Source organism: Kogia breviceps, chromosome 4, assembly GCF_026419965.1.
Source record: "Kogia breviceps isolate mKogBre1 chromosome 4, mKogBre1 haplotype 1, whole genome shotgun sequence".
NCBI lineage: Eukaryota > Metazoa > Chordata > Mammalia > Artiodactyla > Physeteridae > Kogia > Kogia breviceps.
In genome coordinates, this window is record NC_081313.1 from 138,939,076 (window position 1) to 139,050,626 (window position 111,551).

Genomic DNA, 111,551 nt, shown 5'->3' on the forward strand with positions numbered 1-111,551 from the left:
ACGGCTCCAGGGGCCAAGCCCTCACATGCTCCCTAGCTCTTTCCTCCTCTTAGAGGGGCTCAGTGACATCATGGAAAGCTGAGCTCTCACCCTTAGCACTAGCACAGCTCACCAAGTGACCCTGAGGAAATCATTCAACCTGTACCTCAGTTTCCCATATCTTTCACATAAAAGGGGTTAAACCAAATAAGCTTTAAAAAGGCATATTCTTCTATAAAAATATTGAATCACTATGCTGTACACGTGAACCTAATATAATATTGTAAATCAACTATATTTCAATTTCTTAAAAAGGCATATTCCTCTCAGACAAGGCATAATTCCATAAAATCAGGGAGTGAGAAAGAGACACTTAAAAAAAAATTCTCTACCAAGAGAAACAAAAAATTTTATAAACCAAATATAAAACTGAAAATTAAATATATATATAATAAAATAAATATACACATGCTTATTCACTATACAGTGTTAGGGTACAGCACTATTTTATGCCACTATTGGACACAGAATATCAGACAGACAGGCTGGAGTTTATAGCCCAGCTTTGCCAAGCACTGGATATGTTACCTCCTTGATTATAATAATAACAATAATAATAGTTAATAGTCGTTGAATACTGTCTACATGTCACGAACTCAACACTCTACAGTGCCCTCTGGGGAAAATCATTTAAGCCTCAGTTGCCACATCTATAATAAGAATGAATGGAAGCACACCATAATACAGTAGCAGTACCATTACAGATTCTCAGCAAAGACTTTCTAAAATCATATTATGTTATTTTGAACAAAGTGTAAGCTTGTTGGGAACAACTGCTTCATCATTATCCAGGCTAATGCAATGTTAGCATTATTATTTTTGTTAGCGAAAAAAATTTTGTTAGCAAAAAAAAAAAAATCTATTCAAATGTTTGTCTTTACTTTTCTTGAAAACTACTATTTTTATGTTTTTTTTTTTTTTTTTTTTTTTTTTTTTTGTGGTACGCAGGCCTTTCACTGTTGTGGCCTCTCCCGTTGCGGAGCACAGGCTCCGGACTCGCAGGCTCAGCGGCCATGGCTCACGGGCCCAGCCGCTCGGCGGCATGTGGGATCTTCCCGGACCGGGGCACGAACCCGCGTCCCCTGCATCGGCAGGCGGATTCTCAACCACTGCGCCACCAGGGAAGCCCGAAAACTACTATTTTTAAATGTCATCTTATATCTTTTGGGTTGTTCATTCCAATAGCAATAATAGTAATAAATTTATTATCTCCTCACCTTTCCCATTATTATTCCAAAATAAATTCTAACAAATTCAGGTAGCTCATCATGAGATGCCACAAAGAGCAAATGAACAAAACCAAAAAACACCTGTGAGAGAGACAAGATCTACTGAAACGCTAGAGCCAAAAACTAAAGAATTTAAAACCATCTGTATCACAATTAGACACTCAGTTGTTCTTACCAGGCTCTAAAGAATTGAGACTATTTCCACTATCACATGGCTATGCTCTCTCAGTTGGGTTTTATTATTTTTAGTGATTCAACTACAGAATCAGAAGAGTGCTCAGAGATCAACCAGTTCAATCCTCTTTCAGTTCCAATCCCTATGTTGAGGAGAGAAAAATAAGACCCCCAAAAACAATCAGGCAGCCAATCAACTATTAGCTGTTGCACATTTATTATCATTTGCTAGCCTCTCTCTAGGTTCTTGGGATACCTCATGAACAAAAGAACACTAAAGATAATCCCTGCCCTCATGACACACATTGTGGCAGCGACAAGTGACTTGTCCAAATAAGACTTCAAACAGGGACAAAACTAGGTCACCCTACATCTAGACCTGGGCTAGAACCTTTATACCCAGTGACCAGACACCTTGGTTTACATCAACATTTGAATCATACCTGTGATTAGGATTATTCTTCCCACATTTTGTCCAACAGGCCTTCAAAACTTTCCTTCAATTTCATCTCTTTGGCAGAGACATAAATTTCTGATTGCCAGATCAATCTGGGTTAACTACAGTGTGCTTAACCTATCTAGACAATACAGTGTCACAGACTATAATAATTATGTCTTATAATGTGTGTAATGCTGAAAAGTTTACAAAGTTTTTTGGAATCATTTGGGAATTAGGTATCCATGCAAGGTATTCCCATATTACCCTATGCTTTCATTATAGTATTTCTTGTGTTACATTTTGTAAGTGCTTATTTTCTGTCTCCCTCTCTAAACTGTAAGCTCCATGATGGGGCAGGGGCATCTGTGTGCCCCATTAGATCGATATCTAGTTCTAAGCCAGACACATGATTGCCATTCAACCCATATTTATATATTGAATGAATAAATGATCTATTTTCTCTCTCAATCTTCTTGATGACCCTTTGAAGTGGGTAGAGATTACTACTACATTTTACTGGACTGAGAACTAAGACTCAAAGTCCAGGTCACATCTCCAAGGTCAGGCAGATGGTCATAATAAAGCCTGATTTCCTGGCAATTATTCTAGTGACTTTATGTTTCTTGTAGGCTAGAACCACATGTTTTCCATCTCTGAGCCCTTCACAGAGTTGGTCACAGCGTCTGGCCCCTAAGGAGGCAGGAGTAAACTTATTATTAAAAATTATTATTGATGAAATAGACTTTAAGTCAAAATCTGTCTTAAGAGAAAAAGAAGGACATTCTATAATAATAAGAGGATCAACATACCAGGAAGATATAACAGAACCTAACATCACAGAACCTAAATATATAAAGCAAACATTGACAAAACTGAAGGGTGAAAAAGACAGCAATACAATAATAGTAAGGAACTTCAATACTCCACTTTAAATAATGGATAGAATATCCAGACAGAAAGATCAATAAGGAAACAGAGGATTTGAACACACCATAGATCAAATGCATGTAAAAAACATATATAGAACATTCTACCCAACAGCAGCAAAATACATATTATTTTCATGTTTACACAGAACTTTCTCCAGGATAGACCACATCTTAGGTCATAAAACAAGTCTTAACAAATTTAAGAAGACTAAAATCATACTAAGTATGTTTTCTTACAACAGTGGAATAAAACTAGAAGAAATGGATAAATTCCTAAAGACACACAACCTAGCACGACTACCATGAAAAAATAGAAAGTTTGAAAAGACCTACAGTGAGTATGGAGATTAACTCAATAATCAAAAATCTCCCAACAAAGAAAAGCCCAGGACCAGATGGCTTCACTGGGGAATTCTACCAAACATTCAGAGAAGAATTAATGCCAATCCTCAAACTCACTGAACAAATTTAAGAGGAGAGAACATTTCCAAACTCATTTTTAGAGGACAGTATCACCCTAATAACAAACCAGACAAAGACACCACAAGAAAACTACAGGCCGATATGCCTGATGAATACAAATACAAAAATCCTCAACAAAATACTATCAAACCAAATCCAACACATTAAAAGGATCATACATCATGATGAAGTGGGATTTTTCACTGGAATGCAAGAATGGTTCAACATACAAAAGTCAATTAATGTGGGTTTCCCTGGTGGCGCAGTGGTTGAGAGTCCACCTGCCAACGCAAGGGACATGGGTTTGTACCCTGGTCCGGGAAGATCCCACATGCCGCAGAGTGGCTAGGCCCATGAGCCATGGTCGCTGAGCCTGTGTGTCCAGAGCCTGTGCTCCACAATGGGAGAGGCCACAATAGTGAAAGGCCCGCATACTGCAAAAAAAAATAATAATAAATAAATAAAATCAATTAATGTGATACACGACATTAGCTAAAGGATAAAAATCACACAATCATCTCAATAGATGCAGAAAAAGCGTTTGACAAAATTCAGTACTCATTCATGATAAAAACTGTCAACAAACTAGTAACAGAAAGGAAGTACCTCAACAAAATAAAGGCCATATATGAAAAGCCCATAGCTAACATCATTTTCAAGGTGAAAAACTAAAAGCTTCTCCTTGAAGATCAGAAACAAGGCAAGGATACCCATTCTCAACACTTCTATTCAACATAATACTAGAAGTCCTAGCCAGAGTAGTTATACAAGAAAAAGAAAGAAAAGGTGTTCAAACTGGAAAGGAAGAAGTAAAATTGTTCCTGTTTGCAAATGGATATAATCTTATATATAGAAAACCCTAAGAAGATGCCATTAAAAAAAACTATAAGAACCAACAGACAAACTCAGTGAAGTTTGGGGATACTAAAAAAAAAAAAAAATCAACAAATTATCTGAAAAGGAAATTAAGAAAATAATCTCATTTACAATTACACCAAAAATAATAAGATATATAGGAGTAAACTTAACTAACGAGGTGAAAAACTTGTACACTAAAAACTACAAAATACTGATGAAAGAAATTAAAGACACAAACAAATGGAAAGACATCCAGTGTTCATGGATTAGAAATCTTAATATTGTTAAAATGTCCATAATACCCAAAGTGATCTAGTGATTCTATGCAATCTCTACCAAAATCTTAATGGCATTCTTCATATATATATATATATATATATATATTTATTTATTTATTTATTTATTTATTTATTGGAGTATAATTGCTTTACAATGTTGTGTTAGTTTCTGCTGTACAACAAAGGGAATCAGCTATATATATATATATATATACATATTTCCCCATATCCCCTCCCTCTTGAGCCTCCCTCCCACCCACTCTATCCCATCCCTCTAGGTCATCACAAAGCATCAAGCTGCTCTCCCTGTGCTATGCAGCAGCTTCCCACTAGCCATTCATTTTACATTTGGTAGTGTATATATGTCAATGCTACTCTCTCAGTTAGTCCCATCTTCCCCTCTCCCCCTGTGTCCTCAAGTCCATTTTCTATCTCAGTGTCTTTATTCCTACCCTGCCACTAGGTTCATCAGTACCGTCTTTTTAGATTCCTAATGGCATTCCTTAATAGAGAAACAATTTTAAAATTCATTTGAAACCACAAAAGACCAGGATTAGCCAAATCAATTTTGAGAAAGAACAAAGCTGGAGGGATCACAATTCCAGATTTCAAAATTACAAAGCTACAGTAATCAAAACAGTATGGTGACTTCCATGGCAGTGCAGTGGTTAATAATCTGCCTGCCAATGCAGGGGACATGGGTTCGAGCCCTGGTCCAGGAAGATCCCACATGCCACAGAGCAACTAAGCCCGTGTGCCACAACAACTGAGCCTGTGCTCTAGAGCCCACATGCCACAACTACTGAAGCCTGTGCACCTAGAGCCCATGCTCCGCTACAAGAGAAGCCACTGCAATGAGAAGCTCACACACCACAACGAAGAAAAGCCTCTGCTCGCTGCAACTAGAGAAAGCCTGCATGCAGCAACAAAAACCCAATGGAGCCAAAAATATAATTAATTAAGTAATTAATTATTTTAAAAAACTGTATGGTACTGGCATAAAGACAAACATATACACCAGTGGAACAGAATAGAGAACCCATAAATAAATCTATACATGTACAATCAAATTATCTTTGACAAGAATACATAACAGGGAATGGATTGTTTCTTCAACAAATGGTGTTGGGAAAACTGGATAGCTACATGCAAAAGAAGGAAACTGGACGTTTATTCTGTATCATAAACAAAAATCTACTCAAAATATACTCAAGACTTAAACATAACACCTGAAACTGTAAAATTCCTAGAAGAAAACATAGGAGAAAAGCTTCATAACAGTGGTCTCAGCAATGATTTCATGGATATGACACCAGAAACACAGTCAACAAAAGCAAAAATAGATGAAAACGACGCTAAAAAGCTTCTGCACAGCAAAGAAAACAATCAACAGAGTAAAAAAGGCACCCTATGGAATGGGAGAAAATATTTACAAACCTTTTAGGTGATAAGGAGTTAATTTTTAAAATATATATGAAACTCCTATAACTCAACAGGAAACAAACAAACAAAAAACTAATGTAGGCTAAGGACTTGAATAGACACATAGATACTTCTCCAAAGAAGGCATAAAAATGGCCAAAAAGTATATGAAAAACTGCTCAATGACACTAATTGTGTGGCAATGCAAATCAAAACCACAATGAGATATCACCTCATACCTGTCAGGATAGTTACTATCAAAAAAACACAAAAGACAGCAAATGTTGGTGAGCTTGTGGAGAAATTGGAACATCTGTACACTATTGGTGGGAATGCAAAATAGTGCAGCCACTATGGAAAATAGTATAGAGTTTCCTCAAAAAATTAAAAATAGAACTACAATATGATCCAGCAATGCCCCTTCTGGATATTTACCCAAATGAACTGAAATCATAATCTCAAAGAAATATCAGCACTCCCATATTCAGCTGATTATGTGCTGCCCTATTCACAATATTCAAGATGTGGAAACAACCTGAATATCCATTGACAGATCAATGGATAAAGAAAATGAGATATATACATACATGGAATATTATTAAGCCTTAAAAAGGAAGTTCTGATACATGCTACAACATGGATGAAACTTGAAGACATTATACTATGTGAAATAAACCAGTTATAGAAAGACAAATGCTGCATGATTCCACTCATATGCGGTATCTAAAATAGTCAAATTCATAAAACTAGAGAGTGTAGGGCTTCCCTGGTGGCACAGTGGTTGAAAGTCTGTCCGCCTGCCGATGCAGGGGACACAGGTTTGTGCCCCGGTCTGGGAAGATCCCACATGCCGCAGAGCAGCAAGGCCCGTAAGCCATGGCCGCTGAGCCTGCATGTCCAGAGCCTGTGCTCCGCAACAGGAGAGTCCACAACAGTGAGAGGCCCCCGTACTGCAAAAAAAAAACAACAAAAAAAACTAGAGGGGGGAAGAGAGAAGATGGCGGAAGAGTAAGATGCGGAGATCACCTTCCTCCTCACCGATACATCAGAAATACATCTACAGGTGGAACTTCTCCTATAGAACATCCACTGAACGCTGGCAGATGACCTCAGACCTCCCAAAAGGCAAGAAACACCCTACGTAGCTGGGTGGCTTTGGAGGATGCTGATGGCAGTTATGGAAGAGAGGGACTAAAACTTCCCAACCCACCACTTGGAGATGCCAACTGAAGAGGAAATTAAGACACAGACACAGAGGAAGACTATCTGAAGACCAGGAGAAGGCAGCCACCTGCTAAGCTAAGGAGAGAAGCCTCAGAAAAAACCAAACCTGCTGACACCTTGACCTGGACTTCCAGACTCCAAAACACTGGTGCTGAGAAACGGGCGCAGAGCTACCGAAGAGACAAGAGACTTTTTCTTGCCTCTTTGTCTCCTGGTGCGAGAGGAGACGGGATTAAGCGCACCGCATAAAGGAGCTCCAGAAACGGGTGTGGAGCTGCCAAAGAGACAGGAGACTTTTTCTTGCCTCTTTGCTTCCTGGGGCGCGAGGAGAGGGGATTAAGAGCACCACGTAAAGGAGCTTCAGAAAGGGGCGTGAGCTGCGGCTGTCGGCGCGGACAGCAGAGATGGGTGTGGGACACTAGGGTTGCTGCTGCCGCCACCAAGAGGCCTGTGTGTGAGCACAGGTCACTCTCCACACCACCCCTCCCGGGAGCTCATGCAGCCCGCCACTGCCAGGGTAGCGGGATCCAGGGACAGCTTCCCCGGGAGAACGCGCGGCACACCTCGGGCCGGTGCAGCATCACGCTGGCCTCTGCCACCGCAGGCTCTCCCGGCATCCGTGCCCCTCCCTCCCCCCGGCCTGTGCCAGACCCTCCGAATCAGCTGTCCTTTAACCCCGTCCTGTATGAGCGAAGGGCAGACGCCCTCGGATGACCTACACACAGAGGCAGGGCCAAGTCCAAAGCTGAACCCCAGGAGCTGTGCGAACAAAGAGGAGAGGGGGAGTTCTCTCCCAGCAGCCTCAGAAGCAGCGGATTAAAGCTCCACAATCAACTTGAAGAGCCCTGCATCTGTGGAAACCTGAATAGACAACGAATCATCCCAAGTTGAGGAGGTGGACTTTGGGAGCAAGATATACTACTATTTTCCCCTTTTTTCTTTCTGTGAGTGTGTATGTGTGTACTGCTGTGTGAGATTTTGTCTGTATAGCTTTGCTTTCACCATTTGTCCTAGGGTTAGACCGACCCATTTTTTTTTAATAGAAATTTTTCTTCTTAATAATTATTTTTTATTTTAATAACTATACTTTATTCTACTTTATTTTGTCTTCTCCCTTCCTTCCTTGCTTCCCTCCTTCCTTCCTCCCTTTTTTCCTCCCTTCTTTCCTCCCTTCCTTCCTCCCTTCCTTCCTCTCTTCCTTCCTCTCCTCCTTCCTTCCTTTCTTGATTTCTTCCTTCATTCATTTCTTCCTTCCTTTCTTCCTTCCTCCCTTTCTTTCTTCCTTCCTCCCTTCCTTTCTTCATTCCTTCCTTCCTCCCTCCTTCCTTCCTTCCTTTTCTTTCCTTTCTATTTTTTCTCCCTTTTATTTTGAGCCGTGTGGATTAAAGGCTCTTGGCACTCCAGCCAGGCGTCAGGGCTGTGTCTCTGAGGTGGGAGAACCAACCTCAGGACACTGGTCCACAAGACACCTCCCAGCTCCATGCAATATCAAACGGCAAAAATCTCCCAGAGATCTCCATCTCAAAGCCAAGACCCAGTTCACTCAAGGACCAGCAACGAACAGTGCTGGACACCCTATCCCCAACAAAGAGCAAGACAGGTCTACAGCCCCATCCATTAGCAGAGAGGATGCCTAAAATCATAATAAGGCTACCAACATCCCCAAACACACCACCAGACGTGGACCTGCCCACCAGAAAGACAAGATCAAGCCTCATCCACCAGAACAGAGGCACTAGTCCCCCCAACCAGGAAACCTACTCAACCCACTGAACCAACCTTAGCCACTGGGGACAGCCACCAAAAACAATGGGAACTATGAACCTGCAGCCTGCAAAAAGGAGGCCCCAAAGACAATAAGATAAGCAAAATGAAAAGACAGAAAAACACACAGCAGATGAAGGAGCAAGATAAAAACACACCAGACCTAACAAATGAAGAGGAAATAGGCAGTCTACCTGAAAAAGAATTCAGAATAATCATAGTAAAGATGATTCAAAATCTTGGAAACAGAATAGACAAATTGCAAGAAACAGTCAACAAGGACCTAGAAGAAATAAAGAGGAAGCAAGCAATGATGAGCAACACAATAAATGAAATGAAAAATACTCTAGATGGGATCAATAGCAGAATAACTGAGGCAGAAGGACAGATAAGTGACCTGGAAGATAAAATAGTGGAAATAACTACTGCAGAGCAGAATAAAGAAAAAAACAATGGAAAGAACTGAGGACAGTCTCAGAGACCTCTGGGACAACATTAAACACAAAAACATTCGAATTATAGGGGTCCCAGAAGAAGAAGAGAAAAAGAAAGGGACTGAGAAAATATTTGAAGAGGTTATAGTTGAAAACTTCCCTAATATAGGAAAGGAAATAGTCAATCAAGTCCAGGAAGCACAGAGAGTCCCATACAGGATAAACCCAAGAATAAACATGCCAAGACACATAATAATCAAACTGTCAAAAATTAAATAAAAAGAAAACATATTAAAAGCAGCAAGGGAAAAACAACAAATAACACACAAGGGAATTTCCATAAGGTTAACATCTGATCTTTCAGCAGAAACTCTACAAGCCAAAAGGGAGTAGCAGGACATATTTAAAGTGATGAAGGAAAAAAAACCTACAACCAAGATTACTCTACCCAGCAAGGATATTATTCAGATTTGATGGAGAAATGAAAACCTTTACAGACAAGCAAAAGCTGAGAGAGTTCAGCACCACCAAACCAGCTCTACAACAAATCCTAAAGGAACTTCTCTAGGCAAGAAACACAAGAGAAGGAAAAGACCTACAAGAACAACCCGAAACAATTAAGTAAATGGTAATAGGAACATACATATCAATAATTACCTTAAACGTAAATGGATTAAATGGTCCCAACAAAAGACATAGACTGGCTGAATGGATACAAAAACAAGACCCATATATACGCTGTCTACAAGAGACCCACTTCAAACCTAGGGACACATACAGACTGAAAGTAAGGGGATGGAAAAAGATATTCCATGCAAATGGAAATCAGAAGAAAGCTGGAGTAGCAATTCTCATATCAGACAAAATAGACTTTAAAATAAAAAATATTACAAGAGACAAGAAGGACGCTACATAATTATCAAGGGATCGATCCATGAAGAAGATATAATAATTGTAAATATTTATGCACCCAACATAGGAGCACCTCAATACATAAGGCAAATACTAACAGCCTTAAAAGGGGAAATCGACAGTAACACAATTATAGTAGGGGACTTTAACACCCCACTTTCACCAATGGACAGATCATCCAAAATGAAAATAAATAAGGAAACACAAGCTTTAAATGATACATTACACGAGATGGACTTAATTGATATTTATAGGACATTCCATCCAAAAACAACAGAATACACATTTTTCTCAAGTGCTCATGGAACATTCTCCAGGATCGATCACATCTTGGGTCACAAATCTAGCCTTGGCAAATTTAAGAAAATCGAAATCGTATCAAGTATCTTTTCCGACCACAATGCTATGAGACTAGATATCAATTACAGGAAAAGATCTGTAAAAAATACAAACACATGGAGGCTAAACAATACACTACTTAATAACGAAGTGATCACTGAAGAAATCAAAGAGGAAATCAAAAAATACTTAGAAACAAATGACAATGGAGACACGACGACCCAAAACCTATGGGATACAGCAAAAGCAGTTCTAAGAGGCAAGTTTATAGCAATACAATCCTACCTTAAGAAACAGGAAACATCTCGAATAAACAACCTAACTTTGCACTTAAAGCAATTAGAGAAAGAAGAACAAAAAACCCCCAAATTTAGCAGAAGGAAAGAAATCATAAAGATCAGATCAGAAAGAAATGAAAAAGAAATGAAGGAAACAATAGCAAAGATCAATAAAAGTAAAAGCTGGTTCTTTGAGAAGATAAATAAAATTGATAAACCATTAGCCAGACTCATCAAGAGTAAAAGGGAGAAGACTCAAATCAATAGAATTAGAAATGAAAAAGGAGATGTAACAACTGACACTGGAGAAATACAAAAGATTATTAGAGGTTACTACAAGCAACTCTATGCCAATAAAATGGACAACCTGGAAGAAATGGACAAATTCTTAGAAATGCACAAGCTGCTGAGACTGAACCAGGAAGAAATAGAAAATATGAACAGACCAATCACAAGCACTGAAATTGAAACTGTGATTAAAAATCTTCCAACAAACAAAAGCCCAGGACCAGATGGCTTCACAGGCGAATTCTATCAAACATTTAGAGCAGAGCTAACACCTATCCTTCTCAAACTCTTCCAAAACATAGCAGAGGGAGGAACACTCCCAAACTCATTCTATGAGGCCACCATCACCCTGATACCAAAACCAGACAAAGACATCACAAAGAAAGAAAACTACAGGCCAATATCACTGATGAACATAGATGCAAAAATCCTCAACAAAATATTAGCAAACAGAATCCAACAGCACATTAAAAGAATCATACATCATGATCAAGTGGGGTTTATTCCAGGAATGCAAGGATTCTTCAATATATGCAAATCAATCAACGTGATACACCATATCAACAAACTGAAGGAGAAAAACCATATGATCATCTCAATAGATGCAGAGAAAGTTTTTGACAAAATTCAACACCCATTTATGATAAAAACCCTGCAGAAAGTAGGCATACAGGGAACTTTCCTCAACATAATAAAGGCCATATATAACAAACCCACAGCCAGCATCGTTCTCAATGGTGAAAAACTGAAACCATTTCCACTAAGATCGGGAACACGACAAGGTTGCCCACTCTCACCACTCTTATTCAACCTAGCTTTGGAAGTTCTAGCCACAGCAATCAGAGAAGAAAAAGAAATAAAAGGAATCCAAATAGGAAAAGAAGAAGTAAAGCTGTCACTGTTTGCAGATGACATGATACTATACATAGAGAATCCTAAGGATGCTACCAGAAAACTACTAGAGCTAATCATTGAATTTGGTAAAGCAGCACGATACAAAATGCACAGAAATCTCTGGCATCCTTATACACTAATGATGAAAAATTTGAGAGTGAAATTAAGAAAACACTCCCATTTACCACTGCAACAAAAAGAATAAAATATCTAGGAATAAACCTACCTAAGGAGACAAAAGACTTATATACAGAAAACTATAAGACACTGATGAAAGAAATTAAAGATGATATAAATAGGTGGAGAAATATACCATGTTCTTGGATTGGAAGAATCAACATTGTGAAAATGACTATACTACCCAAAGCAATCTACAGATTCAATGCAATCCCTATCAAATTACCACTGGCATTTTTTACAGAACTAGAACAAAGAATTTCACAATTTGTATGGAAACACAAAAGACCCCGAATAGCCAAAGCAATCTTGAGAACGAAAAATGGAGCTGGAGGAATCAGGCTCCCTGACTTCAGACTATACTACAAGGCTACAGTAATCAAGACAGTATGGTACTGGCACAAAAACAGAAATATAGATCAATGGAACAGGATAGAAAGCCCAGAGATAAACCCACACACATATGGTCACCTTATCTTTGGTAAAGGAGGAAAGGATATACAGTGGAGAAAAGACAGCCTTTTCAATAAGTGGTGCTAGGAAAACTGGACAGCTACATGTAAAAGGATGAATTTAGAACACTCCCTAACACCACACACAAAAATAAACTCAAAATGGGTTAAAGACCTAAATGTAAGGCCAGACACTATCAAACTCTTAGAGGAAAACAAAGGCAGAACACTCTATGACATAAATCACAGCAAGATCCTTTTTGACCCACCTCCTAGAGAAATGGAAATAAAAACAAACAAATGGGACCTAATGAAACTTAAAAGCTTTTGCACAGAAAAGGTTACCATAAACAAGACCAAAAGACAACCCTCAGAATGGGAGAAAATATTTGCAAATGAAGCAACTGACAAAGGATTAATCTCCAAAATTTATAAGCAACTCATGCAGCTCAATAACAAAAAAACAAACAACCCAATCCAAAAATGGGCAGAAGAATTAAATAGACATTTCTCCAAAGAAGATATACAGATTGCTGACAAACACATGAAAGAATGCTCAACATCATTAATCATTAGAGAAATGCAAATCAAAACTACAATAAGATATCATCTCACACCAGTCAGACTGGCCATCATCAAAAGCTCTAGAAACAATAAATGCTGGAGAGGGTGTGGAGAAAAGGGAACCCTCTTGCACTGCTGGTGGGAATGTAAATTGATACAGCCACTATGGAGAACAGTATGGAGGTTCCTTAAAAAACTACAAATAGAACTACCATATGACCCAGCAATCCCAATACTGGGCATATACCCTGAGAAAACCATAATTCAAAAAGAGTCATGTACCAAAATGTTCATTGCAGCTCTATTTACAATAGCCAGGACATGGAAGCAACCTAAGTGTCCATCAACAGATGAATGGATAAAGAAGATGTGGCACATATATACAATGGAATATTACTCAGCCATAAAAAGAAATGAAACTGAGTTATTTGTAATGAGGTGGATAGACCAGGAGTCTGTCATAGAGAGTGAAGTAAGTCAGAAGGAAAAAAACAAATACCGTATGCTAACACATATATATGGAATCTAAGAAAAAAAAATGTCACGAAGAGATTAGTGGTAGGACGGGAATAAAACACAGACCTACTAGAGCATGGACTTGAGGATATGGGGAGGGGGAAGGGTAAGCTGTGACAAAGCCAGAGAGTGGCAGGGACATATATACACTACCAAATGTAAATTAGATAGCTAGTGGGAAGCTGCCACATAGCACAGGGAGATCACCTCTGTGCTTTGTGACCACCTAGAGGGGTGGGATAGGGAGGGTGGGAGAGAGGGTGACACAAGAGGAAAGAGATATGGGAACATATGTATATGTATAACTGATTCACTTTGTTGTAAAGGAGAAACTAACACACTATTGTAATACAGTTATACTCCAATAAAGATGTTTAAAAAAAAAAAAAAAACTAGAGAGTGGAATGACGGTTGCCAGAAGCTGGAGAGAGGGGGAAATGAGGAGTTACTAATCAATAGGCAAAAAGTTTCAGTTAAGTAAGATGAGAATGCTCTAGAGTTACTATAAAATATTGTACCTCTAGTCAACAATAGTGTATTATATACTTAAAAATTTGTTAAGAGGTTAGATCTCATGTTAAGTGTTCTTACCACAATAAAATGTTAAAGCAGTGTTGTTATTATTATTATTATGAAGAAGAAGAAGAAGAAATAAAAATAATTTCCTAAAAGGAAGAAGCTCTGGAGTCACAGGGTTCAAATCCCAACCCTGCCAGTTACTAGCTGAGGGACCTTGGGTGGGCTTCTTCATATACTTATTCATCTTATAAAAAGAACATCATAGTTGCTACCACCAAGGAGGCTGGGAGGATTAAAAGAGATATCGCATGTAGAGGTCAACACAACATTGGCATTTCCCATGCAAGACCTTCAGGCCAAGGCCCCCCTCCCCAGACCCACAGAAACAGCAAAGCCTTCTTCAAACTTGCTCATATAGTGCAGATGTACCAAACCAGGGGGTTCTAAGACTCGGATGCTCACAAAGTGGTCCTCAGCTGGACAGGAGGCAGTAGTAATCTCATTCAAAGTCCCTGATAGGCTTCTTCCCAGCCTCTGCTCAACTCAAAGTTTGCTTATCAACTCCTACAGGTTCCTGCAGCTTCATTCGGTTTGGACAGTCTTTCCTGGTGATTTGTGTATGTAAAACTCTAAATGCCTCAGTTGGCATATGAACAAAGGAAATCTTTTTTGTTCAAACTAAAACCTTTGAAGAAACAAGCCAGGAGTTGACATAAGAGAGCAGCCTGACAGTCAGCATAGGCCAAGTAAATAGCCTAACAGTATTAATAGAACTATGTGAACAATAGGAGGCACCATAACTCTCCCACATGTCCCCAAATAAACAAAGCCCCAATCCACAAGCACCACAGACTGGATGACAGCAGGGTGGAAAATGCTGCCTAAAGATCAATCCCCAGTCTTTGCTCTGTTTTCCAAATCATTTAGCACAGAGACATTTGCTACATTGAACCTTCTGACATGAAAGCCACTGCTAAATAGTTCTGACAATTCATGAGTGCTATTTATTGTAGTTTATGACCTCTACAAGGGAAAAGCTTGAAGCTGCTCTTTGAAACCCAACACTTTTTTAAACCTTCATTCATTTAACAAATATTTACTGGACACTCACTCTGTTTCAGACACTGAACTAGATCCTGAGGATCTAGCAGCAGCAAACAAAACAGAAATGGTTCCTGCCCTCAGGGAAACTATACTCTAATGGCACAGACAGACAAAATCAAGTAGACAAAGAAACAAAATAATTACTAATTGCCTTAAGTTCTACAAAGGAAGCAAATGAGGAATTGACATGAGGAATAATAGTAAAGTTTGAGCAGAGAGATAACATTTTAGCTAACATTCAAAGAACAAGGAAAGAAAGCCATGAAAAGAGATGGTGCTTGTATAATTCCATTTGTATAGAATGTCCAGAAAAGCAAATCTATAGATACAGAAAGTAGATTAGTGGTTGCCTAGGGCTGGGGGTGTGAATGGGGAGTGAGTGTAAACAAGCATGAGGTTTCTTTTTGGGGTGATGGAAATGTTCTAAAATTAGATTGTGGTTGGTGATTGTACAACTGTAAATGTTTGAAAATCATTGAATAGCATATAAAATAGGTGAATTTTATGATATAAAATTATCTCAGTAAAGTGACAGAGACAGAAAATGGATGGATGGATAGATGGACGGATGGATGGATGACAGACAGATAGATAAGAGAAATATACAGACAGATAGATGGACAGATGGATGGGTAGATTGATGATAGAAAGAGAGAGACTGAGACAGAGACTAAAGCCGCGGATACAGTCTTTTGTGAGGGCTCCTGAGCGGCTCTCACCAAACTCACACAGTGCTTCTCCTGAATTAGCCAAGATTCTGATCCCTGATATCAGTATGGAGGTTCCTTAAAAAACTAAATATAGAATTACCATATGATCCACCAATCCCACTCCTAGGCATATATCTGGACAAAACTATAATTCAAAAAGACACATGCACCCCTATGTTCATTGCAACACTATTTTCAATAGCCAAGACACAGAAGCTACTTAAGTGTCCATCAACAGATGAATGGATAAAGGATATGTGGTACATATATACAATGAAATACTACTCAGCCATAAAAAAGAATGAAATAATGCCATTTGCAGCAACATGGATGGGCCTAGAGATTACCATACTAAGTGAAGTCAAGTCAGACAGGGAAAGACAAATATAATATGATATCATTTATATGTGGAATCTTTAAAAAATGATACAAATGAACTTATTTACAAAACAGAAAGAGACTCGCAGACATAGAAAACAAACTTATGGTTACCAAAAGGGAAAGAGGGGTGGGGGAGGGATAAATTAGGAGGTTGCGATTAACATATGCATACTACTATATATAAAATAGATAACCAACAAGGACCTACTATATAGCACAGGGAACTCTACTCAATATTTTGTAATGAGCTACAAGGGAAAAGAATCTAAAAAGGAATATATATATATATATTAGTTCCTGAAACTAACACAATATTGTAAATCAGCAATACATCAATAAAATAAATAAATAAAAATAAAATGGAGAAAAAAAAAATTCTGATCCCTGAATTAAAGGGACTCTATAGGAGAGAACAGAGGTTTTTTTCGTTACTTATCTTTTTGGTTGCTTCGATTCAAAACAGAGAGCATATATTAATTACTAAGAGTCGTACTTAATCTGAGCCTATCTGCATAACAATTAAACTGTTCCTGAATTTCAGTTCAGGAGAGAGAGAAAGAGAGATGGGAAGATCATCTCAGGTGGAGGGAACAGCATGCACAAGTGTTCTCATGAGGGAAGGCACCTGGCATGTGCGAGGACTGAGGGAACCACTGTTCTGGACTCAGCAAGAAGTAGGAGAGTGAAGAGAACAGGGCCACCAGGTCACACGAGGCCTCCATGGCCATGGTAAGGAACAAGTTGCTTTCCACTCCACAAAGTGGACTCACTGTATTCGCCCTTCAAGTTATTCATGTTCTGATGAAGAAACAAAAGGCAGAATATAGAGGAATGATACACCCTTGATGTTTTATTATGTCCTGCCCCACACAATCTCCCATTGGCTCTGCCAACAACCCAGTCAGAAGACACGGTTTTATGAACTTCAGTTAGCAGATGAGGAAACTGATACATAATAAAGTTCAACTGACTTGCCCAGGTTGACACAGCCATTAACATGGAAGCTAGGAACCACCTTTATTTTATAAACAAATTCTCCCCATTTTCAAACTTGTGGTTTACCAAAATCCACATTACCAATCTCCCTGTATTAGTTATCCATCTCAGCATAACAAACCTCCCCAAAACTCAGTAGCTCAAAACAACTCTTAATGTTGCCCAGGAATCTATGGGACAGCTGGGCGATTCTGTTGATCTAGACCAGACTCAACCAATCTTCACTGGCCTTGCTCACGTGTCTGTCACCTGGCTGGTCAGCTGGAATCCAGCTGGTCTCACTAACATGCCAAGCCAACAGTTTGACTGGTGGCTGAAGGCAAAGGAAGTGATTGGGCCACATATATTTTATCATATCATATTACAGCAATAGGCTAGCTGAGGCGTTTTACATGGCAACAGTAAGGTTCCAAGAGAGCAAGTGGAAACATGCAGTGCTTCTTGAGACCTAGGCTTAGAACTGGTACCCACCTCTTCTGCTGCATTCTACTGGCTAAAGAAAGGGACAAGTCCAGTCCAGAATCAAGGGGAAGAAAAACAGATTTTACCTCTTAATGGGAAGAGGTACAAAGACCCATTGCAAGCCAAGAATTCAGGGAGGAATGAAGGATTATTACCACTTTTTGCAATCTACTAAAACCCCATTCCCACAAAGAGCAAGAAGTAAATTGCCCCTAAAGGACTACTGATCAGGAATTATTCCTGGAGTCTCACTGTCCTCTCTGGTCATCTCTGGTTGTGAGGCAGCAAGAGAGGATTATAATATCTGTTCATCAGTTTTTCTTCCCCTCCCGACACCTCTTTCTTAGAGTCTTCTTGAGGGCCTCTGGCTCAACCCCTCCACCCTGGCCATAGCTCACCAGATTGATGGACAGGATGAACATTTCACTCAACCTGGCCAAAGACATTGTATTTGTTCCCTAGGGCTGCTATAAACAAACTACCACAATGGAGTGGCTTGAAACAACAGAAATTTATTCTCTCATAGTTCCGAAGGCTGGAAGTCCAAAATGAAAGTGTTAGCAGGGTTGGTTCCTATTTCATGTTCTAGGGAAAATTTTTGTCCCATGCTTCTCTCCTAGCTTCTGGTAGCTCCTGGCAATGCTTGGCATCCCGTGGTTTGTGGCAATATAACTCCAATCTTTGCTTCTGTTCCCACATGGCATTCTCCCCTGTGCCTACGTCTCTTCTGTTTCATCTTCTTATAAGGACCCTAGTCATTGGATTAGGGTGCACCTTAATCCAGTAGGACCTCTTTTTAATGAATTACATCTGCAAAAACCTTATTTCCAAATAAAGTCACATTCTGAGGCTCCAGGTCAACATGCATTTTGGGGGATATCATTCAACCCAGTACAAGGACTCTCTGTCCCAGGTATTTAGAATTAAGACTTGGAAACGCTTCTTTGTCTTTGTTAATTCTGGAACAGAAGAGACATGTAAGGAGCTGGAATGGCCATTTCCTTCCATGTATGTAAAACAGAGAAAGTCAAACTATGGAGAGGAAAAGAATGAAGCAGATCTTTAGAAAGAAGCAGAGATAACAAAACATGCTAAGATGGACAGAAAGACAAAGAGAGACACAGACCTTCCATCTTGGTTTCTCAGGGTCTTCAGAGCCCTGGCTCAGTTCCTCACAGGACCAGGCTGCACTCTCTACCCTCAAACTCCAATAGATACTGTTATATCCTTCCAATACACTTCTCTCTTTGGTGTAAGTTAGTGTGAATGGATTCTGTTCATTGCAACCTAAAGATTTCCACAAAGCCAGAGATGAATTCTTTATCCTGTCAAGATGTTTCTGGTGGCCAGCCTGGCTGGGGGTGCCACAGGAAGATGTCAATCATGAAGTGGGCAGTCTTGTCCTGGATATTGCTGTTGTCTCTGTTCATTGCACAATGTTACACACGGTGGTTAGGTTCCCAGACCAGTCCCCAAATGTTCTTTAATCTTACAATGCTGTTAGCATGCTAACTCAGTTACAGAACAAGTAAATTATAAGTAAATGTATAAAACTGCATTCAAATATGTCAGATAAACTCACAAAATCTCCTTTACAGCCTGCCAAAATTAGAGATGTCTCCTCTCCCTACTCATTCTTCGCTTTGTTTTGTTTTTAATTTTTCAGGAGACAGAGATAGAGAGTGCTCAAAGTGTTTTCACTCTCCTTGTAATCTCAGTTGCAGTGTTCAGTGATGTCATAATATGTAATGGACAATTTGGCCACTCAGTATCCTGTGAACATCCGATGACTCCATCATTTCCAAGGAAGAAGCCAGAACTCACTTTCCCAGCCTCCCTTGCAGCTCGAGTTTAAGTGTATGACCTAGCTTTGCCAACCTGATACAAGTAAGCCTTAAATATGGAAAGGAACCACAAGGGTAAGCAGCACTATGCCAAATCCACATTTTAATGAACAAAGTTGTGAAAGTATCTAGGGGACATTTGTGACAGCGCTTCTGTCCCTAACATTACCAGTGAAAGCACCAGTTTTTATGCTGAGCAGTTGTGCTGTCCTCATTGTAGTGTCCCCACAGTGTCATTTGGGCTTAGTTTCTGAATAAATAGCCAGCCTCAAGCTTCATCTCTGGCCTTCTCTGAGATTCTGTGAGCCTCCTATGTCCTTTAATGAAATCCTTTCTTAAATAAACCAGCAAAAGTGGATTCTGTTGCTTGGAATTAAGAACCCTGACTGAGAGACGATATTTCTGGTAGTACTGCTCCTACCTTCTACCAAAAGTAGGATTCTTCAACCATCTAGACTATCTTGAGCACTTGAGCTGGATTGTCTCACATAGCCTCAGATGTGGGTAATAGGACTGTTCTGACCCCTTTCATTGTTTGCCTCTTAAAAGCAACTTAGAATCCACGGTGGCATCCCCCATCAAAACTGAAAGGTTGGAGGTTCCCTGGTGGCTCAGTGGTTGAGAATCCGCCTGCCGATGCAGGGGACACAGGTTCGTGCCCCGGTCCGGGAAGATCCCACATGTCGCGGAGCAGCTGGGCCCGTGAGCCATGGCCTCTGAGCCTGCGCGTCCAGAGCCTGTGCTCCGCAACGGGAGAGGCCACAACAGTGAGAGGCCCGCGTACCACAAAAAAAAAAAAAAAAAAAAAAAAAAAACACCTGAAAGGTATGTTTTTCATATATGTTATAAAGACATAAATACAAATAAGCATAATTTCTAAATATTGTGGCTTTAAACAATGACTTTTCAGAAACTATATAACCTATTCCTTATTACAAAAATGCAGCCTATCTTTTAAGAGGGGCAGCAAGATCTTAGCTTATCTTGCTTGACAGTAGTCATTGTAGTCTTTCAAACTCATCTGTTCTCACTGGAAGGAAAAAGTATGACATTCCAGTGACAGGTGTTTCAGGTTCCATGAAGGGTATCTTTCCAGGGTTCTTCCATAACTCAATCCATTTGTACAGTTTTTTTTCTGTGAATTTAATTTTTCTGTGATATCTGATCATGCCACTCCATTGAGTAAAACTCAAGTCATTCTGTACTGACTTTGGAAAACAGTCCAAATTCCTTAGCGTTATACATAAGGCCAAACAATGCCTGTCTCTCCAGCCCCATATCTTGCTATGCTTTAAAACTCTACTCCTTGTCTCCAACATTCCATTCTCAGCTATACTTCACTACTTGTGGTTCATTCACTGAATGGGGTATACTCTTCCTTGCCTCTGTAGCCTTGCTCACACTGCCCCATCTACCAAGAGTCAACTTCTGTACTCTGCCCACATGATAAACACTTACCCTTTTATCAATACACAACACCAGTGTCAACTACTCTAGAGTATCTGCATATTCACATATGGATTTCATTTGATAAGAACCCTTTCCTTTGTAAGTTAACAAATCATTCATACTGTCTTTAACTGGGAAAACACGATTTGAACACTTTACAAAAGAAGATTTACAAGTGGCCAATAAGGACATGAAAATGTATTCAACATCATTAGACCTAATAGAAATGCAAATTAAAATCACAATGAGATACCATTTGACAACCATTAGAATGGTTAAAATGATAAGAACTGACAAAAAGAAATGTTGGCTAGGATATGGAACAACTGGTACTCTCAAAAATTGCTGATGGAAGTGTAAACTGGTACAGGTACTTTGAAGAACTGTTTGCCACTTTCTTCTAAAATCAAACACATATCTACCTATGACCCAGCAATTCCATCTCTGGATACTTATCCATGAGAAATAAAAATATAAATCTACAAAAAGACTCATACTGTAAAAATGTGGCCCTTCTGTTTTAGGATGTTGCAGTGGTACTGAGTTTTTACAGAAAATATTAGTAACCACTGTAATGCACGATGTATTTTCAAAACTAAATCTCTCATAGCAATTTATTTTGCTGTCAGCCTTTCATAAAATTAAGTGTGGCATCAATTCCAGTTTACTAACAGTTTTGGCTAGTAACACTTTACTGTAAAAATCCCCTCCCTTTGACAATTTTAAGGAAGAGAATAATATCTTCATTTTATATTCTTAAATCTTTTTTCAGCATAAGCATGAAATATCATTGTGCAGAAACTGATTCCATTTCAAATGTAAACATTTCATTTAGCAACCAGTCTTAACTATCCACAGATGCAGTGGAGGTTCTGAAATTCCCATTTTTTTTAAGAGAGTAAAGACTGGCCAGCTCCTCTGTGAAAAGAACCTGACTAATGCCAGTAGGTGGATTAGTTCTGGCCTGGAGAGCAGACAAAGTTCTATCACCTTGATTCTAAAACTACAGCACACTACTGAGATCCCAAAATAACTTAGAGTCTGGTCGTTGGTGTTATTTTCCTTGGCTCCTTCCTCATGGGCGGTGGTGGTGGGACTGGGGGAGAGGTTAAGGTGGGCCTGGAAAAGAAGGGAATTGTGTTCCCTACAGCAGCAATATAGGTCCACGGCCCAGTCCTCTCAACTATAAAAAAAAACCTCTACCTTCCCCAAATGGGCAATCTGGTTTGGAAAACTCACATTTACTCAGTGAACAAAACTACAAAAACTGTAGCTCTTACTACATGCTAGCCCTATTCTAGATGCTAAAGATACAAAGATAGATACTAGTTCATAGCCCCAAGAGTTCAGTCTAGCGGGAGAAACACGTAAGTAAACAATCACAGCACAGGGAAAAACTGAGTAACAGATGTGACTCAAAGAAAGCAGGGACAACTTGGGGAAAGGGAAGACTTCACAGAAATGCTAACAGGCTGTCTTCAGGATGCAGGTGGTCCATTCCAAGGTTAAGTATTTTTAAAGCAAGAACTCAATTTCCAGACTAAAAACCTTAATTTCTGAGCATGAAAACTTTACATTCAGGTTCTTATAATCTGTTATATACCCACACAACAACAACCCACACAAAGGGAAATTAGCTCAGTTTGAGAACATGATTCATCATCATTCACACCTGCTCAATTTAAGTCCCTCCCCAAATACACATTACACTGAGGAATGTGTGGTAGCAACTCCCCAAAATTAGGACACAGAGACTTTTGCTGCTATAGAACAATACAAAACACTACGCATACCTCTGGATGTATTCAGTTGTTGGACTGTAAACCGTTAGTCCTTTTTAAACTCTGTTAAGATGGATACCGAATAAGGAATAATGCCCTAAACTCTTGAAGTTTCCATATTTATATCTGAAAAATCTCCACTTTACCAAGGCCAATGTGGTATTCCTGGAAAAAAAATGAAAACTACACATTTGATTTATGGATTTCTGTCATTCATTCATGTCATAATCCTAAAAGCTACCTTTATTCCACAACTTTCCACCACTTCTTTCTAAGAAAAGGGCATATGAAAAAGGTGGTTTTTTTTTAAAGGTTATAGCCTTCAAAAACTTGAAATATAAATTTGAATGAGCCAACAATTAGAAAATGTTCCCCTACTACCATCTGACATTCCCAGTTTATCATTCTATTTAATACTCTTTTGTAACATCTAACACCCTTCACCTAACAAGGTCAAAGGTTCCTTGAACACTGTTTTATAAGCTGCTTACAAAGACAATCCCTGTGGAACCTGAGGATGCCACACCAACAGAATGCAGGTCACTGTGATACGGCAGACCACTCTGCAAAGTCAAAATTGTAGTTCGCTTAACGCTGACAGCTTCTTTCCAGAACTCCCTCCCCGGCCCCGGCCTCCCCCCCACCCCGCCCCAAAGAGCCCCAAAGAATGGGAAAGTGTCGATTTTATAAGACGTCTGGCACTATTTTCTTCAAAACTTAGCTTTTATCTGATTCCTGGAAGGTCACCTCGGTACTCCCAGGGCTCAGGATGCAGCACCTGAGTTTTTGACCATGGGCGTTGTCTCCTCAACCTGTGACCTTCAGGCCTCTGGACGGCTTTCACACCACGGAAGGCACCATCCCTACCACTGCCACTGAATCAGACACGGCGGCTCAGTGGCGGCCCGGCCGCGCCCCCAAACCACTGTTGGCGACGCCGGCCGAGCCCGGGGCCGCGCTCAGAAAGGCTGAGCGACCGCCCCACCGAGGTCACCTAGGACCAACGCCCCGTTGGGCTCGGTCCACCCCGCCTGCCCGAGCCCCGCTCCTGTTCTGACTTCAGCCCACACCGCACCCCGTCCACCAGGGAACTTTCCAGAACCCTGGCCCTCTCTGGGAAGTCCCAAGTCACATCCAGGAGGGAACCCCAATTTGTTTATTGAACGCCTATGCTGAGCTCAGGGATGGGCTGGCACGCGGAGGAGACCCTTCGCCCTGGCCTAAGGAAGCGCCGGCGTTCCAGCAGCTCGGGCTGGGACCCGTCCTCCAGGAGGACCAACAGCGAGGCAGCAAGGAACCGGGAGAACCGCACCCCCAGCCCCCATGTCCCCTCTGCCCGCTTTTACCTCGCCGGACCCCACCAGGGCCGCCGGACCCCACCAGGGCCGCCGGAGCCAAAATTAGAAACGAGCGCGACGCGCGCTCATGTGCTCTCCACAGAGCGGGGCCAGGGCCGCAGCCCGGGTGAGTCAAGGCTCCGCCCCCACCCACCGAGGACATAATCTGTACAATTTTTAATGTAAAGTATACCTGAATGTAAACTGGCTTTAAAAATGAATCTTCTCAGGGCTTCCCTGGTGACGCAGTGCGGGCTCGTGCCCCAGCCCGGGAAGATCCCACATGCCGCGGAGCGGCTGGGCCCGTGAGCCATGGCCGCTGAGCCTGCGCATCCGGAGCCTGTGCTCCGCAACGGGAGAGGCCACAACGGTGAGAGGCCCGCGTACAGAAAAAAAAAAAAAAAAAAGAATCCTCTCCATAGATCCATACATGTATATACACACAACATTCTTCCTGTAATTTCTGTATGTTCCCAGACCACAGAAGTTCACACACCCTGGATTAAGAACTGCTGGACAAAATGACTCGTAAGAGCTTTCCAATATCTCACAATATCTTTTTCTCTGAAGAAAAAACAATTCTGGAATCACAAGGTAATTACAAAGTCAATAGGGAAAAATTAGTCCCCCAAATTCCATTCATTCCCATTTCACCTATAACATAAACCAAGAAACACACACACACGGTCTTCCTTGGAGGTTACCTGCAAAGGTTAATAACATCTTTATCTGTGCCCTGTGGAGCAGAGGCGGAAGTTAGGGAACTCATTGTAAAGAACAACATGGACTGGATATGGCTGCTAGCCAGAGGAGACACAGCATGAAACAGAAGCCCTGGTTTGGAGCCTCAGTTTTATCACTAACAAGCTGAAGAACCCTAAAGGAATTTTGGAATCAATCAGGCCAACTGTCTCATTTCAAAGATCAACACCCTGAGTTCCAGAGAAAGGGATTAACTGGCTCAAGGTCAAATAGCAAGTAAGTAGCAGAGCCTGAGTTAGAACCCTGTTTTACCAAACCTAACTGTTGTGCACCCTGTTGTTTTGTTTGGCCAGTGTCTATTTTCTAGGAATTTCTTCTTTGTCCCATTATACACAGGGCTATAGTAGAGCTGCTATATTCCTTCAAAACAACCCACACTACCAGGCCTACAGTTTATGGGTCTAGAGGGAGAGGTGAGCAGGGAGAGGGGAGAGGAAGGAGAGGAAGAGGAGGAGGAGCAGGAGGAGGGAAGAGAGAAAGATTCCATCTGTTTCTTAAATTTTATTTATTTATTTATTCGTATTTTTTTCCTGTTAGAAGTTGGTCTTTTGAAGTTAGTTTTTTTGTTGTTGTTGATTTTTCATTGAGGTATAGCTGATGTACAATATTATACAAGTTTCAGGTGTACAACAGTGATTCACAATTTTTAAACGTTATATTCCATTTTTAGTTATTATAAAATACTGGCTATATTCCTTGTGTAGTCCATCTGCTTTTAGATGCTTGTACAAGGAGCCTGTGGCAATGGCCATTACCTGCAATGGTCTGGAAAATCCCTAAATCAGAGGTACCCAAGGACTAGGCCTGCGAATCAGCTTACAGATTATTTCTATAGAGCTTTTGAGAGTTCGGAGAATATTCAAGAAGGAATTTAGTAGAAGAAATTAGAAACATAGGCAGGATGAGCTTAGACGTCAGCTTTAGTGGGGTTTTTTGGGGGGGATATGTCTCCTCAGGCAAGGGAAACAAAAGCAAAAATAAACAAACTGGACTACATCAAACGAAACAGCTTTTGCACAACCAAGGAAACCAACTAAATGAAAAGGCCATCTACTGAATGGGAGAAGATATTTGCAAATGATATATCCAATAATGGGTTAACATTCAAAATATGCAAAGAACTCATACAATTCAACATCAAGAAAACAAACAACCTGATTAAAAACAGAGTATATGAACAGACATTTTTCTAAGGAAGACATACAGATAGCCAACAGACACATGAAAAGATGTTCAACATCACTAAGCATCCAGGAAACACAAATCAAAACCACAAGAGGGGGCTTCCCTGGTGGTGCAGTGGTTAAAAATCCACCTGCCAATGCAGGGGACACAGGTTCAAGCCCCGGTCTGGGAAGATCCCACATGCCGCAGAGCAACTAAGCCTGTGTACCACAAGTACTGAGCCTGCGCTCTAGAGCCTGCGAGCCACAACTACTGAGCCTGCGTGCTGCAACTACTGAAGCTTGTACACCTAGAGGCTGTGCTCTGCAACAAAAGAAGCCACTGCAATGAGAAGCCCGCACACTGCAACAAAGAGTAGCCCCTGCTCACTGCAACTAGAGAAAGCCCACGCACAGCAACGAAGACCCAACACAGCCAAAAATAAATAAATAAATTTATTTTTTTAAAAAAACCACAATGAGATATCACCTCACATCTGTCAGAATGGCTATCATCAAAAAGACCACAAATAGCAATTGTTAGCTAGGATGTGGAGAAAAAATAACCCTCACGCACTGTTGGTGGGAATGTAACTGGTGCAGCCACTATGGAAAACAGTAAAGGGGTTCCTCAAAAAAATTAAAAACAGAACTACCACATGACCCAGCAATTCCACTCCTGGGCATATATCTGAAGAAAATGAAAATACTAATTAGAAAAGATATATGTATCCCTATGTTCATAGCAGCATTATTTAAATAGCCAAGATATGTAACCAACCCAGTGTCCATCAATAGATAAATGGATAAAGGAGATGTGATATATGTACAAAACATAAACAGAGTTACAGATACAGAGAATAAAAAGGTGGTGGCCAGAGGGGAGGAGGGTTGGGGGAGGAAATAAATAGATGAGGGAGACTAAGAGGTACAAACTTACAGTTGCAAAATAAATGAGTCATGGATATGAAATGTACAGCGTGGGGAATATAGCCGATACCTATGTAATATCTTTGTATGGTATTACATAACTAGATTTATCATGGTGAACATTTTGGAAATGTACAGAAATAGCGAATCACTGTTGTGTAACAGGAACCAAAAATAGTGTTGTAGCTCAATTATACTTCAAAAACAAAAAAAAAAAAATACAAACAAACTCATGGATAAAGAGATCAGACTTGCGGTTACCAGAGGCGGGGGTCGGGGGAGGGGGAACTGGATGAAGGCAGTCAAAATGCACAAGCTTCCAGTTATAAGACAAATAAGTACTAGGGATATAATGTGCAACATGATAAATATAATTAACACTGCTGTATGTTATATATGAAAATTGAGAGTAAATCCTAAGAGCTCTCATCATAAGAAAAAAATTTTGCCTATTTCTTTAATTTTGTGTCTATGTGAGATGATAGATGTTCACTAAACTTATTGTGATAATCATTTCATGATATATGTAAGTCAAATCATTATGCTGTACACCTTATACATTGCTTTATGTTAATTATATAATATTAATATTATATATTGTATATATAATATATTAATATTATATTATATATTATATATACTAATATTATATTATAAGATATAATATATAATATATATCTTATAATATATAATATAGTATGTTATATAATATATTATATATAATATATAGAATCATATTATATATCTTATATATTGTATATAATTATATAATATATTATAAAATATATATTATATATATTATACATAAAACTGGAAGAAATGATAAAAGAAAAAAAAGGTGTTTAGTCCAGAAACCATGAAAAACTTATGAGGAAAATTAAACCTAATGGTGGCAACAAAGTGTTATGTGACAAAAAAAGGAATACCTCTGAAGCTAAGATTCCTTATTTTAACTACATTGTTCATCATATGGTCATCCTATTAGCAAAAATTAGAAATCATCTAAATGTTCAAAATGGGAAAAGTGTTCAATAAATTTTGATGTAGCCCTATGAAAAAATATGATATAGACATTAAGTAATCCTGCCCTAGAAGAATCTTTGATTTGGCCATTGCTTTCCAAAAATGTTGTTTAAACAACATAATATACAACTATATAAAACATAATAATCCCAATTCAGTTAAAAAAAAGAGAGAAATACCTATTTAGATTTATATGCATAGAAAAAAGACTGGAAGGAGAAAATATGCTAACAGATGTCATCTCTAGTGAGTCAGATCATGAATTTATTTCAATTGGTCCCTGGTTGCCTAACAGAAATAAGGACAGAGAAAAATAGCTTTCTCTATTTCCACCCAAACCCTCCAATTAAATTCAACCCATCAAATGCCAGCTTTCTTAAAAAGAAAGCAGGGCTTATTTATTGGAGTTGCAGACAAATAAAGAAAAGTTGGCATCAACTTTGTTTTTCTAAATGTTCTACTCTTGGTCCCAGGCAGGACGTTTTCAAGATCCTAAGCATCACCCTCAAGCTAATTAATCAACTTAAATCACCCTTTGTGAGTCCAGTTTGCCTTGCTCCCAGGTTCCTGCCAAAGATGCTTGTTCTGAGGAAACCAAAGCGGTCAAGGTAGCTTCAATGTGCCCTCCGATCAAATGAAGGTAACCTGTAGCATCCCAGCCCATTACCTGGGCTTTGTCCTCTCATAGTACCCACCTTGCTCCTATCATCACTGGTCTCCCTCTCCCAAAATTGACTCTACAGAAGCAAGGGCATAGTTTTCATTGGTTATTTACTCATATCTAACAACCTGATGGGCACATCTACCATCCAATCAGAACAAGTACAGGCAACAGCTCTAGAGAAGTGTTCTGGAGTCCTCCTCTGAGTTTGGCATTAACCTTTTAGTTCTGGATCATGGGGAGCGTCAGGGACATGGTCTTTAAGGAGGACCAGGTCAGCAGGAGTCCTGGGGAGGGATCAGGTGGGTCTCAGAGCAGCATGTATTACCAACCACAGGGATGTAATTCAACATTTTTAACAACCACTAGGGTCACATCCGTGTACAGTACCACCCAGAGACTGACAGGAAGGGTCCTGCTCGGGCCCCCACATTTTAGAAGACCTCACGTCAGAAAAAAATATATTCCTTGAAGAACACATGGGCACCTTTGTCCGTCAGTGTTCAACACTGTAGCAAGCATGGCCCGTTCCCTAAATACCTGCTTTTTGGACCAATGCCATTCAGGCTCCAGGGAAGCATTTCTGCTCACCTCTTGCCCCATATCCTTGAAGAGATGGCTGAGTCCGAATGCCACGAAGGTTTGTGGGTCGTGGCTCTGCTGACATCAAAGACAGGAAGGCAGAGTGCAGGAGGGTTTGTGTGGTAGGAATGCTTACGTTAGAGAAAAGACTAATTAATTTGTCAAATCCTTCCACAAAGATAGCATAAATGTGATAGATTCTTAAATAATGAAGTGTAATTTCCCAGTAGTGCTGAGGGTCCATTTTCTTTTTGCTTCTTTGTGTTCTGTTATTCACAAATTAGCATGGTATTCATAATTGTACACGGTGACTAACGAATATTTGCCATATTAAACAATTCATCTGTATGTACTATCATGAAAAGATGGCCAAAATGTCTTAAGTAAAAAAATAAGATGCAGAATAGTATGTACATTATGTTCCCCTTTTTTTTTTTTTTTTTAAGTTCATATACACAGAGATACACAATTTGAACAAAGTAAATTTCTGGACTTTCTGTCTGGAATTTTCTCTTTCTGGGGGTCCATTGAGAGGGCATCTTACTGTATTTCATGCTCTTCTAAAGTGTTTGAATACTTTTTACCGTTCATAGATTACTTTTTCAATTTCAAGAAGTAGTATTTAATAAAAAAGAAATTCCTTATACAATGAGTAAATTCATTTTCTTTTTTATCTATTTTCTGATTTTTCTGCATTGAACCTGTATTATTTAGTAACGACTAAACAATTCACTTCTAGTGAATTCATAAAAGCTATAAAAGTTATAGTCACTAGTCACTTTCCCTCATTAGCCCAATGTGCTTCCACAGGATTTTCTGTCTCTATAGCTCAGAATGTGGGTTTCTGGTTATGCTGCGAAAGGAAGCCACGGTGCAGGGTGTGTGGATGAGAGAGAGACACAGATACAGAGACAGAGGCTGACAAAAACAGAGACAGAGAGACAGACAGAGAACAATCACAACAGCTGCCACAATCTCCCCAGAGTAAACCCAGGAAAGCAGCAAAGATAACATCTCAAGAAAAATGTTTCCACCTGGGGGTGTCCAGAGAATCTTCCTGGCATCACCCCTATGGAAATCACAACTCCAACACTGCTTGGGGAGCCTGGCTAAGAGAAGCTGAGGCAGAAACATAGTCCCAGCAGTTGATGGTCAGTTCTTATCAGCCTTCAGACTGCAGAGGCCACTCACACCCGCCAGCTTGCTAAAACCTCCCCTGTGCCTAAGCTTCCCAGTCATCCCAGCACACACTGCCGGCCCCCTAGCTTTGCATACAAGCTGTCTAAAACTCTGAAACCAAAGCAAGAAGTCTCCACAGTCCTGAGTTTCAGACCTCCAGCTCCAAACCCTTCTCTTTAAAAAATGCCTATTAGCTCCATTTCATCTCATCTCATTCTAAAACCCACTAATTCACTGGGGGAAACAGAAGGCTTTTGATCTCTGATTGCCTGGCCATTCATAATAGATAACCTGCCTTGGGGGGAAAAAAAGTCACCATTAGCTGTTCCATTTGATATGCCCCAGAGCTTCAATTATGGAACCCTACTAGTGGAACAGAACTTTATTCTAATAAGGCGAATCAATAACGGATGAGGGGGCAGGGAAGAGCAAGCGAGAGACAGAAAAAAACAGAGAGATAGAGACCAAGAGTCCAACCAACAGACATAGAGGGAGGAGTTAGAAACAGAGAGAGGTGAATGGATCAAACCTCCAACAGCCAAAGCATCACCTAGGAAGGTTTTAAGCACAATCCTGGTTGTTTTCCAAACTCAGACTCGGTAAAAACTGCCCCGGGACGTCTTACTTCCTTCATCACAGATAAAAATGGGAAGCAGGGCTTCCCTGGTGGCGCAGTGGTTGAGAGTCCACCTGCCGATGCAGGGGACAAGGGTTCGTGCCCCGGTCTGGGAAGATCCCACATGCCGCGGAGCGGCTGGGCCCGTGAGCCATGGCCGCTGAGCCTGAGAGTCCGGAGCCTGTGCTCCACAACGGGAGAGGCCACAGCAGTGAGAGACCCGCGTATCGCAAAAAAAAAAAAAAAAAATGGGAAGCAGGGCTTCCTTTTCCTAACAGTTCCACAACTGCCTAGACCCTCTCAGCAATGACCTTCCAGTGTGCAGAGCCACTATCTTAAAGGCCTTGGCAGCCGGCAGCCTTGAGAGTGAGCAGTAATGGGGAGTCCGTGCACACTTCAGGATGCTTACGTCATAAAAGTTTAAGTGTAAAGCAGATAAGATTGGGGGGAAGGAAGTGTGGGGAGGTGGTTCACGGGGAGTGGGGGAGAAACCTGGGAACAAGTTCAAAGGAAACACACTTTACTACCAAGGACTTTGAAGTAATCAGCTCTTCTTTAAAGACAGCTCTGTTACTAGGTCATTTATATGTGTCTTGGGTACAATTTCACTACTCAAGAAATATGTGTACAATGTTCAAACACATCAGTTCTGGTGATAGGGGAATGCTTAAGATATCTGAGTAGAAGGTGCTCTTCTGGAATATTCTGTTGCAATGCAAAACACCAAATACACACACACACACACACACACACACACCCCAAGTGACCTGACCCCAGGATATTTTCAGAGGCATCCAAAAGCCCCAACAGGGTGATTGCCCATACCAAATCTTATGTATAGAGGCTCAGTAGGAAAGAAAGTTGGAATTCAACCCGCACAAAAGACAGCCTGCAGAACAGGGCTATGGCGTCTACTTAATTCCTATCAATTTGCTTTGAAAAGCCTGACACAGACATCTTTGAGCCCTGAACAGGGTAACTGCAGCTCTCCTCAGAAAATTTGATCAGCAAGCTATCTGCATTCGAAGTCCAAATCTCTTAATCGTGGGTACCATGTTTTCAAATAATGATACCACCTGGAAATTGTACAGCACTTTGTTTTTAAATTGCCTTCACCCACCTGGTCTCCCAGTGCTAGCAGCCAGGCAGGGCAGGACACGGAGAAGGAAGCCACTCAAGGCAATGTTGTGCCTAAGGCCACACACGTGAGAACTGATGTCCCAACTCTACATGTGGTTGAGTCAGGGACAACTGACTCCACGGATCTTTCTGCGATGCCCAGAAAGCCTTGTACGTTGACAGAACCTCACATTTTAAAAGTCACTACTCTGCTGGCTCGCATGGGCATTCACATTCACTACCTCTGCTCCTCCTTCGTTCTGCCTGGAACACTTTCCCCCGGGGAATAGCCACTCGTTATTCACATCTTGGCTCAAATGTCATCTCTCCAGAGAGGTCTTCTCTAAGTACCATTTCTAGGGGTAAGTCTTCACTCTGACATCCCTTGCTTTATTGCCTACATAGAATTTAGCACTTTCTGAAATTATTTTCTAAACTGGTGATCATGTTAATCACCTGTTCCCCCAGCAGAACCATGAGGACAGGAACCCTGCCTAGATTGTGCCCCACTATATCCCACATGCCTAGAACAGTGCCTAGTATACAGTAGGTGCCCCCAAATATTTTCTGAATGACTAACCTATTTCTCATTAATACTCATAACCAACCTTGTATAACAAACACAAAAGCATTGTTATTCCCATTTTACAGATGAGGAAACTGAGGCCCAGAATGATTGACTTGTTCAAGATCTCAGCTAGAAAGTGACAGAGTTGAGAAAAGAGCCTGGGTCTTTGACATCCAGTCCACTGCTACCTGCACTATATAGCTTTTTTATACCAAAAGTTTGAGAAGTGAGAAATTCTTATTAATCAAGAATTACTTTACATACCATTCATTTATTCAACAAAAGATTCTGAGCAGTTACTAAATCCAAGAAATATATTAAACACTATGGGAGATAAAAGGATATAGGCAAGATATATTTCCTGCCTTCAAGGAACTTACCATCTTTTAGGGGAGTTAAAATAAGCACACAAAAATCAATAAAATAAAACCGAAAGTTGTAAGTGCTGTTATGGACTGAATTGTGTCCACCCCAAAATCCAAATGTTGAAGTCTGAACCCCCAGCACCTCAGAATGTAACCTTACTTGGAGATAGGGCATTTTAAAGAGGTAAAGGTTCAATGAGTTCATACGGGTGGCCCCTAAACCACATAACCATATCTGGAGATGGGCTTCAAAGAATGATTAAGTCATACAGAGACTGTATGACTGTCATACAGAGTGAAGTAAGTCAGAAAGAGAAAAACAAATACCATATGCTAACACATATATATGGAATCTAAAAAAAAAAAAAAAAGGTTCTGAAGAACCTAAGGGCAGAACAGGAATAAAGATGCAGATGTAGAGAATGGACTTGAGGACACGGGGAGGGGGAAGGTAAGCTGGGACGAAGCGAGAGAGTGGCACAGACATATATACACTACCAAGTGTAAAATAGATAGGTAGTGGGGAGCAGCCGCATAGCACAGGGAGATCAGCTCAGTGCTTTGTGACAATCTAGAGGGGTGGGATAGAGAGGGTGGGAGGGAGGGAGATGCAAGAGGGAAGATATATGGGGATATATGTATACTTATAGCTGATTCACTTTGTTGTACAGCAGAAACTAACACAATATTGTAAAGCACTTATACTCCAGTAAAGATGTATGAGGCCATTAGGGTAGAGCTCTAATCCAGTAGGACTACTGTCCTCATAAGAAAAGGAAGAGACACCAGGGAAGCTAAGGAGAGAGGCCTCAGGAGAAACCAAACCTGCCTACACCTTGATCTTAGACTTTTAGCCTCCAGAACTGTGAGAAAATTAATTTCTGTGTTTAAGTTACTTAATTTTTGTCTCTCTCTCCTCTTCTTATAAGGACATCAGTCACACTGGATTACTAGCCCACCCTGTTCCCACATAACCTCATTATAACTTAACTAATTATATCTACAACAAAGCTATTTCCAAATAACATCACATTCTGGAGGTCAGGACTTCAACATATCTTTTGGGGGGCGGGGGGGAGATACAATTCAACCCATAACAATTGGCTGGTTCAATCTTACTCAAAAAGACTCTTTCTAAAACTTTTTCCAGGGCTTCCCTGGTGGCGCAGTGGTTGAGAGCCCGCCTGCCGATGCAGGGGACATGGGTTTGTGCCCCGGTCTGGGAGGATCCCACATGCCGCAGAGCAGCTGGGCTCATGAGCCATGGCCGTTGAGCCTGCGCGTCCGGAGACTGTGCTCTGCAATGGGAGAGGCCACAACAGCAAGAGGCCCGCGTACCACACAAAAACATAAATAAATAAAAATAAAACTTTTTCTGGAATTAATGGAAAAGATAAACCTCACAGGCTTGGGGCTTCCTGATAGTGCAGGGGTTGAGAATCTGCCTGCCATTGCAGGGGACAAGTGTTCGATCCCTGGTCCAGGAAGACCCCACATGCTGCGGAGCAACTAAACCCGTGCACCGCAACTACTGAGCCTGTGCTATAGAGCCCATGAGCCACAACTACTGAGCCTGAGTGCCACAGCTACTGAAGCCTGCGCGCCTAGAGCCCATGCTCTACAACAAGAGAAGCCACCGCAATGAGAAGCCCACGCACCACAACGAAGAGTAGCCCCCACTCACTGCAATTAGAGAAAGCCTGTGTGCAGCAACGAAGACCCAATGCAGCCAAAAATAAATAATTTTTTTTAATTTAAAAAAATAAACCCCAGGGCTTCCCTGGTGGCGCAGTGGTTGAGAGTCCGCCTGCCGATCCGGGGGACGCGGGTTTGTGCCCCGGTCCCGGAAGATCCCACATGCTGCAGAGCGGCTGGGCCCGTGAGCCATGGCCGCTGGGCCTGCGCGTCCGGAGTCTGTGCTCTGCAACGGGAGAGGCCACAACAGTGAGAGGCCCACGTAATGCAAAAAAAAATTAAAATAAAATAAACCCCACAAGGCTTGATGTAAAGATTATGTTAACACAGAATGGTCAGGGCCCCACCAGCGGAAAGAGACTGGCAGAAAGCAGAGCCTGAAGAGGGCGAGATAGAACAAGTCCTGATGGCTTTCTCTGAGCCCCTGGATCCACCCACGCCTGATGCTGGATTTCCTCAACAAAAAAAAAAAAGAATGGAGCAGGCCAGAGCCACTGCCATCGCCATGACCCGTGGTAACCAGCACGAGCTCACCTGCCAGAAGAACACGAAAAAGCAGATCGACTTGGTTAAGGGAAAGCGCCGAGCTGACGGGCTTTCTGCTGCCACCTGCAAGCAGAGGGACTTGGAGATCTTGTAGTAGAAACAGAAAAAGGCAAACGAGAAGGAGGAACCCAAGTAGCTTTGTGGCTTCGTGTCCAACTCTCTTGACCTTCGCCTGTGTGCCTGGAGCCAGTCCCACCACGCTTGCGTTTTCTCCTGTAGTGCTCACAGGTCCCAGCACCAATGGAATTCCCTTTGCCCTGAGTCTGCAGCGAGTCCCTTTTGTGCTTCCTTCCCCTCAGGTAGCCTCTCTCTCCCTGGGCCACTCCTGGGCGTGAGGGGGTTACCCCTTCCCAGTGTTTTTTATGCCTGTGGGGCTCAGCCCAAAGTATTAAAAGTAGCTTTGTAACTGAAAAAAAAAAAGAAACTTTTTTTTTTTTTTGGTGAGAAAAAGAACCATCCAAAATTTATTCTCCAACAGACAGCATCAGCAGGTAAAAACTACAGCGGTTTCTCCGTAGATCATACATTCACAAGGCATTATTACCTTAACAAGTGAGAAAGCCTCTGGTGTATTTTCTGTAATAATATCCACTTCACAGTGTAAACAGGTACTATTACTGTGTTCACTTACAATTCCAGAAGGAAAGGCACAACTTGGCAAAACAAATTTTTTTTGGATCCTGAAGTCAGGTGCAATTACCGAGAGACAGACTTGAGAACAGTCGCAATCCACTTTTCCACATAGAAGGGCAAAAACTTCACCCAGAAATGTGGGTCTTTCTTTCTCCTTCCTTGTTAAATCCTCAAAAGTAACGCTTCATCATCTGCTCAATATCACATATACAAAAGAGGGATTAAGAAAAAAAGAATCACAACAACATCTTGAACTTCCAGCTGCTCCCATCAATACATCAACTTTTAGGTTTACAACTGGGCCTAGGAACACTTCAGTGGTCATCAAATAAGAAAATAGAGACTATAGCTACAAAAATAACACATGAATGAGGTAGATAAATCAAAGCTTTCACATCCAGTACTTGCCTGTTCCAACTTTGTAGCCTTCATGCAATACTCAGAAGAAAAAAAAATCTTCATAATTACTTGGCATAAGTGACAATCAAGGAACTTCTGGCACAAATTAGTATAAGAAGTTATTAGTTATTAGACTTAACTGAAGTAGGGGTTAAGTCTGTAGAAGTGAAAAAGAAACATCATTCCAGGTAGGAATGCTTGGCATATAGTTAAGTGCTCAATTATGATTTTTTAATGAATGATTAAGGAAATGGAATGATAGAAGACCATATATGTTTGGGGAGAACCAAGAGACCAATTTGACTACAGGGATCTCACTGAGATTCTGTACACTTTATTTTTATTTTTTCTAATTTTATTGAAGTATAGTTGATTTACAATGTTGTGTTAATTTCTGCAGTACAGCAAAGTGCCTCAGTTATACATATATATTCTTTTTCATATTCTTTTCCATTATGGTTTATCATAGGATATGAAATATAGTTCCCCATGCTATACAGTAGGACCTTGTTGTTTATCCATTCTATACATAATAGCTTACATCTGCTAACCCCAAACTCCCAATCCATCCCTCCCCCAGGCCCCCTCCCCTCTGGCAACCACACCTCTGTCTGTTCTCTGTATCTGAGTCCATTTTGTAGATATGTTCATCTGTACACTTAAAATGGGAAATTGTATGTTATGTGAATTGTATCTTAATAAATCTGTTTAAAAAATTGTCAAAAAAAACCCAGTTATTCAGGTTATTACATTCTCTGTTCATTAATCCAATATAATTGGATAACTTAAAACCAACAGTCCCAACTAATAAAGAAAATAGAATCAGTAAGATTTGAGAAGCACACGACAGCAGGAAAAGGAAAGACAAAGCTACCTCCAAACCCAAGTTATTGGGAGGAAGTAGGGACAAGAATGGACAAAGGGAAGTCTATAGGAAGAGTAAGTTTGAGAGGGAAACTAATGAGGTTGGTTTTGGATTTCTTGAGCTTAATATTCTAGGATGACATGAATGGAGCTATATTCTATAGGACATAGGAAACATAAGATCAGGATCCATGGGAGAAAGATTATTACCTGCCATAAGTGTGATTTGTGCTAACACAGAGAGGTGAGTCAGAGTTCAGTGCAGGAAACCGAAGTCACTCTACGTGTCAAGCAGGAGATTTAATACAGGGAATTAATTACTCAAAAAGAAAAAAAAAAAAAAAAAAAGAGCACTGGAAGGCTAGAAAGGGTAGAAGTCAGGGGGTCTCCAAGGGACTGGGGAGATCAATGACATGCTACCACAGCTGCAATCCTACCTGCTGCCACCCCTGCCCCTAAAGTCCCTGGAGGCTGGTGGCTAGGCACTGGGATGCTGAGTGAGTCACCATGGCGGCCTCTTAACACATTTCTACCACCTTGACTCTCAATGGCCATGGCTGCAGAGAGATCTCATGCAAGGGCAATGAATTGGGGGAACTTATCTTGCATCTGGAATCCTAGCTGCAAGAAAGATGAGTTACCTTTCCAATCTCTCCAGGTAGAAGGAAGAGGAAATGGCGATTGAGAATGCCAAGGCATGGCTTCTACCGCAAGGGATACATGAATACGAAGACAAACTAGGTAAAAGAGCAACTAATTGTCAGTGTGATCACTGTACAGCTTTCAACAAGTGCTTTCACACACTGAGTCCGTTTCCCCATCTCTAAAATGAGGCAACTGAACTAACCAATTTGTAAGGTCCTCTTCAACCCGGCTCTTTTAGATGTCTGTGAAAGCCACTCGAGTCCTGACCTAGAGTTAAACAATTTTCTTCCTGGGAGTATTATCTTCCCAGCCAACAGACCAGCCCTACACATCTGAACATAATCATTAAACACCTGGCAAGAAGTGCCACCCCCACATACAGTTTGATAACTCACATTCCATTCCAATTATGTTTCATAAGCAAGTACTTATTAGAATACAGTTGTTTCTCTGAGCAAGCAGGATTTTTAGAAGGGAAATTACAATGATTATCTTCCAGATATAGGCATGAATAATATAATTATTCCTCCTCTCTCCTCATTGTTATCGCTTCCCTTCCAGGCTGTCTTAGATGGGACGCTTCTAGCCAGTGGCTCAATGCAGTCACCTTTCCCACTTCTGGACCCTTTTGTCCCTTCAACTTAGGGTCCTCCCTATCTCTTTATCAAAACACATCTGTCCTGGGTCCTAGAGGAGCTTAGGGATTTAACAAGGGTCCTACTTATTACCTCTTCTTCTCTGACTTATGACTGCATGTGAAGTTGGAGGGAATTTGGTGGGGAGACAAGCAGCACACTGACAGTGAGGCAACCGTATGGTTTGGAGCATCTGTGACCTCTTTCTGGGTCTCTGAATCCCCACCTCTACATTAAGAGGATTGGACTAGACCAGGAATTCTTAACCTGGGATACATGGGCAAGCTTTGGGGGATTTAAGGATAAGCCTAAATCATATGAAGCAGGTCATGTGTGTAAGGAACATTCATGTCCCCAGTTTCTATTTGGGGGAATAATGTGGTCATATCAGCACCACAGCAGAGCAAGTGATCTCGCTAAAGCAATCAGTGCTCTCTATTTCCTGGCAAAGGTACTGGTTTGGAGATGAGCATGTGCCTAAAACTTACAACCAGATCAAATCTTGTGACTTTTATTGGGAATGCTAAAACAGAGACATTCTTTCCTGCTAGACATATACTATTAAGAATGAAGTGCCAGGAGCTTCTACCAGCCATCTTGGAACCCACAGGGGAGCCAGCCTTGGGATAAAGCTGACATTGTAGGAGGCAGAGCACAGAGACAGAAGAAATGAGTCTTGGCGAAACTGTTGAAGTGCTGGATCAAGGTTCACCTGATACCCCTAAAGTTTTTAATTACATAAACCAGTAAATTTCCTCCACTGTTTAAGATGCTCTGAATAGGGCTTCTTCTCTACCTTGAAATTAAAAGCAACTTAAATGATAGTATTATGTTTATCTGTGAAATGCTCTAAGGAGAGAAGCCACAGTTTTCAGGAGATCTTCAAAGGAATCTGTGAGCCCCAAAAATATCTTAAATCCTTAAACTAGGAAACTCTTTAAGGTCTCTCTGCAGCATTAGCATTCTGAAATCTTATGACTCTATAAAATTCTAAATTGTTGGTTTGACTAATAATGTGTAACCCGCACCATTCTAAAAATAGCTTTTTTAAAAATAAAGTTGATTTTTTTCCATTACAAAAGAAAAAGATGCTCATTATAGAAACTTGTAAACTATAGGGAAAAAAAAACTAAACAGAAAGACAACCACTGTTAATGTTTCTGAAGTTTCCAAGCAATTTTTAAATTTTTCTATGCATAATCTTAGGGAGATTTTCATACAGCTGAGTTCACACTATATGTGCAATTTTGTATCACACTTTTTTCACTTGACATTATCATATGGTTCCCACATCATTATAAACCCTTTGTAAACAGCCTTTTTAAATGACTTTTTAACATTCTGTTGAATGAATATTCTATAATTTACTTCATCATTCCCCAAATGTTGGGCAAAATGAGGTTGTGTCCAGGTTTTGTTTTTGGCTGTTTATTTTCTTGGGTTTTTTGTTCTGTTTTGTTTTTGCTATTCTATTTCCTTTTATAACAGAAGCCTCCTTGCTGAACGTAAAGGAAGGAGGCACCGGTCCTGGAGTGCCTATCACGATGTCAGACCTCGTGGGGAAAGAGGTGGAGCACCATCTGGACACAGGGCAGCCTCCGCCTTGCCATGGAGACAACTCTTGGGTCCTACATCAATCCAATGTTAAGGCACCTCTGTCCCTCCCATACTTCTTCCATTTGGATGGGGCGCCACAGGCAGCATTCCTGGCCTCTCTCCAACTCGAGATGGAGTGTCTGCCCTGATCAGTGAGCTTGGGAAGGAGCCCCTTTCACTGAGGACCAGCACAGCCCTCTGTTCCTTCCTGCTTGTTTTTAGCAGGTCAGGCCCCAGTTTGGGCAGCTCTGCAGTGATCCAGCTTTGTCTGTAACAGGGTGATCAGTCTCATTCTGTTGTCCAGCAATAAAAATTCCCTTTAATCTCCAAAATCTGTCTGATTGGGATAAAGGTGATATTTTGGTCACCTATCTCCTTAGGTTTTGTCTAATTTTTCCATTGGTTCAAGCAAAGATGCTATTTATCCAACCCCTTCAAAACTACAACTAAGACAACAATATCCTCCACTGTTGCTGCATTTCTTCTGTCCTCATCCCGCAAGCAGGCTGTTGGGATTTGGGATTCTGTTTAGAGGACTTAGCTGAAGGTAAAACTTCTTGCTACCTGTGGATCTTGGCAATCAGTACTATGCTCAGACAGATACCACAGATAATAGAATTTACTATTATTTGTAACAGCTACTCCACTCCTGTTTCTTGAGTGGTAATCATGCACCCTGCATTGTGTTAGATGCTTTACACACTTAGTTCAGGCTAACAAAAACCCTATGAGGCAGGTAGTCACCTCCATTTTACAAGTGAGGAAGTCACAACTCAGAGAGGTCCCGTAACACCCAGATTCACATCGGCAGCAGTGGCCAGGCTAGGATCCACACTTAGATTAAAGCCCATGCTGAAAGTCCATGCTCTTAACCTCTTGGCAGCCCAACGGGTTCCTCTGAGGAGGGGTCAGGACAGGGGTGGGCAAAGGAGGAAGGACCCCCATACTCCCTCAACACTCAGGCCAGGGAACTGCACCAGGCTCAGAGCCCCAGCAGAGATGTTACCTTTCCCGAGGACACCTCCACAGGGTCAGTGTGGTTTAAAGGGAACTGCGGGGGCGGGGGGGGGGCATGCTATTTATTTCGGGCTTCTGTTTTTTGTGGTAAAATTCATATAACATAAAACTCACCATTTTAAGTTGTACAATTCAGTGGCATTTAGTACATCCACAATGTGTGCAATAACCACCTCTATCTAGTTCCAGAACATTTTTATCACCCCAGAAGCATACCTTATTATGCAGTCATTCCCCATTCCCTCCCCACCCCCAGCCTCTGGCAAGCACTTATCTGCTTTCTGTCTCTATGGGTTTACCTTTTCTGAATATTTCATAAGAATGCAACTACCTACAGATTTCTCATGGGAGATAATAGCTCACAACTCATTCATTCTGTAGATAGGGAAGCAGTCCTCAAAGCACAGGGTAGAAAGAATTCTCCCCTCGCTACCTACCCTGACTTCCTACTTTGCCACTGGGCTGAGTACCCACCCCCTCTCCCTACCTCCCTTATACATTCACTCTAAAAAAAAAAACTTTCCCAACCAATGAGCCGATGACTAGGAAATCTAATGACTCAACCCTTCTTCTCCTGGCCCAAGAAGGTCAAGGCCAAAATGACAGAGTTTTAATCACAGTTTCAATTTCATTACTTGTGATTGGTCCATTCATATTTTCTATTTCTTCCTGGTTCAGTCTTGCAAGGTTACACCTTTCTAAGAATTTGTCCATTTCTTCCAGGTTGTCCATTTTATTGGCATAGAGTCACTTGTAGTAGTCTCTTAGGATGCTTTGTATTTCTGCGGTATCTGTTGTAACTTCTCCTTTTTCATTTCTAATTTTATTGATTTGAGTCCTCTCCCTCTTCCTCTTGATGAAGAAACAGTATGGAGGTTCCTTAAAAAACTAAAAACAGAATTACCATATGACCCAGGAATCCCACTACTGGGCAGATATCCAAAGAAAACCATAATTCAAAAAGACACATGCACCCCAATGTTCACTGCAGCACTATTTACAATAGCCAGGTCACGGAAGCAACCTAAATGCCCGTTGACAGACGAATGGATAAAGAAGATGTGGTACATATATACAATGGAATATTACTCAGCCATAAAAATGAACGAAATTGGGTCATTAGTAGAGACGTGGATGGATCTTGAGACTGTCGTACAGAGTGAAGTAAGAAAGAGAAAAACAAATATTGTATATTAATGCATATATGTGGAGCTTAGAAAAATGGTACAGATGAACCGGTTTGCAGGGCAGAAATAGAGACAAAGATATAGAGAACAAACGTATGGACACTAAGGGGGGAAAGTGTCAGGGGAGGGTGGGGTGGGGTGGGATGAATTGGGAGACTGGGATTGACATGTATACACTGATGTGTATAAAATGGATGACTAATAAGAACTTGCTGTATAAAAAAAATAATTAAATTAAATTCAAAAGTTAAAAAAAAAAAAAAAAAAGGAGACCAAAATGGCACTGATTATGTCAGAAGTTCAACAGTCCAAATAGCCTGGGCTCCTACAGGAGTCCTCAGTCAATGAGCACACAATTCCACTGTCATGTCCACCTCCACCCAAGCTAGCCTTCACCCTTGGCATAGGAACTCTGAACACTGTATACATTCTTATAATGTGTTATCTCTTCTTTCAAGACGAATTCAAGTTTTCCTGCGGTAGCTATGGCAGTGAGCAGTGAGCCTGGTTCATCATTACTGTCTGTGAATGGAGAAGGTTGGAGAAGGCAGAGGAGAACTTCAGAGTTACTCAAAATGAGACTGCCAGAGTACAGAGTAGGAGAGGCAGAGAAGGACTGACTGATGGGAAGGCAGGACCAACGAGGCCAACAGGGATGGAGGGATTCTGTGCTGGAAAAGGATTTCTACATCTTTCAGGACCATCCTGTGGAAATATGAATTGAGACAGAGACCACCTGGCTGTCTCTGGCAAATTAAACAGGCACACAGCATTTCCCTGGAATTTCTCTCCTGGTCCGCACCTGACATGAAGAAAAAGGTATTCACCAAGGACTTATAAATTCCAACAAGTTCCTAGGTAGGTTCCAAATTCTCTGCATCTCAGCCCAACAAGAGAACTACCTATATTCACATGACAGAGAAGGGGAAGGAGGGAGACGTAACAGGAGAACTGGGACAGATGAGACACAGCAACCCTTGTCCTTGGTCCTACTGTGTCCCCTCCTGCCTTTTCTGAGTGGCATTCTGTGAACCTGAATGTCAAGATCATGAAGGCTCCTCGCTCTCATTAATCATAGAACTCGTGTCATGCCCACCACCATCACCCACTCCCCCCCACCACACACACACACCTCCAGTATCACTAAGTCAGTAGGCAAACATGCAGGATCTCTTTGGGAGGTTACCGTTCAGTGGACTGGAAATACAGAAATGAGTGTTCTGTAGCTAACAATCCTAACCTGAGAGGCTTAACTGGGAGCACAGAACACTCCCCCCTCCACTGACACCCTGTTTTGTAGGGCTGCCACAACAAATTACCACAAACTGGGAGGCTTAAAATGGCATAAACTTATTGTCTCATAGTTCTAGAGGCTAGAAGTCCAAAATCAAGGCATTGACAGGGCCATGCTCCCTCCAAAATCTCTAGGGAAGAATCCTTCTCGGCCTCTTCTGGTTTCTGGTGGTTATTAGTAACCCTTGCCGTTCCTTGGTTTGTGGCAGCATCGCTGCAATCTCTGCCTCTGTTTTCACATGGTGTCTCACTGTGTGCCTGTGTACACATTTCCCTCTTCTTATAAAGACACCAGTCATTGGATGAGGGCCCACCATAATCCAGCATGAGCTCATCTTAACTTGCAAAGACCCTATTTCCAAATAAGGTCACATTCACAGGTTCAGGGAGTTAATACTTGAAGACATCTTTTGGGGTAACATAATTCAACCCCCCACACCCTCTAATAAGGACCAAACCAGAGGCCTGTGGCACGTTAACAATAGAAAGAGTTCCTATTATCAGTTCCTTGGACCTCAAAAATATATCATCATCGACACTACAAAAGATTAGTATTTATTTAGCACTTACCAAGTGCCAAGCGTTGTGCTATTTTACATGGATTTTCTTGTTAATCCTCAAATTGACTCTGTGAAGTAGGAACTATTATTAGTCCCATCTAGAAAGTGAAGAAATCGGAGCTTTAGAAAATTAAGTAACTTCCCCAAGAAATATAGTGATCGATCCAGGATTTGAACCCAACTCTCTCTGACACCAAAGCCCACCAAATTTCTTCCATGCTTTATTTTTCACGCCAAGCTGTACTATCTGGGGCAAGTAAGTACCCCTCTCTGGGGCTTCAGTAGCCCTATCTGTAAAAAAGATCAGTTCCCCTAGTTTTCTAAGGGCTCTTCCCGCTATGAGTCCAGAGCTCTTTGAGTCTTTTCACCCAGGGTAAACAACTACTCTGGCCAGCTGATCCACTTTTAAAATCCACTGCAGAAAGGTCTGCTCCCTGAGCCCCTCCCCACCCCTCCCCAGCAGCCAGACATCTTGCAGAGTGTGTTCATGCATGATTCAAATAAACAGGACTGCAAATAACTTTTCCAAACTCCAATACTGGGTTCTGACAGCCTCATCAGAAGCAGGAATCATTTCTATCTGCACATACTTCAGGGAGAGCCTAACTGACCCACAAGGAAAGACCAGCTCCGCCAGCAACACACATCTTTACAGCACTTGGGAAAAAAAAAAAAAAAAAAAAAAACTTGGATTTCTAATTTGTTTCTCATCAGCTGTGTGCTTCTGGAGCTAAGCAAGAAACATCAAGTACACAAAGTCTTTCACTTGACTTAAATGAAAGTTCAGGTTCCAATTCCGCATTTCCTGACTCCCTCCTCCCGGCATTTTTCCTCTGCTTTTCATTCCACTTTCCAACTAGGCCACATATGTGGGGCTCTAAACATCACCACAGGAGAGAAGCAAGCAAGGGAAAGGGATGGGGAATAACTAAAAGATTAGGGGCAGTAAAGGAGTTGGTGGAAACATAAAGAACATCACTAAGAGGAGCTGGACCCAAAATGACCACAAAATCACAAGATGAATCACATTTATTGGATGCTACTGGTTTCAGGCATATTTTCTCTTGTAAAGCTCTCAGCAACTGAGAGGCTGCTGTGTATGGTCCCACTTTACAGATGAAAAAACCAAGGCTCAGCTAGTAAATGAGATTCAGGACCATGTGTGGCTGATTCCAAAGCCTCTTGCTTCTACAATCCCAGAACCCCCAGGGACCACAAAGAATAAAACAGTCCCTGTTTTGCAGTTTACACTGCTATTGGTGTCACAGCTGCCAACTTCCAAGAGTATATTCTCTACTTTTTCTTATGGAGGAAGAGACAAGATTTTGTTTTAATGAAGCAATTAACAGATAAGATTACCTCAGATCCGGAGTCTCAGACAGAATCAACGCTTGTCAAGAAAGTGGTCATCTTCATTCTCCGTTCTCCTCCCTCTGGCTCCTGCGGCAACGTCAAAATCAAGGACTAAAGGATTGCTGAAACCTCTCAAAGTGACAAGATTTTACTCCCCCAAGCTACACTCCCCATCCCCTCCCAGCAGAAGTCACAAGTTGTGCAAACCTACGCTCGAGTCCTGGCTCCCTTAGCCTCCATCATCTGTACGGTGAGGGTGACACTGCTGTATACATCCTGAATCCCAGAGCTTCTCACTACGCCAATCCCTAAGGCCCTATCCAACCCCAATCTCCTGCAATAGCCACCTAATTTATCTCTTGCCTTTCATTCTTGCTCTTGCTCTTGCTCCCTATGGCCACGCTGTCTAGCCAGCAGACACAGCGATCTTTTTAAAATGTAAATTAAGTCACCTAACTGTCTTGATCAAAACCCTCCAGTGGCATCTCATCATGCCTAGAATTTAAAAAACGCTTTGTCGTGGGGGAATTCCCTGGTGGTCCCGTGGTTAGGGCTCCGCGCTTCCACTGCATCATTCTCCGCGGAGAATGAAGATGACCACTCTTTCCAAGCGTTGATTCTGTCTGAGACTCCAGATCTGAGGTAGTCTTATTCGTTAATCGCTTCATTAGAGCAAAGTCTTGTCTCCTCCTCCATGAGAAAAAGAAGAGAACACACGGTCCCGCGGTTAGGACTCCACGCTTCCACTGCATCAGGTACAGGTGACCAGGGAACTAGGATCCTGCATGCCACATGGCTCAGCCAAATAAAATGAAAAATAAGATAAAATAAAATAATAAAATAAAACAAAATACTCTGTTGTGGTCTCCAAAGCCCACTCCTGCGTGCTTCCCTTTACACTCTCCACCTTGATCCCTCCACGCCAGCCACGTGGGTGCCTTCTATGGATAGTTCCTGAAACTGCCAAGTCATAGCTGTCTGCACTAGCTGATCCTTCTGGCTGGCATTCTTTTTCCCAGAGTTTCACACACTTTCTTCCTCACTTCATCTGGGTGTCTACTCAAATGTCCCTTCTCTAGAGAAGCTTTCCCTCGCCTCCCCAATTGCAGCTTCCCTAGCAAACTCTAAAAACTTCTTTGCCTCTTTTTTTTTTAGAACATTTATCACTACTTAAAATTTTACATGAGTATAAATTGTTATGATTGGTCTCTTCCACTGAAATATAAGCTCCATGACAAAAGAAGTCTTGTCTATGTCGTTTATCCAATACTTGTCAAACAGTAGGTGCTTAATAAATATTAGTATAATGAATGAATGAGACCACATAAGTTTTGGCAAAGACTGCTAGCTGTCTCCAATATCCATTCTCCCCTCTTCCTTTAAGTAATCAAAACCCCAAGCTGTAGTTCAACACATTACCACCCACCTAAAGACTATGTTTCCCAGACTCCCTTGCAGCTAGGTGTGTCTATGTCACTAAGTTCTAGACAATTAGGGTTGCCAGATAAAATACAGGATGTCCAGTTAAATTTGAATGTCAGATAAACAACCAATAATTTTTTACTATAAGTATGCCCCAAATTAAAAGTCCAATAATTGTTTTAGTATAAGTATGCCCCATTAGGACAAGAAAAAGTATTGGTTGTTTATCTGACATTCAAATTTAACTGAGTGTCCTAAATTTCTGTTTCCTAAATCTGGCAATTCTATGGCCAACAGAATATAAGAGAAAGTAATATCCACAACTCCGAGGTCACACCCTTAAAACTAGGGGACATGTCCTTACTTTCTTTTCCCCTCCTTGTTGGCTGAAACAGAATCGTAGAGGAGATGTGAGTCATCTTTGACCCTGTAGACCAGGAGTCCAGGCCCTGGGCTGATATGATAGAACAGTGCTGCTCTGCTCCCCAGATCCACCTGCTAGCTCAGACTTGTACATGAGAGAAAAACTACCTTCTGCTTCATTAAAGCCTCTGTTATTTTGTTCTCCATTAAAGCAGCTAAATCAATATCAGAACAAATGCAAAATTATGAATGAATTATGGTAATTCGTGTGCCTGCTAGATCATCAAAAAGCCTCAATAAATGTTTATTTCCTCTTCTCCTCACTAACAGCGTTGTCCCCTCTTTACCAAATTTCACAGCCCTGTTTTGAAGGAATTTGGCATCTTCATACTTTATCAGCAGCTCTTGCAAGTGCAGACTGTTTCAAAGCGGGGCTGCAGGAATTCAGCAGCCAGCAGAGGCTATGCACCCTCTTGGCCTCTGAGGAGAGGGGCTCAAGGCAAAGCTTATTCATAGGGTAAAATTAGGCAAAGGGAGGGACCAATAGGATTTTCAGTTCTCCCAGCATTGATTGCCAGCTGCCTGGAGAAGCTCTGGAGTTCCCTGACACACAGTTCTGAGCCCTGGAAATTCTCACCTATGGAAACCCAGGGAAGAGAGAAGCAGCTGAGAGTCCTTCTGCACAGGTGTCACCATCAGCTCAGCCACAGCCACAGACGCCCAGACCGGGGAGAAACCTCCGGGTCTCTGTGGCAAGTTCTCTCCTCCACGCCCATCCACTGCTCCCCACACCTTCAGATGGCTGGTCTCTGCTCCAATGTCACCTCTTTAGAGATACCTCCTCTGGCCACTCCATCTAAAGGAGAAGCCTCTGTCACCCTCCATTCCTGCCTTGAACTTTACAGCATCTATCTCTTCCTATTGATATTATATATCTACTGGGTTATCGTCTGCCTTCCCCACTGAAAGGTAGGCTCCCTGAGGGCAGGGAATTTGTCTCTCATTCACTGCTTTACACCCAGCATCTCAGACAGTGCCCAGGCGATGAGGAGGTACTGGATAAATACTTTTGAATAAACAAACAAATAGAAGATAGATATGGATACAGATATAGATATAGATGTAGATGTAGATATAAATACAGACATATCGGGGTCACCAAAATGCCAAGCAGATTTTACCAATGGCTTCCAGCACAGGGTGACAGGAAAGTGACAAAACCTCCATGTGCATGATAATACTGATGTTTTGTTAAAGAAAACTCAGCTTTTAGTGTAAGGTTTGACTCCCTATTGACATAGAAACCTCTGCTGGGTAGAGGTAATGTTTGCACAGAATGTTAGAGCCAAAGGCATCTGAAGTTCAAGCCCCCGATGGGGAAACAGAGCCCAGAGAGATGATGGAGTCACACTAACAGTAGCAAGTAATATCTGCAAAGCACTTTTTAGTTTTGGAAGCATCTTCACTTCCTTATTTCTCACTTGATCCTCACACCAATTCTACTGGGCAAGTGGTGGTAATATTAACAGCATTATATTATTTACAATAGCCAAAGTATGGAAGCAACCTAAGTGTCCATCAACAGATGAATCAATAAAGAAAATGTGGTATATATATATATATATATATATACACAATGGAATATTACTCAGCCATAGAAAAGAATTTAAATTTTGCCATTTGCAGCAATATGGTTGGACTTGGAGGGCATTATGCTAACTAAGTGAAATACATGAGACAAATATTGCTTGATAGCACTTATATGTGGAATCTAAAAAAATACAACAAACAAGTGAATACAACAAAGAAGAAGCAGACTCACAGATATAGAAAACAAACTAGTGGTTACCAGTGGGAGAGGGAAGGCGAGAGGGGCAATATAGGGGTAGGGGAAGAAAAAGGGTTATTATGGGACTACATGAAATCATGTGTTTGAAACTTGAAAATTGTAAAGCAGTATAGAATTTAAAGAATCTTTCATTCAATAAAAAATACAATGCAATAAAATAAAATTAAAATGTTGGTAGCATTATAATTATATTGAAATATAATAATTAACCTCCTGAACTGTGCACTTAAAAATGGCTAAGATGGTAAATTTTATGTTATGTGTATTTCACCACAACCAGAAATTAAAATTATATACGGGTATATATATAAAACTATTAGCCACAACTCTATTTTGTACATAAAGGCAATAAAGCTCAGAGAGGCTGTGACTTGTAAAAGTCACACAGTAAGGGATGTGTGGGGAAGCCAGCCTCACATCAGGACTTGCTCTGGACCTTTTCTACAGGGAGAGGGAAACTTCACTCCACAAGCATTCCAAGAACCAACCTCAAGCTAGAAGATCAGTGCCCTGAGTTTTCTAAGGAAGCTTCTAATACACTTAATCCAGCACAGCTGTTCATGCAACTCTGCTGGAGAGGCCTGCCTCTTGTGTGATACTGTGCCGAGGGGTAGCTGATCCAACAGACAACAGCTCAGTACAGACTTGCATGTCATTTACTCTCATTTCATGATGATTAATTTGCTTGGGGACCAAGGGTGTTCAGTGGTTACATTAAGATGCAAAGAAAAAGTAAACATTCATGCATCCTTTATCTCCTCATTTCAAGACAGGTAAGTCCCATCAGTGTCTGCAGAAGATATTCTCATTGACATTGTTTATCTGTTCCACTTGACTCCAAATTACACTTGAGAAACAAGAACTATCACACTACGGTGTTTTTATACAGCAGTGGTGACTACAGGAGGCCAGATATTAAAGAGAAAACATCTAGCCTGAGATTCTACTGCAGCATAAACTCAGTGAGCTATGACACAAAGAATCAGGCCCAAACATGCAGAAGAGCAAGAAAGCCTTCCTGGAAAAACCCATCTGGGCTTGAGTCCCTGCTTAATAAACAGCACTGTCCATGTTGGGTTTCATTTCATGTGCCAACTTTGCTCCAACATCTAAATCACTGTGTTAAGAAAGAGTCTGAAGCCTAATCAGAAGTTATAGTCATAGCATGGAGCACACACAGTACATCATAAGTACCTGTGTTCTGATCATCCTCCAGCTCTCCCACCTCACTTAGATCATGCATCTCTTTCATACCGGCTGTCTGGTCTTGATTCAATATCAGGCTTCTCAAGACAGGGTGGCAAAATGGTTAACTTTGGAACCAAAGAGAGCTACATTGGAATCTCAGCTCCATCACTTACCACTTACATGACCTTGGGAAGTTACCTAACCTGACTGATCTTGTTTTCTCATCTCACAAAAGGGGAATAATATTGCCTACCCCATAAGATTGTTCTGTGAATTAAATGAGATATTTTGTGCAAAGCACTGGGTACAGTGCCTGGTGGCAGCAAGGGTTCAATAACTGGGCTATTCATGATGCCCTATTATGCCTTGCACTGTTAACACCAGAGCACATTTTCAATAAGCATTTATTAGTGGTTATCTCAGGGTCATGAGAGTGAATGATCTCTTGGTTGGTTTTTACTGTACTTCACTCAACACGAATTATGCTTTATTGAGCACATATTATGTGCTAGACCCTGCTGCATGTGGTTTGTGTCTCAACTCATCTAATCCTCAACACAGTCCAATCATTCTGTGGGCAGGGGGAGCAGGAACACGCACCCGGGCAATCTGGCTCTGGCACCTGCCCTCTTAACCACAACTGCCTCTGCCCAGGAGCAACTGCTACTTGTTTTGTAACCAGAAAAGCAAAATATTTTAAAAACAATTTAAGATAGTAAATACACACTTGTTGAATGACTGTCAGCTCTCATCTGAATTTGAAAGAACCTGATGATTGAGAGATTGAAACTTCTTTTTAATTTCTCAGTAATAGTCGAAAATTACTGAGAGCAGAGTGTCAGGTACAAAGCAAGATGCTGTGGGAAATATAACAGAAGAAATGATGCCTTCCCTTCAGGGCCTTTAGATGTGGAAGGTGAAATATTATCGCTAGTAGCTGACATTCATCTACTGTGTGCCATGTGCCCAGTCACTGTACTAAACACTGTCTACATTATCTCATTCAATCATCATGACAAATCGATGAAATAGGCATGATTAACGCCCCCATTGTGCAAATGAGGAAACCAAAGCTTTTAAATCCTAATAACTTGCTGGGGGTTCCAGGAAGAAAAACCTGCACAGGTTAAGTGCCACGTGGCTGCCACAGGCAATGATTCACATCCATCTTTCTCTTCCCTGCTGTCTTAAAAAGCAGGCCACCTGGTGGATGCTTGAAACATTCCTGGCAAAGTGAATCCCCACTTTTCAATACACTCTCATTGCTAAATATCCGTGCATTTACCAGACATTAAACTTTACATGCACATGATTACAGAGTTAGTGAGTTCTAAAGAATTCCACCTTCAGAGTTCATGGGCCTCTTCGTACATCCTCACCACCAGCATCTCCTCTTCCACCTTCAGCATTTGGAGATGGGCCTGAAATGGAAAAGACATTGCCATCTCCCTGCTCTCGCCTGTTAATTCTCAATTTCAAGATGTTCTATTACACCTGATTTATGGTCTGACAGAGCTCATTCTAGCCCACGACCTTGAGCTTGTCAAATGCACGGGGGAAAATTTACTAACAACTGTGTTCATCTTAATGCACTGTAGGGAATTTTTTAAGTGAAAAAGCCTCAAGAAGCAGGGACATTTCAAAAAGCCAATTATGAATAATAATCGTTTGATGGCGGAGCACTGTAGATCTTCCAGCTCATTCGGTTTTCATCTAATTAAATCTTTCATTTCCACAGGCAGCATGCAGTACAAACTTGTGTCTGCTTTTGTCGGCAGGAGATAATCAATAGGAGACATGTGGATGCATTTCAGCATTTATTAGCAGCTCAATCGGAAGTTGTTTTATTTTAATAACATCCTTGCCTTCTTTCTGTTCAGGATAAATCGACAGCTTTGATGAATAACAGACAGAAAACTGGTTTATATTATCCCATTAAGAGTAAAGAAATCAGAGAATGAAAGGGAGCTGAGAAATTGAAAAACACTTTAAAGCTGTATTTCCCTTGTTATCAAGAAAAGGGAGAAACAAAAATGCCTTCCATTCACTCTAAAGTATCATCAAACCTATTTGACTTCAGCTAGATATCCTTTCCAAGACCAAAACAATAAATTCTCTCATTCTGAAGCTTTCTACCGCTTTTATTTGCTGATCATAGTTAGTAATTCTTGGTTAATTTCCACTGGAGCTGCAATATGGATCAGAAAGGGGAGAACCAGGTACAAAATGTCATTTGTTCACCAGAAATGAACCCAAATGCCCAAAAGCTCACATCCTGAAATAGCAGGCACAGTGGCAGGGGTCGGATGCCTTAGAAAAAATACACAATGTTCACCATGGTGAGGCATCTACAAGAGCCTGCTGCACACCTTGGTCAGTGGAATTTAAACTGATCTGTGGGCCAGAAGACCTCTCTTTGCAATCTCGCTTGGTATAGCCAACCATTTACTTGACAGTGTCATGTAAATATCTCAGGCATCTCAAATATAACATCTAAAAATCTGAATGGTTTGCCACAATAAGACACCACTTCATACCCATTAGGATGGAGGCTATCCAAACAATTAATAAATAACAAGTGTTGGCAAGTAAGTGGAGAAACTGGAACCCTTGTGTACTTTGAGTGTAAATGTGAAATGGTGCAGCCACCGTGGAAAACAGTTTGGTGGTTCCTCAAGAAACTTAAAATAGAACCACCATACGATCCAGCAATTCCACTTCTAGGTATAAACCCAAAAGAAGTGAAAGCAGGGACTTGAACAGATATTTGTACACCCATGTTCATAACAGCATTAAATATCAAGCAATAAGCAAGAGCTGAAAGGTGGAAGCAACACAAATGCCCATCAATAAGCAGATGAATAAATAAAATGTGCCATATACATACAATGGAATATTATTCAGCCTTTAAAGGGAAGTTCTGACATAGCCTACAGCATGGATGAACCTGGAAGACACTGTGCGAGTGGAATAAGCCAGTAAATACTATACTATTATATGAGGTACCTAGAGCAGTCAAATTCATGGTGACAGAAAGTAGAATGATGGTTGCCAATACTCGGATTTTTATTATTGTGGTAAGACATATATTACCACAATAAGAAAAATCTGAGTATTATAACGCCCAGATATAGTTGCCCTCTGATATTTCCCACCTGAGCATACAGTGCATCCATTTGCTCAGGGGCTCCAGCCAGAGAGCTGGGAGCCAGTCCTGGTACCTCCACACTCAAGCCCCAAGCCCTCCAGGCATTTCTCCACTAGCAGCCAGACTGGGCTTTTACAGACCTAAACCAGGTCCTGCTACCCTTCAGCTTCAAGCTTCCCCTTGCACTCAGAATCCAATGTGGACTCCTCACTCTGAAGCCAGGTGACCTTGCCAAATTCTTGTGCCATATCCTCCCTCACTCTGTACTTCTGTGCTTCTCCTCACACTCTGTACCTCCATTAGTTCCTCAAACTAACCAGGTTCCATCCTCATGCAGGGCCTTTGCCTGGAACGTTCTCCCCTCATCCTTTGCAGGCCAAACACTCCTTAGACTTTAGGCCTCAGCATAAATGGAACTTCCTCAAGGGTGCTTCACAGCTGCCACATTGCAAAAAGAATGCCTCTTCTCTCCTGTCAAGTGCTCTCTTAGCCCCCTGACACTTTCTGCGTGCCTCTATTTGTATATCACTCACTACCCAGGAGACGGTCAGATGCCTGGCCTGAGGTCAGCGCCCAAGTCTGCCTTGATCCACAGTCCCAGCACTTATTGCAATGTGTGGCACATAGTAGGTATACACTTGTTGATTAGTGAATAAACAAAGGAATGCATGTTCTTTTAAATCACCCAAACAAAGGGAAGCAGAAACCCTGCCTTTAACCCAAACAGCCCCCACCTTTTACTTTCTTAGACACCCAGACGGGCCTTTGTACAGTAACGTAAAACATGTCCCACCTCCACTATCCCACATACCTGCTCATAACCATTGGCACTGGATGTTTGCACCCAACGGCACCCTTACAAAGGGGCCTTTCTTTTCCTGAGATGGGGCTGAGAGTGACACCTGTCGAAGACAAGGTAATTGCTTGAGTTGCTTCCTGCAGTGATACAAATCCACTGACAAGTGCCATACAGCTGTTCCCATACTCAGTTTTCAATGGCACACTGCCTGCTGTATTAGTGAGCAAATTCCTTGAAACAACATGAGATCAGCAATATTGATGGAATATAAAATTAGGTATGTAGCTGCCAAGCACCCCAGAAAGGTCCCGATTCTTTACCTTAGCAGTAATGATGAAGCCGGAGGCTCCCCGGCCATCCTTCCTCCCTTTGGCAAGCATCTTCCCCTAGGTAATGCTCCAACAAACAGTAACTTGGGTTACAATGATGATGATTATTATTATGGACTCTATTTTACTCTCATTTAATTAGTAATTATTTTAAATTACATGGCTGAAGAGCTGCTACAATGGGTGTTTCCTGGCAGTCAGGGGTTAATTCTCCAAAAATGCAGAAATATGGGATATTTTTGGTTCAGCCGTTAGACGCTGTAGTGATGAACGCCTCTCAATGCCATATGGTGTAGTCTAAACCTAGTGTCTTTTCACAACAATAGTTTCACTTCTATTACCATTAGAGAGAAATATGTAAAAACACTTTTCTCTCTAAACAGAGCTCCCATGCCAGCAGGCCCTAGAGTATCCTAGAGAAGGAAAGCAAACAATCCTGCAGCACAGATCGGTGCCAGTTGCTTTCTGCGCCCCCCTCAGGGATGCTCAAGTTTACAGCTGATATTTAATTGGCCATAAAATGCACATGTCTTCTTTTGGACTCACGAATCCAGTAACAAACCAGGGGTGAAATCCCAAACCCATGGGGCTCGCTGGTGGTGGATGCATGTGAAGCCACCTGGTAACACCCTGTTTTTGCATTTTTGACATTTAGGGGTGGCTTTATTTCTACAGATGAATATGCTCTCCTCAAATCACTGAATCCAGGGAAATAATAAGATGAGCCTGGAACATCTTTTTTTTTTTTTTTGCAGTACGCAGGCCTCTCACAGTTGTGGCCTCTCCCATTGCAGAGCACAGGCTCCAGACGCGCAGGCTCAGTGGCCATGGCTCATGGGCCTAGCCGCTCCGCGGCATGTGGGATCCTCCCAGACCGGGGGCACGAACCTGTGTCCCCTGCATCGGCAGGCAGACTCTCAACCACTGCGCCACCAGGGAAGCCCTGGAACATCTTTTTGTGTCATAAAGTAAGAAAGTCCTCAAACAATGATGAAGAAATGTCAAAAGGACACAGGAAGCAACTTACAATGGCTCCCACTGGCCAAATCTGGGACATTTTGAGCATGAAAAGAAATACTGGGGCTTCCCTGGTGGCGCAGTGGTTGAGAGTCCGCCTGCCGATGCAGGGGACACGGGTTCGTGCCCCGGTCCAGGAAAATCCCACATGCCGCAGAGCGTCTGGGCCCGTGAGCCATGGCCGCTGAGCCTGTGCGTCCGGAGCCTGCGCTCCACAACGGGAGAGGCCACAACAGTGAGAGGCCCGCGTACCACAAAAAAAAAAAAAAAAAAAAAAAAGAAATACTGATAGCAACAGATTAGTATACAGTGAATAAAGTAAGTACTCATGAAGCTATATTAATAGAAATAAATGAATAAATAAATTAGAAAAGAAAGCTCTTCTTTATAGTAAACAACTAATAAATGCAAAAGAAATGATGGTTATTAGAAAATCACCATTTACTAACCATCATAGTAATGTTTAATTCAATCAAGAAACATCAAAGGATGCTAAACTCTTGTGGGTGAGAGATTGATGAGGAAAGAGATATTTACATAGTCTCAAAGTATCTCCTCACAAGATACTTATTAATTACAGAGACTTTACAATAATTTTACAGTAGAGACACCTGGCAGACAGCAGCACAATAAGTGAATCAAAGTTAAAAATACCAATAACCAGGGACTCCTCTGGTGGTCTAGTGGTTAAGAATCTGCCTTCCAATGCGGGGGATGCAGGTTTGATCCCTGGTCGGGGAACTAAGATCCCACATGCCGCGGAGCAATTAAGCCCGTGTGCTGCAACTATTGAGCCCGTGTGCCACAACTAGACAGCCCATGTGCCACAACTACAGAGCCCACGCACTCTGAAGCCTGTGCACCACAACTAGAGAGAAGCCCGTGCGCCGCAACAAAGGAGATTGCATGCTGCAACGAAAGATCCCGTGTGCTGCAACTAAGACCCAACGCAGCCAAAAATAAATAATTTTTTTAAAAAGATAGTAATTTAACAAAAAAAATACCAATAACCAAATAGACATCGTGTGTCACCCTGTGGGGTGTGATTAAAAGAAAAAAAAAAAAAGCATCTGTGACATTCCAGTCAAAACACATAACCTGAGTCTAACCATGAAGAAACTGGTCAAGACCAAACTGAAGGAGATTCTACAAAATGACTGGCCTACAATCTTCAACCATGTCCACGTCACAAAACAGAGGATTACCAAATGATCCAGCAATTCCAATTCTGTATAAATACTCAAGAGAAGTGAAAGCAGGGACTTGAACAGATATTTGTACACTCGTGTTCATAGAACCAATATTCACAGTAGCCAAAAGATGGAAGCAACACAAGCCTCCACTGGAGGGTGAATGAATAACCAAAATATGATATATTCATACAATGGAATATTGTTCAGCCTGGAAAAGGAAAGAAATTCTGAAACATGCTGTAACATGGATGAACCTTGAAGACATTATGCTACATTAAATAAGTCAGTCACAAAAGGACAAATAATGTATGATTCCCCATATATGAGTTGCTTATTAGAGTGGGAAGATTCACAGAGACAGAAAGTAGCATAGTGGTTGCCAGGGGCTGGGAGGAGGGAGAAATGGGGAGTTCGTGTTTACCGGATACAGAGTTTCAGTTGGAGAAGATTAAAAGTTCTGGAGATGGATGGTGGTGATGGTTGCACAACAGTGTAAGTGTACCTAATGCCATAAAAATGTACACTTAAAACAGTTAAAATGGTAAGTTTTGTGTTGCATATATTATACCTCAATTTAAAAAAAAAGTATTCAAGCTTTCGAGTCAAACCTGGGTTCAAGGGCTGGGAGGAGGAGATGGGTAAGTTTATGGCTCTAACAGTAATGAAGTTTCACAGGTGTATACTTATCTCCAAAAACCTCAAGTTATATACATTAAATACCTATAGCTTTTTGTATGTCAATCATACCTAATAAAGTGGTGAAGAAAAAAAAAAACCTGGGTTCAAATTCTGACTGTGCTACTAACTCACTGGGTGACCCTTAGGAAAGTTAATTTCTTTGAACCTCAGGCTTCTCATTTATAAAATGGAGACGATATTCAAGCCTACAAGATAGGATTGTTATGAGGCAGAAGATAATAACATTTAGCACAATGCCTGGCACATAGTAGGCAGTGGGTAATATTAGCAAGATGATAAATGTCCCCACATATGAGATAACATGCCACATGTTTTTAGAGGACGAAGCTACTTTGGTGTGGTTGGAGTATGTGGTGCTGAAAGAAGGGATTAGAATGAAAAGCAGATCTTTTATGCTAAGATGAAGAGTTAACACTTTGTCCTGAAGCCTGTGAGGAGTCACTGGAGGGTTGTAAGCAGTGGAGGAAAATATTAGAGAAGAAGAGAGAGAGGGCAAAGACATCTGTATATTTCACTCCATCATGGGCTTTCTCCTCTCCATCAACACAGATGATTAACACCACTGGCTTCAGGGAAATCAAACCATTAACGGAAACGCCACATTTAACACTCTCACTTTGCAGCAAACACCTTATCAGAACAGGGAACTCGGATATAAAGAAGTAACTAGCCACGTAATAAAGTTAGGCTTAAGCACAAACTCCAGAAAGACCGCTCTGCCTTCATCTCCCACTCGAATCACTGGGTGGAGGGTACAGGGGCTTCCCGTGCTTCTCTATGACTTAACCATGGCTTCCCACTGCCTTCTCCATCTGTCCCCTAACCCATGCCAAGCTTCCTTTGGCCCCTTAACATCTGTGATGAGCAGGGCTGGGTCAGAAGCATTTTGCTCGGGTTCAACCTGCACATCAAGAATGGCCTGTGTCACATAACCTCATCTCGTTTCAGTGTTCTAATGTGGTCACATTTTCACCACTATCGCTGAATGTCATTTTAAATAGCCGCTCTCTACTGATTTTTCTCTCCATCTATAACGCTTAAGCATTTAGGTGAAACTCAAGGTAATGAAAGTAGCCAAAAGCACACATTTCTCCTAGCTAAGCTGCATTTTTCACCTGGTTCTGCTCAGTACTCTAAATGAGATGTTTGATTTTACTGTTTTTTTTTCCCCTAATTACCTAAGTAATATACATTCCACCTAGAAAATGTCACAAATATAGAAAAGCAAAAAGGAAAAATAGGGCTTCCCTGGTGGCGCAGTGGTTGAGAGTCCGCCTGCCGATGCAGGGGACGCGGGTTCGTGCCCCGGTCCGGGAAGATCCCACATGCCGCGGAGCGGCTGGGCCCGTGAGCCGTGGCCGCTGAGCCTGCGCGTCCGGAGCCTGTGCTCCGCAACGGGAGAGGCCGCAACAGTGAGAGGCCCGCGTACCAAAAAAAAAAAACAAAAAAAAAAAAAAAAAAAAAAGGAAAAATAAAAATTACCCATAATCTTATCAACCAGATATAATATGCTTAAAAATACTGGTATACATCCTTCTAGGTTTGTTTTTATTTTCCTAGTTTTCTATGCATATTACTACTTGCTCTTTTTTTGTTGTTTTTGCGGTACGCGGGCCTCTCACTGTTGTGGCCTCTCCCGTTGCGGAGCGCAGGCTCCGGACGCGCAGGCTCAGCGGCCATGGCTCACGGGCCCAGCCGCTCCGCGGCACGTGGGATCATCCTAGACCGGGGCACGAACCCGCGTCCCCTGCATCGGCAGGCAGATTCTCAATCACTGCGCCACCAGGGAAGCCCACTACTTGCTCTTTTTAAAAGTGGACTCATGTACACTGGAAAACTTACATTTTAAATAATAACTAATTAGTCTTAACACTTCACATTTTATGTCATTAATAGCATATTGTGAACCTATCCCTATGTCATTCAAAAATGTGCTTTAATGACTCCGTAGCAGCCCATCACATTGTGTGTATCAGAGCCATGATCTCTGATGTCCAAGTTGTTGCCTGCACAAGCTGGTAGGCCTGGCGTGGGGTGGGGTCCCACTGGAATAAGAGGAGCCTTTTTTCTAAGTCACACAATGGTGTGCATTTTAGCTAGAAAACACCCAGGTACACAAAGGGAACAAAAACTAGCCAGTTCCCTATCATTGAAATGTTTTAGGTCATTTCCAGTTATCTTTATTATGAATATCTTTGTACATATCTTGTTAAATCAAAGAATATACAATTTTTGAGGCTCTTGTTAATGTTGCTGGACTGCTCTCCTACCAAGTGTTTCCGAGTGTTCTTTTCTCTACAACTTTCCAATTCTGGATGTTTCCTTCTTTTTAATCCTGGACAATTATATATGTGACAGGTACACACTTTTAATGTGTAACTACTTGATTACTAGGGAAAATGAATATTTTTAAATGTTTATTAGTAATATGTATTTCTTCCCTTAAAAACGCTCTATCCATATTTCTTGCCTGTTTTTCTATTGCAGTATTGGTCTCATTGATTGTATGGGCTCTTTGTATTTCAAGAATGTTAACCTTTTATCTGCCATTATATATATATATATATATATATATTTAAAATTTATTTATATTTGGTTGCATTGGGTCTTTGTTGCTGAACGCAGGCTTTCTCTAGTTGCAGCGAGCAGGGGCTACTCTTCGTTTCGGTGCGCGGGCTTCTCATTATGGTGGTTTCTCTTGCTGCAGAGCACAGGCTCTAGGCACGTGGGCTTCAGTAGTTGTGGCACATGGGCTCAGTAGTTGTGGCTTGCGGGCTCTAGAGCACAGGCTCAGTAGTTGTGGCGCACAGGCTTAGTTGCTCCATCAAACCCATGTCCCCGGCATTGGCAGGTGGATTCTTAACCACTGCACCACTAGGGAAGTCCCCTGCCATGTATTTTTAAAACATTTTCCCCAATTGTACGTTGTCTTTCCATTTTTGCTTTGATGTTTTAAAATTTGTACATCATTTTTAACTTGGGAGTAATCAAACCTATCGATCTTTTCCTTATGTCTTCTGCCTTTACTTTGATATTTAAAAAGGCTTTCTCCATTCCAAGTCAGATTGATATCACCCATATTTGTTTAATTTTTTATTATACGCCTCATAACTGCAACCTAGGTTCTTTTAAACTGGGTTTGGTTTACAAGGTCCACAGTCTTTTAACCTGTGCTGAACCCTGTGGCTGCTTTGGCTGGTAGAGCATTGGATAGGGAATGGGGAACTGGATGAGGGAATGGAGTATCTTCACCAATGGACTTGGATCCTCTGTGCCTAAATCCTCTGTGTGTAAAATATAGGAAATTACATTTGGAACCCAAGTTTTACCTTTTTTAAAATTATAAAATATGGTATATATACAGAGGGCCGCACAGTGTGATGAACAATCATAAAACAAATGTTCATGTAACTGCTAACCATATTACTGAGATGGAGAGGGAGGGAGAGGGAGGGAGAGAGAGGAAACGAGGGAGGGAAGAGGAGGAGGAAGGGAGAGTGGAGGGAGGGAAGGAGGGACGGAGGGAGAGAGAGGACAGAGATTCATTCCTACAATGAGTTCTTTCTCAAAGACACACTCCTTTTATCTCTTGATAATCACTATCCTGTTTGTCTTCACTTCCTTGTTTTACTTTATGCTTCGCTCTCATATGTATTCATCACCTATCTTTTCTGCATATTTTTAAGTTTCTAATGGTTTGATTTTTTTTTCACTCTTATGTATAATCTATTTGGAATTTATCTTATCATACGATGTGAGGAATCAAAAGTTAATTTTCCACAAATGGTTTATCAATTTTTTCAGCACTGTTTAGCATAATGCTTTCTTCCTGAATCAGTTTTTTAAAGTCAGATCTCTCAAGATGTAATTCATCCTCTTTAAGATTATAATGTCATGAATTTTGACAAATACATAATGCGTAGTCACAACAATCAAGATATATACATGGGGCTTCCCTGGTGGCGCAGTGGTTGAGAATCCGCCTGCCGATGCAGGGGACGCGGGTTCGTGCCCCGATCCGGGAAGTTCCCACATGCCGTGGAGCAACTGGGCCCGTGAGCCATGGCCGCTGAGCCTGCGCGTCCGGAGCCTGTGCTCCGCAATGGGAGAGGCCACAACAGTGAGAGGGCCGCGTACCGGAAAAAAAAGAAAAAAAGAAAAAAAAAAGATATATACGTGGAGTATTTCCATCATCCCAAAAAGTTTGCTTGTGCCCTTTTGTAGTCAATCTCCCATACCCACCTGCCAGCCCCTGGAAACCACCAATCTGTTCTGTCCATACAGTTTTGCCTTTTCCTACATGTCAACCAAATATAATTATACAATGTATAGCCTTTTTGTTTTTTCCCAATGTTTTTTCCAGCCTTTTGAGTCTGGCTTTTTCACTTACCGTAATGCTTTTGAGATTCATCCATGCGGCTGCTTGTATCAGTAGTTCATCCATCTTATTGATGAGAAGTATTCCATTGTAGGGATGTACCACAATTTATAGATTCAATCTTCCAGCATTAAGTATAACGGTAGCCATAGGGTTTTTGTAGATGTCCTTTATCAGACTGAGGAAGTTCTGGTCTGCTGAGTTTTTATCATAAATGGATGTTCAATGTTATCAAGGCTTTTCATGCAGCTATTAAGCAACACATCTTGGTCCGTCTGCCCTGGGAGTAATAGACTCTGCCACTCCAGAGACATGAGGCTGTAGTCTACTGTCCAGGGAAAATTGTCCAGGTTAGTAGGCAGGGCCTTGGGCCTCACATCCACTGATCACTTTGAACCCTGTGGGTAACTGAGTTTGCTGCCCTACCCCCAGTAGCTTAGAGCTTTTGATCCCTAAAGGAGGAAAATCCAGGAAAGCCAATAGCATTTTGTGTCCCCAACATCCATTGATTGCCTCTCTCTGCCTGGACCTCAGAGGTGGGCTCAAGAGGGCCAGCCTCCTGCCCTGCCACCAATATTTCCTGTGAGCACCTGGTGGAAGTCTGTGGAAGAGACTTTGTAGCTGAGTGGGAACTCCTCTTCTACCTCAGCTTTCCCAGATTTGCACACTCACCCACACATGGATTTTGTGTTACAATTTAGCTGATTTCTTCTCCCCACGTGGATAGTGGCTGTGCCTCTCCTCCCCATGCTCTGCCAGAATGGAGACAGTTGTGAAGCCCATTTCTCCTCGGAGGGGCTTGTCTCTCTTCTGCATGAGGTTACTTGGTTGCCTCAAAACCTCATCTTTCTCATAAGCTCAACAAAAGTTACGATTTTATAGTTTATCTGTCATTTTCTCATTATTAGGACAGAAGCGATGTGCTTAGCAGCTTTCTGTATCTTAAGCAGAAATATAAGAACATTTAAATTCCACCTTTATCCTAAACTGTATGTATATACTTGAGCCTGTTTGTGGGCTATTTTTATTCTTACACAAGAATCATTCTACTTTTATAATAAATCTTTCTTTCTAGCAGTGTAAGTCACCTCTCAATCTTCTAAAAATTCTTCAGCCTTTTATTAAGCTTCCCAGGTGGCCTTAGGATTATATTGTCTAGTTAAAAAGAAAAATACTTTTGACATTTTTATTACAATTAAAATGGCTGAATTATTGAGTTATGCCATCCAAGAATGTGGTATGCCCTACCATTTATTTAAGTCTTCAAGTCTCCCAGGAAAGTTTTACAGTTTTATTTATATGGGTCCTGCATACTTTTCTTATGTCAAGTCTATTCCTAGATATTTTCTATTTTAGTCTCTATTTTAATGCCTTTTTAAAATTGTATATTCTGATGATTGTTGATTTAAAGCATAAGCATTGACTTTTGTATACTGATTTTGTAAGCAGCTAGCTGCCTTACTGAACTCTCCTTACTTCCAATAATTCTTCAGTTGGTTTTCTTCGGTTCCTAGGGAGGCAATTATACGCAAGTAATAATTTGTCTCTTCCTTTCCAAGTATTTTTCTTTAATTTCATTTTATCTTACTGCTTTGACTAAACTTTTGGGAAATATTAAATAACCATGGATAGTGGGCATACTTGACTTGTACCTGACTTTGGTGGGAAACTCCAGAGCTTCATCATTAAGTATAAGGAAACCTGAGGCAGATACAACAAATTTGCTTACTGAGCAGTCACTCAAATTCCCTTCCAGCCTGTACTTGAAAAAGAAGAGAAAGGAACAGCCCCTGACATTCAGAAGCTGGCCAGGCACTCAACGCTGTTATTCTCCTTTTGGACGTAAACCAGGTATCTCACAGAATACCACCTCAGACAAGGTCATTCAGAGAACATGATTAAATCAGATAAAGCAAGTCCACAACATAATTTTATCTAAGCACAGACAAAAATAAGGTTGCTGTGCCATCCACATAATACCAAACATCACTCTCTTTTTGCTAAAGTGAATGACTGTTAATTCTTTATCAATTAATGACACCTGTTTCCTCACCCTAGTCTGCCCTCCCTATGTATAAAATTTGAGATAATCATAGACTTCCCTCACACACACTTTCTGGTGGCATCCAATCCAGAGCAAACCTTAGCTTCCTTAGACTCTCCACAACTCAATCAACCAAAGCCCAAATCCTATAAAGTCACTCAACCAAAGCCCAAATCCTAATATCCTCTTGCTGAGGATTCCCCATGGTTCCCCACAGTGTGTGTTCTCCCTTGCTGCAACAAGTAATAAACCTGACTTGTTCAACTATAACTGTGATCATGGTGGTCTCTGGCTGCAGGACACTGACATGTTTTAAGAGGCCAGAAAACTAGAAAGTACATTTCTATACTCCTTCATAGCTAAGGTTCAGTCCTATGACATTTCTGCCAGTCACTGATACCCATGCTTAAATTAGTCTAACAAGATGCTGGAATAGGACACTTGCTACCTTAGTGTGGTGTCTTAGACTGAGGCACCACTGTGATAGGTATCAAGATGCCAAAATGATTGTGAGAGAACCACTTCTAACTCCCAGTTATGACTCAAGTTCATCTTTTGATCAATTCTAATCCAGAACCGTACAGAGAAATAGAATGATCCAGCTCATTCCTACAAAGAATTTTAAATTTTTTCTGTATGTTTTATGCCCTTGTCTCATACGTATTTTTTGATTTGTATTTTTTTTTAAATTGAAGTATAGTTGATTTACAAGGTTGTGTTAGTTTCTGGTATACAGCAAAGTGATTCAGATACGTATATATATATATATATATATATATATATATATATATATATATATACCCACATACACTTTTTCATATTTTTTCCATTATAATTACAAGATATTGAATATAATTCCCTGTGCTATACAGTAAGAACCTGTTATTTACCTATTTTATATATAGTAGTTTGTATATGCTAATCCCAAACTCCTAATTTATCCCCCCCCCCACCCCCTTTCCCCTTTGGTAACCCTAAGTTTGTTTTCTACATCTATAAGTCTGTTTCCATTTTGTAAATCATTTGTGTCATATTTTAGATTCCACATAAAAGTGATATCATATGGTATTTGTCTTTCTCTTTCTGACTTACTTTACTATGATAATCTCTAGGTCCATCCATATTGCTGCAAATGGCATTATTTCATTCTTTTTCATGGCTGAGTAGTATTCCACTGTGTGTGTGTGTGTGTGTGTGTGTGTGTGTGTGTGTGTGTGTGTGTGTGTGTATACCACATGTTCTTTATCCATTCACCTACTGACAGATATTTAGGTCACTTCCGTGTCTTGGCTATTTGTATCATTTGTATTTCTTATTGGACTTACAAGATCTGTCCATTTCAATGATTCTTTCCCCCAAAGAACCAAGAATTAGGAATGTTTTATTATCAAGCAGATTATGCTTAAACTTTCTTTTTAAGAACAAATTTCTGGTTTTAGGGCAGTACAATTTTAAAAAGTGACCTAGGGCTTCCCTGGTGGCGCAGTGGTTAAGAATCCACCTGCCAATGGAGGGTACATGGGTTCGAGCCCTGGCCAAGGAAGGTCCCACATGCCGCAGAGCAACTAAGCCCATGCGCCACAACTACTGAGCCTGTGCTCTAGAGCCCGCACGCCACAACTACTGAGCCCACATGCCACAACTACTGAAGCCCACGCACCTAGAACCCATGCTTTGCAACAAAAGAAGCCACCGTGATAAGAAGCCCGCACATCGCAACAAAGAGTAGCCCCCGCTCATCACTAGAGAAAGCCCACGCAAAGCAACGAAGACCCAATGCAGTCAAAAATAAACAAAAATAAATTTTTTTTAAAAGTGGTCTATATAATTCTTATTTGAGAGAATGTGAGATCTTTGTAAATCAATTTTACAATTGTAGAGTCAATTTAGAGTCTACAACTGTAGAATCTAAAATTTGTAGAATCAATTATACAAATTGTTATAGACATTTGAAAAGGATAGGTATTCTCCTTAAGAGTACAAAGTTTGAAATACTTATCACAGCTGCTACTATGTAGCAAACTACCTCAAATTTCACTGGCTTAAACAATAAGAACTTACTAATTTCTTCAAGAGTCTGTAGGTCAGTTTGCGGTGGTTTACCTATTCTCACCTGGGCTCATTCATGCTTCTGTCATCAGTTTTTGCTGCATCTGCAGCTGTGCTGATGTCTGCTGGGCTCTCTCATGTTTTGTGGTTGGCTGGCTGTAAGCTGGGGCCCACATCTCTCTTCCACGTGGTCTCTCATCCTTGAGCAGATCAGCCTGGGCTTGTTTACATGGAGAAAGCAGGGGTCCAAGAAAGAAAGAGGAAGCAAACAGGGCCAAGACTGAAAACCTGCAAACTGTCACTTCTGCCACATTCTATTACAAGGTAAGCCCAAATTCAAGAGGTCAGAGCAGACGCCACCTCATAATAAGAGGTGCTACAAAGTCACACTGTAAAGAGCATGGATATAGAAAGAGTCAAGAATTGTGGCCAGAGAAAATGAACTTAAATAATTTCTTATGCTGGGGTCCACTATGGAAACTTGGAACTTTTCGATGACCTTCAGGTTTAGAAATGGTTTCACATTGACTGCAGAATGTATTCCTCCATATGTGCATTAAACAATCCTTTCAGGTTCATTTATGCCTTTTCCTTAAGTTCCACTTTGTGGTATTAATATTGCCATCCCTTACTTTCCAGAGTGGAATTTTTATGAGTCTCCTTGGGCTATAAGTGAAAATAAAAATTTATTCAAGTCCCTATTGGACAAACATAAAAAATATTTTACTTGACTGCACAAGTATGATTCATTTCGCAATATTTTCTCTCTTTGATCCAATGTATTTGTGATTCCATACAGATAAATCCTAAGTTATGTACTACCATAACTCAGAGTAGGCTGGTTTGCTTAAGAATAAAGGCTAGAACCTCTCTTATATAGAGATCTGACCCTAGACAGTTATATCAGAGACAGTGGGTTAAGAAGAGGTGCCTATTCCTAGAAGTGTTAATAATGTCATCTACATAGACAAAACTACATAGTTTTGTCCTGCTTTAGAATCTTTCTGGAAGCTCACGTACGCCAAAACATTTCCTGTTTTAAACCCACACGTGATTGAGCTCTTCTTAATCAACTAAAATTGTAAGTACAACCTCTGCACTAAAATGAAGTGCATGGAGAAAATCTAATCATTTTTATCACATAGAAAAACATATCCCTTTTATTTTGCAAAGTTTGCAGTATACTCACTTCGCATGCCTTTCCCCTCAGTGTTAGCTGGAGCCTCATAAAGTGTGGTAACTCTGAGTCAGCTCCAAAGACAGTATATTCCCCATCCACATCACACATCACATTTCTGGAAGGATGAAGTGGTCCTAACATTTACAGAGTTGAAAACAAAACCCAAGTCGACATTCTGACAACATAACCTTTTACTTATCCATATGACATCTGTCATTGTACCCTTTCCCCTCACTGTATCTTTAAGAAAATAAACTTTCCCCAAAATCCAATGACTGTTTCCCAGGGCACCCTGATGTCTGCTCCCAGAGGCCCATGTCCCTCTGCTTTCGTAACACTCAGCACAGTGAAGACTTGTAATTAGTGATTTACTTAATTACTCTGACTTTCCCAGCAGACTGTGAGCTCCAGGAGCAAGGGCTGATTCCTCTTTCACTATCTGTATCCTCAGCACCAGGCATATAATAGTTGCCCGATAAATTATGTTGAGTTAAAGAAAACAAAAGCTAACCTTATAAAAAAAATTTATCATATGGTAGCAGTCGGGGTGATGGTTACCTCTGGAGAAGATAGGTGGGTAGTGACTGTGAGGGGGTATGAAGGGGACTCAGGGTTGCTATCACATTCTATTTCTTCACCTGTTTACCTGGGCACGTTCACCACTTGATCAATTACTGAGCTAAACTTATGATCAGTGCACTTCCTGAATGTGCTACACACCAACTAACAAAGTTTAAATCTATCATAATTCTCTGACAAAGAAAGAAGGAAACCACAAGCATTCAGATATTGCCATTAAAGAATAATTCAGACATTAGTTTCTGAACCATATAAAGTTAATTTTAAGTGGGGACCAAAATGTTCATTTATGTTAGAAAGTGCACTCTCAGCCATGGAAACTAACCAGATATACTTAGCAACAGTCACAATGGGAAAGATTCATTGAGAAAATGTATATATACAATGCTTAAAACAGTGCTATGTACCCAGTGCTGCATGTTAGCAATTAGTACACTTTAACAAACCAGAAGCAGTTCCAAATAAAGGCTGAATCTTACATCACAAGCAAACTTTCTTCATTAGAATCTAAGATCTGTTTTGTCCTTAACTCTTTCAAAACAGCTTTAACAGCGTGATGAAGCAGCAAACTCATTTACATAATTTATAGTTACGGAGTCCACATCACAACCTGGTGTGTTTTAGTCACACCCGAGGAAGTCAAAACTCAAGGCATCTGGAGCATCTGCACTGAAAGAGAACCCAGAGACCCTCTGGTCCAGTGATTCTCTAGCCACACATCACTGGGGCATTCATTACAAGTGCAAACCCCCTGGTCTCCCACACCAGATCCTGACTCACTAAGTCAGGGAGTAGGGCCCAGTGATATGGATCTTTTAACAAGTCCTTCAAATGATTCTGAAGAAGATGGTCTACAGACAACATTGAGCCTCTTATCTTCTAGATGAATGAAATGGAGGCCAGGGAGGGAGGAGACCTGCCCAAAGTCTTCTTCTGGTTAATGAGTATGCCAGAACTAGAATGAAGTTTGCTTTCCACCACTGCAGTTTTATTTCCATGATTCCATGCTATAATAGCTTAGGACCCAGAATGAATCTGCCCTAAACCTCAGTGGCTTATTCCACTGAGCTCTTTGCCTTTTCACCCACACATTAAGGTAACTGCAGAGGCCCAGAAACACACCTGTATATTCACTAGGTATGCAGAACCAGGTACTTAAACCTATAGTTTAAATCATAGCTCCAATATTCACAAACTGTGTGACCCTGAGACAGTTACTTGTAAAATATAGCATGAAGCATGTCAAATAATGAGGTCCCAGTAAATAGTATCTATAATTAATGCCATCTTAAAACATGGCACTAAAGCTACATTCTTCATTTGACTAGAGGGATATTCTCAAAGTACAGTCCCCTACAACAGAATCACCTGGAAGTGCTTGTTTAAAACAGATTTCTAGTGAATCAGAATCTCTGGGGCGAAACCCAGAAGAAGTCTGCATTAATAAGCAAGGACCCCAAGTTCTTCCTCTACATACACACTTTTGAGGAACACCGGACTAGGGCTGTGGACAGAGTGCCTCCTGTCAACAAAAACACATGTACCAATGAGAAACAGGTAGTGCTGAACACTCTTAACAATTTTCTGCTAACAAGAGGGAAGTGAGTGCCACCTACTGCCTTATTTTTATTTATTATCATTATTTTATTTATTTTTGGCTGCGCTGGGTCTTCACTGCTGCACATGAGATTTCTCTAGTTGCGGTGAGCAGGGGCTACTCTTCGTTGCAGTGTGCGGGCTTCTCATTGCGGTGGCTTCTCTTGTTGCAGAGCACAGGCTCCAGGCACACGAGCTTCTGTAGTTGTGGCACACAGGCTCAGTAGTTGTGGTGCGTGGGCTTAGTTGCTCCGTCGCCTATGGGATCTTCCCGGACCAGGGCTCAAACCCATGTCCCCTGCACTGACAGGCTGATTCTTAACCACTGTGCCACCAGGGAAGTCCTGTGCATTAATTTTGTATCCTGCAACCATACCAATTAATTGATTAGTTCTAGTAGTTTTCTGTTGGCATCTTTAGGATTTTCTATGTATAGTATCATGTCATGGGCAAACAGTGACAGTTTTACTACTTCTTCTCCAATTTGTATTCCTTTTATTTCTATTTCTTCTCTGCTGTGGCTAGGACTTCCAATACTATGTTGAATAATAGTGGCAAGAGTGGACATCCTTGTCTTGTTCCTGATCTTAGAGGAAATGCTTTCAGTTTTTCACCATTGAGAATGATGTTTCCTGTGGGTTTGTCATATATGGCTTTTATTATGTTGAGGCAGGTTCCCTCTATGCCCATTTTCTGGAGAGTTTTCATCATAAAACGGTGTTGAATTTTGTCAAAAGCTTTTTCTGCATCAATTGAGATGATCACATGGTTTTTATCATTTAATTTGTTAATATGGTGTATCACATTGATTGTTTTGCATATACTGAAGAATCCTTGCATCTCTGGGATAAATCCCACTTGCTCGTGGTATATGATCCTTTTAATGTGTTGTTGGATTCTGTTTGCTACTATTTTGTTAAGGATTTTTGCATCTATGTTCATCAGTGATATTGATCTATAATTTTATTTTCTGTGATATTTTTGTCTGGTTTGGGTATCAGGGTGATGGTGGCCTTGTAGAACAAGTTTGGGAGTCTTCCTCCCTCTGAAAATTTTTGGAAGAGTTTGAGAAGGACAGGTGTTAACTCTTCTCTAAATGTTTGATAGAATTCGCCTGTGAAGCCATCTGGTCCTGGACTTTTGTTTGTTGTATGATTTTTAATTGAAGTTTCAATTTCATCACCTGTGATTGGTCTGTTTATATTTTCTAATTCTTCCTCGTTCTTTTTTTTTTTTTTTTTTTCTGGTACGCGGGCCTCTCACTGTTGTGGCCTCTCCCATTGTGGGGCACAGGCTCCGGATGTGCAGGCTCAGCAGCCATGGCTCACGGACCTAGCCGCTCCGCGGCATATGGGATCCTCCCAGACTGGGGCACAAACCCGTGTCCCCTGCATTGGCAGGCGAACTCTCAACCACTGCGCCACTAGGGAAGGCCCCTCGTTCTATCTTGGAAGATTGTACTTTTCCAAGAATTTGTCCATTTCTTCCAGGTTGTCCATTTTATTGGCATAGAGCTGCTTGTAGTAGTCTCTTAGGATGCTTTGTATTTCTGTGGTGTCTGTTGTAACTTCTCCTTTTTCATTTCTATTGATTTGCATCCTCTTCCTTTTTTTCTTGATGAGTCTGGCTAAAGGTTTATTCATTTTTGTTTATCTTCTCAAAGAACCAGCTTTTAGTTTTATTGATCTTTGCTACTGTTTTCTTTGTTTCTATTTCATTTATTTCTGCTCTGATCTTTATGATTTCTTTCCTTCCACTAATTTTGGGTTTTCTTTGTTCTTCTTTTTCTAGTTGCTTTAGGTGTAAGGTTACATTGTTTATTTGAGATTTTTCTTGTTTCTTGAGGTGAGCTTGAATTGCTATGAACTTCCCTCTTAGAACTGCTTTTGCTGCGTCCCATAGGTTTTGGATCGTCGTGTTTTTGTTGTCATTTGTTTCTAGGTATTTTTTAATTTCCTCTTTGATTTCTTCAGTGATCTCTTCGTTATTTAGCAGTGCAGTTTAGCTTCCATGTATTTGTGTTTTTTACTTTTTTTCTTTCCTGTACCTGATTTCTAATCTCACAGTATTGTGGTTGGAAAAGATGCTTGATACGATTTCAATTTTCTTAAATTTTCCAAGGCTTGATTTGTGACTAAAGATGTGATCTATTCTGGAGAATGTTCCATGCGTACTTGAAAAGAAAGTGTATTCTTCCGCTTTCAGGTGGAATGTCCTAAAAATATCAATTATTTTAAAATGCAAGGCTGAGACTGGTTCAATTCCTCTCTCCATAATTGAATGCACTCTGAAAAATGAATCAATCCTAAACAAGACAACCAAGCAATAGAAAGCACTGTTGGTAGGAGACATAAAAATAGTCATTATTTAAGTAAAATAAAACCTTCTAAGTTAAATGGTTTTTGGAGTTTTAGATTAATATATCTAATAAACTCCTGTAATTTCAAGTTACTGCTAAAACAGTAAAGGAAAATATAATCCCTCATCCACTGGCCTATGCCAACAGTGAAAGGAAAAACTGAACTACAGAATGCCCTAAAATACTGCACTGAAACAATGTGCAGGGATGCTCCTGTCCACCACCCCTTCCCCCAGTTCCAGGAGAAAAATCAAATGAAATAATACGGACAAGTTTTCTTATCCTATAACTTTCTACTCAAGTCCAGTATCAAAAGTACCACTTGCAGGGCACAAGCTAGAAAGCTAACATTGCCTTCAAACATCACTCAAAAAAGCCTTCTGAATTACATAGTCTGTCACTATGTTTAAAGCTGATTTCTCCTTCCTAGTTGCAAATACATAAAATATACCCAGAGGCTCAAGAGAGATGGGCAGAGCTTTATAAATATTCATGTAAAACTAGCAGTTGTACTTCATATTTCAATAATTCAATGACAAAGCACAAAAAGCATCTGTCTTTAATTTTTGTTGGTTTTAGGAAATAAATGGTAAAATATATACACTGTGGAGTCTTAATACCCCCATCATAGAGTGTGAATGATGGTCCGGTTGCGAAGCTCCTGGATATACTCTTTGGCGTGGGTGACTGCTGTCTTTGGTGCCTCAGGTGGAGGTGGAGGGCCTTCCACCAACTTCACAAAATAATGGCAAAAAACCTTCTCCATTATCCCAAAGCGACCTCTGCCGTGGTATCGGATGCGTTTCAGGTACTGGCCTCGCCCTGAGGTGGACTGAGCTAGACAGAGAAGAAAAAGAAAATTAAAGGAAACAACTGTATCCACAAGATTACAGCTTGATCAGCTGAGCAATTTCTGCCCTTTCCTCAACTAGATTCTAAGACTACATGAGCTCACAGGCTGGCTAGAGCAGGCTAGTCTCAAGACCAGTATCTACTGAGTCCTTCCTTAACTAAGGACCAGGCTCTACTCCAGGTGCTGGAGAAATAGGAGTGAACAAGAATAGCAAGGGCCCTGGCTCTGTGCAGTGCGCACTCTAGAGGAGAAAGAGAAAAAATAAACATGATCATTTTAGTTAGTGACAAGTGCTATGAATAAAAGAAAACAGTGATGTGACAGAGACTGATGGGGTGTTGGGAGGCAACTTCAGACTGGGGGGTGTCAAGAGGCATCCTTGAGGAAGAGACATTTGATCCAAGACCAGAATGAATCATTCATGCAAATATCTAGGGGCAAGGTGTTCCAAGAAGAGGGAACAGCAAGTGCAAAGGCCTAATGGTAGGAACATGCTTGTTGGTCTAGGAACAGAACCTGCTGAAGTATAGTAAGCAAGGGAAAGAGTGATACAAACAAGGGGACGAGATCAGAGATGAAGGCAAGATTACACAGAGCCCTGGAGGCTGAGGGAAGACGTTCTGATTTTATTCTAACTGCATTATATTCTAACTGTTCTTTTGAAACCAATGATTCCCAAATGCTGTCCTCAGGCTACTAAATCAAACTAACTTAAGGAACATATTTAAAATGCTGATGCTGAGATCCCATCTCTAGATACTCTATATTTGGAGTGGGCTTTGAAAATTAAATCCTAAGCAAACAACACTCCCCCCACACCCCAAGCAATTCTGATTCACAGCCAGGTTTAGGAACTCCTGTATCACATCTGTCCCCTCATCTCCCCTCCCCCATTCAACATGTCAAAGTTTGACCCTGCAAAATTTGAAGAAACCTTTTAAACAGTACAAGAAGAAATCTGTTCACCCACAGTAAATCAGGGTAGTAATTACCTTCTACTACCTTCTGAATTTACTTAGTCTTATGTTTTTAGTTAATTTAATAAGCCTTTTAAAAAGGCAAAATCTATAGCATATGTAGCAAATTAATTCACTTCAATACTCACCATTCTTTTACTGTGACAGAACTTTATATTACAGGGACCATATCAAAGTGTGTGCTCCACAAACCTCTAACTACAAACCTCTCATGAAATGGTTTCAGCAGAAGCACCCTAGCTTTGCCAAAGAGAAAGCTAAGGATGACAGTGTTTAAGAAAACTGCCTAGGGTCTCAGTGAGATAAGGAGAGAACTACCACCCTTTTATCATCTTCATCTACTGGCACTAAAGAAATGAATTTGAGAATTTCCAAAGATGGGGGTGGGAGGCAGTGGGTTAAATGGGTGAAGGGAGTCAAAAGGTACAAACTTGCAGTGATAAAATAAATAAGCCATGGGGATGCAATGTACAGCATGGTGACTGTAGTCAATAATACCGTATTGCATAATTAAAAGTTGTTAAGAGAACAGATCTTAAAAGTTCTCATCACAAGAAAAAAAATTCTGTAACTATGTATTGTGACAGATGTTAACTAGACTTGTAATCACTTTGCAATACTGAATCATTCAGTTGTACACCTGAAAGTAATATAATGATATACATCAATTATACCTCAATAAAAATAATTTTTAATTTTTCCAAGGAAAAAGCATTACACAAATCACTTTATAATAAAGTACTACCAGGTGCCCTGAATCCACTTGTCAGGAGGAATCCTACAAACAAAAACAGTGACACTGGGAAGAGTGCAGAAACTCCTAAAAAGATTTTACAAACATAGCTAATTTTATCCAAAACTGGTACTCTACCCAATTTGAACACCAATTTCCAAATACCCTGAGAATAAGGAATACTACTCCAGTGAAGGAAGTATCAAAATTAGCTAACTGTGCAGGACTACATAATCTATCAAAACACAATGATCAATCCTATCACGGCCTACATTAACTATCATTTTCCTTCCATCTCTCCCAAAATACATAAGAGAAGACACTCAATACCTGCTAAATGCCAGTTATAATTTCCTCCTTAAGCCATAAAATATCATCTGCTTACGTTTATGCATATAATGCCATCCCTACACAGCCACTCGGAGATCTGAATGAAATTAGGGCTTAGAGTATAAATTCCAAATTATTGTTTTGTTTTCCTTTTTTTTTTTTTGGCCGCAACGCACAGCATGTGGGATCTTAGTTCCCTGACAAGGGATCGAACCCGTGGCCCCTGAATTGGAAACGTGGAGTCGTTTCAAACTGCTTTAGTACAGAACCATTTCAATTAAATGAAACAATATGTAGACACCTACTTTCACGTGAATCTGTTAAGAGTGAAACATGGGTGAGGGTAGATCCAAAACTGCTGCCATTCATTCACCCAACATATAGAAATTCCAAGTTCCTGATGTGGTGTGAAGCTCCATCCTGGGCTCTAAGGATACAGCAGTGACCAAGATATCAAGAAGCCTTTCTGCTTGTCCCAGGCCCCACCCCTGGAGGCCTCAGAGCACAATTTCAAAACCAATGCTTAGCGTTAATAGTCTTAAAACACTGTCTTAATAACATAAATCTCTTACTCAAAAACTTCCTGTGGTTCCTCTTCAATACTGTTTTAACCAAATGCCACAGCTTGCCATGTTCAGCCCTCTGGAATCTAGGCCATGTTCACCTTTTCAATGTCATCTCCTCTAGGTCAAGCCTCTACCTCCTCTGCACTGTTCTACTCACACTCTACCACACACTTACTGCTCATCCCAACCTATGTGCCTTTGCTTAAGTGGTTACCTCACTTTGAAAATTGTTCCTCTTGGACACTCCTTCAGATCCCCAAAAGCGTATCTTTAAAAGCCAAAATTTTCTAGAAAATCTCCATGACTATTTTAACCTATACTGACCTCCTCTTCTCTATTCCAACAATACTGTTTACCTGTTACTCTTTCTGGTCCCAAACCATACGCTACCTTGTATAAGTGTTCATGTTTCACCTGTAAAAGTTACTTCCTCAACAAAACTTACACTCCTCTTGTATTGTCCCCAAAGTTCATGCCCCATAAGGAACAGAAATGATTTTGAAATACATCTTCTGCTAATTAATATCATTTTTTCAATACAGATGTCTCAGGTAAATTTGCTCAAATTCTAAAATAAATTTCAAAGTTTTCCAAGTACATACAATACTAATAGTGTACATGGTTTTGTTCCAACTAGGGAGAACAATTTATGTATTCTTCCAAAGGACTATTACTGTCAAAGAACAAAACTACTTGTGCTAAATATTTTACATTGCTATAAAAGATATACCATCACCTAACTGTGTGCGTGATATACTCACTGAAGGCACTCAAATACTTTTTTTTTAACATCTTTATTGGAGTATAATTGCTTTACAATGGTGTGTTACTTTCTGCTTTATAACAAAGTGAATCAGTTATACATATACATATGTTCCCATATCTCTTCCCTCTTGCGTCTCCCTCCCTCTCACCCTACGTATCGCACCCCTCTAGGTGGTCACAAACCACCGAGCTGATTTCCTTGTGCCATGCAGCTGCTTCCCACTAGCTATCCACCCTACGTTTGGTAGTGTATATATGTCCATGCCACTCTCTCACTTTGTCACAAATACTTTTTGAATGAAAGAAAAAACATAGAGACATCTCAAAAGAGGAAACGACCTTCTAAAGATAATGCCCAAGATAATGCTCTTCTAAAGATAATGCCCAGCAGGTACCATGTATTTAAAACATTGTCAACATTTCCTATTACTTGTATTTAGGTAAATACGAATCTTGACATTTTAACTTTAGAAACTCTCCCCCTTCCTCCTTCATCATTCTTAGCCCAGAAAACTGATTTACGAAGTCAGTCGTTCACTTTCCCTGAAGTGAACTACTTTAGATGCCATGAATCATGAAGCAGTGACATTTTATTAGTCCATGTCCACTTGTTAAGGCCTGTTCACAGTGTCATTAGTCATCATTGTAAGTTTGAAAAGGAAATGAACTTTCAAAGTCTGTGGTCATGCAACATCGGGTATTAGCTTTATACTGATGACAAGCATTTGAGGGAATTACCACATAATGAGAACATATGCTACCAAAAAAGCAAGTCCCTTAAAATGCCTGTACTTACTTATTTCAGGGGATTGAAAGAGCTATTGCTGAGCTGAAACAGTAGCCAACAAGTAACTAGTCTTTCAAAGCTCTAAAAGAAGTCTATGGAAAAAAATATCTAGGCCTTCAAAGATTGTAAGAAGATAAATCAATTTCCCACATTTTATAGGTAAGAATGAATAGAACTTACCCAGGCCTCTCCCCTGGGGTTTCACATTCAGTAAGTCTGTGGTGAGGCCTGGGAATCTGTATCTTTACTAAGAACCTCAGACAATTCTTACCAGGTAAGTTTAGCAAATACAGGGATAAAATGCCTGATGTGTCGTGGTCAGATACTTCATCTTCCTGGGGGTACTCATCTCTTTTTCCTTCATAATGGAATTAGGCAACAAAATACTCAGCAAATGAGTTTTTTTTTTTTTTTTAATTTATTTATTTATGGCTGTGTTGGGTCTTCGTTTCTGTGCGAGGGCTTTCCTCTAGTTGTGGCAAGCGGGGGCCACTCTTCATCGCGGTGCGCGGGCCTCTCACTATCGCGGCCTCTCTTGTTGCGGAGCACAGGCTCCAGACGCGCAGGCTCAGTAGTGTGGCTCACGGGCCTAACTGCTCCGCGGCATGTGGGATCTTCCCAGACCAGGGCTCGAACCCATGTCCTCTGCATTAGCAGGCAGATTCTCAACCACTGCGCCACCAGGGAAGCCCCAGCAAATGAGTTTTTAAAATCAATAGACAAATCCAAACTTATTAGCCCTACTTAAGAAAAGAGATGTTGACCCAGAACTACATGAAAGGAAGGTGTAGGAGGGCAGAGGTTTTTCAGCAGAAATGTGCCTAAAGAGACCAATGCATTAAAGGACCATTCACATGGGCCTGGTTAAGTTGATTTTTGCTTAAAGGCAACACTGGACTTTGCTCCTTCATTTGGGAAGACAGGATTAAGCTCCTCACCCTCTCTCAACAGTACTACAACTGTTGAAACAGATTTAAAACAAATTCCATTTCACTTGCATCTCATTTCCATTATGAAATGTTGCCTATCAGCTAAGAAGCCAAAATTCCCATAAAATTGAACAAAATTAAATAAATTTGATTTCATATTCAGTCATGGAGCAGGAAAGATCACCAAGAGGTTTTAAGCAAATGGTCTTGCTCTTCATTGCATCTCTTCCAATGATTCTGGGTCCTTCTAGCATTATTTATTCATGCTGCTCCCAGAAGAAAATGCTTACGATTAATTACTGTGGACTGCATCTTCTGAGTTGCCATTTGATTCCCCTCTGTATAAGAATATAATTAGTTATACAAGATTCAGCTTTAAAATAAGATATTTCAGTTGAAATTCATAACTCATTTGAATTTCAGAAGTAGGTGTGGTTGCCGGCATCAATTCCAGGTGAGTTGAGGTAAGATATTAACTAAATCAGAATACATATCTCCAGAGCAGAGGTTATGTTACAAAGTACAATTTAGATGCTTTTTTTAAATTCTAATTTTTGAAAAACTATAAGGCACAGCTAACTTCCCCCAGAATGATTCAGCCTTTTACCCTCCATTTGGAGAGTAGCAGTTCCCATATCTTAAGTTTTTAAAATATCTTTAGGTAAAACAGTCCTTCTTATATGCAGGTTTGGCAGATTGAGAAAATTTTGCTTTGACATCAACATCTCTGTTTGATTACAAAACTGCTGAGGTTAGCAGTAATTGCTGCAGTAACTTCAGCCACTACCCTACTGGGGTGTTAGAGGAGCGAGGGGAGAGCTTTGTAATAACCACTGATCTCTTTCTAGAAAAAGAGCAGTATGAAGGTATGCTACCAAAAAATCCCTTACATTTGTACTGTGTACCAGATTTCCCAAAACATTTTCACATACATTAATTTAATTTGATGTGGAACAAGCATACAAAGCTGAGATAATGCTTCAGGATGTAATAACAAAGGGGAACCAACACATCTGGGTCATCCGAGCCTTCGAAGGCCCCTTGACATTTATAATTCAACAGATTTTCCATTCTGGTAATTGGAAGACTAACTTATAGGATACCTTTATGGATTAGGCACCTGGCTTGGCACATTATAAATAAAGATTTTTTTAAGTCCACCTGTGATCCTTTATATATCTCCTTTGGGTTGACAAAGAATTCATTTTTTTAAAAATCAGTTACATTCTTCCATAGTTTCATTATGATTAAAGGACCACTCTATATATCATCCTGATATCCATTATTTAATAATTATCAGCAATAGGTTTCATGATCTTAAGTCTCATTACGGAACAGGTAACAATAAAGCAGGAGAGTTAGGACCATTTATAACTGACTAACATTAGCATGCTGAAGGCTAAAGAATAAGCTATTACCAGCAATCTTCACTGGCAAACACAGTCCAAAGTATTTAGATATCAAAGACTGTTATTAGATGAAGAACTTGGCATCACAGTTGGAAGCCATTTTCCAAAGCTAAGAACATTAAAGATCTTACCTATATATAAATTGGATCTGAATTCCACATTGTGGTCTCTCACTGCCATATCTTGTGCTTCTAAGAGAACCTTAAATAAGGAAAAGAAAGGCATTCATACGGCTGACCTGAACTAAAACAGAATTAAATTTCTTATTTCTTACTGTTATCTCTATGACTGCTAATCACATGCCTTCCTATTGCAGTCAATTTTAAAAAGAGAATATCAAATTATAACAGTACTAAGTAAAAGGGATACAGTGAGCTTTCCTTCCTCAGACAAGAATTGCAAATGCAAAGAACACAGTCCATCCTGCTAAGTTTTAAATGGAATGTGTAAGCTGTAAAGGAGATAACAATACTTACAGCAGAACCCTTGGTAATGGGCATTACGGCTTTGTCATAGACTTGTCAAAAAGTTCAAGAAGCTCAAGGGCTAAATCTTATTGAAAATTCTTAAACTTTTTTTTTTTTTTTTTTGTGGTACGCGGGCCTCTCACTGTCGTGGCCTCTCCCGTTGCGGAGCACAGGCTCCGGACGCGCAGCCTCAGCGGCCATGGCTCACGGGCCCAGCCGCTCCGCGGCATGTGGGATCTTCCCGGACCGGGGCACGAACCCGTGACCCCTGCATCAGCAGGCAGATTCTCAACCACTGCGCCACCAGGGAAGCCTGAAAATTCTTAAACTTTAGATCCAAAATAACCATTAACAACATCAGACAAGTAGAGAAAATCACAGTTGAAAATTTCCTTTAAGAATTATTAAATTTGGAACTTCCCTGGTGGCGCAGTGGTTGGGAATCCGCCTGCCAATACAGGGGACACGGGTTTGAGCCCTGGTCTGGAAAGATCCCACATGCCGCGGAGCAACGAAGCCTGTGGGACACAGCTACTGAGCCTGAGCTCTAAAGCCCACGAGCCACAACTACTGAGCCCGTGTGCCACAACTCCTGAAGCCCACGCACCCAGAGCCCGTGCTCCACAACAAGAGAAGCCACCGCAATGAGAAGCCCGTGCACTGCAACAAAGAGTAGCCCCCGCTCACGGCAACTAGAAAAAGCTAGTACACAGCGAGGAAGACCCATTGCAGCCAAAGATAGATAAATAAATTTATTTTTTAAAAAAAAGAATTATTAAACTTATACTCCAAGGATATTTTGAATTAACTTCCTCCAGAACACATTTTTTTTAAATAGGACAATTGTCAGAAATAACAGAAATCAGATCTTTCCCTCCTTTAAAGATGAAGAATGTAGTACAAAGCTGGGTACACAAGAGATACTTAGTAACTGCATTCTGAATGGAAATAAATACAAGCATTACAATAGAGCCTCTTAGAAGTCTGAATCCAACCACCTCAAATATTCAACTACTAAAAGATCTGACTTTATATGAAAATTAACTGAACTATAGGAAATAATGCTAATATCCCCAGATGTCCTCAACTCAGCTTTTTGAAACAGAAACACTCAGGTGCCTAGAAGGAGTCAGCACAAATACCAACAGTCACATGCACCTAGTGAATCAGCTACATTTAGAGCTAGAAGTGTCTTTAGAGATCATCCAATCCAACCCCACCTGGTTTACAAATGAGAAAAATGGAACCAGACAAGTGTCTTGCCCAAAACAGCGACAGAAACTGTCAGAGAAAAGATAAGACTCCAAGTCCCCTGAGTCCCAGTCCAGTGCTCTTTCCACTCAACTAGTTATAAAATCCCAAGCTCTCAGTTGTGGAACTGACAAAAAAAATCTTTTTAAAAATTTATCAATCCCCCTAGGGCTTCCCTGGTGGCGCAGTGGTTGGGAGTCCGCCTGCCGATGCAGGGGACGCGGGTTCGTGCCCCGGTCCGGGAGGATCCCACGTGCCGCGGGGCGGCTGGGCCCATGGGCCATGGCCGCTGCGCCTGCGCGTCCGGAGCCTGTGCTCCGCAACGGGAGAGGCCACAGCAGTGAGAGGCCGCGTACCACAAAAAAAAAAAAAAAAAAAGAAATTTATCAATCCCCCAATCATTAAAAATAAGATGTATCACTTCACTTCACAGACAGACCATAAAATATAAATCACTATCTGGTGCAAATAAAAGCATCTCAGGGAAAAAAAAAAAATACTTAAAGCACAGAACATTCCTAAGGTATAAGGAAATTAATAAAACTGAGTCTCCTAAATCTGTATTATATAAACTATGCATTTACACTAGCGAATTCAGGATTTAGGCAAAGCTTACTAACACCTGCAAGCCAACTATTCGCTCCCTCCCCACCAATCTTAGTTTACCTCTTTAATTATCTGGGCCCCTTTTTTGTCACTGAATTGCAACTGAGCCAGAGCCTGGTCAATGGACATTCCTCGTATCTAGAATTAAAGGGTAACAGACAAGAGAAAATAAACAGATTAGTTTACAAAGTCAGCATTCCCTTTTCAGTGAAAAGTAAAAGTCTTACATAATCCAAATAACTTCTAAAATTAGCTAACTAGTTACATGTTAATTACATCTCAATAAAAGTGGGGAAAAACTTTTTTCATTAAGAATAAAAATAGCTAACTAAATGCAGGCAAAAGAGAAGAAAACAAGTTTGAGAAGGAATGCCACCACCCTCCTCTGTAGGTCAAAATCAAACTTAAAATTTTTAACCACTAAACCTGGATTATAATGGTTTCAATAATAATAAAAGAGAGCGGACATGACACAGAAAGATCACAAGTTGGCAAGGATCACAGTAGGCACTAAAGGCATCTCCTTCTCCTGTAGAAGAAATGTATTACATGTGTATTTGCTGCTTTTGTCTTCTCTCATATATAAATTTCATTTTTGAGGTAAAAAACTTAAAAAGGCAACAGTTTTGAAATAGATTGAATCAACTTTTACAGATACATAAGTTTACTTCCTGGATTCTCTAACTATAGCCAGGTTCTTGATGCCTTTCTTCTGAAGTATCTATGTATCCAACATGATTTAGTTTGTCAGGAGGTAAAAATTAAGCAAAATCACCAATCTCTGAACTATCATTTTTGGATTACCTACAATGTCTAAAAATATAATTATATTCCTCACTTTTTGGAAAAAACAGGGCAGGTTTTTTTGCTTTTTTCAAATCCTGGGGTAAAATTTGTAGCTTCTTTCCCTATGTATTATACGGTAATAGTCATTTTAGCTTACCAATTTTGCCAAATACCACATCTTGTCTTTGCTGTACTTTATTTGTCTTCGACAATGGTAGATTTCCTTACAAACAGGAAAAAAAATTAAGCAAGTTTATCAAAATGACAGTAAAACACTATTAATAAAGTTTTGCTTAATGAAAATGTTGTCATAAGAAATAAAAACATTATTAAGAATTTGGAAGACTTCCCTGTGGTGCAGTGGTTAAGAATCCGCCTGCCAATGCAGGGGACATGGGTTTGAGCCCCGGTCCAGGAAGACCTCACATGCCGCGGAGCAACTAAGACCGAGAGCCACAACTACTGAGCCCCTGTGCCACAACTACTGAAGCCCGTGCACCTAGAGCCCGTGCTCCGCAACAAGAGAAGCCACTACAGTGAGAAGCCCATGCGCCTAGAGCCCGTGCTCCGCAACAAGAGAAGCCACTGCAATGAGAAGCCTGCGCACCACATCAGAGTAGCCCCCACTCACTGTAACTAGAGAAAGCCCACGCGCAGCAACGAAGACCCAAGGTAGCCAAAAATAAATAAATTTATTTATTTTTTTTTTAAAAAAAAGAATTTGGGGACCCTTTTTCCCTATACAAAGTTGTATTTTTCCAAATTCTCACTATGTTATAAAGATTACTAAGGGAAAAACAAACTGTAAAATGGCTAGTTTGTGAAAAAATTTGCAATGCTTCTATACAGAGGAATAGTAAAAGACTTAAACTAAAGTATTTTGAAAACATTTAGCTGGCTAAAAGAAGAAAAGGTACAAAAAGGTTTCTTGTTAGTGAGGAGAACAATGGCAAAATGGATAAAGTAACTATTTTCATAAGAAAACCAATATTGTAAGTGTTCGATCAAGAGCACAGGTTCTAGAATCACACTACCTGGGTTTGAATACCACCTCTACCATTTACCAGCTACAGAACCCAAGCTACTTAACTTCTCTCTGCTTAAGTTTCTTGTTCTTTAAAATGAAGATAATAGTACCTAACATATAAAACTATAATAAGGATTAAATAAAGTAACCTATATAAAGTAAGTACTTCACAGTGTCTAGCACATGGTAAGATCTTAGTAAATGTTAGCTTTTATTATCTTCTATTTATAGTGGTAGGTATATCCTACTGAATTTTTTAATCATCCATTAAACAATTTATAGTTCACAAAGCACTTTTCAAGCCCATTATTTCATATGATCTAACTCTATGAGTTGGGAGAAAAAACATTTTATAAACCTTTTACAAAATGATAATCAGAGAAATCAAGTGACTTGTCCAAGATAGCAAAGTTTGTAAGCTAGTGCCACCCAGGGAAGTATGTGAAGGGCTTAATACAATGTCTGGCAGGTGTATCCTTAAAGTTCCCCTCATGACTCTAAAACCCACATTCTTCCTACTATTATACCATAATGCCACTTAAAAAAAAATTAGAAAACATTTTTCAAGGCAAATAAAAGCAGAGAAACCTCAAAACTTTCTAACATTCTGACTCCTGCTAGAAGTTTACAAATGCCTTAGGATTTACTCATTGCCCCATCTACTATTATTTAACTACATATTCCAAATGCTGAAGATCAGAATGAGACAGAATAGTAAATATTATCTGGCCTTCTTCTAAACAAGAGATAAAACTAATTTTTAAAATGTTTGCAGGTAGCAGATTGGAAATCCTAAGGAACACTGCAAATAATGGCACAGTGTTATCAACTATGTGGCTAAGTGAGCAAATTATTCCGTTAATAAGCAAGGTGTTTATAAACAGCATTAATAATTTAGTCATAACAGGTATAACTGTTATACCAAAATCAACTTATCAAATACTATTTAAAATCAGAAAATTTTAAGGTATTTTCCAAACGTCTTAATTTGTCCCAAAAAAGGAGTACTCCCTCAAACAAAGTCTGTGCAAAATAGAGAATTAAATTAGGTTTCTCCAAAGTGCTTATATAAAATCTAACCAAATGTCTTCACACAGGCACTTATAGAAAGAGTATACATGATGCAAAAGCTAATCAAAATAGTTTCAGTAAATTACAATATATAACAAATGATTTAATTGACACCGTTCTTCATTTGCCAGTTAGGTAGATGATCTACTGTTAACTATTTGAATTTTGCTATTTAGGATGTACGCTGAAGTGTGTTTAACATCCAAAAAGACTGGTACTTACAAAATACAAAATTTTGCTTTAGATTCTACACCTGACAAATACTATTATGATTTCTTTATTTCCAGTTAAAGCCAAGTCCAAAGAGCTCAAGTAAGAAGAAAGCTCATTAATTATAGAAAATATATACTTTTTTAATTTTTACTTTATTTTTGGTTGCATTGGGTCTTTGTTGCTGTGCATGGGCTTTCTCTAGTTGCGGCGAGACGGGGCTACTCTTTATTGCGGTGCGCGGGCTTCTCATTGCGGTGGCTTCTCTTGTTGCAGAGTACAGGCTTTAAGCGCGCCGGCTCAGTAGTTGTGGCGCGTGGGATTAGTTCCTCCACAGCATGGCGGCGGGGGGGATCTTCCCAGACCAGAGCTTGAACCCATCTCCCCTGCATTGGCAGGCGGATTCTTAACCACTGTGCCACCAAGGAAGTCCCTAGAAAATATTTTATTTATGATATTTGTACAAATGTGTAAATTTTTGTAAATTTTGGTTAATTACAAAATGGAGTCAATGCTTAATAGCACAGATTCTATGACAAATCAAACTTTTAACCTCTGATGGCATAATAAAATATGAAAGTTAACAACTCATTTGTTTAAGCTATTAAGATCTCTTTTTCTTCTTAGTTCCCAATCAAGTAGGAGGTCTTGAAATCAATAAATTAACTCCCCTAAATGAGAAAAAAAAAACCCATAAAACTACTAATTCAGACTAATATCTAGATAGCAACTGATTTTAATAAAATGCATGCAGTCAAGTTCATATAAAAACTAAGCAAATGACATTACTTAGATTATATTGAGTATCCAGTAGCCTTAAATCCCAAAGGACCTTACAAGATATTGCTAAACTGAATGATTTATAATTAACACAGTAATTCTATTTCTAAAGTAGTTATCACAGTTCATTTTCTTAAGGATTCAAATGCTCCCACCTTGTTTATGCTATTATTACTTCCTTAAACTTTTTAACAGATGTGTATGTATCCCACAGAAAATTCATATTAAGCTAGAAATTTGTCTTTTATCTCAGACTAGAGCAATTTCTAGCAATCTGGAGAGTGCAAAAGGATTCTGAGCAACTAAAGATAAGTTAAAGTCTGGAAGGAATAAGGTATCTCTGGAAGGAATCCAATGATTAAATTCAAACCTTAGGTTCAAATGTTTGTAAATTACAAAAAAAAAAAAAAAAGGAAGAAAAACCTCACAACCCAGTGTGTCTATACTCAAGTATAAAACATTGGAAAATCATACATATGATTTAAATATTGGCCAATGGCTTAAGCCATTCTTGCCAACCCCTCACGCTCCATTATCAAGCCTCTTGGAGTCAAAAATCAGTCGAACCGTCTCAAGCCATTAGCTCAGTTTTAGAGTTAAGGTTCCTATCCAGGAGATTAAGTCAAGGCAAATAAGTAAAACAAAGACAATCATTTTAACTACAAAAAAGATAAATCTAGAACATTTTCTGTACCAATTAAAGGATCAAGTAAATTCCTGTATAACTTTTTTCTTTTCTTAACATGGAATAATAAATCACTGATAGCCACACAAGAACAAGAGTGCTTTATCAAAATCAAGAGATTAGTTCTACCCACAAACTTACAGCTGGTCTCCGAGGTTCTCCAGGCAGTTGTGGAGGATAAACAATTTTATTCTTCTTCTCCCATTTTCGAGATATTTCAAGAGAAGCACTTGTGTGAATATGTGATTGGGGTAAAACGCTGTGAGATGTAAAAAGCCTGTAAAGCAACAGACATGTAGAATATTTTAGAAAGCTTATCTATCTTCTGAACCACATCAGCTCCATTTTGATGGAAACTATTTAAGGATCCCTAGTGGAAACATTCTAGACATATTTGTTAGAAAAGAATCAAGATTACATAAAATACCACAAAGAGCTAGTTGTTTACTGAAGACTAAGAAGAGTGAAAAGTCAGTAACTCATGTAAGTCAAATAATAAACAGATATTAACCCAAGATTTTAATTGAGGTATAGCTGGTGTACAACATTATGTAAGTTTCAGGTGTACAGCATAGCGAGTCACAATTTTTAAAGGTTATATTCCATTCATAGTTATTATAAAAGTTTGGCTATGTTCCCTTGTTGTACAGGATATCCTTGGAGCTTATGTATTTTATACATAGTAGCTTGTACCTCTTAATCTCCCACCCGTTTTGCCCCTCACCCCTTCCCCCTTCCCACTGGTAACCATCAGCTTGTTCTCTAGATTTCTGTTTCTTTTTTGTTATATACATTAGTTTATTTTATACTTTAGATTCTACATATAAGTGATATCATACAGTATTTTCTTTCTCCGTCTGACTTATTTCACTAAACAGAATACCAACCCAAATCCATCCACGATGTTGTGAATGGCAGAATTTCATTCCTTTTAATGGTGGTCAATGACTATTGATTCTCTACTGTAAGTCATCTCAGTCCTAAAATAGATTTAAAGACACAGAGGATCTCTGACATGATCTGTGGAATTCCTCAACTTTGAATAATCAAGACAAATAACATCACTTTCTAATCCCTAAGAAATTAATGCATAAAGGTGGCTTCATTCACCTCCTGATGTAAAAAGACACCACCCACCATCCATGAAGTAGTCTTTCTGCAAAAACAAACTTGAATTAATCAAGCCTCTAGATTCAATGCAGAAAATACAGAGACAGGGAAACCTGTTAAACAACACAAAAGGGGGATGCACTCAGCAAAGTCCAAGCTGTACAAAACTCTACAAGACGAACAGCCCATTTTCTTCAACAAATAAATTACAAGGAGGAAAAAAAAAGAGCTGAATAAAGAACCTACAGATTACGAGAATTAAGAAAAAAGTCAGTTAATGGGTGGACTTTAAAAAAATTTATTCAATGTATTTAAACTAAAAACAAACAAAACAAACAAACAAAAAACCCCAATTCACCCATTCATTTCTCTCACCCCCAACCCACTGCCTCTTGTAATCACCAATCTGTTCTCCGTACCTATGAGCCTGGTTTGGTTTTTGTTTGGTTTTGATTTTTTAGAGTCCACATATAAGAAATATCAAATGGTATGAGTCTTTCTCTGCCTGACTTATTTCACTTAACATAATACCCTCAAGGTCCATCCTTATTGTCACAAATGGCAAGATTTCATTCTTTTTTATGGCTGATTAATATTCCTGTGTTTGTGTGTGTGGTGAGTGTGCGTGTGTGTTTATATATTTACATATATCACAATTTCTTTAACTACTCATCCACTGATGGCAACTTAGGCTGTTTCCATACCTTGGCTATTGTAATGTAGCAATGGACATGAGTATGTATATATCTTTCCAAATTAGTGTTTTTGTTCTCTTCAGAAGTGGAATTGCTAAATCACATGGTAGTTCATTTTTAGTTTTTTGAGGAACCTCCATACTGTTTTCCACAGTAGCTGCACCAATTTACATTCCCACCAACAGTGCACAACAGTCCCTTTTCTGCACATCCCTGCCAACACTTTTTATTTCCTATTTTTTTGATAATAGCCATTCTAACAGGTGTGAGGTGGTATCTCATTGTGGTCTGGATTTGTATTTCTCTGATGATTAATGATATGGAGTATCTTTTCATGTACCTATTGGTCAATGGCATGTCTTCTTGGCAAAATAGCTATTCAGATCTTCTCTCTCTCTCTTTTTTTATTTTTATTTTTTGCAGTACGCGGGCCTCTCACTGTTGTGGCCTCTCCCGTTGTGGAGCACAGGCTCCGGACACGCAGGCCCAGCGGCCACGGCTCAAGGGCCCAGCCGCTCCGCAGCAGGTGGGATCTTCCTGGACCGGGGCACAAACCCGTGTCCCCTGCATCAGCAGGCAGACTCTCAACCACTGTGCCACCAGGGAAGCCCCCAGATCTTCTCATTTTTAAATTTGATTGTCTGGGGAGTTTTTGCTATTCAGTTGTATGAGTTTGTTGTATAGTTTGGACATTAGCCCTTTATCAGATATATGACTTACAATTATTTTCTCCCATTCAGTAGGCTGCCTTTTCATTTTGTTGATGGTTTCCTGTGCTATGCAGAAGATTTTTAGTTTAATTAGGTCCTACTTGTTTACTTTTGCTTTTGGTGTCAGATTCAAAAAAATCATTGCCAAGACCTATGTCAAGGAGCTTACTACCTGCTTTTTTCTAGGAGTTTTATGGTTTCAAGTCTTACATTCAAGTCTTTAACCTATTTTGAGTTAATTTTGGAGTATGGGGTAGGACAGGATCAAATTTCATTCTTTGGCAAGTGGCTGTCCAATTTTCCAAATACCATCTTTTAAAGAGACTGCCCTTTCCCCAAAGTGTATTCTTGCTCAACTGTCATAAGTTAATTGACAACATATGTGTGGGATTATTTCTGGGCTCTATATTCTATTCCATTGATCTATGTGTCTGTGTTTATACCAATATCATACTGTTTTAATTACTATACCTTTGTAATATAGTTTGAAATCAGGTAGCATGATGCCTCCAGCTTTGTTTTTCTTTAAGATTGCTTTGGCTATTAGCTGGGCCCAGGTGCCACAACTACTGAGCCTGCACTCTACAGCCCGTGCGCCCCAACTACTGAGCCCACGTGCTGCAATTACTGAAGCCTGCGCACCTAGAGCCTGTGCTCTGCAACAAGAGAAGCCAGCGGTGGGTTGGGAGGAATAGGAAGTGACTGCTGATGGATACAAGCTTTCTTTATGGGATGATGAAAATGTATTAAGATTAGATTATGATGATAGAGGCACATCTCTGTAAATATACTAAAAACACTGAATTACACACTTTAAATGAGTGAACTATATGGTATGTAAATTATATCTCAATAAAGCTGCTAAATTAAAAAAAAAAAAAAGATTGCTTTGGCTATTGGGGTCTTTGGAGATTCCACACAACTTTTAAGCCTGTTTGTTCAGGCTTACCTAGTGGCACAGTGGTTACGAATCCGCCTGCCAGTGCAGGGGACATGGGTTCAAGCCCTGGTCTGGTAAGATCCCACATGCTGCAGGGCAACTAAGCCTGTGGGCCACAACTACTGAGCCTGTATGCAACAAATACTGAAGCCCATGCGCCTAGAGCCTGTGCTCTGCAACAAGAGAAGCCACTGTAATGAGAAACCTGTGCACTGCAATGAAGACCCAATGCAGCCAATAAATAAATAAAATTTTACAAAAACAAAACACTGTTTGTTCCATTTCTGTGAAAAATGCTGTTGAAATTTTGATAGGAATTGCACTGAATCTGTAGATTGCTTTGAGTGGTATGGTCATTTTAACAATACTAATTCTTCCAATCCATGAGCACAAAATATCTTTGCATTTATTCCTGTCTTCTACAATTTCTTTCATTAATGTCTTATAGTTTTTAATATACAAGCCTTTCATCTCCTTGGTTAAATTTATTTCCAGGTATTCTATTCTTTTTGATGCAATTATAAATGGGTTATTTGATTAATTTATCTTTCTGATAGTTCATTATTAGTATAAAGAAACAAAATGTTTATGTTTGATTTTGTATCTCACAACTTTACTAAATTTATTAGTTTTAATAGTTTTTTGGAGTCTTTGGGGTTTTCTTATCATGTCATCTGTAAATAGTGATAGTTTTACTTCTTCCTTTCCCATCTGGATACTTTTATCTCTTTTTCTTGTCTAATTTCTGCAGCTAGAACTTCCAATACCATGTTGAATAAAAGTGGCGAGAGTATACATTGTCGTCTTTGTTCCTGACCTTAGAGGAAACGTTTTCAGCCTTTCACCACTGAGTATGTTAGCTGTGGACTTGTCATATATGGCCTTTATTATGCTGAGGTATTTTCACTCAATACCTGCTTTGTTGAGAGTTTTTATCAAAAATGGATGTTGAATTTCGTCAGATGCTTTTCCTGCATGTCAATATTGAAACGATCATATGATTTTTATCCTTCATTGTGTTAACGTGGTAAATTGCACTAACTGGTTTGCAGATGTTGAACCATCGTTACATTTTTGGAATACATCCCACTTGATCACGATGTATGATCCTTTTAATGTATTGGTGAATTCAGTTTGCTAAGAATTTGTTGAGGATTTTGCATACATGCTCATCGGGGATACTGCCTGTAACTTTTTGTATGTGGCACCCTTGTCTGGTTTTGGTATCAGGAAAATGCTGGCTTCATAAAATATGTTTGGAAGAATTCTGACCTCTTCTGTCTTTTGGGAGAGTTTGAGAAAGACTGATTTTAATTCTTCTTTTAATGTTTGGTAGAATTCACCTGGGAAGTCATCTGGCCCTGGACTTTTGTTTGTTGGATGGCTTTTGATTACTCATTCACTCTCCTTGCTAGTAATCAGTCTGCTCAGATTTTCTGTTTCATCATGATTCAGTCTTAGTAGGTTATATGTTTTCTAGGAATTTCTCCATTTCTTCTAGGTTGTCCAATCTGTTAGCATGTAATTATTCGTAGTAGTCTCTTAAGATCCTTTGTACTTCTGTGGTATCACTGTCACACTCCTCTTTCATTTCTGAATTTATTTATTAGAGTCCTCTCTCTTTTATCTTGTTGAGTCTAGCTAAAGATTTGTCAGGTTAGGAGTTTCTTTTTTTTTTAATCTTTCCAAAGAATCAGCTCTTAGTTTTATTGATCTTTTCTATTGTCTTTTTAGTTCCTAGTTCATTTATTTCTGCTCTAACCTTTGTTATTTCCTTCCTTCTACTAACCTTGGACTTCATTTCTTCCTCTAGTTCCTTGAGGTGTAGAGTTAGACTGTTTCTTCAGACTTTTATTTCTTGAGGTAGAATTTATTGCTGTGAACTTCCTTCTTAGAACTGCTTTTGCTGCACTGCATAAATTCTGCTTTGTTACATTTCCATTTTCATTTTCCTCAAGGTATTTCTTTATTTCTTCTTTGACCCACTGGTTATTCAGTAGCATATTGTTTAATCTCCTGAAACTCACATCCTCCTACAGACATACTGAGTCTACAGCTACATGTGGAACAACTTTCTCTTAAAAAAAAGCAAAGGCTGGTTGGGTGACAACTACATATCAGGCAAACAAGAAGAAAATTACATCAAAGCAGGTAGGAAAGGTTGGCTCACAATCCTGTCAACCCCAACCCCAGTATGGCAACCCACGACTGGAAGGGAACTCAAAACCCAGAGCTTCTCTCCGAGAAACAAAGGGTTCAAACCCCACATCAGGAACTGCAACTTTTAAGACATGCACTTGAGATGAACCCCCAAAACACCTAATTTTGAAAACCAATTGCGCTCATGGCCTGAGACCCACAAGATGGAGACAATCAGAGAAACACCTCTTTAAGAGTCACGCTCAGAAACTCACCTGCCCCAATGCCCAGCTCAGGGGCAGCTGATTGCACCCATACATAAAGTAAAGGAGGCTCACCTGCTTATAGTAAAACTTCAGGCTAGGGGGACTTCCCTGGTGGCACAATGGGTAAGACTCTGTGCTCCCAATGCAGGGGGCCTGGGTTTGATACCTGGTCAGGGAACTAGATCCCACATGCGTGCCGCAACTAAGAGTTCACATGCCACAACTAAGGAACCCGTGCGCCACAACTAAGGCGCTGGCAAGCCGCAACTAAGGAGCCCTGGAGCCGCAATTAAGAAGCCCACCAGCTGCAACTAAGGAGCTGGTGAGCCACAACTAAGGAGCCCACAAGGAGCAACTAAAGAGCCCGCCTGTCACAACTAAGACCCTGTGCAACCAAATGAATAAATAAATATTTAAAAAAAAAAAAAAAAAAAAAAAACCCTCAGCCTGGGGACTTCCCTGGCAGTCCTGTGGTTAGGACTCTACACTCTCACTGCTCAAGGCCCAGGTTCAATCCCTGGTCAGGGAACTAAGATCCGACAAGCCATGTGGCACAGCCCAAAGCAAACAAACAAACAAAAAAACACAGCCTGTGGATCAGGCATCCAATTTAACACACACATTTTGGAGCCTGCTGGAACACTCACTTTAAGGGGATGGAGACTAGTGGGTGCCATCTTTGCCCTCTCCCTTTGCCGTGTCCCCTGCATTGGCAGGCAGATTCTTAACCACTGCGCCACCAGGGAAGAAGTCCCTAGGAGATAACTCTTTATTGCCTGGCTCTGGAGGACAGGGGAGCTTGCACTCCTGGTCACATGGGACTGTAATAATAGGTGTCACCCAGAAAGGAGCTCATAACCCTGCCTGGCAACGTGATTTTTATGACTGCTGCTAGGGGACACTTCTACATCGCCTGCCTCTGGTGACCAGGAGGGCTTATGCTTGTGGGCCCCCCAGGACTGTAACCAACAGAGAAAGAGTTCCTAAACAGCTGCCACCCCCAGGGCACAGCAAGAGGCAATAGACCTCTGAGGTCTGTTTTTCTGTGAAGGAGGCCTATTAGCTAATCATCACAACTGTGGCCTGGGGGCAGGCTTCTAATTAAACAACATATGGAGGAGCTGATTGTAATCCTTTACACACGGCTGGTACAGTTTCTGCAGCTGACATCCAGAAAATGCCCATCACCTGGCCCTGATGGCCAAAGGGGCTTGTGTCCTGGGGTCTCATGGGACTGTGGCAGTTGGGGAGGGATGGTTCTTGGCAGGCTACCATCTTCAGGAGACTGTGCAGACAGCAGACCAAGGCACACTCCCCATTCTTTCTGTGAAGGAGGCCACTCTGCCTGTCCTGGAGCTTTCAACGGAGTGGCAGGACTCAAGTATGGCACACGTTTGGTGGCCTATGGAGCTGCTCTCAACAGTGCAGGCTGTAGACACCATTTTGTTGCTCTTTCTCTGCCTTGCTCCAGCTCACCAGTATCTCCCAAAAAAGAAGCTTATACACTCATCTGGACAGTGTATCCTGATTTTTGCAACTGCTGCCCAGGGGACAGATCATGTGGCTCTGGGGGCCAGCAGGGCTTACATTTGTGGCCCCCCAGAATTGAATATATCTGCATACTTATAAAGCTGCTGCCTGAGGGTCTAGCTTCCAGTCCAACTGAATCTAGGTGCTGAAATCCTCTTTGGGACACTGTCTATTCTTGGCACATCCTCAACTACTGGGAGCTACTAATAACGTAACAGGATGCTTGGACAAGCACAAAAGTTTGAGAGAGGACCAAAAGCTGGGGCAGGGCTGAATAAAAAGTTTTATCTCCTACATGAGGCCACTCCTTCAAGACTGGGAGAAGTGGTTATTTCTCCTACTGTATAGAAACCAACACAGAGAGTCAAGCAAAATAAAGAAACAGAGGAATATGTTTCAAGTCAGTTAACAAGATACCACCTCAGAAAAATATCTTAATGAAACAGAGATAAGTAATTTACCTGATAAAGAGTTCAAAGTAATGGTCATAAAGATGCTCACCAAACTGGGAAGACAAATAGATGAACACAGCAGAATCTTCAACAAAGAGACAGAAAATATAAGAAAATACCAAACAGAAGTCACAGACCTTAAGAATATAATAACTGAACTGAAAAATACACTAGAAGTGTTCAACAGCAGACTGGATAAAGCGTAAGAAAGAATCAGTCAACTTGAAGAAAAGGCAGTGGAACTCACCCAGAGTAGCAAAAAGAAAAAGAATGAAAAAATTTGACTATAGCTTAAGAGACTTATTGGGCAATATCAAACAGACTAACATTTGCCTTATAGGACTTCCAGAAAGAGAAAGAAAAGGGCAGAAATCTTACTTGAAGAAATAATGGCTGGGGAATTCCCTGGCAGTCCAGTGGTTGGGACTCCGGGCTATCACTGCCAAGGGCCAGAGTTTGATCCCTGGTCAGGGAATTAAGATCCCACACGGCCAAAACAGATGAATAAGTAAATAAATAAATTACTATCCCTCTACTCTACCATTAAAACTCCTCTTAAGAATGGACTTGGGGTCCATTCATTGGGGTCCAATGGACATGGGGTGGGAGGGGGAAGCTGGGGCCAAGTGAGAGTAGCATGGACATATATACACTACCAAATGTAAAATAGCTAGCTAATGGGAATCAGCAGCAAAGCACAGTGAGATCAGCTCAGTGCTCTGCGATGACCTAGAGGGGTGGGATAGGGAGGGTGGGGGGGAGGCTCAAGAGGGAGGGGATATGGGGACATATGTATACATATGGCTGATTCACTTTGGTGTACAACAGAAACTAACACAGTATTGTGAAGTAATTATACTCTAATAAAGACCTATTAAAAAAAAAAAAACTCCTCAAAAAACAAAAAAAAAAAAAAAAAGAGAGAGAGAGAAAAAGAAATAATGGCCGAAAACTTCCCTAACTTGGGGAAGGAAACAGGCATTCAGATCTAGGAAGCCCAGAAAGTTTCAAGTAAGATGAACCCAAAGAGACCCACACCAAGACACATTATAATTAAAATGTCAAAAGTTAGACAAAGAATATTAAAAGCAGCAAAAAAAAAAAAAAAAAAAAAAAAAAAAAAAAAAAAAAAACCAAACAGAAAGTCTTGTTTCATACAAGGGAACCCCCACACCCCCACAAGCCTATCCACAGATTTTTCAGCACAAATTTTGCAGGCCCAAAGGGAGTGACATAAAACATTCAAAGTGCTGAAAGAAAAAAAACCTTCCAACCAAGAATACTCTACCTGGCAAAGTTATTCAGAATTGAAGGAGAAAGAGAGTCTTCCAGACAAGCAAAAGCTTAAAAGCATTCCTCACCACTAAACTGACCTTACAAGAAATAAGAAATGTTAAAAAGACTTCTTTAAGTGTGGACTACTATAATCTTAAAAGTACTAAAGTTATTTAGCCATTGGAAATTTGAACATTAACTGGACATTTGATATATTTTAATAAGATACATGGTGAAATATTTATGGATGAAATAATATACTCTCTGGGATTTGTTTCAAAATATGATCGGGAAGAGCAGGGGCTCTAGATAAGACAAGAAAACAAGGTAAGCCATGAGTTAATAATTGTTGGGAGTTGGGTGGTGGGTTCATCATATTGTCTACTTTTGTTTACATCTGGATATAGCCAAATAACAACAAACTCTGGTGTTTCCCTACTGCTCAGAATATAGTCTAAACTCCTTAACAAGACACAGAAGGCCTTCCATAATCTAACACCAGCCTGGCCCTCTCAGCTTATTCACCTTAAAGCCTAACCACACAAATATTCATTGTTCCCTGAACAAGCCACATTCTTTCATATCTTTACACTTTTGCTCATGTGGCTTTCTCCTCCCTTATTATCTCCTAAATGAAACACTTGTCCTGTTTTAAGTCCCAGCTCAAGTGTCACCTCAATGTGAACCTGATCCCTTCTCCAAGACAACCATCCCCCCACTGCCTTAGTACTTTGTTCTTGCCAGCTGTATAGCAATGAGTTGTACTACTCCTGAACTGTAAGATGGTTGCAGAAGAATGAGTTCCTGTAGTAAGTGTATCAATTTGAGCATCTGGAGGGCAAGCATGACATCCTTTGTATTTTAGCACCAAAGACAATATCTGGCACATATATACTGAGTAAATATTTAACCCAGACTTAAATATTCAAAGTTGTTGTATATTGGCAGATTCTCACACAACATATGCAATTAAATTATATACTCGGCAAAGTCTTTTTTTAAGTCCTCAAACCATTCAGGCTAAAGAATTTTAAAAATCTATTCTTCTAGTGGCTCACTTCTCCTACTCTACCTCAAGTTCACTGATCAGTGCCATCAAAATACCTAACAAAATCTGTACTTTTGCCATCCACATTTAGCTTGCACTATTTTAACTGAAAAGTACAAAACAAGAACATATGATGTAACCAGACAGAATTTTCTAATAAAACTATAAGCCAAGTGATGAGGGCAGAGACTACATAGTCAACTAGCCCTGGGTCTAAATCCTAACTCTAATACTAGATGAATGGCCTTGGGGAAGTCACATAACTTCCTAGACCTCAGTTTTCTCATCAGTAAATGGAGTAATAATAGTAATTACCTCATAGGCTTCTTTTTTTTTTTGGCCACACCGTGAGGCATGCGGTATCTTAGTTCCCCAACCAGAGATAGAACCCACGCCCCTGCAGTAGAAGTGCAGTCTTAACCACTGGACTACCAGGGAAGCCCCCACATAGGCTTCTTAAGGAGCTCAAATGAGATACTTTAAGTAAAATACTTAACCTGACACATAATAGGGCTCAATAAATGTGAAATTATTACTTTTAGAATGAGAAGAATACCTACTTCATTCTGTTGGTGGTATATAAATAATATACAACACCCTACAAAGTCTAGCTCAAGATAAACACTGGTAGCTAGTATTAACTTTAAATTAGGCCCTCTGAACAGTTCATCTCTCCTGTTCTCAAAAAAAATAAACAGTTTGAACTGTCTGAATTGTGTAAACTTCGTATTACACAATTTCAAACCTTCTTCTCATGTTTATGATCATGATCATTTGTTTCTATGAAGTTGTAATTCATGGGTACACTAAGTTTGTCAATTTCTTTACCTATGAGAAGAGGAATTGGTGTACTTCATCTCCAGGGTCTCTCCAAATCTTAATTTTTCTTTCATCTCATGGATGATAGCAGGATGACAGAAATATGAATGCCTTGGCTTCTCTTTAACTCTTCTATGAAACCACTACTATACTAAACAGTCTGAAAGACTACTTGAGGGTGAGGCCCATGCCTTCTATATCCCCCATATCTAGCATAGGGTTTGATACTCCTCAAATCCTCAATACACATTCAGTGAATTAAATACAATGGCTAACAAATTAAACACATTATGAATTAATAACGACAAAGCTTTCTGAATGCCTACAATACTTTCAGGGCTCAAATGCTTCATAAAATGAATTATCAAGCAAATACTAAACAACTGTAATCACATTAAAGTAAAATATGATTACAAACGGGGTCTTAATTCAGAAGTATACTAAATCAAAAAGTTTTATGCGCCCTCTCCTGGCCACGTATTGGAATAACACTAAGTTAAAGCAGGAAACGAAGTGCTCATAAGGTACAACTGAAAATAAAATTAATTCAAAAGTTAAGGCTATTTTTTTTTGCCATGCCACTCGTCTTGCAGGATCTTAGCTCCCTGACCAGGGATTGAACCCAGGCCACGGCAGTGAAATCACTGAGTCCTAACCACTGAACCGCCCAGGAATTCCCAAAACTTAAGGCTTTTATGAGACCACTTTACGTAAGAAAGCCTGTGAAGAGTCACTAAAGAAAACAAATTCAAAGAAGGAAGTTGGGGGACTTCCCTGGTGACGCAGTGGTTAAGAATCCGCCTGCCCCATCATCAAAAAATCTACAAACAATAAATGCTGGAGAGGGTGTGGAGAAAAGGGAACCCTCTTGCACTGTTGGTGGGAATGTAAATTGATACAGCCACTATGGAGAACAGTATGGAAGTTCCTTAAAAAACTAAAAATAGAACTACCATACGACCCAGCAATCCCACTACTGGGTGTATACCCTGAGAAAACCATAATTCAAAAAGAGTCATGTACCACAATGTTCATTGCAGCTCTATTTACAATAGCCAGGACATAGAAGTAACCTAAGTGTCCATCGACAGATGAATAGATAAAGAAAATGTGGCACATACATACGATGAAATATTACTCAGCCATAAAAAGAAACGAAATTGAGTTATTTGTAGTGAGGTGGATGGACCTAGAGTCTGTAATATAGAGTGAAGTAAGTCAGAAAGAGAAAAACAAATACCGTATGCTAACACATATTTATGGAATCTTAAAAAAAAAAAAAAGGGTTCTGAAGAACCTAGGGGCCGGACAGGAATAAAGATGAAGACATAGAGAATGGACATGAGGACATGACGATGGGGAGGGGTAAGCTGGGATGAAGTGAGAGAGTAGCATGGACATATATACACTACCAAATGTAAAACAGATAGCTAGTGGGAAGCAGCTGCATAGCACAGGGAGATCAGCTCAGTGCTTTGTGATCACCTAGAGGGGTGGGATAGGGAGGAGATATGGGGATATATGTATAGCTGATCCACTTTGTTATAAAGCAGAAGCTAACACACCATTGTAAAGCAATTATACTCCAATAAAGATGTTAAAATAATTAATTAATTTAAAAAAAAAGAATCCGCCTGCCAATGCAGGGGACATGAGTTCCAGCCCTGGTCCGGGAAGATCCCACATGCCATGGAGCCCGTGCACCACAACTAGAGAATGTGCTCTAGAGCCAGCAAGCCACAACTACTCAGCCCATGTGCCACAACTACTGAGGCCCACACACCTAGAGCCCATGATCCACAAGAGAAGCCACCGCAATGAGAAGCCTGCGCACTGCAACAAAGAGTAGCCCCTGCTCCCCACAACTAGAGAAAGCCGTGGGCAGCAACGAAGACCCAATGCGGCCATAAATAAATAAATAAATTTATAAAGGAAAGGAAGTTGGAATTAACAAATGATAGCATGAGTTATTGCCAGAATCCACTTCCTTCTGTAAAATTTCTTCCAACAAATATTAGATTTTAACTCTGCCTAGAGCTCTAGCTTACTGTTAGCATTCTAAAGAATGAAAATAAATTAAAATCTTAAAAAAAGAAAACAAAGGCAACCAGGATCAACTTTTATCATTTTGAAACTCAAATATCACTACCGGTATTTAGTATACCCTTTCATTTACTAGGAAACCCAAATCCCTTTAGCTTCACTGCATCTCCGTAAATTGGGTGAAGAAAAGTGGGCATGAACCACCACTCCAGAGCACTTGTACACAAAACACACACAGGTTCCCACAGTACGGAGAGATTGCCTGAGCTCAAGCAGAAAGTGAATGGTATGCTGGAACTAGCATATGAATTTCCCTTCTCTCATCATTCTGGTGTTTTCTATCTACCAATACTTGAGGATTAAGTTTAAGTACCACGTTTCAAATCCTGCCCATAGTCATTAGGCATTGAAGAGTAGCAGATACAAGCCAAATTTTAGGATTAAGAGTTAACTCAGATAAGACAGACTATCTGAAACTTTCTCAAGTCACAATTTGACAGAATACTTCCTCTTTGTTACTCAAAGTTTACTTTGAAATTTAGTACAAGGTATACTCAAGTCTCAAGTGAAGATAATACTGGCCTCAGGCTCAATCTTAAGAAACTCACGTTATTAGATGCATCAAGGTAAAAAGTTCTTTGTTCCAAATTTACTTCAGATAACATTAACCCCATACTTGAGGCTGAATAAAAGAACATCCTCCCTCTTGCCTCCATTAAAATCTAAAATAAAAAGCTGAAGTGATATGTATATTCTCGTAACTCAGTACAATTTTAGTACTTTGTGAAAGTCAAGGACAATCAAACAAGGAAACAAGAATTTAGCAAACAAAAAAAGTGAAATCCCAGCAACTATGAACCATGATAAGTTCAGAGTTTTTCGACCTCAGCATTGCTGACATTTTAAGCAGGTCACTCTTTGTTGTGAGGACTCTCCTGTGCCTCTGTCATAAGGATGCTTAGTGGCATCCCTCACCTCTACCTACTAGATGCCAGCAGCACCCCCTGCCTTGTGACACTCTTGCAGCGCCTCCAAATGTTGCCAAATGTCTCCTGGAGGGAGGTGAGAGGCAAAACTGCTCCCAATTGCAAGTCACTATTAGCTAAAGCAGCATTAAAACAAACAAACAAAAACAAAATGACAGTGCTAGTTTTTGCAGACTAGGGAGCATGACCTCTCTGTTCCAAAAGGTTCCAGTTATCATGCCATACACATGTGGATGGTTAGTAAGAAAGATTTTCTCACTGTGTAAAGCAATAATGATTGAATGCCTAAATTTTACATTCTTATTCATAAGAATAAGTGGGCCCTTAAGGCTGCCTGGCATTCCTACTGTATTTCTCTGGTCCATTTACTCTCCTAGCCCCTGTAGACAAACTTCATACCTCTTCCTTGCTAGTTAAACTTCCCGTATCTCCTCCCTCATCCTCAGTCTCAGCTGAAAATTGTGCTTATTCGCTGAGAAAATGGAACAATCAAAAGAGAACTTCCAGGGGACTTCCCTCAGTTAAGACTCTGAGCTCCCAATGCAGGGGGCTGGGGTTCAATTCCTGGTCAGGGAACTAGATCCCACATGCATGCCACAACTAAGGAGCCCGCGAGCTGCTACTAAGGAGCCTGCAAGCTGCAACTAAGGAGCCTGCCGGCCACAACTAAGAAGGTGAGCCACAACTAAGAAGCCCGCCTGCCGCAACTAAGACCCAGCGCAACTAAATAAATAAATTAATTAATTGTTGCTTTAAAAAAAAAGAAGAAGAAGAGAACTTCCACAAGCTCCCACCACCTAATCTATATACCCACCGCAACCATAGCCATACACACTTACTATCTTCACTTGTTACTATGAATGCAAGTCTATGCCCTAATCAGGACCAATCTCATCCCTTGCTCCCTAGATCCCATTTCTTCCCATCTACTCAAGGGCACTGCTTCGGCAATTCTTTCTTCCCCCTTTAAATCATCAATTTTTCTTCTCTATTGGAACACTACCATCAGCAAACAAATATACTCTAATATCTCCCAACTTAACTGTCCCCTGACTAACTCCCTCTATCTACTGCTGCAAAACTCCTTGATTGAGTTACCTAAACTCCCTGTCTCTAATTCCAGCCCTCCCATTCATCTTTAACCCTCTCCCATCATTCCACCAAAACTGCTTTATCAGGGTTATCGAAGATAATGTGTTGTAAAATCCAGTGGACAATACTCAGTTCTCATTTGAGAATGATCTAAGTATCCCTGGTAAAAGGGCTCTCTGACTACCCAACAATTCCAGTGTTGGAGGGTGGTTCCTCATACCACCACTAAGCAATGCTCTGACACCAGCTGGGTATCCTACAATTAAATCCAATTCTGACACTCTCTACCTGGGCACAGCATCACATTAAGGGCTCTGTCCCACAAGACCACCCTCCACTTCAGATGCCAGTTACAAGCTCAGGTTGTTACCTGTGCTTCTGACCAACTGGCTATAAAATCAAGAGGTTCTCACGATGCCCTTCTTGGGTTTGATTAATTTGCTTCACCAGCTCACAAAATTCAGGAAACCAATTTACTCATTAGATTACTGATTTTTTATGAAAGACAGTAAAAGATATGAATCAAAAGCCAAATGAGGAGATACATAGCACAAAGTCCCAAGCAAAGGAGCTTCTGTCTTCATGAAACTTGGGGCCCAGCACGGTGACACACAGAAGCATTCTGGTTCCCCACTCAGAAGCTCTCTGAACCCCCTCCTTTTGGCTTTTTATAGAGGCTGCATTACATAGGCAAGATTAACTAACTCATTGGCCTTTTGTAACTGATTCAACCTCCAGTCCTTCTCCCCTCCCTGGAAACCAGGAGGTGGTGGGACTAAAAGTTCCACCCCTCTGTTCATGGTTGGTTCCCCTAGCAACCAACCCCCATCCTTAGGTGCTTCCCCAAATTCACCTCATTAACATAAACCCAGTTGTGGTGGAAAGGGGCCATGTCAGGAATAACAAGACACCCATTTCACTTTACGGCTCTAAAGCCATAAACTGAGGACAAGAGAGCAAATATGATGACACAAGAAGCTCCCATAACCCTATGGCTCAGGAAATTCCAAGGGTTTTGGGAGCTGTGAGCCAGAACCATGGACAAAGACAAAATATACATGAGAAATATATTTTGGCCTGTTTGTCATAAATCATAGTATCACATCTGGTCACCTGCTTTTCCTTGAGGCACTTTCTTTACTTGAGTTCCAGGACACAACACACTCTGGGTTTTCCTCTCACCTCTCTAGACACTTCTCTAGCCTCCTTTGTTTTGTCCTCCTCAACCTGATCTGTAAATGTTGGCTGCATCAGGTAGCCAATCCCTGGACTCTTGTGCTTTCTATCTACTCTCATAGCAAAGTCAACCAGACTCATGGCTTTAAATACTGTTCATACACTGATGACTCCCAAATCCGCAGGCCTTCTATGAACTCCAAACTCATATATCCAATTGCCTCCTCACATCTCTCCCTGTACACTTACCGGCTACCTCACACTTAACAAGCCCCAAACTGAGCTCCTGATGGTCTCCCAAACTTGCTCCTCTGGAAGTCTTCCTATCTCAGCAAATGCTAACTCCATGCTTCCACCTGCTCAGGTCATAAACCCTGGTGTCACCCTTCTTTCTCACACCCCACATCCAATTCATCAACAGGTCCTGTCAGCTGTTGTTAATGCACTGCCAGAATCCAACCATTCACCCACCTTCACATCCACCCTAATCCAAGCCACCATAATCTCAAACTTGAAATATCCAATGGTCTCTACTTCTATCCTTGCTCCTCATCCCCACTCTGGTCTGTTCTAAAGACAGAAGAAGCCACCACCCATAAACGTAAGTCTGATCATATCACTCTTATACTGAAAATCCACCAACGGTTTCCCATCTCACTAAGAATAAAAACCAAAGTACTTACAATGATCCATAAGGCGCTACATGATCTCCTATTCCTTCTTCTGACCTCATCTACTACGATCTCCCCTCCTCACTCACCGCTTTTGACCATACTAGGTATGTTCCCTCCTCAGGGCCTTTGCACTTATGTTCCATCTCTATAGAATGGTGTTCACCCAGACGTTGGCAGGCCTTGACAGCCTGCTCCCTGGTTTCTTTCAGATCTTTACGCAAATGCTATCTTAATGAGGCCTTTCCTATCTAAAACTCTTGTATACACACACTTCCTATTCCCATTCTCTGCTCTCCTTTTCTCCTAAGCAGTTGTCACTATCTAATATACTCTATATTTTACTTATTATTTGCCTCCCTCACTAGATTGTACACTCCACGAGAGCAGTGATTATGTTCTTTGTTCACTACAAAATTCCTAGTGCTAGAATAGCCTGGCACACAGCAGGCACTACACACGTTATATGTAGAATGAATTAGAGAATACAGGAGACAGCCAGGTAATATAAATAAGAGGGCTGGATATAGGTACCTATGTAAAAATTTCACACTTGGTTGGAAAATGAGGAAAACTGAAGAATATGCATCCCATCTAAAGAGTGGTACACCCTTCTGCTCTAGAAATTGTTGCCATGCTTTGCAATGCATAATAGAATCTAGAAACCTAGATTTTTATGAGAAAGTTACTACTTTTTAAACACTGATTGAAAAAGAAGGTTTTAAACACAATATAACATACAGACAAAACATATCTGTAGGCTTGATTCATCAGACAGATTTCCAATCTGTCACCTCTCAGGGTAAGTTAGCACAGCCCCAAAGCGGCTATTTAAAATGTTTCATTTTTCCCTGCCCCCATGTTACTCTGCTTTTTCATGATACAGCACATATTTATTCACTTATTTTTATTTTTATTTATACTTATATACTTCGGGGAGTTTGGCCCACTATAGAGGGGATGAGAACAAATTTTAAAAGTCACAATTCTCAGCAGAACAATTTTTAAACAGAATCTGAGAATAAATCAGAAAGTTTATAAATATATTCTTGTTCAACTTCCTAGTTCACAGATCTAACACCTTCCCTCAGAAAAGCTAGTGGAAGCCTCTGGTGTCAATAATCATGTGAAAATAAGGCATTAAACCTTTCAGATCACTACTGTATCATTCAGAGTAATACCAGTCATATTCTAGTGAGTAACTACCTGCATGGGTATATAGAGCTTCTAAAGCCCACATTTTGTCCTAAGGAAAACTTAAAAGAATTTGTATAATCAGCATAAACAATTCTATTACATAAAGCTGGAAATCTGTACTATACTTAATTTGCCATTAGGATTCCTTCTTGGCACTGGAGTGGAAAAACCTGAATCTCATTTCTGGCAATCTCTCTGACTACAACTTGCATCTGTTCAGGCTGACTGACTGATGGTTCAACTTACACTTACTGACCAAGTAATAAGAATAGGGTACTACAGGTACTATTCTAGGTGATGGGAATGCAAAGAGACATAAAACCTATTGCCAGCCCTCAAGTGATTTAAAATTCAGTTAGAAAGATAAAGGATTAACCATAATGTGCAACAGGCATTAAAATGTCAGAAGAAGTCACAGGAGGGCTGGGGTAATCAGGATGGCTTTAAGGAGTTGGGACTTGAGCTGAGTGTTGAATAAAGTATGGACTCCCACATTCAGAAACCTGGTAAAAGAGCACTGCAGGCTAAAGGCATAGCAAAAGTAAAGGTGTGATTTACAGGGCATCTTTCTGAAAAAAAAGACCTGAAGATGATACAAGAGACCTCTTTTGAAAGAGAATATAGTGGGTTGAATGGTGGCCCCAAAGATATGTGCACATCCTTACTCCCAGAATCTGTGAATAATACATTCTATAGAAAAGAAGGTAACTAAGTTAGGGATCTTGAGAGGAGGAGCTTATCCTGGATTATCTTGTTTGGCCCTAAATGTAATTCTGTATTTCTTAATGAGAAAGATGCAGAGAAAGTTCTGAAGCAGAAAAAAGGAGGGAAAAGTGAGGTGAAGACAGAGAGAAGCCAGAAGAGGCAAGGAAGGGATTCTCCCCTATAGACTCCAGAGGGAGTACAGCCCTACTGACACCTTGATTTTGGATTTCTGGTCTCCAGAACTGTGGGAGAATAAATTTCATTTGTTTTAAGTCACCCAGTTTGGGGTAATTTCTTACAGCAGCCCTAAGAAACTAATACAGAAACCTTTCAGATCCATGAGTTAGACTTGAAGGAGATACAAACTCTAATTGAAAGAAGAGTCTTGAGAGTGCTTTCAAAGGAATAAAGTGTCACATAAACAAGAGACTCACTAAACAAACATAAATATTATGGAATTGAAAATGTCCATCTATAAGGTCTCCTTGTTTTAGCGCACGGCCATTGTGGGGCTTATTGTCAAGCCTCAATAATGGTCAATTTTTCTTTTTTCAAAAGTAAATGTCAGGGAACTTGCCTGGTGGTGCAGTGGTTAAAAATTTGCCTGCCAATGCAGGGGACACAGGTCTGATCCCTGGTCCAGGAAGATCCCACAAGCCACAGAGCAACTAAGCCCATGTGCCACAACTACTAAGGCCGTGCTCTAGAGCCCACGAGCCACAACTACTGAGCCCACACGCCACAACTGCTGAAGCCCACGCGCCTAGAGCCCGTACACCGCAACAAGAGAAGCCATCGCAATGAGAAGCCTGCGCATCGCAACGAAGAGTAGCCCCTGCTCGCCACAACTAGAGAAAGCCCGGGCACAGCAACTAAGACCCAGTGCAGCCAAAAATAAACTAAAAAAAAAAAAAAAGTACATGTCAGGGAATTCCTTGGCGGTACAGCGCTTAGGACTCCACGCTTCCACTGCAGGGAGCACAGGTTCGGTTCCTGGTCGGGAAACTAAGATCCTGCAAGCCACACAGTGCAGCCCAACCCCCTCAAAAAAAAAAGTAAATGTCAGCATACACCTGATTTCTATTTGAATCCTTTTAACTAAAACATTAAAATAAAAGATCATTAAATTATACCATTTTGATCATGGTGTGTGGTTCTTGGGGACTGTTGTCACTTTTAGGAAATACATCCTGAAGTGATTAGGAGTAAAGTACCATAACGTGTACGATTCACTTTCAAACGATTCAGGGGAAAAAAAGCATGTATATTTATAGAATTATGTTTACAACTTATGAATCCAGCTGAAGGACACTGTAATCTTTCAACTTTCCTGTAGGACTGAAATTTTTCAAAATATATTGAGGAAAATATTTCACCCATTAACACAAGGGTCACTGCCTGACACATTTTCCAACATACTTTACACCACTAATCATTACTGTGTAGTTACGTTTATTATTGTGTATCATTATTGTCCTTTTGTTTAGTTATGATGTCCCAGTGCAAAGATTCCTATACTAAGGATTATGAAATTATAAGCCAAACTATGAATGCGATATGCCTTTTTCTGGGAACATTTCTTGTGGCTTTCGTCATACTCTCAAAGAGGTCTGTGACTCAAATTTAAGAACCACTGTCCTAAAGGGCAAGGAATCACAAGCCCTCAGTTCATAGAGTAAGATTTATTTAAGAGAGCACAAATCAGCGGGGCTGTCAAATCTGCTGGCCATGGCAATCAGAACACTGAAAGCATGGATGCATAAAAACAAGAGATAATTACTACCCCTTACACTGGAAAAGTCTCTTAAGAGTGACTCAACTGAATAGGCTAATGTATATTTCAGTTTCTTATCTTCCTGCTAATTGTTCTACAAAAGTAGGGCTGACAGATGAAATATGTAATCTCATCTAAGAGTGTTGAGTAACTACTGATTGGTTCCAGCATTAAATCTGATTCCTCTCAAACAACTTCACAGCAATACCATCCCCAGTCAAAACACCTCCACAATGCCAGGCGCCAAAACAGACGTTTTACGTATTAGTCTCTTAGTTCTCACAACCACCCTTGAAGTTAAATATTATCCTCATTTTTTGATATGAGGAAACTGAGCCTCACAGAAGTTAAGCCAATGGCCCAAGACCACAATACTTATCCCTGACAGAGACCTGAAATCCAGCTCTATCACCTGAAGCCCAGTATTTATTCAAATATATCACACTGTTCTCATCATTTATCCACCAAACTGCTGATTCATGACATTTCCAACTTGGTTTTTCTTGTGGAGAATTTTAACCTATGTACAGCTTACTAACCAGTGCCTTCAAACTTTTAAACCACCAAAATATACTCTTCATTTTTTAAACTTAAACCCACCTCTTCCAGAAAGACTCCTCCGACAAACCCCTTCACGGCTCATCACTCAGTCCCTCCCATGATGTGATACAGCACTATTTTAAGCCAGAGAATTTTTTGTTTAGATCCTAGGTTTGCCATGTAACCTTCAGTAAGTCACAAAAATTCCCAAATGCATGCATCAGTAAAATGGGAGACTTGAAATTCAAAGGTTGGAAATTGTCAGTCTGCTACCAAATATAGCCTGCAGAAAAATTTTATTTGGTCAGCAGTATTTTTTTAATCCAGTTCAATGCCTTTAGAGGAGGAATGAACTCTATGACTGCCACAGGCCCTACCACTCTCTTTTTACAAAGACCACTTCTCCTAGTTCATTCATTTCTATTACCTGTCTGGCAATTGGTATGTAATTAAGTTTCCAACCACTGAATTAGATAGCTCTAAAATTTTACACGGTCATCATAAGCATTAGTTATGCCTTTTCTACTTAGTTTTCATGTGGTCATTTCCCCACTAGAAAGTTGAGAATGGGGACTTGTAAAATTATATAACTTCTTGGAGGCACAGAGCCTCCAAGACTACCTAGCAAAATCCAACCCTCTTGTATTACACAGATGACAAGACTGAAGCCAAACTGCTTTAGTTACTTGCTCAGAGCTTCCCAATATAAGTCAGTGTGGGACAATTTAAATCAACAAAAATCAACAAAATACTCACTTTGCGCAAGACCCTATACTGGAGCTACAAAAAGAAACAAGAAGTGTCCCTAACTGTCCAGGATACACAAGGTAGCAAAGGACACAGACACATATACATGAAGCCATAATTTAAGGAACACATACTAAAGGAAAGGAGAAATTGATTTCTTTCATTTTTAGGGAGATCATGAAGGCGAAACAGTTAAAAAGGGGTCTGAATAATGAGGACTGCTGTTACTGACAGAAAGTGAGGGAAAAGTATGAAAAACCAAGAAACAAGTAAAGGCACAGCATACTCAGAAAAAGTAAGTATATCAGCATGGCTGGGGGTAGAGTGACAGAAGATAATCTACGAAAGCAGTGAAGACAAATCCTAAGTGCCAGTACTTCCTACTTTCTTCTTTAGCCCACCTCTTCCTCCCTCGAGCCAAGAATCTAAGACAAAGCTAGATATAATGGGAACTGAATAATAGTTTGTAATGATAAAAACACTAATGGCAGCTAAGATTTAGGACGGGATTATTATACACCATGAACTGTACATAACACTTCATAAGCATTATCTCATTTAATCCTGATTAAAAATCTATGAGGTAGTACTAATTTTCCTCTCATATCATAGAAGATAACTGAAGCTTAGAAAGAACAAGTAACTTTTCCAAAATCGCAGTTAAAATGCGGACTCACACTCAACTTATCTGTCTCCAAAGTCTATGGACTAAACCAAAATTAATATTAACAAATACATCGATCAGAAAACTTACAATCAGATTATCAACCTCCAAAGAGCCACAGCTGTACTACAGAAGAACAATGAGAAGGGAGCAGAGAAAGCCTCTTGCCAGTACTGACTTCAGCTGCATTCGCTAACCTTAAAGAACGCTTTGTCCTGAGGTCAAAGAGGAGCAGAGAAAGCCTCTTGCCAGTACTGACTTCAGCTGCATTCGCTAACCTTAAAGAACGCTTTGTCCTGAGGTCAAAGAGGAGCAGAGAAAGCCTCTTGCCAGTACTGACTTCAGGTGCATTCGCTAACCTTAAAGAACGCTTTGTCCTGAGGTCAAAGAGGAGCAGAGAAAGCCTCTTGCCAGTACTGACTTCAGGTGCATTCGCTAACCTTAAAGAACGCTTTGTCCTGAGGTCAAAGAGGAGCAGAGAAAGCCTCTTGCCAGTACTGACTTCAGCTGCATTCGCTAACCTTAAAGAACGCTTTGTCCTGAGGTCAAAGAATGCTTTAAAAATATAGTATAAAGCTTCAAAATTCCTGTAACTGAGGGACCTTGGGCAACTTACTTTACTTTGGGGGCTTCAATTTCCTTGTCTGAAAAAATGGGTATAGCAGTACCTACACTACGTAGGATGCTGTGAGAAAGAGATAAGGCGTACAAAGATTTTAACACAATGTCAGGCACGATGTAAACCGCACCTGTCTACAATACAGTCCCTGCCCATATAAGCAAGTAATTACAGAGGTAACTAGAAAAGTACGCTCCCAATTTGGGTGGGAGAATCTAACCATATCCAAAAAGATCAGAAAAGTGTTCAGAAAAGACATTTACAACGTCCCTTCGGTCATAGATAATACTGATACCCGCAGGGCTATGCAATACGGCGGTGAAAACACAGGGTGGTGGCAAAGCATTGACTCTGGCTGTCTCGTTCGCTAGCCTCAGAGCCTAAAGCAGAGCCTGGCACCTAGGCTCTAAGCAACTGAGACTAGTAAGACTGAGTCTTGGACCCTTCCCCAACTCCGAGGCGAAAGACTTACCCCAAGGCCAGCTTTCCCCTCAGATTCTGCATCCACAACGCACCTGCAACATCAACACACGCCGTCAATTCAGACTCCCACCTCACTCCCTTCCTCCACCCAGCAAAAAATCCTTACCTAAGTGATCCAGTACTGCCGCCGCCGCCGCCGCCGCCGCCGCCATCTTTCTCCCGCCTTCTACGGAAGCCTCCGAGTTCAAACGCCGTGTGGACAAAGCGCATGCGCGATTCTCCGGATGTAAAACCCCCCCCCTCTTATCGCGAGACGGAGCAACTGACTCCCGAGGTGTTGTCATGGAAACCGTGAACACGCGGCGGGCGCTTAAGGTGTGGTCAGACCAGCCTTGCTGGGGAATGAATGAATTAACAAAAGTCAAAGACTAGCGAGTTTCCGAAAATTCGTCGGGATCCAGAAAAACTGCGAAGCCTCACCTCACAAATGGTTTGAAAGGATTAGGAAAACAGACCGTGAACCAAGCCAACTAACCTGGGAGGGCTTCAGTTTTCTCAAAACAACTAAGTGTCCCTATGGCACAGGCTTGTGAAGATCACTAGAGGTTGTGTGAAAGCTCTTTTAAAGAACAAACATACAAACTACTATGTATAAACTACAAGGATATTTTGTACAACACAGGAAATATAGCCAATATTTCATAATAACTTTAAATGGAGTATAATCTTTAAATATTGTGACTCGCCCCGGTCCGGGAAGATCCCACATGCCGCGGAGCGGCTGGGCCCGTGAGCCGTGGCCGCTGAGCCTGCGCGTCCGCAGCCTGCGCTCCGCAACGGGAGAGGCCACAACAGTGAGAGGCCCGCGTACCACAAAAAAAAATAAATAAATAAAAAATAAAAAATAAATAAAAAATAAAAAAATAAATATTGTGACTCACTGTTATACACCTGAAACTAATATTGCAAATCAACTATACTTCAATAAATAAATAAAGATATGGGAACATATGTATATATATAACTGATTCACTTTGCTGTAAAGCAGAAACTAACACACCATTGTAAAACAGTTATACTCCAATAAAGATGTTAATAAATAAATAAATAAAAATAAAGAACAAACAGTTCAAATACAAAGCATGATGCTAATCTCCAGGTTGACCTCCAAGAGATGAGTTAATAATCAGCAGGCACTTGCTACCATATATGGCCAGCAGGCATTTCACTAAATCTCATGTATTCCTCACAGCAATCCAACTAGACCTGTATTATCAGGTCTTCAATTGAGAAAAAAGATTTAGGATAGGTTAAAGTCTCTCAGATAATACCTGGCAAAAACAGTGGTCAATCTAGGGTTGGGTGCCTCCAAAGTTAGTGCTCTGACCCACATCCGAATAAGTAAATGTGTATATATATATATATATATTTTTTTTTTCATTAGCATAGATAGCTCAGGTTTCGTTTGCTACATATGCAAGAGTTCCTGGTATCCAATGCAAACAAGCAATACAGGGTAGAAGAGTGTAAACGCAGAAACTGAGCATTTTAGGACGTTTGAGTTGGAAGGAAACTTTGGTTCTTTTTCCTCCACAGCACTTAACACATACAGTCCCTTCATAGAGTTGGCACTTAGATCAAAAGAGAGTCACTCTATTCTGCTGCTTCTTGAGTATCAAAAACCAGAGGCAGAATCTCCACCCAGTTGCAGAAACACTTCTTTTTAATTTCTGATTCGAACTTTTATCTTTTTGTTAATTGGCTTCTTGTAGATACGTTTAAAGCATCTCCGGAGCTACCAAGGCGCCCCGGCACATAGCTTTAAAAAAATATTTGATGGGATAGGGTTGAACGGGTCCA

The 111,551-nt window shown here is 40.5% G+C and overlaps 1 protein-coding gene and 1 long non-coding RNA gene across 5 annotated transcripts; both read right to left on the reverse strand.

Moving 5' to 3' along the window:
- Positions 1-36,879: 36,879 nt before the first annotated feature.
- LOC136794067 (uncharacterized) lies at positions 36,880-66,770 on the reverse strand. 3 transcript variants are annotated; one of them, XR_010840294.1, is made up of 6 exons: positions 66,189-66,770; positions 62,044-62,359; positions 54,428-54,518; positions 51,813-51,889; positions 44,304-44,391; positions 36,880-42,141 (listed from the first exon to the last, which is right to left on the reverse strand). It is a non-coding gene; the product is annotated as an uncharacterized lncRNA (long non-coding RNA). The 3 variants fall into 3 exon arrangements; XR_010840293.1 differs by lacking the exon at positions 44,304-44,391; XR_010840295.1 differs by lacking the exons at positions 44,304-44,391; positions 51,813-51,889.
- A 5,612-nt stretch (positions 66,771-72,382) lies between these two features.
- On the reverse strand, positions 72,383-109,942 carry MRPL22 (mitochondrial ribosomal protein L22). 2 transcript variants are annotated; one of them, XM_067032022.1, is made up of 8 exons: positions 109,858-109,926; positions 109,741-109,783; positions 86,212-86,347; positions 82,455-82,520; positions 81,572-81,649; positions 79,319-79,388; positions 78,069-78,116; positions 75,916-77,521 (listed from the first exon to the last, which is right to left on the reverse strand). In XM_067032022.1, exons 1-8 carry the CDS (start codon positions 109,901-109,903, stop codon positions 77,439-77,441), a joined length of 570 nt encoding a protein of 189 aa, XP_066888123.1. In that variant the 5' UTR covers positions 109,904-109,926; the 3' UTR covers positions 75,916-77,438. The 2 variants fall into 2 exon arrangements, with proteins under 2 accessions (XP_066888122.1, XP_066888123.1); XM_067032021.1 differs by lacking the exons at positions 75,916-77,521; positions 78,069-78,116 and adding an exon at positions 72,383-72,675 and having other exon boundaries at positions 109,858-109,942.
- Between the last annotated feature and the right edge of the window lie 1,609 nt (positions 109,943-111,551).

Excerpts from the sequence above, each read along its gene's own strand:
- MRPL22 (XM_067032021.1), bottom strand. The coding sequence starts at position 109,903 with ATGGCGGCGGCGGCGGCGGCGGCGGCGGCAGTACTGGATCACTTAG. Across the intron at positions 82,521-86,211 it reads GAGAACCTCGGAGACCAGCT|GAAATCTACCATTGTCGAAG; the intron begins GTAAGTTTGTGG and ends CCTGTTTGTAAG. Across the intron at positions 81,650-82,454 it reads TGTGGTATTTGGCAAAATTG|ATACGAGGAATGTCCATTGA; the intron begins GTAAGCTAAAAT and ends CTTTAATTCTAG.